This window comes from Magallana gigas, chromosome 2, assembly GCF_963853765.1.
Source record: "Magallana gigas chromosome 2, xbMagGiga1.1, whole genome shotgun sequence".
NCBI classification, from domain to species: domain Eukaryota; kingdom Metazoa; phylum Mollusca; class Bivalvia; order Ostreida; family Ostreidae; genus Magallana; species Magallana gigas.
This window is the reverse complement of record NC_088854.1, coordinates 1,193,747-1,337,925: the sequence shown is the minus strand read 5'-3', so window position 1 is coordinate 1,337,925 and position 144,179 is coordinate 1,193,747. Positions and strand designations below refer to the sequence as shown.

The 144,179-nt window shown below is 33.4% G+C and overlaps 5 protein-coding genes and 5 long non-coding RNA genes across 22 annotated transcripts; 3 read left to right on the top strand and 7 right to left on the bottom strand.

Moving 5' to 3' along the window:
- Positions 1 to 14,960: 14,960 nt before the first annotated feature.
- Positions 14,961 to 16,687, bottom strand: LOC105336630 (uncharacterized). The gene is made up of 3 exons (XR_010710590.1): positions 16,469 to 16,687; positions 15,706 to 15,868; positions 14,961 to 15,413 (listed from the first exon to the last, which is right to left on the bottom strand). It is a non-coding gene; the product is annotated as an uncharacterized lncRNA (long non-coding RNA).
- A 1,323-nt stretch (positions 16,688 to 18,010) lies between these two features.
- Positions 18,011 to 20,523, bottom strand: LOC105336626 (complement C1q-like protein 4). Its single transcript, XM_066074435.1, has 3 exons — positions 20,457 to 20,523; positions 20,209 to 20,371; positions 18,011 to 18,751 (listed from the first exon to the last, which is right to left on the bottom strand). The coding sequence occupies exons 1-3, from the start codon at positions 20,475 to 20,477 to the stop codon at positions 18,360 to 18,362; spliced, it is 576 nt and encodes a 191-aa protein (XP_065930507.1). The 5' UTR covers positions 20,478 to 20,523; the 3' UTR covers positions 18,011 to 18,359.
- Positions 20,524 to 22,082: 1,559 nt separating this feature from the next.
- LOC117686294 (uncharacterized) lies at positions 22,083 to 25,048 on the bottom strand. Its single transcript, XR_010710589.1, has 4 exons — positions 24,942 to 25,048; positions 23,834 to 24,047; positions 22,998 to 23,119; positions 22,083 to 22,419 (listed from the first exon to the last, which is right to left on the bottom strand). It is a non-coding gene; the product is annotated as an uncharacterized lncRNA (long non-coding RNA).
- A 1,002-nt stretch (positions 25,049 to 26,050) lies between these two features.
- LOC105336624 (neuronal membrane glycoprotein M6-a) lies at positions 26,051 to 50,748 on the bottom strand. 12 transcript variants are annotated; one of them, XM_066074433.1, is made up of 9 exons: positions 44,454 to 45,348; positions 42,569 to 42,592; positions 32,805 to 32,967; positions 32,215 to 32,374; positions 30,124 to 30,277; positions 29,759 to 29,811; positions 29,604 to 29,669; positions 29,214 to 29,274; positions 26,051 to 27,579 (listed from the first exon to the last, which is right to left on the bottom strand). In XM_066074433.1, the coding sequence occupies exons 1-8, from the start codon at positions 44,581 to 44,583 to the stop codon at positions 29,257 to 29,259; spliced, it is 768 nt and encodes a 255-aa protein (XP_065930505.1). In that variant the 5' UTR covers positions 44,584 to 45,348; the 3' UTR covers positions 26,051 to 27,579; positions 29,214 to 29,256. The 12 variants fall into 12 exon arrangements, with proteins under 12 accessions (XP_065930505.1, XP_034300385.1, XP_065930506.1 ...); XM_034444494.2 differs by lacking the exons at positions 29,214 to 29,274; positions 44,454 to 45,348 and adding an exon at positions 50,602 to 50,744; XM_066074434.1 differs by lacking the exons at positions 29,214 to 29,274; positions 44,454 to 45,348 and adding an exon at positions 47,915 to 48,144.
- On the top strand, positions 44,912 to 51,078 carry LOC105336625 (uncharacterized). The gene is made up of 4 exons (XR_901493.4): positions 44,912 to 45,051; positions 50,419 to 50,520; positions 50,611 to 50,819; positions 50,947 to 51,078. It is a non-coding gene; the product is annotated as an uncharacterized lncRNA (long non-coding RNA).
- Positions 51,079 to 53,386: 2,308 nt separating this feature from the next.
- On the top strand, positions 53,387 to 58,298 carry LOC105336623 (glutamate--cysteine ligase regulatory subunit). Its single transcript, XM_011441001.4, has 7 exons — positions 53,387 to 53,522; positions 53,826 to 53,891; positions 54,501 to 54,582; positions 54,742 to 54,801; positions 55,311 to 55,513; positions 55,838 to 55,952; positions 56,795 to 58,298. The coding sequence occupies exons 1-7, from the start codon at positions 53,409 to 53,411 to the stop codon at positions 56,971 to 56,973; spliced, it is 819 nt and encodes a 272-aa protein (XP_011439303.3). The 5' UTR covers positions 53,387 to 53,408; the 3' UTR covers positions 56,974 to 58,298.
- Positions 58,299 to 60,718: 2,420 nt separating this feature from the next.
- LOC117681161 (E3 ubiquitin-protein ligase TRIM45) lies at positions 60,719 to 66,508 on the bottom strand. Its single transcript, XM_066074431.1, has 3 exons — positions 66,406 to 66,508; positions 64,887 to 65,791; positions 60,719 to 64,586 (listed from the first exon to the last, which is right to left on the bottom strand). The coding sequence occupies exons 2-3, from the start codon at positions 65,761 to 65,763 to the stop codon at positions 64,222 to 64,224; spliced, it is 1,242 nt and encodes a 413-aa protein (XP_065930503.1). The 5' UTR covers positions 65,764 to 65,791; positions 66,406 to 66,508; the 3' UTR covers positions 60,719 to 64,221.
- Positions 66,509 to 70,754: 4,246 nt separating this feature from the next.
- LOC105336621 (uncharacterized) lies at positions 70,755 to 72,849 on the bottom strand. Its single transcript, XR_010710587.1, has 2 exons — positions 72,711 to 72,849; positions 70,755 to 71,153 (listed from the first exon to the last, which is right to left on the bottom strand). It is a non-coding gene; the product is annotated as an uncharacterized lncRNA (long non-coding RNA).
- Positions 72,850 to 84,632: 11,783 nt separating this feature from the next.
- Positions 84,633 to 126,641, top strand: LOC105336620 (cardioacceleratory peptide receptor). Of its 2 annotated transcripts, none has more exons than XM_066074430.1 (7): positions 84,633 to 84,810; positions 121,153 to 121,318; positions 121,480 to 121,674; positions 123,109 to 123,248; positions 125,070 to 125,241; positions 125,735 to 125,878; positions 126,060 to 126,641. In XM_066074430.1, the coding sequence occupies exons 1-7, from the start codon at positions 84,715 to 84,717 to the stop codon at positions 126,290 to 126,292; spliced, it is 1,146 nt and encodes a 381-aa protein (XP_065930502.1). In that variant the 5' UTR covers positions 84,633 to 84,714; the 3' UTR covers positions 126,293 to 126,641. The 2 variants fall into 2 exon arrangements, with proteins under 2 accessions (XP_065930502.1, XP_011439299.2); XM_011440997.4 differs by having other exon boundaries at positions 121,153 to 121,288; positions 126,060 to 126,636.
- A 10,344-nt stretch (positions 126,642 to 136,985) lies between these two features.
- LOC136272082 (uncharacterized) lies at positions 136,986 to 140,350 on the bottom strand. The gene is made up of 3 exons (XR_010709986.1): positions 140,290 to 140,350; positions 139,633 to 139,853; positions 136,986 to 137,497 (listed from the first exon to the last, which is right to left on the bottom strand). It is a non-coding gene; the product is annotated as an uncharacterized lncRNA (long non-coding RNA).
- Between the last annotated feature and the right edge of the window lie 3,829 nt (positions 140,351 to 144,179).

Sequence of the window (144,179 nt, the reverse complement as noted above, 5' to 3'; positions counted from 1 at the left end):
CTCGTAAATGAAAAGTTGGTCACATACTGTCGTGTTAGACGCGTTTTTATCGAGACTATAATCTATTCGGAAAATTTCGGAGTTTTTCATTGTATCGGGATCGGTATACGGGACATACTAAAGACCAGAAATACTCAAGACCTGAACGACCTAACATTTTATATAAATGATGTATTTGAATTTCTATGTGCTGCGTCAAATAAAATGACTGTGTGTAAATTTATTATATTGCCATGTGCTTTGTTGTAGAAAAATATCATAAAATGACATCCATATCAATTATTTACACAAAAATATAAAAGGACTGAAAATTTTTAATTCTTTTGAAATAACCTTGATTATCTGCATAAACTGTAGTGTAGATAAAATTTATAAAAAAAAAAAACATTATCCGGATTATTTTCTACCTTTAAAATTGTGCAGATTCTACCGGATGAGCATGATCTTACATGTACCTTTATATTAATCCATTTCTACTTTTTTATGTGGTCCCTTGAAATTATATAAACTAATGCATAAAGTTTTAATTCAATATAATGCAACAAAAAAATCAAGATGGTTTAAAATATATAATCTCCAAGAGAATAATGATGAATTGAACTTTGTATTAAAATAATGTACAAATCAATGTGTCCTCCATTACTTCATACTAAAGCAATGATAATTCAACTACCGTTAGAAAGGCTTACAGTAACGAACTCTTTTCTTACCAATAATAATAGTAAAATGTTAAAATTCGAAACATGGTGCTGAAAATATAGTAATTAAAATTAAAATCTACCATTAGAATTAGTACAACCAACTCGCTATTTTCTTCTTTGTGGAGTGTTTTTTATGTAAACAACCAATGACGATTCAAACAACAATTATTTTCTTGCGGCCCATTTGACGCTTGCATCAATATGATTTCTTGTTTATTTTTGTTGTAATTTTTTCCAAACTTTAACATGGCGGCAACGTTTACCACACATAAAAGAATGAATATGTGTGACTTTTGTTCAACGTGTTGTGCATGGTTAGATACACGTATCTGCCTGCAACAGGCAAAATACCACCGCAAGATTTTGTAAAATGTGTAACTTAAATGTGTAACTGTGACCATATCAAGACATATTTTGTATTTTTTCCTTAAAAAAAGTTTGAATGTTAGTTTTTGAGGACATGGTTTTCAAGAAAAATAATGGACTATTATAAGCAGAAAAAGTGAATTAATTTTTTTCTCATATGCCCAGTCCTTTTAGTTTAGCAAAACTAACATTACGCTGACTTTCATTAACGCCGGTGTTTTTTTTTCTAAACTACCATTCTTGGCGACTAACACAAATATTTGTTTTGGCAAACATTTATAATGATCAGAAATTCATTTAAAGATAAGCAATGAAACTACCGATTCCGTTACATTACAATGTGTTCTTTCAACAACGATATTAGATACAAAACTGAAGATACCTGGAAAAACCGATAAAGATTTTTGATGAAAAAGAAACTAAGTCTGTTAACTTAGACTGTTGACATTTTTGTATGGAAATGAAGATAAAATCAAACGTTTGATTTTGTTGTTTATAAAGGTATGGTGGATGTTATATATGTAAACATAGAACCATTATATTTTGAGGATGCTATTCACATAATCTTAATTCATAAAATTGTCTTGCATATCGAACACTACTCAAAACCTTGTTACTTGAAACTTATCAGTCTATTCTATTAGTATTTCTTAAAATAAGAAAAAAAAAGAACAAGCCAACCACTTTTAAACTGCTTGGCTAAAAATCAAAAGGACCCGAGCTATACAAGTAACCAGTTACCTCAAGAAAGCAACTCCCCAACAAGAAAGACCATTATTTCATACGTGTCATAAATGATATAGTACTCAATTAAACCTGTACTACACAACTAAACTTAACTGTGTAGTACGACATTTGAGTATTCAAGATGGTGTAAATTGTACATAAATAACAAGTTTACAGCTATTTTAATAAATTTTTCATTTTTTTATTTCAACCTTTGAAGGTCTGAAGGAATATGGTATTAATTTATCAGTACACCACCAAACGCTGTCCACGGGCCCATTAGATGTGTTGGCAATGAAACATGGACATTCCTTATGTAAACCTCATCTCCCTTTTTCAGTGGAAGCGCAATGCTGCTACCAGCTGTTATCCACTGGTTTGAACCACCACGGTTATTACAAGCTTGACGTGCTTTTATCCTTCCATTGACGAACAACCCGGCAGTTGACATTTTTTTAGGATCACTCAGAGTGTACCAATGGAACTGGTAGATACCATTGGTGGGCGCATTGAATTTCCCTGTACTAGGATTGTAAGCATTTCCAACATTGGTGATAACTTTGTCATAGATCCAGATATTATCTTTTAGAAATGTTTGGTATGAGGAGCCCACTTCGGCATGGAAAACGACCTGCCTCTTAGAAGCTGAAATGGAGTTTAATATCCATACACATAAAATAGAGAATAAGCCATAATTGAACATCACTTTTTATCTCTGTATCTGTTTCTCTTTCTTTTTAAATGGGTTGTATTACCTAATTAATTAATTGGATCGCTAGATATCTTTATAACTTACTCTAAACTTTAACAATTGTCAAACAAAAATAAAATAAAGACGTATAATAAAATATGGAAAATTAATTATATTTAATGAAAATAGTATTAACAAAACCTGTTTAAGTTAAATATTTGTCATTTGTAGGGATTTGGTCCGCAATATTTTGTCGCAATCTTTAGTTGCCATATTTTTAGTTCAGATTTAAACACGACTTAAAGTGGTAGTTCCCTACATTTGACAATCACCAGTATTACAACAAGAATCAAGTTTCAAGAAACAACCGGTTGTAATGACTTAATAGAATTAGCAAAGAATTATCAAATTGCGTGTTATCCATATTTTACTGTATTATTTCAAAAGGTCCATAAAACCGTGCATATTCTAAATGAACAGCAGGAAATCAAACAGAAAACAGGAAAAGTCGAGATTTACGAAATTTACAATTCGATACACTACCCAACATCTCTGTGACTTTCTCCAGCAGTCTGAGCTGGTTCCGGATCAGTGCAGTTGTAGATAAATTGTTACATTCACCACGTTCCACAGACAGGTTCAGGAGCAGCCACAAAATGGAGCAGTAAGTAAACAGCTTCTGAAAAGGACAACAACACTGCAGTTTGATATCTAAATTTGTATAAGGTTTTTATACCTATGCATTATATTCCTTAGAATGGTTCATTACACAATGTCTCGTTGATTTTATATTTACATCTACTGATTATTTTCTCTTTATTTTTTACTGGTTTTGATGATTTTGTTAATGAACAACATATGAATGAGTTCTGTCATCACTAATTAAAATATAATTCAATTTCAATGCAAATGAATAATGGGTAAACAATTATTGTCCTTGTAAAACACAAATTACCATTACTTTTAAAGTGTTTGTTAAAATAGTAAATGAAGTGTTTCACTTGTAAAAATGTTTATGAGATAAACAGAAGAGAGATTCAGAGAGAGGGATGAGAACCCCCCCCCCCCCCCCCGGACAAAAGCTTTATCAAAAGGTTAATATAGGCTTTTTAGGTAGAAATTTATGAAGACAAAATTTACATTAACTGCTAACGCAGGTATTTTTCACACTCTTATAAATTTTTAAAGAAAGCATTTCCATTTCACAAATAGAATTAATATTTGTACAATGAACACTTCATAAAAAATAAAAATAAATAAATATAATGGCCTGATCATTTTTAAATAAGATTTTTACATATGGTATATCTACAAAATTGTTCAAACGCAATCTGGGATAACAATTAGACAAAAAAATTAGCTTACCATTTTCAAATTCTGTATATAATCTGATTTATATGTACAAAATATCTTCGGAATTCTTTGAACGTTATCTGGTAGTCCTTCTAAACTGCGTTTTGCTGCTTGTTATGGTATACTTTCCTTGATTTTTCTACACAGTGATAACTGTTTGGCATTTCTTAATTAAACTGACCGGAATATATACTAAACATATAATAATTTATGTCAATAATCGTTTAAAATATGAGATGAAACATAATTATCAAGTAACAGGTTTTCCATTGACTTTATGACAGATATTAAAAAAACTCTTGTTTGAATTTGTTAAGAGCCATTCCTTACTAATACAAACCTTCTGTATATCAATGCTTTGTGTCAATAATGCTTGTGTTTTGCAGCTGGTGTGTGCTTATTATTGGCACATTATCTGAGTGGTATTCTAATTGTACTAATGTTAATATTTTGTGTTAAAATACAATGTTTGGGGGTATTTAGAATCACTTATTAACATCTTTAATGCAAACAGACAAATAACAAGTTTATAATTGGTTGTTTGGTATCAACAGAAAAAAAATTATTCTTTAAATGTCATTAAATTCTTCAATACCTGAACTAGGTTTTTATCACCATGACCATTAAATTCCAAGTTATTGTTCACTTATAAATAAAGCTATGGTATTATTACATATATATTTGCAGGATTTGTACAGAATATCATAACAGTCAGTACACTTTCAGCTTTGCTACTTCACAGGCTTTTCAAAGAAGAATTTTTGGTTGAGGTTATGCATTGAACAAATTGTTAATAAGGTAGATTAGTAAGGGTATTAAACATAAGGTTAGTCTATTGACTGCATTATGTTGGACTCAATTAAATCGGCACTATTTTTTTTTTTTTTTTTTTTTTTTTGTGAGTGAATATTTTATTGGCTCAACAATTATGGTACATATATTTTTAGAACATAATTCAAAACGTTTCACAATAGAATAAATGATAAATAGCATGGAAACAGATCAATATACGAGTACTTTGGACATGGAGCTAAAATATTAACATGGATCTAAAATATACATGCATCTTAGTTTTTAACATGGTAGAAAGCATTGATCAGCAATCTTCAAACAATCAAGACAATCCATATAATACTGAAAGACTACAGTTTATAAGTTAACTAATATTGGCTGCCATAATTCGTAAAAAATGAGCATTTGATTCTTCGAACAAAGATAATTTTCTTTCGCATGAAGTTCGTTTCTTAGAAAATTTTTAAAAGCAATGAACTCAATTTGTTTGCCAGGAGATTTTGAATGAATTAGATTTATAAAGCATTTTCCAAGTAAAATACAATAATTTAGTGGAACATGTTTTACTCTGTAAATACCAAATACGACATCTTGCATTGTTAAGTGATTGACATTTTCTATATGTTGTTGCCACCAATAAATTAGATCTTTCCAGAAAATTTGTATGCTTTTACATTGGAAATATCTATGATGTATAGTGTCAATTTCATTACAGTTGTCTGTGTTACAGTTCGGACTTGGAATCAATTTCATATTAAAAAGCGACTTGTTGTGTACTATGATTCTGTGTAATATTTTGAGCTGAAGAGATTGTGCGTTAGTTTGTGTGCAACACTGAAAAGGTAAATTAAATATCTTTTTATAATCAGAGACTGGAATTTCTAATTCAAATATTTCTGACCATTTTTGAATACAGAGAGTAATTTCCTTACAACTGTTAATTAAAATCCAATATGCATCTTTACATTTTAATTCACTTAATGGTATAAGTTTTCCTTGAACAGACAAGGAGTGCATTATATTCCCTTCGCTATGGGGAGGATGTGTTTTGTCTTTGACATGTTTTTTCCAGTTATTTGGGATAGAGGAAAGAAGACTGTTGTATTGAAGAAAAGAGGGTTTAAATTTAAATTTTTCGTAAAACTCATCTAAGGTTAAGAAAGAACCATCATTGTTAATAATATCTTTAAAAAACATTATACCATTTTTATACCATTCAGAAAAAAAGATTGATTTATTGTCGATGCATATAAAATTGTTAAACCACAAGCATTCTGTAAAAATGGGTGGGTTTATACTGATTTCATTCATACAATTTCTAAATATTTTCCATGAAGTAATTATATTATAATAAAAGGTAGGTAACTTTGCTGGAAAACTTGGCAGGCTACATCTTGTTAAGAGAAGATCAGTAATTTCTATTTTACTAAAAAAAGCATTTATTAATTTTTTTCATTTTGCATCACTCTCACTAAAAAATCTTTTGATCCAATTTATTTGAAATGATTTAACTTGAATTTCAAAATTTGGAGCTTTTAGTCCACCATCAGCTAACTTTTGACAGCTAATAGTATATTTTATTTTAGGGATCTCCGAATTCCATATAAATTTATTTATTTCTTTTTGTACTACATTAATTATGTTTTCTGGTATTGGAATGACAGAGGCTAGGAATACAAGTTTTGACAATGCTAATGTTTTCACAATTAAAATTTTCCCTAAAAGTGATAGATTACGCATTTTCCAGAGATTAAGGGTTACTTTTAAATCCTCTAATTTGGTTTTTAAATTTTTGTCGACAGCGTTATTTTCATTTTCACTATTGAACCAAACACCTAAGGAGAAAAATTCCCCTCTGGACCATTTTACTGGCAGTGTGCCTGGTTTATAATTTCTTTTTGATCCTATCCAGATTGCTTCTGTTTTATTCAAATTTATTTTTAGTCCAGATAATTTATAAAACCTTTGCATAATGTTGAGAACTTCATAACCTGACTCTTCATCACTAAGAAAACAAGTTGTATCATCAGCAAGTTGACTGATTTTAAATTCAGTTTCACCTATTTTGATACCTCTTATGTTTTTATTTTGTCTTATTGCTATTGCTAAAATTTCTACACATAATACGAATAAGTATGGTGATGGAGGGCAGCCTTGTCTCACTCCTCTACTTAAATTGAAAAAATTTGAGGTGTATCCATCATTAATTATACAGCTAGAAATATCAGTATATAAAATTTTGACCCATGACTTAAAACTATTTCCAAACCCAAATATACTAAGAACTTTTTCTAAGTAATACCACTCAACTGTATCAAAAGCTTTTTCAAAGTCTACTAGTAAAATCAAGCCTGGGATATTTTTCAAATTTGTATATGCAATAAGGTCTGAAATAGTTCTGATATTTTCACCAATAAACCTTTCTTTTATATAACCTGTTTGATCAGGATCAATTAATTTTGGTAAACTGTCAATGATTCTGTTAGCTAACACCTTTGCCACTAATTTATAGTCAAAATTTAGAAGGGATATAGGCCTCCAGTTTTTTAAATTAGTTCTGTCTTTATCCTTTTTGGGTACTAGAGTGATGACACCCTTTCTTTGATCATATGACTTACACTTTTTTTTTAATGGAGAAATTTATACTTTCAAGAACTAAGTCTTTGATATCACTCCAAAAATATTTATAAAACTCTACCTGAAAGCCATCGATTCCTGGGGTTTTATTAAGTTTGAAGTCGGATAGAATTTTAAGACATTCTGATTCCTTAATTTCACCTTCACATTTCTTTGTCTCTTGTTCAGATATTCTAGGAATATTTAAATTATTGAAAAAGGTTAATTCATTTTTAGTTACATTTATTTCAGATGATTTATATAAATTCTGATAATAAGTTTTTTCTTCTTCTAGTATAACTTTTATATCTGTCAGAATTGTATTGTTTACTACAAGTTTATCTATACGCTTATTTTTATAATTTCTTTTCTCAAGGGATAGAAAATATTTTGTTGATTTTTCTCCTTCTTCGCACCATTTTGCATGAGATCTTAACATGATACCTTTAGTTTTACTGTTATATATCTCTTCTAATTCGTTTTTCCATTCTTGGTACTGATTGAGATTTTTAGGTGAGGGTTGTAAAACAATCAACTGCGTTTGTGATTAAATCAGCACTATTCCTCTTATGTTGTTTTTAGCAATTGTTTTGCCCGTTGTTCTCTTTTCATTGAATTTTAATTACCTCGATCTTTGATAGTTCCATAGTGCTATTACTAAATGCATTACCTCTATTTTACAAGAGACCAATATAGGTAGAATAAGAGATAAGTAAGATTAAGAAACGTACTTAAAAAGATTGACCTGTATGAAATTTGACGTCAACCATTAATATCGTAAAGTACGTCGGTGTAGTTTTTATTGATATCGTTTATTAAAATATAATTGTCATTCGAATATATTTGAAAGACTTCACTGTTTTATCCTAACAGTACAAATGAAAAAAATGAAATTTCAATTTAAAGAAAAGCTTTTGTTTTCTTGTTAATTTAGTCTACGAATGACCATGACCATTCAGAACTCTTTATGTATACCAATGGAAAAGATAGACACCATTCGTGGGTACGTTCACTTTCCCGTTGCTGGGATTGAAAACATTTCCTATATTAGTTCATGTATAAATGGCTACTTTCTCATTAATCCAGAGATAACCCCTTTTACTAACTTAAATCAAATAATCTAAAATTAAACTTTAAAATAAAAAAAAACGGAGTACCAAATTATTTATTCATCTTTTCCCATCAGATTTCTAAACACTATCAATTTCTGTTATAATATGACGAAAACTGACCATTAGGAACTCTCAATAATTGATATATACTAAATATAACATTTATTGTCCGCATTTTGTTGATGTTTAAATCATATGAAGTCAATTATCAACATTTTGAGATATACTTTTAGTAATTGTTTTTTTGTGTTATATCATATTTTTTCAATAACTTGTTAGTCAATTATTTACCATAAGATTCAAATGTCAAAACTTATTTTTCCTGATTATATTTTTCTTGAAAGAATTTAAATAGTAAGTACACAACCTAGTTCTGTTTAATGACTTCAGAGTTTTGCCGTCCATTTAATAGGGAATTCTATTAGGTTCACTAAATTCCCGAAATTAATTGGGAGAACCAAGTTGCTACCCATTGTTACCCACTAGAAAGTAGACTACAGCTATTGTGATTTAAAAACTGACATTCTTGAAATCGCACTTGATGACCAACCCTGGGTGCGACAATACTTAGGATATCTCAGAGAATACAAATCGAACTGGTAGACACCAACTGTGCAATAAATTCTTCTGTACTAGTGTTGTTATCATCCCTTCATTGGTCACCACTTTTGACAGGATTTAATAATTTTTCTTTTCATCAATGCATCAAAGAAAAAATTGACCGGAAAACTTCATCAATGCGCGTAGTTCAATTTCAAGTTTTTTTTCATACTGGAAAACATTTTGTTGAATTTCCATAGATTAGTCTTTTTATGTTTCAAAGAAAGCCAATAAATTGTTTCAATAAGTAGAAAAAATTCCAAACAACTTTTTTTTATCTGATTTAGGGGACTTGGAGGTCAAGAGATAGCCAGTAAGATTTACCATGATTATTATTTAAAGGGTGATACTTTTGACCATAAACGTTTAATTAGTAAAGAAAAAATTCAAATATTTTTGCTTTGAAAATTTGAACACTTTTTCTATTTCTTTACACAAGGTCTTTGTAAAAAGGAGGTAATTATAGCCGAGAAAATGGTACGATCATCCTTCTCTCTTACACTATAAATTTTTGTTCAAATTCTATATGGTGATTATAGTTTGGTGGGTGTACTATTAATTTGCAAGGTGTGGAGTGGAGCATTGATAAATTGATCGTTTAAAGCGTCCTGTTTCCGCTTCTCGTTACGTGCAAACGTAAATCTATACTAACTATAAATGTTACCTGACTTTAGGAAACATTCTATTGTTCTGTTTCTTCATCTGTTTATATCAGCTTGACGCTAACTCAGGTATTACATTTATTTTGCAATGCTTGCTAACTAAACACAATATGTTGATACGTTTTATTGCATTGATCTTAATTTAACAGGACACCACCAAACGTTGTCAATTGAGAAAAAGGTTGTGATGTATATTGACTATCCATAATATACACCACGTCCCCTTTGTTCAGCGGAAGAGCCACGCTGCTACCAGCTGTGATCCACTGTGTACTGTTTCCGTTGTTAGTTGCAGCTTGGCGTGCTTTTAATTTCCCATTTCAGACATCTTGGCATGTAACATCGTGTTTGGGCACTTAATTAAAGTATACCAATTGAATTGGTAGATGCCCTTCGTAGGTAGGGTGGATTTCTTTATGCTAGGATTGTAAGCGTTTCCAACATTGGTGACAACTTTGTCATAGATTCAGATAGAACATTTCTGGTATATTCAACCTGAACTTATTTCAGCAGGAAATACAACCTGGTTTATAGAATCTGCAATAAAGATATAAAAAGTATAATTTATTATATGTATCATAATATAGCTCCAAATCATCTATCTATCTATCTATCTATCTATCTATCTATCTATCTATCTATCTATCTATCTATCTATCTATCTATCTATCTATCTGTCTGTCTGTCTGTCTGTCTGTCTGTCTGTCTGTAAGTAATATTGACTTTAACACTAATAATCAGCAAAATAAAATCAATGTAGCTTTATATAGTCAAAGCCAGTGTTACTTCAGCAATTAAGAATCAGAATGCTTATCATTGCATATCTGAATGTAAGAATATTTTTAAAGATTTTACCATACATACCAATACTGATTTGTTTAACCTCTCCTGTGACCGATCATAAGTTTGCAGGGATTCATGGTTAACACCAAACTGTGATTTCTGGACAATTCTCCAGATCTACAATGCTACAATGTATGATTATTAACCATGCAATCATCCTGATTTAATGTAGACTCTGGGTAGTGTAAATTATTTGGACAAAAGCTGTGACTTCAAGGAAATATTCAAAGATTAATACACAAATTTAGATTTTGAATTGTTTGAAAGATTGAGAACCGACACCGCAGTATATCTGCTTATATCTATATTTTTATGATATCTAGTATTAACATAGTTAATTATTAACATAGTAAACTAAATCATACTTATAACCAGTTTACCATAAGCCAAAGAATAGTCTCTTTTAAATGATTACAATTGATCATGGTATTATTTAAATTCTACTAGATGTACATTTTTTTCTCAAATAACCATAATCAACCTTCTATGGAAAAATCAGTGCACAATTTGCACCTGTATTTATTAAAGATACATTCTACAAAATTGCCATAAAATTGCCAAGTTGATTCTTTAGGATTGCTATGGCTTCAAACTAATATTCGCTTGATAACATTCATTTTCATGTGGTGTATCAATTTGTAAGTGAATCATATAATAAAACAAGTATTGCTGGGTTTTTTCGATCAAAACAACGACTCAGCTATATTCAGGTGCAATATCCAACTCGTCTTCAGCCCCGTGAATATTTTCCTTCTCGGATAACTTAATCATCGTACTGACCTCCTAAACAACAATAATGTATGATATTAGAAACTAGCAATTGAATTAATTTAACTTAATATATTTCAGACTTCATAAAATCTCTCTTCAGTATATATGTACAAGCACGTATACAAATTTAGATTACTACTAAACTGTGGTCGAGTTATATGTATAAGAATTTTTTTTCTTTAAGAATTAATAGAACATGAGACAGATGATTTTAAAATTAATAAAATTAATAACTTATACAAATAAATTTAGAAAAAATAATGGAATCAATAAACGGTATATACATGTATATCTTATTAAACATTGAATCATTAATTTGTTTTAAGACGTGGTCTCATAACTGCCACGGTGTGTGCATATTGTAACATTTAATGAATTATTTTTACGTCGTCGCGTCAATAACAACTGTCAGCTGAGCAGACATATTGAAAACAACGCATTAGCGCGTAAAGATAATTTGGGTGCTCAACTGACGGCAGCTATTGATAACAACTACGTCAAAAATAAATCATATGATGCTTATATAAAAAATGACAATAACAAACGGTCAACCATCTCAAAAATCCATAAAACGAAATACAAATTCAAAACAGAGCAGCATGGACCTCTAAAAAGATAAAGGTAGGATCAGGCGTCTAGGATCCTCTGCTAACCAGTCACACTCGCCGTGCGCCCAATGTCATATCGGTAAAAATGTTGTTATCGCGGAAATGTCGTAATTTGGTAAAAAAAATTATGATCGAAAAAAACCCGGAGAAAAACCCATGTACAATTCGGTAGTCAATCAATAGTCCAATTCAGAGCAACCAAGGACCTCTGGTAGAATCGGGTGCCTAGGAGGATTAAGCGTCCTCTGCTGACCGGTCACACCAACCGTGTGCTCTTTGTCGTAATCGGGGGAAAAAGGAAAAGTCCATAGACAATTGGGCGTTAAATTATGATCTAACAATTAATATGAAAAGCGTCAGTCAGCATGCGAACCAGTGGAAGATTGTATTTGCTGACAAGGTCGTTGTATCGACCATAGAACTTAAGAAAAGATGACTTCAAACGAGACTGTTGATAGTCCTGTTTTATCAACTTGTTTGTCAGTAGCTGGCCTCGCCTTAGAAACTGTTTATACGAAGAGCATGGCCTTGTGTATCGAATTAACTGAGAGACAAAAACACCATATGCAGGTATGAAAGTATAATGATACATAAGCAAGGAAAGATAAATATAGAAAAATTGTCATCGCGTTTCCATCAATGTCCATTTCGAGTAAAATATCCAAATATGAAACGGAAGACGCTGACTCTGGTATCTTTTATTTCAAGTTCACTGGGATATATCGAGTCGAGGTAAGTATGGAAATAGCAAATGTTAATTGATAATACGTTGTCGATATACCTGAATGTTGAGTTGAAGCCCAGAGCGAGTGATTTATTTTTTTTCACGTACAAGATTTTGAATTCTGCTTTATGAGAATACAAAAATAGGTCTGCTAACAATGGGGCAAAATTGGTACCCATGGGAACTCCAACAGACTGTTGGAAGACTTGATTTCCAAAAGCATTTACATTGATGTTGTCTATAAAAAACTCAGGCTTTTTTTTTAAATGTCACTTCAGAAAACTTGTGTGTGTAATCAGAATGTTTTTTAACAAAATAATTTTTAAGATTTCCAATGACAAGGTAAGTATTTTTACGACTTCCCTTTTTATTTAAGAAACAAATGTCGATGATATCAAAAAGCCTTGATTTTAATTTTATATTATATTATATTTTATGCTTCATTATATACTAAATTTATTTTTCCTTATTGATGAAATCAATATCTTATCAAGATAAATCAGTATAAACTGTCAATTACTAAAGGAGTAAGTAGCAGCAAGAACAGCGGATTTTTTCCAAAAACCAGTTTAAACTAGGTATTACATAGCCCGTAAAGATGAGCATGAAAATATAAATAGTTACAGCAACATGTACGAAATATACTTCTAAACCGATCACATTGAAATCAATGTTTAGGAACTGTTTATATAAACCATTTGCAAGTTCGTACGCAGTCATCAAGGTCCTGCATTTAGATACATTAGAAAATTACAGAATTCAATGGAAAACCCAGTAGAATATAAATATAAATTGAATAATAACGCGATGTATTGCTTAAGCCCCTTTCACAATTGGCGCACGAGCAGAAGCGACCAAATATTCGTGCAACCGAAATAAATAGATATGAATTGCCCAATCTTGCCGAAATAATCGCATTTGAAAAAAGTATTCGTACGAATTTCGCACGATCTAAGCGAGCGTTGAGCGATGTAAACGCATCGAATCTTGCGATATATCTTGCGTCTATATGCGACTGTTGTACAATGAAAACAACTGTTGAAAGATAATTCGATAGGAACGCGCGAGAGACTAGGGGATCGGACGATTGAACGTGTGCCAATGTGATTGGACGCGCGATTATGCCTTCCATGGTACCAATGATCGTGCGAGTCAGCGGGGGCATGTACACCGCCCATATTCAGTAGACATAGTTGGAAGCGAGAAAAGATGAGGCCCAAGAAGGTACAGATATGCAGCAGCATTTATTATTATACCTCAATATGATTATTCTATTATATCTGATTGGTCTAGAAAACGCAGATATGAGCAAACGATGTAGACAAATATGATTAAATCAAAAATATTTAATCATTATGATTCTCTTTATATCTCAGAACCAACTTAACTATCTATGATTTATGAAAGAAAGTAAGACAGTTGCATGGGAAATCAAACAATCACGACGTTAATGTTGCAACTGTTGAAAAGTCAAACATTATTAGAAATCAACGTATTTTGTGTAATCATATGTTGCTTGGTATAATAAAACGTTTATTGCATTGATGTTCAGAGAATATGAGGATTTATTCCCCAGAAAAAAAACAAATTACTCTCGGGCGAAGCCCTCGATACTTATACAGGGTATATATACTAATAGCAAAGCATGGCATATTGAGGCTGAATTAAGTCGTGCAATGATAGTAAAACGTTGCAAGATTACATGGGATACGTTGAGCAACAGTCTCACGGTCACAAAACAGACGCATAAACACCAGCAATTTATCTTACGATCTTTATAAATCGTGTATCACTCTTGCGAGTACACAAAACGTTGTAAAACGTTCGTACTAATGTTCATGCGTTGCACTGCGATAATTTGGATCGCGTTGGATCGCGTTTGAATAGTGTGTATGTCCACTATTCAGAGGAGACTTGCTGCGACCAGTAAAACGTATGCAACGAATGCGAGAGCTCGTGCAACGTAAGCGAGGGCTCGTGCAACGTATGCGAGAGCTCGTGCGAAGCTCAAAAATTTCGATCGCAAAGTGGCGTAAAGTAGTCGTGCGCCAATTATGAAAGGGGCTTTAGCAAGGGTTTTCCAAATGAAAATTCATTAATCTTTGAAAACTGTTTCTTTTCATAATCAGAATGTCATAATTTATTGCAATGTATTACTTTTTAAGATAAAATTTCCTAAATACGTTATGCATAACAAATCAAAATTTGTATTATCCAGCTAGGGTTACCAAAATTAGTCAGCTATAGATTTAGACATAAATGAGGACGATATTTTATCGTGAAGTTTGGTTTTGATGGAAGTTTGGTTTTGATGGAATAAAATCACAATATTGTTACTTAACTTAGTTAAAAGTATATTATTGAAATATCTTACCATAACAAACGAACAAACAAAAACTGAACACGATTTTATTAAATTTGACATTCACTGTGCTCAAAATGTTTTTCTCTCAGTTTATCAGTACACCTCCAAATGCTGTCCACTGACCAAATAGTTGAACCTTATAATTAATATCCTTTATATAGACTACATCTCCCTTGTTTAGCGGTAGAGCCATGCTGCTACCCGCTGTAATCCACTGCTTAGTGCTTCCGTTGTTATTTGCAGCTTGGCGTGCTTTTATATATCCATTTACATACAACCCTGCATGGGATAATGTTTCAGGAGCATTTAAGGTGTACCAATTGAACTGGTAGATACCCTTTGTGGGTGCGGTGAATTTCCCAGTGCTAGGATTGTAGGCATTTCCTACATTGGTGACCACTTGGTCATAGATCCAGGGAGAACCTTTATCGTAGGTTCTGCTTGAACTGATTACAGCATGAAATACGACAGGGCTTGTAGAACCTGGAATGAAAGCATCAAACTGTTATTTTTTTTTTAAATCATCTCTCTCTCTCTCTCTCTCTCTCTCTCTCTCTCTCTCTCTCTCTCAGTTTTTTTTTGGAAAGATTAAACAAGATGAACGAACGTCCAGTGATTACCTATTTTAGGTACATGACGTTTTTGAAAACAAATTACTCTGTCGATTAAGTTTGATGCTTCTTTATCCGATTGCTCTAGTTTAGCGTAAACACAAAGGATTTCACCTTGTTAAAAAATCTAGCAAAAATTATGAACAGAATAAAAAATGACTTACAACATCTATATTTGGAAACATTATCCAATACGTTGACGAGTTTCTCCAGTAAAATGAGTTGGTTCTGAATCAACGTCGACGTCAGTGTATTGCTACAATTACCATGGACTACAGCCAGGTTTAGGATCAGCAACAAAAAGGAGGAGCAGGTTGTGATCAACTGCTGCAAAGGATAAAAGACTGAATCTCAATATCATAGGAATATGGTTCCATTGAAGAAGAGTTTATTGAATAATAAAGATTATTATGCATATAAAAGTGTTTGTTGTGTGCATCAGTATAAACTGCTGCAAAAGAACAGATCGCAGGGTCTCAATATCATGGGGCTGTGGTTCAGTTGTAGTTCAATTCATATTTAAGATCATAATGTACATAGCTTGATTTTGCTGTGTGCAACATCAAGAAGTAACAAATATATTTAGCTAAAACAAGAAATTGTGCTTATATTGCAGACTACAAAAGAACTTCATATTACATTAAATAAAAAAAACCTTGAGTTATGCTATAATATGCTATCTAAAATGAATGCTCTGAATTGCTATCATTTGTTCCTATTGCTTGTCAACCAATTATCAATACGCATATATGAAATTTCATAAAAAATAAAAATTTGTAAAAGAAGTTTTAAAAACAAATGGAATCTTAAATTTTATAATAATCTTGCTCATGAAACGTAATCCTTTATTATATTTGCAACCCTATATAACTTTTTTTTTTAAAAACATTTTTACAGTACACAGGAACGTTGATTATAACAGCTTACCATTTTAAAATCTCGTGAGAAATCAGTCCAATTTATGGAGCTGATTCTTGAAATCCTTCTTACTGAGTTTTCCACCTTATATTTTACTATTTCTTTAAGTTACACAGAAAAAATGTTTTGTTTCACTGAGATAAAAAAGAATTTTTTTTTAATTAAAAAAAACCACTCAAAGCGTTTTAACTGTAATGATTTTCTTCGCTGCCATCGAAAAATTAAAAATGATTAGTATTTCAAAAAGATATTTTAACATGTACATGTATCGATGACAGCGAATGTAAATAATACCGTTTAAGTAAAGTCACGCGATATCGTAATTATGTAACACATGTACGTAACAGAATGCTTTCATAGGTGCACATTTATTAAATTGGCTCTAAAATTGCGTATATGATATAGGTACTTATCAAATAATATGAACTGAAAAGTATACATACTTGCAAAATTTTCTTCAGGAAAGCAGCAATGCCAATCAATAACAAAAATACAGCCCACGCCTAAGACCTAAACATTTTGGTGCATAGTTTGTCAAATACCTTTTCTTTAGAGCAGAAACAAACAACCAACAACCATCCTCCCTCTCTCTCTCTCTCTCTCTCTCTCTCTCTCTCTCTCTCGTTTTGACTGTGATTTAATTAACTATGCCATATACAAAAAAGAAACCACAAAACCAAAAAGCCATATTTTGACCTGCCAGGTTTGCAAAATTATACAACATATTAGGTATTCAAATATGGAAATTCTATAAAAAAGATTATTTCTTTTACATGTTTTAAAATAACTAAATTCACAGCAAGCATTGAACAAATCATAAGATATGTGTATCTTATCTGTATAATCAATTCTTTCAAAATAATGAAGCATATATTTGTAAAAGAAAACTTAATTCTTAGGTGAAGTAAAACATTGTTTACCATGCTTGCTACATAATCTTTGAGCAATATCGTTTATGTATTCTTCTGTTGGTAAAAAAGAACGACATTAGCTGACAATAAAACGCCTGTGTTTACTTTAAATTTTTTTAAGAACGTATTTAGAAATCGCCAAATAATACATATAGTCTTTAAATTGAAAATATGGATTTTTTTCGGCATGCATTATCTTACCGTCTTGTGTTTTCACTAAAAGGCAACAGGGAAGTTGTACTTTTGCATATCTAATTTCCGTTTTACATTTAATTTATCATTATGTTTAATAAAACTATTTTGATTCAATATTTATTTTGCCACACTCGTTCTGTTTCAAAAAAGAAAAAAATAAATTGCTCGTTTATAAGATAACGTTAAAATAATCTAAAGACACCTACTGCCTTATCTATCATTAACAAACCCATATCGTGTTGTTTTCTTGAGGACGAAAAAACACTGATATAGATATATACATGAGTATGACGTAGAGTAAGAATGACGATGCAAGAAAGTAGGTGATACCAAAAATGATATCACACATGTTTTTAAGTTGTTGTTTTTAAATTAGTGTTTAAATTGGAGCTTTTTAAAAATTTTAGTCGAAAATAAAGTAAAAATGAGACGAAAATTTGTAACGTGATCATATAATCTGGGTTTTATTTTCTCGACCTCCAATTCATTCATCCAATTTCACAACGTTCTAAACAAAATGTATAATTCGATCACAAATTAATGTTGTTGCTATATTGATACATCATATTTATGAGTGCAAAACACCAGCGAAATGCATATGTGACATTTAAACATCACTGTTTGATTGAAATATTGACTTGTATTCTCAGAAACATTCAGATAACAAATACTGAAAAAGAGGTATTGACTGATATTTATTTCTATTTAACATTTTCCTTTAACAAAAGTTAAATGCTGAAACATTATTTTTCAAGCACAATATATTGTGATTCAGGTTCGAAGTATTGAATTGGTCAGCCCAGCCGTACACCACTAAAAGTTGAGTACTCTCCCCTTAAATAAGCCGGCGTGTTACTAGAATCAGCTAGATGTACGATGTCTCCTTTCTTTAATGTCAAGATGACGGTACTGCTTGCTGTTATATACTTCTCTCCTCCTCCAGTGTTATTCTGGGCGATTCTTCCTGTACGTTTTCCGTTGACAAATAAGGCAACATCTGAGGTCTTCCCTGGATCACTGAGAGCTGACCAGGCAAACAGGTAGAGACCTGTAGCTGGTGTTGTAAATTTACCTGTCTGTTGATTGTAAGCACTGCCTTCGTTTGTTACTACCCGGTCGTACACAAATATCGCGTCCTTTGGGTGTATTTTGGTGCTGCTCATTTCAGCATGAAACGCCGTCGGTACTGTAATCATGCATACAATATCAATATATCATTTGCAAAGTTCAAAATTAAAAGAATATAGTCTTTTAAGGATAAAATTTTATATGAATCTCCAATATTAAAGGATCTACGTACACTATCTATACTATATCAGCTAATTGTTATATTATTGATGCTCAATTTAGAGCCAACTCAATAATTCCTTGTTTTCGGCAGGTTACTGCAATTACTTTTTGATCATTTTTCAAATACGTCTCCCATGGGTCACAAACTCATCAGAACAACAGTTTTGTAATGGCTTCTTGCAATCCTTTCTAAATTTCTTAAATATCATTTTAAAAAGAAGGAATGAGAAAAGAGGAAAGTTACTAAATCAAGAAAATCTACATTAAAAAGGATAAATGAAAGTTTGTATAAAATGAAAAATAAATTATTTTATGGCTATATCATATAATGTGAATGCAATTTTTAAACTAAATGTACAGATTTTGAAAGATATATTCTTATACATTATATTAATTTGGCGTTCCTTCTAGGATCTATATATTAGTCCTGGGATATTGTTTTCAACAGATAAACATGTATCTACATAGATATTTGTATGAATTGAGTTGTGTTTTTAGTTTGTAAAAAAAGGTATGTCTTTATTTTTTTATATGCATGTATTTATATAAACACCTAGCAGGTCTATAGTGCTGTTGTTTTAGCCGTCAGTAATCAATAGTTCATCCAATTCCAGTTAACCCCTTATCAGGATGCTTTGCGATTGCAAAAGAAAATCACAAATTGTAGTGGAGTAAATCAAGGGAGGAAAAGCGTCTAAACATTTTCCTTATTTAGAGTCTTACGGAACTTTTAATTTTGAAACCCTCCTACGTATAATTCATTGTATATTTCATTAACAGTTCATATGTTACGATTTAAACAATAAGAATGTACCATTGTACACTATATGAGTTATGTAAGTAAGAATAAAAGGGTGTTGTTTCGTCTTGAGATGATTTTCCTAAAGTCTTCTCCCAACAAATTTCTACGTTAAAATTTGAAGTTATTCTTTATTTCATTAACATTGTTTTTATTGTTTTTCTGTCTTTTAAGGATGCTTCGTCCCAAACGGGATTTTGTTGAATATGTCCTAGTGGATATAGAGAATTAGGAAATGGAATGTTAACAGACGGAAGGGCGACGGACAACAGATGATCAGAGAAACTCCTTCGATTTGATCATTCGATTCAGGTTGACTAAAAATGATGCTGAAATATGCGATAGGGAATTCATACATAAAGACAAGATTATGTATCTTAATCAGTATGCATCATTTGTACATTTATATGATACAACATACATTTAACTGTATTATAGTATCACAGAAACTTATTTATCATGACGTGTTCGGATTCAATGGACATTCAGAACAACTTCCAGTCTGAGTCCTTCTGAACATCATGTATCTAAAATACAATGACAAATAAACTTACAGTTATCAGAGTCACATCCTGAATCCACTACCATGGTAACCGACTTCTCCAGAAGCGAAATTTGGTTTTTGAGCAACCGAGATGTCGTATGTTTGTTGCAATCAGCATTGACAGATTCGTTAGTGAAACATACTAACATTGTTATGCCGATTACAACTTCAATCTGCAATTAAAGCACTAATAATTTAGTCATATATCATTAACAATTCTAAGTTTAACTATGAAATAGATACAATAAGTTAGTTTACCCATTGTTTCCCTCCAGACATGTCCAACAGAATAAACAGCCAATGTATGCATGACGTCTAATTCAAAACTTCGGTTTTATACACTATAGTATACACTATTTTGAAACTTAAACTGAACAACTTTCACACCTTGTCACGCAAAAAGGTAATTAAGTTATATATTTATATCTAGATGTATTTTTCATACGGTTTGTATTCGTGCAATATCATAATTATTTGAGTATCATTAATCAGTGATCAAGTAGCCATGCTGACTGTTTGAAAAGAGGATTGTTTTAATGGTTTTGCTTAATAAAAATAATCTCATAATTAAGATTGTTAAAAGCAATTTGCGACATGGAATGAAGTTGTTTGTCTTCTTACTATGTCCCATAAAAGACTATTTGTATAAATGGGCATAGTAATTCTGGAAAAAATCATTAATTTTGGAGCACGTTGATATTACAACCCCATAAAAAGGGTTCTTCTAAAAAAAACATTGCTCCTTTTCTAGCTTTATTCAATATTCTTTTTATAGTAAATCCTTTTTTAGATGATTTTTAGATGTGAAATATATTAATATGTGAAGTGGATGTCTGAGCAAATGAAACAAACTTTTATGACATTTAAAGTTGGTACTGTATTAGTGTTGTTATACATTTGTATTTTTATACTATATAACGCTAAACAGTTTTTGTGACAACAATATAGATTTGGAAATGTCTGTTAAACGTTCATCCTCCTTGGTTCTCTCTAGGAAACAGTCTGTCACAAATTAAACAATTTACACGTCCTCAAATTTATCACACGTTTCTATGACGTACTTATTTACCATTGTGAACACTCCTGTAATCTCCTCTGATGTGTGCTCAGGTTTTTTAGCCCCGTCATGAAATAGTTCTGTTTCTCTTGATTCTTTAGATTTGTTTGGAGAAATATCGACGGTTGATGAACCTATTTTCATCCATCATGAGAACTTGTGGTGTATGAAAGTACACTAGTTTTAGCCTCTTAACTCCCTACAAATCGTGGATTAATTCATATTAAGAAACAGCTACTTTTTAATATTTCTATTTATCATTCAAAGCCACATCGTGACCTTCCACGGGTTTATAGCTTTAGATTTGAATTTAAATGACAAAGGAGCAAGAATTTTGAACCTATTGAATTTCTCAGTGGAACAAACTGTGTTGTCTATAGTTCAATTTAAAATTCATGAGAAGTATTTTATGTACAAGTTATCTACTCTGAGTTTGATATAATCATCTTTGGTACAAGTTAACTATTTAGTTCTACCAGTGCGGTCACATTTTGTCATATAGGGAAAAGCCTACCAATTATTTTCCCATAGAACTCCATACAAATGTTATGACCTCTCAGTACTTTACTATAATAGTTTCAGTCAAATCTTTGGTATCATTTGAAACTTCAATTCAAGACCTTTCAGAAAATGACCAAAAAAATATAGGGTCCCGTGGCGTTTATAGGTCAAATTTGCAGTTGTTTACAACTTACAGCGATCGGCAGTAAATGTCACTCTACATAAAAAATCAACCCCCACCCCTACAATTTTTCCTAGTGTTGCTATATTCTTTAAAATATTCCCCCATTCCATCATTTATTTTAAAAACCAAAAATTTTACTACAAAATGAGAATTGTCACATACCTGAATTCAGCCAATCGCCTAACGCCTACCCATTCATTCCTTATTACAACGTTCTATAACTTTTCTCTGATGTAAACATCCGGGGGTTTGGTACTCTCATTCCTATACTTAGAATCTTACCTACCTCAGAATTAGTCCATTTGCTATTTTTTAAAGACTTTAGACCTACCTGAGTTTATGTATGAAATTTGAGTCCCATGAGTCCAATGTCATGGATGTTGTCACTAGCTCAATTGATGACATCATGCTGCAGATGCTGGCGTTACAGGGAGTGAATGACATTCAGTCCTCTGAATCTATTTGTATATAATTAGTGCCTGGAATCAATAAAATAGTTTGTTTACTACTTGTTTTGAGTATTGGTATTATCTATATGATAAAATGTCAAAATTTTATTAATTTCCTAATAAGGGTATATTCTACCCAGGTTTTAAGAAAACCTCCTAAAATTGATGAAATTCTAGTAAATTAATCAAAATATACATGCTTTATACTGACAAATTGGTAAAAAATGTTCATATCATGAACAATCATCCATTATTGATTATAATAAGCCAAATAATTCTAATCAGGCCTTTCCTGTTGATTGAGCATGTGCGAACAATATCACCACCCCCCAGTGTAATGCAGCTTACAGAACTAGCAGGTGCCCCCTTATCTTTCTTTAAAACACTATTCTAGCAAACGAAAAAGGACATAATTTTGATATAATATTAGAGCTAGGTACCTGGGGTAATGAACAGAACTGTTTAATTGTAAAATTATTGAAAATTAAATCTAGAAAAGGCCAAGTTCTTGCCAATGTCAAAAATCAAGAGGGGTAACTATTCTAGTGTCAAATCACAAAATGCGCCTCCAAGTACAGAGACAGAAGATAGTATGCTGAAAAGTTTACCTTCATTATATAGAAGAATGTCCATTGTGATGAATCAGATGGCTACCGACTGTCCGACAGCATCAATATGGGGCAAAATGACCCCACCGCCCTGCCACTATCATCTTCCAAAGCTGAGGCGGCTGAACAATGGAGATCATCATAAGTGCACGAATGAGGAAAAATCAGAGTTATAAGTTATTCATTGCACAAAACAATGTTAATACATCAAATTTTTTCATATATTCCTTACAAATAAAATATATACATTCTGATTACACACATAAATACAGAATTTAATGATCTGTCAAGGGTGGGGTACTTAAATAAACACTATTACATGTAAATACATGTAATAACATGTAATGCCAAATGTGATTTATGCAGTCATAACATAATTCAAGTAACTCATCAAAAATTACATACAGTCAGTCCAAATAAATAGAATTACATCATGTTGAAATTCTGAATCACTCAGTCAGTTAGTCTAAGGGAAGTAACTCTAAAAACTGCTATCTTGCAATGGACACTGTTGACAGTTTCAAGCAATTTTAACCATGAAAACTTTACAAAATGCCCCTACTAAACTCATAAAACATAATCATTCCAATAACATATACCCCATACTAGGCTGACATGAGTCCAATGTGTCATAACCCCAATTTCCCATTCATGTGCAATAAACATGTGTAACACTCCCCTCCCCACCCCTCTCTTAAGAGGAGTGGGTGGAGAAAAAAAGGGGGGGGGGGGTGAGAGACACTCATTCATGACCATATGTATGCCTAACATGTACTCCTGGCTAAACACTCACAATCACAAATCTAGGGATAAAAAAATGAAACATGGTAACTTACCAGGTGAAGGCACTAGATGTTGACAACTGCGGTAGTTTCAGGGCGTGTGGGTGAGACCGTCTTGTACATCAACCTTACTCAGGTCAAGACCATTTAGGCGAGGGAAAAGACTGCAGAACTCCTCTACGTGGATAGCTGGGAAGCATGGGAGGCAGTATTTGATCCAAATCACTCTGCTGGTCCAGATGCAGAATACCCGAACAATGAAGATCTGCTGAAAAATAAACATTAAGATGACATTAAATTGACATTAAATAGCATCAGGTCATCAATTTGAAAAGAATAGACATTTTTTAATGCATTGCAAATATGATGCTTACAAAAAATAAGAAAAACAAATAAAAAACCTTGTTTACAACATAATTGTTGTCCAAATTCTATTGACAGATGATCAGCAGACCTTAATTGAGCCCATCAATTATGAGTTAAATATGAATTTAAAAATTTAAAAAACAAGCAAAGAACTGCAAAAATGAATTGTTACACATGTAATCAACAATAATATTTTCTAATTTAGAATTCAAACCAATATTTCTTGCTTTTTCTTCTTTCCTGGTCCCTCTAATTTTACTCTTTACACATATACAATACTCCAGTCCCCCTCAATTTTAAATTACAGCCACTCCCATCTTAAAATTTAAATTTAATGAACTAATTTTACTGCAAGTGTATTGAAATGTCAAGTCTGTCCAAATAATCATGAAATATTGACATTTGTTTGACTTTAAAGAAAGAAAACATGAAAAAAATAGGGTCTCTATAGGGAAAAGCCTACCAATTATTTTCCCATAGAACTCCATACAAATGTTATGACCTCTCAGTACTTTACTATAATAGTTTCAGTCAAATCTTTGGTATCATTTGAAACTTCAATTCAAGACCTTTCAGAAAATGACCAAAAAAATATAGGGTCCCGTGGCGTTTATAGGTCAAATTTGCAGTTGTTTACAACTTACAGCGATCGGCAGTAAATGTCACTCTACATAAAAAATCAACCCCCACCCCTACAATTTTTCCTAGTGTTGCTATATTCTTTAAAATATTCCCCCATTCCATCATTTATTTTAAAAACCAAAAATTTTACTACAAAATGAGAATTGTCACATACCTGAATTCAGCCAATCGCCTAACGCCTACCCATTCATTCCTTATTACAACGTTCTATAACTTTTCTCTGATGTAAACATCCGGGGGTTTGGTACTCTCATTCCGTCAATCCTATTCCATCCTGTTAGATGCGTACCTCGAACCAATATTTTTTAAAAACCTTTTGCGCGACAGCAACGTGTACCTCACATTAAAACATGACCGAGTGTGACTTTTGTTTATGGTTAGCTATCTGCCTGCACCAGGCAGAATACAAACATTTTTCATGCCAAATTTAGTTGATTTCGTCATGTGGTCCTGGATGTAAATTGTTTACCGACTGCGATACAGGCAAATGGACAGACGGAACACAATATGATACGCAAAGCTCGCTTCAATATAGTTGTCAGTCAACTCTGTGTCTGTAAATGTATTCGAGCAAAACAGTTAAAGCTGCTTGGTCCGATTTTATTTCAAATTTTATGCACGCTTTTAAACGATGGCTATGCTTAGTATATGTATAATAATAGACATTGCAGTAGTTTTACCCGTCAATTATGCCAAATTTCACTGAAGAAAAATACGTACAAAATTTGCTAACAAAACAAACGACATTAAAAGGTACCTCGTTATTTCGCCTCATGTTAAATTTCACCCCTGACGACGAGACGGGTATAGTTGTATTACGAATTTGACATCGCTTTAAATAAAGGTCGAAATGACCAGACAAATTACAAATAAACATGTGTACGTTTTTTTCGCTAATATTTCTAAAGTCTGCTTTCTTTACAATCGATGCATAGCATGCGGATTGAATAACCCCAATCATTCGGGGGACGAAACCAAGCGGTTTCCTTTTCTAAACATTCACGTGATGCATTTTGGTTTGTTTTTTCGTTTGCCCAAAGAGAAATTATTTTTATTTATTTTGAATATTTCTAACTTTGAAAGGAGACTGATTCTGCTGGTGTAAATAGGAGAAAGTCCATAACTTTCTGAGATAAATGATTTGTATGAAAAAAATTTTGATACTGTAATTACAAAAAAATTGGACCAAGCAGCTTTAAATATCTTCACAAGCTCTTAGATTTGTTGAGTTTTAATTCATCCTTAAAATAACACAAAATCATTAAGTTTCTTAACATTTAATAAAATACCAACTACGTTTTACATATACAAATCTCAAACGTTTTAAATAAACATTCATAAATGGACAACCTCTTTTTTTAACATTGTAACATTTTTCAAGTCTGAATATTAATAAAATATATACGTTTCTTCGCAATAAATAAGAGCAATATTTTTACCTGTACATTGATGTATTCCTTTATTCAACAAACATTTTTTTTAAATAAAAAGGCTTTGTTTCCGAATACAAAGACACTATCAGGCACAATGACAACTGTAACAGACTTAATAAATGCCATTCTTGGACAACAAGTAACACTAGAATTGAAACAATCAATAACAAAGACATTCTGCTTTTTACCAGAGTTTTTTTCGGAACCTGACAATCAGTGGAAACAGTTAATTAGAATTAAAGATAATGAAACAAACATTTCCTTGGAATCTCTTTTGTGTCGAGTGATTTGTTTGTGAGACAAACGTCCTTCAATACTTTGTTGGAGGTCATTTGGTGTCATATAGAGGTGATTTGGTTAAGTTTTAATTTTGAGAAAAAATTGTGTAGTGTCATAAAACATATTTTCGGAAATTATTATATTCTAAATTTAATCTTAATACTAGGTGGGATATGCTATTGCATGCATTCATCGAGATTCGTTTCCATATACAGGGTATACCAATTATTCAGGTAATAAATTAAACGAAGACATTTTTCATAACAATAACTTTTAGACTCTTTGTTAATAATTCACAAAGCTATTACAAAGATAAATACACAATTGTCTCCCTTGATTTCAAGTAACAAAATATACACAAAATACATAATATGAAAATTAAACGCGGTTTTTCTGTGGGATTTATTATAAAATATTGGCCCCTTTTCTGGATAAAAGAAGCTGTTCCACATGCAAATGCATCACACGCTGCGTTTGTACTATAATTAGAAATTATGCAATATATTCACTAGCTTATTCATGAGATGGTGCTACCTACTAAGCAAGTACAACAATTTTAACGTACAGTACTTTACAGATATATATGTATATATACTTCTATAATTAAACTATGTATTGCACATTTCCATATAAAGCGAATGTTTAAAAATATACAAATACAAGAGGAAACTATGTTGCTGCCCGTATTTCCTCTGTTCTTAAGGCTGTGTCCTAAATACATAGCATCAAGGTGTATCGGTTTATCTAACAACCTTTTATGACCAGACATAGCTCCCCCTTCACAACTTCACAACGACAGCTAAAGTATAATCTCATAATCTGTGGAAAAGGAATTATATTCAATCATTTTTTTCATATCGCAGTTTTCAGCAGTACCGGAACCGTTTTTGGAAAACCTTCCACCCGATGATGTCACAGCTGCCATATTATATGGTCATGTAAACGCTTGTTCAGTGCTTACATGGTGGTATCGGCAACAAGCTTTGAATTTGCCATTTCATCATCATAAGCATTGAGGGTGGCTATGCGAGAGTTTCTTAGGTTGGCAAGATTAGCACTGATGACAATCATATAGTGGATCTGGAAAAAATCAAAACAATGTACATTTTCAATTGTGTCTATTTTGTCAATTAATAATAGAAAAAGAAAAAAAAAGACAAAACCACAATTTATTTGATAAAAGTGTAAAATCAAATTAAAACAAACTTCAATATAAACATTAAAAAATAATAGTTAAAATTATAAAAACCAACAAACAACACAAAGAAACATAGCAGGGTCACATGCAGTCTTTTTACACAGACATCTACATTTTACAAACTTTACATCTAAGGTGACGTCGATCGATTTAGATAAGGTAAAATGTAGATCAACATTTCAAAACCGAATTTCCGATGTTTATTAATCGATCTTGCATTAAATATCAATCGGAAAACAATGGACTTATTACACTACAGTGAGCATTGACCTCCTGTCGAACTAGTAAGGGAACGAATTCCCCTTGAACTGCATGATATCTGAAGGGGGAGGCCAGAAACTGTTCTGTACGCCAACAAGCGCATTTTTTACAAACACCGTTAGTTTTAATTTTACACCCATAAACCGAATACATATGTTGTCAAACTTAAACAATATAAAAAACAAGTTGACAATTTTCTATTTTCAGGATGCTTTGGTCTGGATTTTTTAAAGCTGCTTGGTCCAATTTTTTTGTAATTACAGTATCAAAATTTTTTTCATACAAATCATTTATCTCAGAAAGTTATGGACTTTCTCCTATTTACACCAGCAGAATCAGTCTCCTTTCAAAGTTAGAAATATTCAAAATAAATAAAAATAATTTCTCTTTGGGCAAACGAAAAAACAAACCAAAATGCATCACGTGAATGTTTAGAAAAGGAAACCGCTTGGTTTCGTCCCCCGAATGATTGGGGTTATTCAATCCGCATGCTATGCATCGATTGTAAAGAAAGCAGACTTTAGAAATATTAGCGAAAAAAACGTACACATGTTTATTTGTAATTTGTCTGGTCATTTCGACCTTTATTTAAAGCGATGTCAAATTCGTAATACAACTATACCCGTCTCGTCGTCAGGGGTGAAATTTAACATGAGGCGAAATAACGAGGTACCTTTTAATGTCGTTTGTTTTGTTAGCAAATTTTGTACGTATTTTTCTTCAGTGAAATTTGGCATAATTGACGGGTAAAACTACTGCAATGTCTATTATTATACATATACTAAGCATAGCCATCGTTTAAAAGCGTGCATAAAATTTGAAATAAAATCGGACCAAGCAGCTTTAACATATCTTCAGCATCAATAGAAATAAAGTTATTTTGTTGAAAAAAAAAAGAGATAAATATTCGAACAAAGACTCCTAAACATTACATTTTGCGTTCCAAATGGCTTTCATTATTATAAATAAATACCATTGGACTATTTGTTAAAATAAATTGATAATGCAATTACGGAAAAAGGTTTAACTTCCTGCTTAAACAAGCGATGAGGATATTTCTATTACGCGGGAATGTTCAGTGCTTGACAATAGACAGACATAGAGTGCTGTGACACAGTGCGGCCGCTGTAAGTACTATATCAATGAGGGGGCGGCCGCTGTAAGTACTATATCAAAGAGGGGGCGACCTCGTCAGTACTATATCAATGAGGGGCGACCTCTCACGCCACTGAACAACTTAAAGCTCTTGACAAACCTGGGCAAGGTCACGATAGATTTGCCCTACGTTAAGGGGCGTGTCACCTTCTCCAAATGAACTGTTAGTAATTAGGAGGAAGTTAGCAATCACAAAGCAGAACAAAACCATCACAAAGCAAAAGTGAATTTGCGAGATTAAAACAAAATGGAACATAAGATAAAAAAAAGATAACTTCATTTACGTCATAAAAAAATCACATGAAAACTAAAGAAATATCCCTTTTTAAATTCTAAAAGTAACATTTTTGTTCAATCATTTCAAGTTCGAATTAAAAGATGATCATCGTTACATTTCATGAAATTAATATCTTTCATAACATATATTGTGATTTTAACGTTGAAGTTATTCTGTTTGTTCACTGGGTGGTGTGTGATAAAGACGACTCACCAAGCTTATAGCTATCAGGATGGATGAGGCGAGAGCTGCTATGTAACTGATGATCAACTGCTTCCCCTAAACGTAACAATAAAAAATGTTAATGTACACAATCAAACTCTGTAACAGTTATCTCCCTTAAGTCACTTTGTTATAACATGGATTACCTCACGCTCAAAGTTCTGGAAATCGGCGCCACAAAAATCTTGCTTATCCAAACCTGTAGTTGAAAAAACAAAGAAAAATAAATCTCTTAAAACCCATATCATATATCGGAAGACAAGTTAAAATAATATCAGAACTTTTTTCATGTTGTTTTTTTTTTGAGAAGATAAAGGGCAGCATCAAGATTTTAAACTATTACGCTTATTGTAATCAAAACTAGTGACATTTAGACAACATGTACATGTATATAATTTTTTTTTCTCATTTCAAAGAAGTAAAGGAAAAGAATCTATATTTATCCCCGACTCGTAAACGAATGATTTCAGCAGAAAGGCAAACATAAACCGTCTTATTGTGTTATACCCACCATAATGGACTAGATAGATGCATTTTGTATCCACGCCATTTTTTGTGACTGTGAAATCAGCGAAATACAGGAGAGAGAGAAGGTAGACCGGGACGGCCAGTACCACCGAGGCTACGATCCAGGAGAAACCCAGGAGGTAGCAGAAGACCATCAGCTGTAGGGACATAATGGTATATGTTATATACACACGGCCTACTTTTATATACCTAACATCAGAATCTACATATGGTCTAACCAACCCTAACATTGAACATATACCGGGGTAAGTAAGATTGATCATAATAAACATCGCTACCAGACAGCGTTTTTATATATAGAAATATGTCTTTATTTTAAACACAAATTAACACTTTTTGTGGTAAAAAGATCTTAATGTTTGGCATTATTTCCAAAACTAGTATGTGTCTCTCTCTCTTCCTCTCTTGGAACAAAAATTAAATTCTCAGATTCAAAAAATTCTCAAATTCAAAAAAATTATATGTCTTTCCTGATATAGTTTTAATTTAACAAATGACATACAGCAAAAATAGTCATGTAGTATATTTTATTTGTTAAAACAAAACATATCAGGAGAGACACTTAAAACACACCATAGGGAAATAAAAGATAATTTATATAGAAAACTATGTGAAAATATTTAAGGAATACGGGTTCATTCTATGAATATTATGAGGTGATCAAATACGGTTGGGGTGATCACATCCAATAATGCCCGAAATTAAGGCTTTATGATAAATTTGATTACGCCTGACCGTATTTGACCATGCACCTCATAATAATCAAGGAATGACTCCTTGCATCTTATATTTATATATTTACATTTTTAACTGTTTTTGTCTGTGATAACATTACGAATCAATTTTGAACCCTAAAACTGAATAGCTTCATAAAACATAAGTGACACAAAATGGGCGGGCCCTAAAGCATAACCAAAAATAAGGTATTGGCTGCGCCGCGTACTAATATTATACATAGCATGTGCTACATTAAAAATAGTGTTTTTAAAATTACGTTGTTTTAAAGTGTACAAATTGAAAATAATATAAATATAAGTAATAAAGAATCATTCTTTGAATATTATTAGGTGATAATTTCGGTCGGAGCGTGGTCAAATCTATCATAAAGCCCTTCGGGCTTTATAGGATTTGATCACGCCCCGACCGAAATTATCACCTAACAATACTCAAAGAATGATTCCATATTCCTTAAATAATTTTCAGCAATTGTACGATTAAATATTCAAAACGTTTTGATGAAACGTATTGGATTATACAATGCAGTGTTACCACAGAAAAACACTAGAAAATGTAAATATTTGAATGTTAAACAAACGACGAAAAATCAAACATCGTTTGGAATAATAAAACATTAGTCATTTGCTTCTGAATAATAAACAAATTATTGAAAATAGCAGGAAATAACTAATTCCTGATGTTGTTCAAGTATTGTTTAATTATGTTTCGAGACTGTTTATATGTCCAGGTGTTTTTAGAAATAAAATTATAAAGATCCAAGTATGCTATAAATAATTATTTTGGAATCATAAAAAAACCCAATATATTGTTGTTAGATCAGGATTTCATTATTTCGTAGCTGGTTAAATACATTTAGCAAAAATAATAAATGCGCATTTATATATGCCGCTATTCGAGCATCTACAGGGGTTTTTTGTCCAGTATCTAAATATATATAACTCAGTATCTAAATATATATAACTCGTCTTTCCTGGCTTACATGGGCAGTAAATGAAATATATTTGAACTCTTTGTTAACTTTGATAATATATTCCTCGCTCTCCATCTGGTACATTACCTTTGTGTTAACCTAAAACGGGTATCAAACAACATATCATAACACAAACTAATATATAAACAAAATATTATACTGGTGTGGCCTAAACAGTTTGTTTTATTTTGTTTGTTTTGTTTATTTTGTAGAAAAAAAAGAAATTGGGAACATAATTCTTTAAAGAGCTGAATTATCAAAAAAGGTATATTATTCAAAAGTGAACAGGTACCACGCATGTTCCGATGTTACATCAAGACAGTAAGTTGAAATAAACTTCAAACAAAGCAGGTTTACACAACTTACGAAAACGTTGAGTCCCTGCGCGCACATGTTTTTCTTGGTAGTTTGGAACATGTGGCGACTAGTGGGCTCTGTGGACACGTGACCCACACAGAGGAGGAGGGTGCCGATCACAAACATACTGACCACCACCCCGATCAGAGTGTACTCCATGAACCACAGGCTGCAAGACAACAACAACAGCGCCATCAAGCCGCCTCAATGTGTTTCTATAGTAATTATTCAGCCTATCATTCCTCGTTATTTTTACACTGTCATCTTTTCTAGCCTCTGTCATTTGTTGTCAACCTTACTGGTCACAGTTGTGTACATGTATATCTTCTTTGTACATGAAAGAATCGCGTCATCTATGTCTACTAATATCTTTGAAGCTTTTCTTCAAGATTGTGATCACTGGTGTTTGAGAGTATCTACTTTATCAAGACTAATATTCGAATAAGTTTGTAAAAAATTGATATTACAACCTATAAATACTTTTAAATAAGTTTTTAACAAAATGACGACTACAACCTATAAATACTTCTGAAGATTGGAGTATTAAAAGACAAGAATAAAAGATAAAAGTTTTTAATAAATAACTTAGTTCAACTCACAACTGGTCATTATCGAGCATGTCACGTGTTTTCTGGGCGCCAATCAGAAGTCCGCCCGTTAATCCGCCGAGTCCCACCAGCAGGATAATCCAGGCTATGAGTGAACCACATGGCACCTGTGACAGACAGTGTAGGAACCGATCGCTGCACTTCTCACTCCGAGCTGAAAAAGGAAACAAAAAGAGCCTAAAGCAGCGGAAACAATTTTTTTTTTCATTCTTGTAGAACTTTGTTTAGTTTAATAAATAAGAACAATAAAACGTATTTTTTTATCCTTACACTTTGTATGAAAGCTCACCCTGCGAGCCTTTGCCATATTTATTCAAAGTGATAAATGTGTCCGAATAAACACGCCTTAATATACTACCAAAATGGTTTGTGTTTACTTGTTTATTACGTAAGCTGCGTTTCTATGGAAACGGAATAATGCGCAACTATATACGACTCCAATTATCACATGTAAAGCCAGCCAACTACATGTCGACAAACAATATCGATATTGGAATATCACAAATAACAATTATCACCATTTATTATGATAAACAATTTTTATAAAATGAAATAATTTATGTTTACTACAAATGACGCAATATGATCTATAAAAAAAGAAAAAAAAATATTTTAAGTTGGAATTCATTGGTTAGGAAATGATCGCAAGTAAAACAAAAAGGTCTTATTTGTTTATTACATCATTAAGTCCATACAACCAAGCATAGACTCGCCCTTTCACCTAGCCATCCAGTCACGAGTGCGATATCCTCGTGAATTGGAACCCCCGCACTCTCTCAGATTCACTCTTCTTTAATTCTTACCTTTTCAAAGGCAAAACTAGAACTGTCCTAATGGGACTAATACCCCCGCAAGGCTAATTTCAAATGGGACAAATAATTGAATTGAATAATAAAGGTTTGGAACACATACAAATAAAAAAAATTCTAGAATTGTAAAAAAAAAAAAAACGTTAACAAAGAAAATTAAAATTAAAATTGTCAGAATTTCACTGTAAATACATATGTATAACAGTATAACAAATTTATGTATTTGATGATATTTTTTTTATTTAATTGTTTTAAAGGAAAAAAAGTCAATAACCCCTTACTTTGCAGAAAATGAAAATACCGGTAGGCAAGCAATGCTCTTCTGTTGATAAAACTTTGAATATCTTTCTAATAAAAGTCTTGAAAGATGCAATTAGTTGTTTCAAACTTCCCCACTTTCTCCTGTGGTACAATGGAACTCCATATCAGAAAATTGATCCCGTAGGACTATGATTTTCTTTGATGAGCTTGTTAAATTTAATAAACTCCCAAAACATTACCATAATTACCAAACTATGTAAAAATATGTAAAAAAGAAAATTTAATATTACAAACAATTTTAAAATTGCCAAAACACTACAATCATATCTAATTTTGAATTTCATTTAAATTAATGCCCTATAGGGTCACTTCATCAATTTTCTTGACTAATAAATTTAAACAACTTATTATTAATAATGATATTATTTATTTCCTTATAATGATAGAAACTTTTGGTTTACTTGAAACAGTTTTAAAATAGCCCCAAAACCATCGCCCATTTTTCAGATTATCAATTTTCCCTAAACACATGCTCCATCTAAGCCATGGCCCAGATAATGGGCCCCTTGGGAAAAATGAATTCAGCCACACTTGTCTTTGATGTTCTTATTACACTGTAGCTCCTAAGAATTTATCATTGACAAACAACAATTTTGCATTGTCAGTTGATAGAATACTTATAAAAAATAAATTTAGTTAAGACATATAGACAAAAAACCTCCATCTGGATGTATTTATATAAATATATTTTAGAGTGGTTTAATACTATTATTTAATTCATAAAATCTGTAAGGATTATCTACCTTACTTTTCAACATCAGTGTACAATATATAGAATAAGGAAAATGAAAACTGTCATAAAATCATTAAATCTTGTCTGATCTTAAAAAAGATTGCAGGTGCACATCTTCAGATGGTGATCAACATATGTACAAATTTTCAGACTGTTCCATGCAGCAGTAAAAAATTCTATAGGGGGACAAAGTTGCGTCTACAGACAGACGGACGACAGACAGACGGACGGCCAGACGGACAGGGTGAAACCAATATACCCCCCTAAACTTCGTTTGCGGGGGTATAATTACTTTTAAAGTGCTATGTAATTGCACGTACGAGTATATTTGTTTAAAATTGCACGCATATTTTAATTTTAGTAAATGAAGATGGTCTTAAGGTGGCAGTGACGTTCATTTAAAGACATTCAATTTTCTGCCGTGTAACACTGGGTATCATGCGGTCAGCTACCGGTATATCATAATAATATTTCAAACAACTTTACTAGAGAAATTACTAATACATCAATTGTATAATAAAGACGGGATGTCCAAACCCTATCCTTCCTTCTCTTTGCAAAATGTCCATTACACCATAATTATTTACACTGTTTAAACATTTAATATCGACAAATTTTTCAATTCTTTCTACGAGCTACACGCAAGGATGACATGAAACAGCTCATCTAAGTACAAACAACCAACTCAGTCAAACTACCAACTCAGTCAAACTACCAACTCAGTACAACTACCAACTAAATCAAACTAGCAACTCAGAAGAACTACCAACTCAGAACAACTACCTACTCAGAAGAACTACCAACTCAGAACAATTACCAACTCAGTCAAACTACCAACTCAGTACAACTAGTACTACAAACTCAGTCCAACTACTAGCTCAGTACAACTTCTTACTCAGAACAACTACCAGCTCAGTCAACTTACTAGCTCAGTACAACAACCAACTTAAAGCAACCACTTACTCAATCCAACTACCAACTCAGTACAACTACTTACTCAGTCAAACTAACAACTCAGAACAACTACCAATTCAGTCAAACTACCAACTCAGTCAAACTACCAACTCAGTCAAACTACTACCACACAGTAAAACTACCAACTCAGTCAAACTACTACCAACTAAGTCAAACTTCCAACTTAGTCCAACTACCAACTCAGTACAACAACGAACTCGGAACAACTTCTAAGTCAGTACAACTACCAACTCATTACAACTAGTACTACAAACTCAGTCCAACTACTAGCTCAGTACAACTTCTTCCTCAGAACAACTACCAGCTCAGTCAACCTACTAGCTCAGTACAACAACCAACTCAAAACAATTACTTACTCAGTCCAACTACCAAATCTGTACAACTAACGAATACCAACTTATTCCAACTACCAACTCAGTGCAACTTCCAACTTAAGCCGTTACAACTAAAGCTGTTACACCACAACAAAGACGTAACTGGCAGATCTAACGTCAACGTCAAATCAGAAACCAAATCAGCCAAATACCCATCAACAAACAGAGCCACCGGACGAGGACGGACAACTTCAAGATGGTTGGACAACTTACTTGAGTTGGTCAGTCGACATTCTGTTTGACCTGAGCTTGACCTGGTTAGGAAGACGGAGGTACTACGAGGACCCATGTGTTTGTTGCGTCGATTATTATTTTCTGTGATGGTGGAAACAATTTCAGAAGACATGGCCGCTACACGTTTTTCTAGTGAATTTCATTGTGACAGGCAAACGTTACAATTATTCCGATGTGATAATGGTTACCCAGGGAACTCATTAGCATCTGCTTTGATAAGTATACGGGTATTTCTACAGTCATATACAACTTGTATTCAATGCTCGCCTCCACAATGTTTGGGGAAAAGGAAAATGGCAAAATCACACTAACGCCCCTATTTACAAACTCGTAACCCTGAAACGGAGGTTTGAGTCTTGCCAATGTGAGTACTGTGATAGCCAGATAGGGATACTTTTAAAATATGAATTCCTGAAAACTGGTAATATGAGGGTGTCAAAAATGCATGTTGTCCAAGTTGAGAACAAAACACGGACCGTTCTTCAGAAGCACGATAAAATGTGCACCAAAACTCGGGAAAGAACAGCTCCGCTTGTCATATTATGTTTGTAATTTTAACAGGTTTCCTCTTTACAGTTTGTGGTTTCAAATATAAAAGTTTATTGTTGTCGATACACATCGTGAGCTATGGTCCTAGCACCCCCAATGAGGGTTCATTCGGTACCACATTCTTAGAAGTACAAATTGCTTTCATTTAATACGATGAATCTACGCAGTAATGACAAAACCAATATCTCTGTTTGGCGTAACTGAACATGCTGTAGATGAAAGGAACTCAGTAAACCATATTGAGAATAAAACTAGGACAATCAACAGTAAACGGACTTCATTTAAGGCACAGAATGCATCATATTATGTTATGAAAAAATAAACAAAGATTAAAAATAACGGTTTCAATAAATATTGAAATCATTAAATCACGCCACAGTAGGTCTTAGTACAGGGCAGTATAGATTCGTATTGAATGGCATTGCGTGAAACATGGACAATTATAGATATTGATACAAAGCTTTCATCGCTTTGATATAGTTAATTCATTGGAGGAGTTTGAGTTATCCTATTTTTGTTACTTATCGTGACGTGTGTATTTGTGCTCACTGTATGTTTTGTTTTTCAAAATTAAAGTTATTTATATACTAGACATAGACAGTTTCCTAATACGTAACAAATACCATTTGTTATTGTTACTATGAACATTTGAACAAGCAATTTACGCAAATAAAAATATGTATACAGTACAGTGCATGTAACAGACTTATTTCTTGTAAAGGATCTCTTTCCTGAGAAAAATTGCGGAGTAAAAACAGTCCGTTGTTCTTACATAGTAAAGTCATGCATAAAACGTTAAAGGCAAAAACAAATGGTAAAGAATGTGACATAAATAAATGAAACGCCCCAGTATTTACAACCTAACTGCATTAGAAACTCACCCCGACTGCCCATATCTCCCTTCAAATGGTCAAAAATGGACGGACAACATAGTTATGAATGAGTGATTATGGCTTCAGGATGGGACCGACTATATCATCTTTGATATCAACAAATGTCTCCGGGCGACATTTTGTTAACCTTGCGCATGTAGATCCAGGCAATTGAACATGGGAAGAGTGAGAAAGATCAAATACAGGGGTCGTTTGTAAGTGTCCATAAAGATGTAGTTAGCCGGAAATAGCACGCACCTCTATAGGTATATACTCATCACGGACTAAACTAAGCAACATGTCCTCAGATGCTAGTCACTTGATACAAACTTACATTTCGTAGCATGCGCAAAGTTCGGTATAGTTAACCTATTAGTAGTTCTTTTGTTCAGTCTTGTTCCAATCTTACCTTTTGTTTTAGCATCATCATGTTCGTCAGTCTCCACAGAAACCCCGTTAACGTTGCAATCTTTAGTGTCTTCAGTAATATCCATTATAAAACGATAGACCTAAAGCTATCTCTCCATCAAAGTGTCCAAAACAATCAAAAAGAAAATCTCAATAGAGTTCCACTTCTAAGTATTGATAGACTCCTAAGGATTCACTAATATCAGATAGTGTTTACATGTAGTACGGTACTAATGGCGCTTTGATAGACAAGTTACACAAGGTGGAACCTTACTCCAGCCAGATTGTACCTTGTCTAACCCATTAACGCCGAGAAAACACTTCACTTTGGCGTAGATCGAGGGTCTTCACCAAACCTGGCACTATTACAAGACACCCCCAGACTGATACAGGAGGGGCGATCGCTTCCGTAGTACTGGGATGTGTTGATAACCGACCACCTACTACCGGGCTTGATTTCGGGAAGTTTTGGCAATTTTCTTATCAAAATCCGATTCTCACAACATAAGTAAAACCCTGGGTAAATGTGAGGGGTCTCAGTGAATGATTCACCGTTTTCGTCAGAGTTAACTGGCACTGTGTTTGACGAACATGCTCGACCCTTGTTAAATTAGCCAGGATTAATAAGAAACGATCGCTCGCCTGATCAGACGTACACCAAAAATAAGTCCCCATCCAGCCAAACAAAGGGAAGCGATTGATTCAAGTCTTACCACATAAGCACTTTATCGCAATCGCATTTATTCCATGCACATATTGTGAAGGATTTACAACAACAGCTTGTGGGGGGTTTTATTCTATGCTAACTTCTAGGTTCAACATAGTACATACAACAATAGATAACTTGATTAATTCATAAAAAGAAGGAAAATGTATGTTATAAACTTGTAAAATTAACATGATCCATAAAAAGACATCTATCATATGCTTATGAAGTATATCGATTATGACCAAGTAATTACCAAAATAAACAAATATTTAACAAAAACTGAAACCTCAAAAACTATGTTTCAAATTAAGTGTTAAATACAAATTTCAAACCTTGTTTCCGCATGTTGTAAAATCCAGCGAGAAGTTGTAAGAGTTAGCGTGGACGGAAACACGTCTCCTCAATGTCAAATACTGATATGCTAACGGGTCACCTTTAGAAGAAAGCTGAATACACATAAATCCGAATTTGAATTTAGAAAGTGATGTATGCTAATATTAAACCAAAGGTAAGTTCGGTGCAAGCTGTCTTTTCTAGACGCTAATTAAAGACTGTTCCACACTGGTGTGTCGCGTGTGTAAAAGTTTGGATGAACGTCGTATATTATTTCCTCAATCTCACAGTTTTACGCTAATCTTTTAAAAGATAATTCATGGAAAGTATTACATAATTTTATTTTTATTTATGGAAAATCTATTTTTGTGTATTGTTTATCATTCAAAATCACCCCCTACTTCCCCTGTTGATATTATAATACGTTCGCCGGAATGAACGCTGTAGTAGTTTATCTTTAATTAAATCAGCAAGACAATCTATATCAGCAACTACCATTTGCATCGATATAAACAACGTACAAAATATTAAAGCAGTCTGACCTCAAAAAAGTTTTGAGGTTGGCTGTGAAATGAACATTAATGCAAAGTAAAGCCATCATCTTGCTGATCATTCGCTTCATCCTTGTAAACACGCGATCACGTGATTTAGACGTTCGGGGAAACCAAAACATCAGTTTCTGGGACGGAATGATCGATTTTCTGCGATCGTGACACAATTTGTCTTAAAACACTTCAACAAAACAAACAAAAATCGATACCATGAAAAAAGGAGTAAACACTGGCTTGTTTGCCTCCCTGGGCGCTGTAACAATGACTGCTGATTGGTGCACTGTTTTGTCTGCTAACGTTATACCTAGCTCGCGAAGAGACATTTCCCCAATCTTTGTAATGGTGCAGTAATCTAGAAAATTGCTACACTGTCTGATCCCCGTTAATTGCACAGATAGAAGCAATTTTGAATTTGATACATCCTGTCTATAGAGAGAGAGTTTTAATGACCATGCGCGGTCGACCTTTAACACAAGAAAACAAACCGAAGTTCCACTGACTGCACAGTGCCTTAAAATCTATCTTTTCCGAGCAGTATGATAGTTGACACTCTCTCTCTAGTATCACTAGTGTCGGTATTGATTGAGCTATTAAGGATATGTCACAAGGAATTCGCATCAATATACTTTTTTTTTTAAATTAAAGCTGCTCCATGGAAACGTGTAAAGAAACTGAAATAGAAACTTATGTGCAACAAAGACAATATAGACATTGTCACAATGTACGTGTATGCACGGCACGGGAGAGGTGTGTATCGGGCAGTATTGACCTGTTATAGAAAAGGCATAGCTCTAGACCGGGCAGTATCAACAGTTATAATATGCAGTATGTAGAATAGCGCCTTGATTATAGCAATAAAGCAGTATAGTACAGAATTTGTCATAACGCACGGGCATTGTATTATTGGCCACATGCATGTAGTTTGTAGTTATATTGATACTAAGTAGTCTGTAATTCATGTATTTAGCGACCAGACAATATCACTTTACGTAATCTTAAAATAAATAATATTTTCTTAACATATGATCAATAAACATACGCATAAAGAGTAGGAGATTTGTACGTTTTACTTTTACATTCTTTAAAACCTGCAGGTTGAAACTATGTCATTGCCCACTCAGTACACTTAGACTTTATATTAGTTGACTAAGCCAGAATAATGAAGACTTGCTTCTAGGCGTAATTGGAAGGATTTAATAATGATATGCTACATTTATATCTAATCATGTTTGAATATAAGTGGGTAGTGATTTTTATTTTGAATATTAGATACAGCATTCTTCAAACAAATAGCAATATACATGTACATGGTACGAAAGATATTCTGCATTCGGGTTCCACTTTATTGTTGCTATGATGTGAACGAGCTGTAGTGATGTCGATAGATCATTAAAACTAGTTTCCCCTCAATCAGTTGCTATTATTGTACTGTGTATGTAACTAAATGAGCCGAGATGACGGACACCGGCCGAACGTGTCAAAAGACAGCTACAGTTCCATCTGTCTTTTCAGGGACTCGCTAAAGAAGATTATGTCAATTTGTCCGGGAACCCGCCTAATGTAATAACGATGTTTTCCCGTCCAGATAACGCCTTATTGCGACACAAACGGTAAAGAACTTAGCAGTAACACAATCCTGACAATCTGTGAAGGCACTTTCCTTCTATCCTTTGCCTCTGGGAAAATAATATCACCAGTTGTAATCATTGCGGAGTTAGTGAAGAGAGCTACAAAAAATCAATGTCTGAAATCCATTTTGTTCGATTCGCTTCAGTGCCGCAGTGTTCTTAGCCTGTAGCTCTGCTGAACAAAATCGCAGATCTCAAATACGTATAAAACAATACTCGCTCAGTGGCACTCAGAAAAATCAAAGACAGGAAGGAGAAAAGATTTAAATATTAATTGTTTCACCATAGTAACTATTTGCTTGGATACGGGGATCACCGCCTGCTAATTACAGTAAGCGAGAGTTCGAGTTGGCAATATACATGCAGTATCATGCAATAACTTGGTAAGATATGCGCACAACATTCATGCAATAAAAACATACATTTGTTACTTCCAAAAAAAAAATGGAAAAAATTGCGGTGAATCAATCTCTTTACCTAGATTCTTTTATTGCTAATTAATTGCGAAAACTTCAGGATGGCGTTAGTTATGAGAAATCGTTAATTGATAAGGCGACCTTATCTCGAGGCATAAAAAATCAAATAACAAGAAACCTGCTGAGTGGAGGGCAAAGATGGCTCAAAAAACCTCAAAGCAATCGAGAAGCCGGAGCAGCGCTACAAACAAGCACTACATCCCGAGGAGGCGGGGGGTACTTCGATATCTCGGTCTGTTTTGACACCTGACCTGCCAAAGTCGGATTTATATTCTATATTCTCTGCTGTGGGGGGGGGGGGGGGGGTCAAACCAATGTAGTGGGCTTAGCAAATGTTTTGAAGAAAAAAAAGAATATAATAACGCTTCGTCCTGTTTGTCACCATATAAAGCAACCAAGCTTCAAGAAGTGATAAATTAAAGGGATTTTAAAGAAAGGTCCACTGTTAAAGATTGACTGAGTTACATATATACCTACACAATAGCCCAAACCTTAAGTTCTACTAATAAAAGCATGTAAAAGCGGAACAAGATCAAATCACAGTTTGGATAAATATTTAATAACTATGTACTTTATGTACTTTGTTCCATTGGGGTCTCAAGTATTTGTCTAGTTCTAAACATCTTCATTTCTAAAGCATGTTTCAATGGCAGTGCAAGTGCAACGTGAGTGAGATGATCTTGCTAAAATAACAAAATGACAGTGGCGGGTTTTAAGCAATTGAAAGAGAAGAGTAAAATTATAAAGAAAAAAAACAAAAAACAAATTTGTGAAAATACGTACAGCCGTCGGACATGGAAATCCAGACTGAAAAACCGATTAGAAATTGGTTTAGATTGACTTTGTGAAATTGTAATAGAGCCCATGGATTACATCTATACAGAAACTGTCTAAAAATAGTAAGGCTACCCGTTATCTAAACAAGACACGAATGTGTTAAAATAGTATGAATGAACATGCATTCTCAATTCTCTATTCACTGGCAACAAAATTCAATTTAAAACTGTCTTAAACTTTGACCCAGAATCAATAAAGTTTGGCTGATATTTCACAGAAGTATGTCAGGTTATCAATGATGCGTGTCAGTGGGTCCTCAGTAACATTGCACAGTGCTGCACGATATATAGCGTTAATGAATTAATTAATGACTTCATCAGCTAACAACACAACAGCACTCCATCTAGCTGTAGCGTGCAGGTGTTCCGTAGAATGAATTATTGACAACAATCAAACATCATCCGATATCAGATCTTTAGAACAAGTCTACAGAAATTTGTATTTGGAAATCAATATAGATCATTAACAAGGGGTCAAATATCTTGGATAATGACTTCTTTTTTTTTAATGAAGTCGGAGTTTACCACTAATTGTTCACTGCTGTTTTTGTACACATATTGACAGCTACGCTAGTTATGGACTACGGCACTAAGACCTCGCGTTGTGTCCTAAATTCGGAATGCAACTAAATGTCAAAGTCGGAATTGATTTTCAAAAATCCGAGTTGATGACAAATGCATGTGATACTACGCACTGTTCCCAAGTACAGTACTTAATGCCAAGTCCTTCATAGCCTACAACCCTCGCAGCCGACAATTTGGAAATATAAATTTCATTTGTTTAGATCCGACGCACGAGCAGGGAACTTGATTCTTGCTGACGATGCTTACAAACAATTTATTACTTAGAATAACAAACAAATTTTACGGAGCAAAGAGCACTTCAATCCGCGTGCCTGAGCTGGAAGATGAACAGATTATTACAAACTAATGATCCTGGACGGTTTTCGTTGGGAGCAATAGCGTCTTTGAGCGGCATGTGGTTTTACTCGACATCGCGGAGTAGTTTTGATGAACTTCTTTCATTGAGAAGTTGTCAAAATTGGCGCTTCCATCTTGAAAAATTTAGTAAATGATGGAAAGCAGATAAAACTACGAAATGCCCCGAAACAAAACATTCCACACAATTAAATTAAAACATCTTAGGTGATAAACATACCTTTAGTGTGGGATTTAGGTCAAGTTCTTAATTAACGTCAATAAAATAAACTAATTCACTACATTAATATTTGAGCAGGGTTGTTACTTTTGGGCGTGTGCCGATGTTGTTTCTCCAGGGAAGAACCCATGTTGGGGCCTTTAATCTCGTGTAAACATTGCTCGCCAGTAGACCCTCAAATACACACACACTTCGTTGCAATTAATATAGACGCATATCAAAAATTCATAATTTACCACTAAGCTCGCATGTGCACATGTAAATCCTATGTAAAGGGCGACCCTATTGCACTACTTCACTTGTCAAAAATGGAATCCAAATCGTGGGGAGGGATGTTACATGCACGACACAATACATACAATTACCTTACAAACATAATTCATTCTTTGTAGAGTGTATCGCGCGATCAAAGCAATTTATAAACATCTACATAATATACATTGTTAGTTATCTGATCCGACCAAAGAGTACGGGTAACAACTAGCCCTAATTGTGGACCTTTAATCCTCCAGACCGACTTCGATTCTTTCACCCATTTAACAACAGTGATTGAATACAAACGTTCTGTCTAAAAATAAAACGTTTGAACTACCTCACTACATCTGCCTAAAAATATACATACACCTGTGATTATTTATTTACACAATGCACAGGTAAGGCGGTCAGGAAATACCTTCTTTCACGCTGCCTTGCGGTTCTTCCTCTCGGAACTCCTTGGACGCTTCCATTCGCTCATCCTCGGACAACAGCTCGCCGTTTTCCTGCTCGGCTCTCATCGTTTCCCACGGTCCTTCCTGTTCCATGTTTTCCAAGCAACACACTCCAAAAAATCTAGAGTTTATTTGTTTACACACCAAAGGTATTTACTACAGCGTGCGATTCGTTAATCAGAGAATGAAGAGAGATGCTAGGTCAGACAGCGTAACGTCAAATCCCCTTCTCCACATTACCCCTGCTTTCCTGCGATGCAACAGGCGCTTATATTCTTTAAAACACAGCCGATAATTCTTAGTATTCAACGTCGGACGAACACAGAGCGAGCATTAATAATATATCAGTTAAAACACAGTATAAAGCCAAGCCGCCTGTGAACAACTGTGGAAGCGGATCCCGTACCAATGCTTGTTCCAACTTAACTTGCAGCAACGGCCTAAAATCCAATACACAGTTTTATTCAAAACACCGTAATTCCCACTGGAGCAGAAACTTGCAATGATTGACACCAGCACGGTTTATCGACCCGATATGGTTGACTGGTTTTCCTAATATACGTAAGTACAAATATTTTGACCGTAAAACTTTCCCTTCCTGAATAATTCTGGACAGCGTCTCCTCCTTGCAAGAAGTGATTCCACTACACAGATCCCGGATGTGCACTTTGCAAGCAGACTATAAATCCATGATTAAGCACGATCCCGCGGGAAAACTGGCTAAATGGCTGTATGGATTTTCTGTAGCTTCCACCGATAGTCGCCATTAAATTAATCAATTAATAAAGCAAAGACCGATTCTTTAACTTCCGGACGTGCATGGTATATTATTGCTTTCTAGCTGTCCTTCCATGGCCCCTAGATATGGTTGTGAAACAAGAACATGGCATCTTGAAACAGGGACGTCAAGTTGTTAACAATATCTTGTCTAACCTCAATGGGACATTGTCATCTTCTACACTTGAACGCAATCTTATGTACCGAGCTTTAGTGAATGCAGAGTAAATATCAAATTTTAAAAAAAACCCTCAAAAGTTGAAATAAATGTGATATTACACCGGAAGGTTTTACATTTGATGATTTGTAAATGACAATAATGCAGAGAGAGAACTTTAGAATAGGACCCTGTGTGTGCTTGGGAGGAAGGTTTTTCTACCGGGCCCCTTCCACAAGATCTCACTGACGTTGACACAGTGAATTAAATAATGAGGACTGGTAATGACTCTTGTTATGTTGCTTCCACATGCAGAATTAAGGCTGCACTGGTATCGATTTTTGTTCCCTCATTAAAATCAAACAACGTCTGGTAAAACTTACAAATTCAACGGCTTTCTCATAAAAATTGGTTAGATTTCGATTCAATTTCAAATGTCTTCAACTCCATGCAATCAACAATGATTGCAAAAGCAGGTTGTCGACAATTTTACAAAGTCACTCATAAATCATTTAAATTAAGACCCCGGTGTCTGTCTAGCGTGCACTGGCGGGCTGATTCCTGCGTACAGAACCAACCAACTCATTTCCATATAGCTGTCTGAATGTCACCACGGGGACCAGGCAGATTTACATTAACTATATAATAATCTTAATTAGAGACGAGCTCTCCTGAACAAAAGTGGTACATGACCCGGGACCTTAGTCTATCACAGTATTGGACCTTTACAGTCTGCGAAATTAAAGAGAGACAACTGTGTTTAAAGAATACCCCCTTCCTTTATTTGCAATAAATAAACAAGCCATGCATTTTTGCACAAATATTTCCAAAAGAAAGGAAAAATAACGTTGTAAATTTTTGAAATGCAAGCATATAATTTTATAAAACTATAGCTACGCACCACGTCATCAACATCTATTAACAATGGATTTTTATTTCATTGTAATTAGAAAGACGACGAACTGACTTAGTTCGTTCGACACAGAACATTTAATTGCATGTATTCTTTTGTTTATGCAAGTTATTTAATGTCAAAGCAGATAGGACAATTAATTAAGTTTTCCCAGAGCGCGATGTTACGTCTGAACAGAATAAAAATCATTTCATGAACCTTTACTAAATTACTATCTTTCCCATCGTTCCCATGGAAACGGATCCATCGTTCGGCAAGGAGAGGCAAGGAGAGGGTTACTTTTCTACGGCAGATTCATCTGATAAAATTACTGTGTGTAGGTCAAGGTTCTATTCTGTGAATACTTCAAGGTCAAGAACTCCAGACCAAGTCACTGTCCGTTACCCCTCTATAGGGACAGTGTATATAGCTCAGTCTCGTACGACAGAACAAATGTTACAACCACAATATCATATCACATAATCAAAATATCATAACTCTATTCCAAGGTCAAAACTATTCCCCGCATTAATCTAATGACTTACTTAGGTTTACCTAGCAATGTTATAACAGTATCGAGAAAATGCAGAAATAAGTTTTTAGTATGTGTATATATATTACATATTCCTAGTCTGTGAGGTACTTAGGGCATGGTTCATCATACATGTAAGTACTTTCGATTTGTATCAGCTGAGTTTGCACATTTACGACATTCGATATAACATGCCAAAAAGATCGAGCATTGCATCATATGGGAATGGTAATCTGAGTAGTTTCTCTTGCTGGCTGCACTGTACTTTTTCGCTTTAACTTCGTGTAAAGGTGAAATTGCTCAGAGCAATAGGGGATCAATATAGTACAACAATACCACGTAATGTACGCACACTTCACACCGGACAACAGATGTAGGGGGACTAAACAAAGTGTACGTGGCTGAATAGAGTCGAGCAGAGTCCCGGGCCCCAAGGTCACCTTGGGACTGGGTCTGAATGTCGTCTGTATACGGACGGATCCTCTATTAGTGTGTAATAGGAAGATTTCATTTTCGACAGACAATAAAACTTTAGTATGAACATCCATCATTGAGGGATGATGGATTCCGCGTGTAGGAGTTTTTTGTCTTGTTCAAAATCCACATAAAGGTCAATAAAGCGCGACTGTAAGATATCAGTATGTGAATGTAAAAAATAAACATGGAGACATTGTAACCGATTCATACAAACTCTGTATTGCTGTGATAGCTTGAAATTTTAATGTACGTTTAAGTTACAATAACTTATACAAGTCGTACTTACTTAGTTAACAAATCAATCGAGTTAAAGCGATGCCTAATTAACGCCGTATACCACAAGGAATGCCGTTAATTATATCTTCTATACGCGCTAATGATGCTTAGTTAAATTGTAGATGACTGCAGCAGGTGCCCCTTTCACAAAACAGGTGTGTGGACACAGCTATATGTGAACAACTACTGTCTGCATTGCATCCACGTATTAGTCAGAAGTAAACGAACTAGTGCACAGTCAGGGACCTTTTGATCTCCCAACAAACAGATCCTGAGTACTTCAACCCCACACACACATGCTACATGTACTTACCGTACCACAGTCGGTTCGTCATTTTTGTGCTGTTAATTTAGAAACATATCCTAGGATTTCACAAACCACGGGGCTTCTTCATCCAAAACGCTAAGTCCGCGTGCTCAGACCAGGTGGGATATTTAAACTGGGTGTACGCCGAGACAATATATATGTATATATATAAATATTAAACACTGTTCAGCATCGTTGCCCACAACCGAACATAAATGATTTGAGCCCCTAGATGACTTTATTTGCCACAGTTATTTAAAAACCTTATCCGCCTTTTGATCTTATTTTAATAGCCAGAGGAAGCTTGCAAGCACAAAAAATGGATGCAGGCAATTATGGTTCCTTCTGGTTCAAGAGTTTATGCAGAGATTAGTACCTTATAAGTGTATAGTACTTATGTACGACTTGATGGTGGTACAGTCACGTGACATTGTATCTTCTGCAGTCTTCTGCTAATCACATCCGGTATTCATGGGAAATCAGGAGAGGATAAATAACATAAAAAAACTTCCGTTACCTTTTCATTGCTCGATATTTTGAAGAAATTTTTTTTAAAAAATACATACATCTCAATAACATAATTTTTACACAGGAATATAATATCCTTATATACATGAATACGGAAAAATTGTACATGTATAAGACATTCACTCAGTAACAAGTTTGTGCAATTTACTTTAATTATACTCTAGTATCTATATATTTTCTTATTTATATTGACTTTAATTAATTGTTTTCTTAAAATTCTTTGTCATGTTTTTAAATGTATGCTTGTTTGATTAGTTTAATCCAATACTTGGTTTCAAGTGCTTCATTTCTTGTGTAAGTGAGTTCACTTTAATTTGTTACTTGTGACTTTATTCTTTTGCAAGAAAACAATATAAAGTCTTGTGAGGTTTAACTGAAGATGAATTGATGTATATTAAATAAATGCTGAATAATACGTCATACTTATCAAGCTAAATCAATTTACCCTGCAGACGTGTGAACTTGGTTTATGCCCATCCTGTATAATCTTACTTGCGCTATAACAGCCATCCTAATGTAGTAGGTGATTAATTGCCCTTCATATTTTCAAAGACTTATATTCAATATATAGTCTATTGCCCGCCATAGTTCTCAATAGCGTTCAATTGCCTACCTTAGTCCTACAAACGTTCTCAGAGGCTTTGTCTATTAATTGTCCGATTCATCAATAAATTCTTACAAGAGGATATATTTCTGTTTACCCTATCGTCAGGACAAGCTTACTACAGCTTATACCACAACTGTCAGGCTCTCTATGAAACGTTATAGTAAAACAAGCTAAAATTAATTCTACAATTTATATCACAATCGTCGGGCTCTCTATAGCGCTATACTCTAAAAAGTGTACAACTGCTAACTATACAGTAGGCAGGCTCTCTATAGCGCGTTATAGTCAAGCAAGCGTGTACTACTACAACTTACAACAGTCGTCAGGCTCGCTATAGCGTTATACTCTAACAAGCTTACTGCAGCTTGCCACAATCGTCTAGCTCTCTATAGCGTCATACTCTAACAAGTTTACTACAGCTTACCACAATCGTCAGGCTCGCTATAGCGTTATATTCTAACAACCTTACTGCAGCTTACCACAATAGTCAGGCTCTCTATAGCGCTATAGTCAAACAAGCGTACTAACTGACTACAGTCTTCAAGCTCGCTATCGCGCGTCATAGTCAAACAAGTTTACTACAGCTTACCACAATCGCCAGGCTCTCTGTAGCGCGTTATAGTCAAACAAGCGCACGCTTTCTAAATACTCGTGTTTTATGATGTTCGCTGCTTGTCGTACATTCGTTGGTTTGGCAATGGTGTTCTGTTGGGTGCGTGTACCGTTCTAATCCCCGATAAAGTAACTCAGAGCAAAAGTTCGCAGAACCCTAAATTAATGCCCCGTTGTTCATCAGTTTACAAATAACTGTTAAATAACGTCAATATCTGCATTCATTATTGTCCTTTACAAAAATGTTTAACGAGATTTTAACGCAGTTAGCTATTGTTTTTCAATGTTTGTTAATTAGCGAGAATGCAGTGAAGGATTGGTTTTGTTTTGAAATTGTTTTAAATTCATATTAGAATTCATATTAGAATTCATAGAAAATAACAGTGAGTGGCGTGTACTCCTATGGTGTGGTTAACTTACTAAGTATCATAACTGCGCATTTATTTTTCTATTAAGACGATTTTTGTGTCCTTAAATTTTATCTTTAATTTCTTAGTATTCTTTATCTGATGTAACTCTTTGTGTTTGATGCAGTGGTCAATGAATGGCTCATTCGGAGTAGTCTTTGTTTCTATTTCTTTAAAAGAGAGAGAGAGAGAGAGAGAGAGAGAGAGAGAGAGAGAGAGAGAGAGAGAGAGAGAGAGAGAGAGCTATCTGTTCCATTATTGTAAAAATATTGTTTTGCCTTTTGATTTAGATACACAAGGACTTATATTTTAATTAACCAACCATGGTCGTATAAACTTTCTTCCCTTTTTTTTAGAGTAATGGAACAAGGAAATACACTACACATTAGTATTACCACATATGAATGCTCTTGACATATCTTGTTCCACAGTGTTATCACTGATGAACCCAAACACAGGTAAAAAATGCTGGTAAGTTCGCCAGATTAAAACTTGTCCTGCTTCAAACTTTGTGATTTTATTCTTAATTAAAGTCTTACCTTCATTAGGGTAATACATCTCCTTCGCCATTACGGTGTCAATATCACATCGGGAAGTCTCCTACATGTAAATCCTTACCCTCACCGTACTTGTAAGCAGCAGCAGTGGTTGTAGGTTCCCTACAGCTAGAGCGGGGGATCGTGGAGAAGTGCTCAGAGCCCCACATTCCGACGCTCCATCAACTGACAATTGTGATTACAAAGCCACTAGCTGCACTGTAGGATTTATGATGCATTCCTCTTTCTGAGTTGTCGCCATTTTAATTCGCCAAAAATATGCATTTGCATTTTGTGCAATTCATGATTCAAAGATTAAAAATTGTCATTTGCATTGTCTTCTTCCAGGAAATGTGTGGCGTTGACTCCATGTACAGTGAGGATGATGCTTAATGGACGTAATGGAGGATTTATCCACCGTGGTCGATCACTGTTCTCATTTTATTTTTTTAAATCATAAATAAAGCAATTGCTCCAATATATCTAGAGTTTTTTTCTTTCTCCCTCTTTTGTTGACAAATGCTGTGGATCTGTGAACGCTATTGTTTATCGAACAATGATAACACTTACAGCTTTAAAACTAATCTCTAAAGTTGACTAAAAGTGTTAAATATTTCATATATCGAACTATGGATGAACTGGACAAACGATGCAAACATTTCAAAGATATTGCGTTCGGAAAATGAATTATCAGGATAGGCTTTAGCTCTACTGTTTTCCTAAAACGTTCAGTTTCAAGTATAAAAAATATTTGAGCATTATGCTAAATAGTAAATACACATGTGCATAACTAAGAAGGATTTAAAAATAGAAATGTTAGATATCTTGCATGGAATTTGTATTTTTGGTTTTCAGTTTCTTACCTGTCCCGTTGTAAGCATTTCCACTTAGTTCGCCAAACGTTATTCGATGCTTACAGGCACGTAGCATCAGGGGGGGCCAGGGGGGGCCAGGGGGGGCCTGGCCCCCCCACTTTTTCTCGCAGTAACAAATTTTTTAAAATTTACATATAAAAAATGGAATTATCATTGAGTTGGCCCCCCCACTTTTTTGGGAGTGTGTAAAAATTTGATATGAAAATAAGGAAATGAGTAGTGAAATTGAAGTTATATAGAAAGCCAGCGCCCCCCCCCCCCCCCCCCCCCACGGATTAGGATTTTGAAGATTTTGGGAAACGTAACATTTTCCTTTTTTTTTTTTTTTTTGGCTTGTCAAGATTTTTTGGATGAGTCTGGCCCCCCCCCCCCCCACTTTCAAAAACGATGCTACGTGCCTGGCTTATGTTGAAGGGTCCATTTATTGGTCCGGAGGCTGGAGGCCCAACAAATTACCTACCAGAACTACTTTAACTTTTTTAATTATGATTTTAGCCAAAGTTTCTATTACCAGGTATTTACTGAAGATAAAATTCAAATATTTCAGGATAGAATACAGGGCTTAAAGAGCTTGATATACTAGTAGTGAAAAATAGCCACGGCCATCAATTCCTTTTAAAACACGGTTCAGTCATGTAAATTTTATACAGAATCTTGTGTAATTTGTGATGGAATGTAATTTGTTTCCAGCTAGTCAAGTTTAATAATTAAGCTTTATCCTATACATGGGAAAGCTCATAACCCAACGACACTGCGATTCGAACACTCGGGGTTGGTGTTCATCATTAATTGGGGCCACATGCTTGATAGCATGTTTTGCAATGTCTGAATTAAGAAAGTCAAATGCATGAACAGTCACGATGCAGTAAGACTACATCATGTCTGGCCAAGTGGGTGGTGTGGTGGCCTATAGAAACCAAATGAAGTGAAATAAAAGTTAAACTTTATATAAAAATCATCTTCCCAAGTCAAGGGTTTCTGATCCGCTCCGCTCTACACAAACCTTTGGGTTTGTGTAGAGCGGAGCGGATCGGAAACCCTTGACTTGGGAAGATGATAAAAAAATTAGCTTTGAACATTTTCTGAAGTCATCTTTAATTTGCTTTATTTATTTTAGATACTATATAAAGATTCATTTTTCAACATATAGTGAAATTTTCTTGCCACGTGCACCTGTTTTTTAAAATTGAATGTTTCAAACATAACATTATCGTCAATCCCGTCCCCATCTAAACAAATGATAATATTTGATAACTACTGATATTAGAAATTAAAGAACATTAGTTTGTTTTTCTGGTTTAAGACATTCTCTGCATTGATGTCAAAGAGACAAAGCTGTTCACTTTTATCTTCATTTTTGGATTTTCTTACAGCTCGGTTACACATGTATATTGGTTACCTAACATCATTTATTTGAGACCATACCAAAACTGAAAAGTATTAATTTTATTAATAGTATAAATTAACATATATCTTGTAATTAAAATACCCGTTGGCAGTGTATTAATACACTGTAATAGTGATTTTAAATCGCACAATTGCTAAAAATTATAACAATATTCAAAATATAAGAAATAAGGAATCATTCTTTGAGTATTACATGTATGTAAGAATTCTACTGCACTGTAGGTAAAAAAAAATCTGAAAAGCACAAGTATGGAAGCACAAGTACTTTTGTAAAAAAAAAAAAAAAAAAAAAAAAAAAGCATCGTTTAAAAAGTGAAGGAAAATAACCCCTGAAGTACCCACTTTTTAAACAATTTAACGATGCACCCCCCTTCTCCCCGTGTAAGTATGTCAGAGTATAGTTCTTGTTCTAGAACTTCGTCGTCCTACATAAACTAATGATGATCATGTGAACGTTTGATATAGAGAATTTTACGTATAGAATTTGCAAGCTTTTTACTGACCAGGTCTATCGTGGTAACTAACAAAATGAGCGAAGAGATTCCGGTTATACCAAAAGTAACGAGTTTGACTGTCCATAGCGGAAATATCGTCAACTGGAACAGACTGAAAAGACACCCAAACCACGGGGCAACTGCAGAGGTAATTTCTTGTTTGTTTACAAGTTCTAAAAATAGCACAGAAGTAATGTAACCGTTATCCTTAAACTGCGTTCGATAATGTTCATACGATATTTAGCAGGTGCTTCCTCATAGGATTATTTCCTTGTCAGATGACAGCAACAATTTTGGTGCGTCTGCTTTTTTCTACAGCGTATTTTCTATTTGTATTGTAGAAAATACGTTAAAGAAAATAATTTAACAAGCAGGCTTACTGACATTTTTATTGACGCGAAGAGTTATCTGCTCGTTGTTTATCTGACTTCTTGTTGTTTATTTATTCCAGATTGCTGAATGCATCGATTCTGCACTAAAAACTTACCTGGACAGTGCTGACAAAACAGCACTTCAGGTAATTCACACCTGTGTACACTTCCTATTTTTTTAACCAAAAAAGCAACACCAGCAGCTCCCTCAAAACCAAATGTCAATAAATAGAACACATTTCAGAGTAATTCTGAATAGAAAGTCAAACCTGCATGTGGTTTATTTCTCAAAAACCTTGGAGTAGGGGAGGGGGGGGGGGCACTAGATTTCTTTCTCAGGAAGTTAATAGTGAGGGATAATTGTGTTTTTTCAGGGGGTGGATTGAGGTAGGGAGGGAACCTTAATTGTCTCTAGATCTGTACATGCAGTGCATAGGACTTTATCTTCTTAGCCTTGTTTTCTATATTATGACATACTGTGGACATTTTTTTATTTATAGGGGTCAATGTTCGTGGGTAGCTAAAATTTTCCTGGTTTGTTGGATCATAATTTTGGTAGTGTATTAATTGGGATAATTTGAATGAAATTAAACAAATGTTTGTATATACATTCTTGAGGATGTAAATTTGTGGGAAAGGGTTACTTATATGTATTAAAGTCACAAACATTGGTCCCCCATGAAGAATGAGGATTTTACAGTACTCATTACTTTTCCCTACTATAAGGGTCATTAAATTTTTTATTTCTCTGGCAGTATGAAACCAGTTTGGAGTGCAAGTCCACCAAATTTATGGAGGCACTCCCTGCTGATGAGAGAGGTGACCTGAAAGTTACAGGTAAAAATCTTTGTGTGAACGTGTTATAGAAAGCTGATGAAAGCATTATGTGAGCTCAATAACTCTGTCAACATTCAGCCTCTTCATGAACTGAAGAATAGGTTTTTTTTTATAGATATCGGGTAAAGTTTCATCTTTTATTTCTTTATCTCTTTATAGTGAAAGTTTTCCTGTGTAAATTACTGCCCCCATCCACACTGAAGGAGGGAATAGAGAAAGGTGAGTGGTTCATGATACTGTAGAAGCAGAAATATTCGTTGAGGATTTAATTTCGTTATTTTCGTTGGCAGTATAAATCAACGAAATTAAATCCATGACGAATTTTTAACCAAAGTATAATAAATACAAAGAGATAAAAATTTAACGAAATTAAATGCCAACGGAATTTTATTTGGTTAAAAAAACACGAAATTTTGACCCAACGAAAAAATAGGTGTTTCTACAGTATGTAAATATGGATGCCCAACTTATTATTTTGTTTTGTTTTGTTATCTGATGAGCATTATAAGTGGGTTTTAATAATAGTAATACATGTATTATGATTAGATGATTTTGTTATGAAAAAAATGATAAATAGAATGATTAATAGGTGTAAAGATGATGATGACAATGATGATGATTTTGAACATGTTGAAGATGAATAAAATTTTTATATTCAGTTTTTAATTAATAGCTTAATAGCATATCATCACCTACAGGATTTGAAGATGATAGTTCTTGTGTTTCAGTTTTAACAGAGCTTAACATCACGTTCATTGAGACAGTGATTCTGGCACTACCGGAGCTAGAGGAGGATGAGGAAGTGTCGCTGTCTGTCATCCAGCCGTACTGGGAAGCTCTGGAGGAGATGGTGGAGGGAGAGAGAGTTCTGTCCCTTGGAATAGCTGATCTAAATAAAGAGCAGTTAGAGGAGCTATACAATTGGGCCAAGGTGACCTAGTTAAATCAATCTAATGGATGAATGTTTTTAGAAGTGTTTGTAAAAGGTATTTTGTATCCACAGTCTTATTTGAAGTATGATCCAAAACTTCTTTAATAATCTGCACCACATTGATAAAATTTTTCTGTAGTGAGTACCACATAATATGATATACCTAGTTTATACTTGTATTATTTGTATTACAAAGGTATGGTACTGTTCAATGAATATTGTTATGATACCAATATTTTGAGTTAATTTATTCATCAAAAGACCTAAACATATTACAAAGTTGGGGAATAATTAACCTTGAAAGTGATTATCTTAATCTCCCAGATTAAGCCAGGGATTAACCAAGTGAACCTGGAGTCGTGTTGTGTGATGCCCAAAGATCTGACGGAGTATGCCAAACAGAACGACATACAGCTCCTCAGTCACAACGATGCTAGAGGTAAGGGAGACAAGTCATCCCAGAACAATACTACTCGGACCGTAATATGTACAGAAATAACAGAATTAGAGTGGTCTCTCTTTATCTGTATTAGAATTATCCTATAGATAGTTGTAATCTTGTTTAGCTGGGGCATTGTATCAGGTATACATCAATACAATTTAATACACAGATGTTTTTCATGACATGAAGTTAAAATTCAAAAATGAAAAAACAAAAATTAATATTATTTGTAATATCATATATTATTGTTTTGCTAGGTAAGTTACTGTTTTGGCCACCAAGTTGTAATATATTCTAACAGTATATGGCTTCTGAGATCAAAACAACTTTGTCTAGTGTCATTTAATGTGTATGGTTATGATGTATATATTTCATTGATTGTACATTTAAATGGTGTAAATCTCAGTCAAATTTTTAATGTGATTGTGAAAATTGAGAATATGTTTAAAATTTGGTCTTTATTGATGAAATCAGACATAAAACTTCCATGGGTTGTTGAAATGATGTCTATAGAGGAGTAGGGGAGTTAAGCATCACACTGAGATATATACGCATACAGATAAATCCAGAATGCTGGACATTTGAAATTGATAATGTATAATTATTTTAGAGACTCTGTCACTTCTATTCTAAGCTTGCCTAAGGAGCCTTCAAATATTTTTACACTCAAATTAAAACCAACTCTCAGTGGAAGTATTACCTATGACCTGAAAGACTGTCCTGTAAACAAACACCTTCATTTTAATCATCTTGTCAAGAGAGCTTGACAGTTACAATTTTCTTTGTGTGTTTTGTTTATAAGATCTAACTTGTTTGAGATTTGTTTTTGTTTGTTTCAGACATACTTCCAAATGAGAAATTAAGTGAAATTATCAAGACAAACACAACAGAGAAAGACAGTGACTTCTGGGAGATGCTGTGGGTGATGCGCTACTCGGTGCTCATAAAATGTCGGGGGATCATTAAAACCAAAGCTTACATTACAAAGTGTGGCCGTGATACCCGTCGCAGAAAGTGAGCTCAAGATTTATCCATCTTGGCTGTACGTGGCTTAATTGTAGTGGAAATGACAATGGTTTCATCTTTATTGCTTTTTGTGTCTTTCTTCAATCAGTGATAAATCAAGGACTAGCAACCTCTCCTATCATGAAAAAACATTGTTGAAACAAATATTTCTATTGTTGATCAGATTTTGTGATTGATACATTGAATATTTTAATTTGACAGATATTGCAGTTAGTATAACCATTAGGGGGTGAGACTTGCAACACATTTTTTGCAAATAAGCATTTTTATACATCATCAAAGATTACTTTTAATGCAAGTAATCCTTGGAACAAGTGTTTAAATTAAGAAATTTGAAATGTATTTACCAGAAAATATTTGATTTGAAAGTGTTATATATGTATTTTAAAAATTCTACATGTAACTTAAACTTTTGTGAAAAATGATCTTTCATATTTCATCGGAAGAAAGATTTCTGTATTATGGAAATATACATGTATGAAGCAATCTCAATTTGGTACAAGATGGTAATTCAATATTTTGCTTTAATCAGAACCTCTGAATTAGTTTTCTACAAATTAAGATCTCTTTTCAAAAATGGCTAAAAAATTGACAATGTGATAAATAATGATTTTTGGGGAGGGAAGGGGTTGGTGGTTAATAAAATAAATCATAATTTTACGAAGAAAATGAATGACATTTAATATATAATCTGTTTATTGTTTTGAGATATATTCTTAACACATATGCAGGAATTCAATGACATGTATATAGATGGTACTTTTGGACCCTTCATTCTTTCATTGTTAATTTTGCCATTGAGCAATGTAATGTTGTTTATTAATACTTTGTATTAAATATATGATTTTATATGTAAAGTTCTAAATGATTGTTAACAATGCATTTAAGGATTTTCTGATAAAATTGTTTGATTTTAAATCAGAATTCAAGTTCTCATAACAGCTTCATAAACAATATGGGAATGAATCCCATTTTGAAGACTTGCATAGAAGATGTGTTCTATTTACACAAAATGAAGGGAAAATTCCATTTTTTTTCTCCATAACTATTAATGTCTTAAACATGTTGTGATGTTGCAAGTGTTAATTGACAGGTACATGTATGTAATTAAATTGCAATGAGTATATATATTGTCTTTTTATCTTATATACAGTATAATAGGTCAAATTTCTACAAAATGTACTTCCAAACTTTTTATGCTATAGCTAATTACTTATAGTTATCACATTATCTTTTATAGAATTGTTATTTGTTAATGAGATTCAGGTTGTTTGGTAATCTTGTGAAGATGATGAATATATTCATTTCTAAGACAAATTCAAAGTATTTAGGCCACAAAAAATTAATCATTAGTTTCTCGGGCCAAAATTTTGAAATTTTGATGAGGCAGGCAGGTTTTTTTTTTTTTTTTTTTTTTTTTTTTAGACAAAATTTACAATGACGTTAACCCATATTTTATGATTTATTTGTGTACTCATCAGCAGATATTCATCAAGCTGATACATTGGCAAAGTTTAAATATTTGTTTTTAATTTGTTCTTTTTAGCTGATTCTAGCTGTTTCCTTAAATTTTCGAAGGTTGAGTTTTTGCAATTGAACAAACATGACAAATGGTTTGTGCCCCTGCTTCATTTTGCAGCCCATCTTTCCCCTCCACAGTAACAACACAAGTCTGAACTGAAATAGAGGAATTTCTATGGCATTTCACAGTTGAATTTGCCATATAAAAATTTATCAAATAAAGCATTCATTTGGGGTGTTTTCTTATCAATCTCCAGTGCCTTGAGGACAGAAATTAAGAAAAAGTAAATTAGTCATCATAAAATTCCCAAACAATTCAATTGTCCTTTATTCCTGCTACTAGGCAATATCACTGAAGCTTCAATTTCTTAAGATAAAAGAGAAATTTCAGTGATAGTGTTAACAGGGACCAACCTAGAGCAAACTTAGTATAGGAAGACTTCATTTCTGAAATTCTCCCTCACAGAAAAATAGGGAGAAATTTGAGAAATCAGGTAGACTTCCATTCTTTGAAAATGGCATAATGCTAATGATAATACATGAATAGAATATACATATTCAACCTTAATTTGAATTGGAATAAAAGCAAGTCAATTAAAATAAAACAACTCCTAAAAAATTTAAAATCTTATCCATTTTTTTTAAATTTAATTTATTAGGTGTATTCATACATTTTGTAGATGAAATGTTTCGTAATTGTGTTGGCTAAATGACAAATGAAATCAGTCTATGTGTTTCAGTATATTTTGGAGGTATTAGTCCAACCCTTTGACCCAATTACAACCGTCATATTAGTTGGATCTGTTTTATTTTAAAGATAACTGTAGATAAACGGTTTTATGATTATTTTAGCACGAATTTGGCAGAGTTATTAACTAATTACAAGTTACCAACTAATTTTAATATCAGCAATTAAAGTTATAAACATCGGTTGTAATTTTCAGTGCACAGTGTGAGAATGCATCAACCGTATCTATAACCTCTAAAAATAAGACAGTCGCTTGTTATTAATCACAACAGGATTTAACTTAGGCTATGACAATGTCTTTTGAATTAGATGATTATCATTTTATTGCTTTTGGAGTTAACTTTCACGATCATAAACTCGGAATACAGGGCAACTTTAACCTCTCTTTCTGAGGAAATTCTGGCGAAGTTACCAACCACATAGCGAGTCCTTATATTGACATAAACTTGTATTTAGCCCAAGTAGCCCCCTAGGTTGGTCACTGGGTAGATGTGTCAGATAAAATAACGTTTTTTACTGACAGAGACAAGCCTTTATTCTGAGCGTTTGGTCACATTGATTTTATAATAGAGAAAACCGATATTGATAAGATATGAAAAATCCGGAAAAATAACGATAAAAAAGTTTGATGCGGCGATGATTTTACTGATGCGGCGGTGCCTGAGAAACAAATCATTAATTTTTTTGGCCTTATTGTTTTTCTTGGGAGATGATATAGACGGACATAAGAGGAAACACAGACAATAAACTGATAAACCCCAGACACAATTTAAACCCAGATATCAAAAAAGTGAAATACAATGGAATGTAAATGACTCAAGACAAAGACACAGACATGAAATGAACGAAAACACGATGAAAACCGATACAGAATGGAAATTATCACCCAATGGAAAGGCTTGCATCTAGTATGAATGTGTTTCCATTCTCTCACCAGTGATTCTCTGTCATGTTTCAGTTGTATACGTTTTCGTTTAGTGTCTGCATTTCTATGCTGGCTTTATTTTTTGCATTATGTGTCTATACTGGAACACACAAACCAGAATTGAAACCGACACAGGATAGACACACATACAACACAAATCAGTATAACACATTGTATTAAACACGCAATATAACAGGAACAAAGACAAAATATAAACACGGGAATGTGTTGCCTGTAGTTCAATTTTTATAACTCACGAACATTTTTGTACTTAATTTCAGTTTGGTATAAAGTTTATTAAAAAAAATTGTTAATTTGTACCAAATATGTTTATACTATAAACATTTTTGGTATAAGCTAACATTTTTTTTAGTTTAATATAGACATCTTTGGTACAAGTTAACTATTTAGTTCGGGTCAATCAATCACTTTCCGTGGGCCTAAAGCCCATACCGTTACTTACTGACCAATGTGGTCACTCATTTGTCAATCCTTCTCCATCCTGTTTGATGAGTACCTCAATTAAACCACTATGTAAGTCTGTTTTATATTAGTAATTGTTTTATTCAGCATTGAATTGAATTTTCAAGTAAAATTACAGATGAAAATTTATCATACATATAAAACATTCTTAAAAGTAAGGCGTGCCATTATGGTCTTTAATGTAATTAACAAGCATTTTTAAGCCAGACTAAGGTATAAAGTAAAAGTTCTACATTTTCTTATTTTGAAATTATCTCTATTTGTTTTTACGAATCTTTTACACAACGGCAACGTATACCACACAAAAATATGAAACCATGTGACTTTTGTTGTGCGTGGTTAGGTATATATGTGCCTGCGCCAGGCAGAATACGGGTACATAATGGAAACACGACAGAGAAACAAAAATTGAAAATGGGCATTGAAGGATTCACAGACATGCAATTAAAAACCAAGATCTAACAATGAAATGCCGACACAATGGCAACACATTTACACAAATGAAACACAGACATGAAATAGAAACTCAGACACAGAGTGGACATAAAAATTACTAAATGACGCATGGGTAGTATAGATTCATGAATATATTTGAAAACATCAATGAAATTCAAACACTTAGTAAAAACAAAGTCAAATAATCGGTAATAAAAACAGTCTCGAGATGAAAGGACTTAATCCGAGAAGCCCATGGGCCACATCGCTCACCTGAGCAACACTAGGCATGATAAAATCAGCTTAATAGAGTCATAGCACTAAATATCTGGACAATAATACATTTAGATCCTGTATAAATAAAAGTCCATTTTCCCCCTTGATATTCATGTATAATATCAACTTCCTTTTCTAACAGGATGATTTTATACTCATATCACATGTTGAGCGTTGCAGTTCAAAAAAATATCCTAAACAATTGTTTATATTTGGGATATAAACCAACATCAAACTCTAAACCCCTTGCAAGGCCCAAGAATCGCCCAGGGACCAAAGTCTAAACAATTTGAAAGAATCGGCAATATGTCAAAATGCTTGCATATAAATAAAACCGTATATGATAACATTTTAGTTTTTGTGAATAATTAAAATGTTTTCCTTTGTATAATTGGATCTCCAATGTGACCGAAACCTACTCCTCAAGATTTTGATCTTAACGAATTTGAATCTACACCATCTGATATTGCTGTCACTAAAGTTACAATTTTCTAAGCAAATGGTTATTAAAAGAATGTTTTTTTAAAAGACTTTTCTCTAAATATTTCTATGTTAAAATTCGTGCCCCCGTTGTGACCCCATCCTACCCCTGGGGATCATGGTTTAAACAAACTTGAATCTACCCTAACTGTGGATACTTCTACACAAATTTCTAAGAAGTTTTTAATGACTTTTCTCTATATATTCTTGTGTAAAATTTCGATCCCCATCAGATTTTCACAACTTTGAATTTACCCTACATGAAGATGCTTGCACATAAGTTTCAGCTTTTCTGGATGATTCGTTTCTGAGAAGAAGATTTTAAAAGATTTATTCTATATATTCCTATTTAAAAATTAGACCCCCATTTTAGCCTCACCCTACCCCGGGGTCATGATTTTCCCAATTTTGAATTTACACTTCGTGAGGATGCTTCCACATAAGCTTCAGCTTTCTTGGCTAAACGGTTCTTGAGAAGAACATTTTTGAAAATTTCACAAAAATGTTCAATAATTATCTCCCCTTGTAAAAGGGCTGATCCTTAATTTTCAAAACTTTGAATTCCATTTGCCCAAGGGTGCTTTGTGCAAAATTTGGTTGAAATTGGTCAAGTGATTCTGGAAAAGATGTTGAAAATGTGAAAAGTTGACAGACGGACGGACCGACAGACAGACAGACAACAATCTTATCAGAAATGTCACTTTAGCTTTCAGCTCAGGTAAGCTAAAAATGATCACACAGAATAAAATGAAGACATAGACATACAATGGAGACAAAGAAAATTTATGAAAATGCAGATATGGAATAGAAACACTGATTATTTAAAAGAAATGCAACATAGAAACATGGACACAATAAAATCAAGCATACAAAATGAATAAAAAAAGTAACATGGACAAAGACAGAATAGAAACATGGACACAATAAAATCAAGGATACACAATGAATATAAAAGTAACATGGACAAACCAGAATATAAATATTGTTCAGACAAAGACATAGGATAGAAATGGACACACAATTAGAAAAGAAACACATACACTCAACAAAACTTCCAAGTGTTCACCTTGATGAATAGAATAATTTGAAAAATTGCGAAATAAAATAATGGGGAATTTTGAACATTTTGTAACGGATATGCCTTTTTATCAACAGAACAGATAAAAAGGACAACGACGATTGAAATCAATTGCCCATTGCGAAATGTAAAAACATTAAATTGGCTTTTTCTGCGCGTGCTTAATATGATTGGCAATTTTTGTAAATGTCATTAGTCTTTCTTGATAGTTTAAAAAGACAAATACTTAATATGGCCAAAATGAATATTTAGGACACAGCTAGAATATTAGTGCAGTGTTTCTACAACAGGTTATACTCACTATAAATTTGCTGTTTATTTTTACCTTGACAGCAATCCGAAGAAAACTTTTATATATATATATTTTTTAAGTCTAACGTCATAAAAGCGAAATTTGAACCAAACCAGAAGTGTTTGTTATATTTAGCAAAGGTCAATGTTTTGGGTCGCAAATTTTTTAAAAAGTTAATGGAAATCAGTCCCCCATCAACAAGACAAATAAATGTGTTTATTTTGTATAGTAAATACATTATACTTGGTGAACACTTACAAATTTTGTTCAGTGAACACTGTTCGTGAAATCAATAAACTATATAATATGGAAACCAACTTTGGAAATAATTTAATGAAATTATGCATAAAAACGGAAGTATGGAGAAAAGTTATAATATAATTTGTGACAGGTAAACAGGTAATAAAGCTATTAAAGGGGCATGGACACGATTTTGGTAAAAAAAAATTATTACTCCAATTTTAATGTTCACAATGCTTCACCAAGGAATTTTTAATAGGCGACCAAAATTTGAGTGCCATTTGTTGAGTTATAAGCGAGTTACAGAGTTTACACTTCTTTGCAATGTAAACAAAGCTTTTGTTTAAACTTTGAACATGGAAGTAAAAACTCCAGTTATAGACCTAAAACAAATGTGGTAAACACTAGGAACAGTTTATTTATGCCTATAACGAATAAGAAGATAGACAAACCAGCTTCAAAAAGAATGTTTACTTGTATATTAAACTAATGTAAACAAAAACAGGACACGAGCCTTGTTTACATGACAAAGAATTGTAATCCCTGTATCTTGCTTATAACCTTACTACTGACACTCAAATTTCATTTGGTCATAGTAAATGCATTCCTAAACCATTCTAAATAAAACAAACAGAAAAATAGAATTTGACCGAAATCGTGACCATGCCCCTTTAAAGCTAAAGTTTGTTTTTAAATGAAGACGTTCTTGACGTACATCATCGACCTGTTGAGAGATGAGACCAAGGGGCCTCTGCTTGTGCTTCAATTTAGGCTCAAAGCTGGCAATTTCTTTAAAGCTTGATATCTTTTTTTCTCACAGCAGTATTGTATTTTCTTTACTTTTCCTGAGTTGTACTCCGCCACCAAGAGATTGTCCCTGGAGTCGACACATAAAGCGGACAGGGAGAATAAATCACAGTTGTCAATGCAGCGGAGGAACTGTCCGTCCTGGTCTATGATGTGGATATAGTATTTTTTTCTGATACGGGCTGCTATCAGGATCCTACCCTGGCTGTCTGTAGTGATGCCTCTAGGTGTAAATTGTCTCTTGGTAGTTGAAGGATCAGTGTAGGTGAACCTGAGTTTTCTGGCCTGATTGACCACCACTACTGCATGGGCTCTAGTGTCTGAAACACAGATATCTTGATTCCTGTTCTCACAGATGTATTTAGTATAACCAGATGAGTATAGGGGTTGCCCTTTATCATCAAACTGTATGCATTGTTTCTCTGTTGAGCCAGAGTAACGCACAACTTTTGTTGGTTTTTCATAACAACTGATCAACACAACCAAGATGTCACCAGAGGAGGTACAACAGATATTGTGAGGTAACCATTTGCGTAGTTTGACAACCGTCTGAATTTGTGTATCCTTTACTATGTTCACTGTCCTATCATAAATATCTGTATAAACTAAATCTTTAGTACCTGTTAGTGCTATATCCCATGGCATGGCCTCTGACTTGGTTTTGATGGACTCCACTGGTTCCCCCTGCAGGTTGTACAGTCTCATGGTTATGTCATTATATCCACACGTCCAGATTTGTTCATCACTCAGACAGCACACTCCGATTAGTTTACTTAAGACTCTATACTTTGTTTTTATATATGAGATAACACATGGTTCATCAACAAGTGGTCTGTCAAGGTAAGTAGATTGAACAGCTGATAAAGAACAAAACTTTTTCCTAAATTCAGCGTTCCTGGATTTGTAGGCACAGACAGGTATAACATCATTAGATGTCATTAGTTTCTTTATATTAGCAGCGCACTGTCTGATCTCAGATATGATTTTTCTGATTTCTTCTTGCTTATTTAGGGCATTCAAATGACTGTAGTCTTCTTTATGTTTATTTTCAGCTGTTGTTAATTTCTGAGAGTTTTCCTTTAAATCAGATATCTGAATTAAGATACAAGATGCACATTCTCGGTATTGGGGATAAATGGATTTTTCTATTTCTTGCATATCATTTTGTAACACATGGTTTTGGCCCCCGAGTTTTTCAACCACATTACTAATTTTGTGGTCTCTGTGTTCATTAGAAGAAGCACAATACCCACAAATAAGAATGGCACATTGTTCACAGAAACATTCACACATTTTAAGTGAATGTTTTTGACACTTAGAAATAGATCTCCGAAATCTAAATGGAACAAATCTGTGTACCTTAGATGAGTCTGAGAGATGTTCTTCCTCACAGGTTTTGCACAGATTTTTGTTACATGTGTAGCAGTGCTTTTGGGGGACCCGAGTTTCGCAGAGATCGCACCATATCACATCCTGGAGGCTGTACATAGGGTCCATCTTTTAAATACTTTGTAGAAAAATCAATCTGAAAAGTGTAATTTTTGCATTTATAAATTAATTGTTCTCATTATACGTAGCAAGCACCTCCAGTGTCATAAGACAAATTAAATAATCATTTTATGCTATAAAAGTATTAACGTGCATTGTGAAATTCATTAAAAATCTATTCTTTCATTTTCCATAAAGCAGCCCTAAATAGCCGAGCAACCACTATGGATAATACATTTTCGGTTTAAACCATACAAATAAAATATGCGTGCACTCGCATTTTTAGTTTCAAAGTTCGACAATCGCAAAAATACATTAATTGTATGTTGCAAAAACACACTTTTACATTAACTTATACAAAAAGTAACACGTTATCTTGAAACAGCAGTAGTTATGGTTCTCTGGAAAACTGAGTATCAAGATGTTTCAAAGTATCCAAAACTAGCATAAACCTTCCTAGTCACTTCCATTTCTGCATTTTTAAGCATAAACAAGAGTACCCAAAACAAAATATCTGTTGATTCAAAACAAGTACATTCTCGATTAGCACTTTCCATACAGTGTAAATAAAAAAAATGAGCAAAGATCATAATAAATCATTTTTTACTTATTCAAAATTATATGCCACACCCAGCTGATATCAAAGCTTACCCGAAACTTTGTGCTTCGCACTACGGTGTAGAAAGGAAGGTACTATGTCAAGGTGGCAAAAATTCTCTAACTTGAAAACACTTGTTTGTTTATGTTGTTTGGTTGGCGACTATGGAATATTTTGAAACACCTCTATTGTCTACAGACAAAAGATTTCAGTTTGCAAAATCATTGTATAATTTATTTTTGTGCTTTGTTTAAATTTTCTTTTGTTACAAGAATCGAAATGCATGTGAACGACCGAGAACAAAAGACGATCCGTAATTGGCGACTACACTCTTCATACGGTGTTATCTGTTATTTGACGAAAAATACCGGAAGAATATCGTATCTGTACCCTTTGTGGTAAGAACGCTGTACAGGATAAAATTTATTTTCTTCTCGAATGTCCCCATTAAAATGCACAACGACAAGACATATTGATCTGTATATTACTAATGTCTAAACTTTCAATCTATTTCTTCTAATAATAAATTATTTTGGACTCTCACAAATGAAGACCCTATTATTTTGAGATCACTTGCAAAATTCCTTCAAAACCTTTCATAATCAATATTTGTAACTTATTGTAATTTAGATGATTTACCATTTATGGATTTTTTTTTTTTTTTTTTTTTTTTTTTTTTTTTTGATGAAGTGTTTATTAGTAAGCCAACTGCTTCTACATACATCACGTACATACATCAGAAATTTTCAAGGACACAAAGTATGTTTAAGAAAGCAACGAAAACAATTACATCAATAATGCATATATAATGAACGTTTACTAAGAGAGATAAAAAAATACATATTGGGCACCTTTTTTATTGAGAGAGAGAGAGAGAGAGAGAGAGAGAGGGGGAGAAGAGAGAGAGAGAGAGAGAGAGAGAGAGAGAGAGCACTAAGAGTGAGTTAATCACAGCGGTCCAAATTTCCCAGTCTGTATTGAACTTATCCATTTCACTTCTTTCTTTTGCACAGAATTGGAATACTTTATATAACTGTTTTAAATCATTCATAAGGGCATTTACTGTTAATTGGTTTTTCTGGCATCTACTTCTGTATATGTATTTTTTTATCAATATGAGTACAATATTGAACGCTTTTGACTTCACATCATCTAAGACACCAAAAATAAAAGTTTTATTATCAAGGACTATTCTAATTCCTTTAGAGTTGCAAACTCTAACAAATTCTGCTAATAAATGTTGTACCCTTGGACATTCCCATAATAAGTGATATATTGTTTCCTCAGCATCTTCACAAAAGGTACATAGATTAGTATCCACTTTACCAATTTTATACATAAAACTGTTTGTAGTTAATATATAATGGTTTATTCTGTACTGCAACCATTGAAATTTAGAGTCTGAGGTAATAATAAAAGGCAAATGAAATATTGAAATCCATTGTTTTTCTGTAAAAACAAAATGTCTACTCCATTTTTCTTTTCCCACTGGTGTTACATTTGTCTGATTTAATATATCATACATTGGCTTTGAACCTTTTTTTGTTAATACAAAGGTTTTAATATTAAATGGTATAAAAGGTTTGAAAACTTCATTTCTAATGAAGTTGTATTTCCTTAGATCTGAAAGTACAGCTTGTCTTACTCCCATATATGTTAAATAATTCATTTGAATATTAAATTTTCTTTTCAACATTTCAAAATCTAAAAAGTTTTCATTTTCATCAAACAAGTCAATTACACATCTAACTCCTTTAGCATACCATGATTTATAAAAAAAAAGACTGATTTCCTATCTTAAATTTATTATTGTTCCACAATGGCTGGCAACAATAATCCTGCCATGATTTTACATTTAAGTTATCTTGGATTTCTTTAAAAGGATACAAATTTATGGATTACTTTGTAATATTATTAATATGCCTGTTTATGTATTTATACATGTACATACTTGTTGGTAAATTCTTTTTGTATACATGTGTTCTATTTTTGGGATCATCCTCTTTCTTGTGATTGTAAATCTTTGTTGCCCCTTTTGGGGCCCAAAATGGTTCAATAAATCTTGTAATCTTCTCTTTACTTTGTTAAGCGTAGTTTCACATCGCGCACTTGAACAAATCCAGAGACCAGTTCACGCCAGTAAACTAGCTGTGGAAAACATAAATATCTGGGTATAGTGGTAGCTTACATAAATGACATATATGGCATCTCCTACTCTTTTTTCCTGCATGCAAATGGCTTGATACGGATAACTATGAAAACAATAATCATTGAGTAGAATTTTTTTCCAATAAAAAGACAATGATAACTTTTAAATTTTTTTATAATAATAGTTAAGTTTTTCAGATAATTTCCAGCAAACAAACTGTTTAAGAATAAGAATATCCACATGCTTCAACTCTTGCAGTTTGTCATACATATTTCTTTATTTGCAAAATGCTTTGCAAACAGTGCGAAGTACTTTAGCAAAAGTGTACAAATATTGTGCGCTATTTTATTACTGGCGAAATGTTACAAATACAAGATTGAGAAGTTGTCAGCAACTGGCATAAAGCTGTAAGCTAGTTTTGAAGTTTATTAGGACATCATTAAACCACAGGATCATTTGCACCCATGCGCCAGTAGATTTATGTGATATTTTGAATTAAACGAGATTTCATGATGAGCAATTTACCAACCAAGATAGAAGTAAAATTAATAGCTTCATCAAGATAACTGTTCAGTCATCAGTTTGAGGTGTCAAAATATCATCCATTCCATGTAATACAGGTATTATAATCAAAACACAACGAAGGGCCAGTTTGTGCTTTAGTATTGCTAAAGCAAGTATAAGGATTAATGATAGTGAGGAACTCTTGTTGAATTGACATCTTTATTGTAATGATATCTTTTAATGGAATTAAAGATGTATAACGCCACCAAACTTTTCCCTTTTATATTATTTATGGTATGCATCAGAGGAATAATCATTGTATAAAACTAGTTTGATCAGGATAAGGAAAATATATTGAAAAGAAATGGTATATGATCATCGGCCAAAATTAATTATAATGCATCAGTTTATACATTTGATATTGGAACTAAAGTATCATTTATTAGTATAGTTTGTCCAAGAGTTGTTGGTTCCGTCACTTTTTGATGGTCTTTGACAAAAAAAAACCATATCTGTCAATTAAGTACAATTGTGATAGATAGAATGGAAAACATTCTTTATTTCTTCATGTACACGTCAACTGATTTACACAAAGAAACTCACAGGAAAGAAAACAAATTTCTTACGGAGATTTATTATATTTTTGTCTCCATTTTGAAGTACTTTGGACACCTCAAACAGTTTTTAATGTCATCACCGTTTCATGTCGTTTGCAATACAAAATTTCCTAAGATTTTTGATTTTCAGCCGTGTTTGGAAAACCTTAAGTGAAAAAAGGGCGTTTTAAAGCAGAAAATCTGGCCTTTCTTTCGTTTTGCTGAATAAATGTAGTTTGGATACAAAGATATTTATGATTATCGAAACAGCAAGCAAGAAGTGATGGAAGAAAAAACTGGAAACACATTATTATGACGCATAGATATCTTTGTTAAAGAAGCAAATATGACAAATCTGAATAAGGAATTAAAAAGTAAAAGGTAAGGCCAGGCTGTTCTGAAGTGAAATATAGCTGTAATAGACGACTATCTTTTTTATTGGATTGAAATACTGGTGTAATAGCTTACACGGATTTTGTAATTTAGATCTGGTTTTTGTTTTACCTTTCAGCAATAAAAATCTAACCAGTAGAAATGAAGCATGATCAGACCAATCAGATAGTATCTGGTCTGTTTGGTTACAGCAGCCAAGCCATTTTTGTCGGTCTTCAATCTGGTAACGACTTTCGAATGTTGACTTACGTTTGGGACTGAAGCTCTGCAGATCAGGCATCTTGTCTGTGTCTGAATGGAACTCAATTGTTCGCAACACAACTCAGTTCTACCCCTTTTCTATAATTGTAAATTATTAATTCATTTGGCTATGTCTAGATTCACCGGTCAAGGTTTTATGTCGTGGTGACGATTGCTTGTGTTGACCTTGTAGTTGGCTGTTGATGCTTCCTAATGTGCTATGAAAGAAATTTTATTGGATAAACATCAACTCGGCAGTGTTTATGGTTTGATTTTTTTTTGTCTTACAGTATTTCTTTCCTAAAATCATATTTCCCAGATTGGCCCAAGGAAAATATCACAACATAAATCATGTGGCCTTCATGTTATTGGTTTGTATATAAGCAGACATTATTGTTTTCTTCCCGAGCGTTGTCTGCCGTGAAACTCTGTGAATAATGATACTTTTTATACATGATTATTACGAGGGCGATCTTAAATAATTGTTCATGATTTTATCTCAGTTACATAAAGCAGCTAATTTGAATACAATCTCTTTTTAATTTGGGCTATCACAACCTGCCATGAATTATAGTTCTGTGCTTTACACATTAAATTAAATCAGATGATCGGATTTTCATTGGTGTCGAACAGCGTGAGTACATTTCCCGTACACATTCCGCGGGTACCAATGTGGGTCAAGCTCCGTTGTGGGTGTGCAGCGTAATCCCGGCCCACATGGACAGAGGGCGTGATAGTTCGGAATTTCCGGTGAGTGCTGAATATGCAACGAACACCAGGTGGCGTTTTCGTTTTTGTATGGGAGGCAGTAGTGAACATTAAAGTCGCTGTCCACTTGTCTCCTTCTCCCCAGAGCCGGAGTGATGGAACAGCACAGCCTGTCAATGTCCCCACAGTCTTCGTTCACCATACAGTATCCCTAGAATAATATATCACTCCCATACAGTACCCCTACAATAATATATAACTTACATACGGTACCCTATACAAAAGTATATAACTCCTTTGCAGTACCCCTACAAAATTATATAACTACCAAACAATACCATTACACCCATACGCGACCCTTCAATAATACAAACTACATACAGTATCCCAACAAAAATATGTTAATTTTGCCTGGATGGCCAAGTAGTGGCAACTCACTGCTCTAAATGTAGGAGAGTGGGTTCCATAGGTCGAGAGTTCAAGTCCCAGTCGGGGCGGAGGTGGAACTCCAATATAGTGTCCACTTAAATATATATATATATATATATATATATATATATATATATATATATATATATATATATATATATATATATATATATATATATATGCGCCAATAATGAAAGATTATATATATATATATATATATATATATATATATATATATATACATATATATATATATATATATATATATATATATATATATATATATATATATATATATATATATATATATATATATATGCCCATAATGAAAGATTTACATATACATAAAGCACAGGGAAATTCACTTTATTGGAGTTCCACCTCCGCCCCCGGCCAGGACTTATACTCATGACTATTGGAAACCACTCATCTTCCAGTGAATGGCTTACCACTTGGCCAATTAGGCGAGAAATATATATAAGAGTGTAATAATTTAAATTGTGCTTTACAAGTTTACAGGAAACAAACCACTGGACACCGGGGACAAGACCATACGTATTTGTTTCAAACGGACATGTGACTGCTTCACAGTTATCGGATATTCCACAAAATCTAACCCTCTTTTTTATATTATGACATGTGCGGTGGGGGGGGGGGGGGGGTCGAATTGCTATGATGAATACATGTAATAGAAGCAAGCCTGAACGTTGCCTTTAACATATAAATTTGTACGTTGTATTAAGTTTAGCGATGTTTGTTTATCAAGAATTTAAAGAATTTATACTTATATCATAATTACGAATTCTAAAGTGAAGGTTACATGAATAATTTTAGGCATCAAACTAATGTCACTATCTGCGCACGCATCACGCCACGCACTACTTTGTTAACTATGCAATGGCAGCTTTGATTTCAACTTATATACTTTCACATTAATATTATATCATATATACAGTCACATAAATATTTAATCACGTTTTGTTTTAATTGCGTAGCAATTCTCATTCAGATAAACGTGTGCTAGCCTGGTTCCCTAGCCGCCCATATTCATGAACAGGAACCAGGCTCGCTCATGCGCAAGCAGAATTTCCCCCATCACATCCGGTTTTAATCGCTTCGTATTTATGTTTTTGCGAATTTGCGTGGACCTCAGGGGGAAAAACATCTTCCCAGTTTGTGTTGCTGTGGGTGTATGGCCGATCGATCGACACCGACACATGTTTACAAAAGATTTTGTCCACTGATAAATGAAGATCTATAATTACTAAAATGAAAGCATTGTCTTATCTATGTACTAATGGTTCTCTCATGAAAAGGAGTCTTTGATTTGTATTCTTACCATAATAACAGGGATAAGGTAGGACAGAAGAAAAGCCAACCCTCTCATTGTTAAACTGCAGTGTGTGATTACAGGGAATAGACATACGCTCCTGTTATTACACACTATAAAGTACCTTCCACTGATAAGATAAACATCTTCGCAATATGGCGCTTAACACGTGCAAGATTGAAACGATATACTACTGAATCATGCGTATCCCATTTTTATGGAGATAACACGAATATACTGAGTTGAAGACATAGAGTCATATATGGTTCTATTGGTTATCAGTCTATATTATGTATTCTTTAGAAGGTATCTTACAAACCATGTTCTCCTATTGCATGTGGTTAGCGTTGTCGAATTCATTCAATGAAAACAAAGCATCACCTGCCGGTGTAATGAAGAATCATGACCCCCGTAGAATAATGACCGGGGGTTATTTTCCGATGTAGAATAATGATCCCCCCTAGCTGAAGAATAATTGGATTTTTCTGAAGAAAAAAGACCCAGGGGTTATTTTTCTTCATGTTAAACATGAAGAAAAATGACCCCCATAGAAAAATGACCCCCCCCCCCCCGTAAACATGAATAAAAATTGGTTACCCCGTATCCAAGATATGACTTTGAAATTACTTAATTTTTCACTCTGTTCAACTGATTTTGAAGATATAAACACCGAATTTGTAAATAAATCGCTGTATATATTTTTTCATATCCATAGCAAGCACACACAAAACACTCTTACATTGCCACAAATTGATTCTTAACAGTTACGTCACTTCTCTCGTCGACATACGGCGGGAAATGACGCAATTAAAGAAAGATTCATACACAATGAGGATATTGTCTGATAATTAACGAACAATAATCATGAAAGAATAATTGTTGTAATAATATAAGCAATATTCATTGGTGAATGAATTGTCGATCTTAGAATGATACATGTATATATCTTTATGGAAAAAGACTAAGGGGGCAGGTAACGTATGAATATGAATTCTTCTTATTTACATTTCTTGAGGAAAGTGATTTTTAGAAAATCAGTTTGCGTTAGTTTTGTTTTCTTCTACGTTATACATGAACATCAATATTCTAAACATTTGTTGTAATGTTGTATTTGTGATCATGAAAAGACTTTATTCTTTTAGAGCAAATGTGTGAAGAGTACCTGACTATAGTAACTCTTAATAGATAATAAACACTGATCGATTATTATAAGAAAAGATTGTTTCTAAAAGCGTTGATATGAGGTTAGGGCCCATGTTATATCCCCCTTGATTTTGATCACACGATCTTTATTGTATGCAAAGTTTCCAATGCTCATACAAACTATTGATGCATTAATCATCTTGATATTAACTAAACTTACTAAAGTATGCCGACAATAAAGTAATGATGCCCTTGCATACCCAGCAGTGTGTAATAGTGGAAATCCTCAATGCGAGTATAATTCATGAACAATATGAAGAAAATAGAAGATGCGATGGCGAAGCGCGAAGATGCAAAGACAAAAGTGCCAAGTTGCGAAGGCGAAGAAGTGATACTACTTCTTCGCCTTTGCAACTTCGCACTCTCGCCTTCGAACCTTCGCGCTTTCGCCTTTTTAGCTCACCGAGACGAAGTCAATGTGAGCTTATGCTATACCCCCTGCGTCGGCGTCCGGAGCTGGTTAAAGTTTTTGTTGCAGGTCCTGTATCTAAGCTTTACTTATCCTATCTTCACCAAACTTGCTAACTTCACCTAACCTGAATGGATGGTGTGTCTTATAATACTGATGCACCTGACAGGCTTGATTGCTGAATCTGAGCCATAGGTTTATGATGCTTGATGAGGTTTAATTTTTTGGAACAGGTCACATGTTTTATAGATGATAGCTTGCATAGTTGATTTAACTATATTATAAATGAAACGCAAAGGTTGATTCAGATGCAGAGCCTGATGCTAAGGATGCTAAAGAAATCTCCTACCTCACTCAAACCTGCTTGATAGATAGATGTAGTTGTTGTTAAATGATATATCATGATTCCTATGATATAGTATTGTATAATATAAAACACTATTGTTTAATAGGATACAATAAAATACCATATGTTATATTGTAAAAAATTATATGATACGATATAATATTGCATCATTTTTTTATATTTTATGATATGATATTGTATAATAATATTGTTATGTATAGTATTGTATATAATGATACAATTTTGTACAATATTATATTGTATTATAAATTAATTATTCAATCACATGATACTATCACATATGATATTGAAATAAATAATATTGCATCCTATGATATAATGTTTAATATTTTATGATATTGTATCATACAGTATTGTATAAAATGATATTGGTTTCTTTAATTTAGAATTATATCAAATGAATTTGTATATATGATATTGTAATATTATTAAATATCGTATCATACGATATTGTATTATATGACATTAGTTTATATGATACATAATAATATCACATGAACTTGTATTTTATGATGTAATATATATTATTGTATCATATGATACAATATGCATAATATAATTGTATTTTAAAATTTTATTTTATCCCATTATATTGTATCATTTGATATTATTATTGTACAATGTTGTATCAAATTATTATGTATCATATAATGCAATATCATATTATTTATCAAATATGATACAGTATCATACAATACAATATCATACTATATTATACAATATAATAACATTTGTTTCAATGTTTTGATGTATTATTGCAATATGATATTGTTTCATATAATACTATATTGTATTATGTTTTATGATATTGTATTATTATATCAAATAAAATAATGTAGAACACAATACAAGTCATATCAAACGTTACAATATCATATCTCACAATTTTTGTTCGGTATTTTATGGTATTATATTATATATATTGTAAGTATGATAGGATTCAATTTTTAATTTTATATTATTGTATTGATAAACATATGATCATATGATTGTCGTACAATCTTTTAACAGATGGTGTACGATATTGTGTCAAAACAGAGTCCATGAATATCTAAGATCATAAAAGATGGTTTTCATATAATATGATAATGGTGGTCTCATAAAGGTGATGCCGCATAAAGGTGATGCCTCGTCTCGGTGAGCTTTGTAATCTGTGATTACCTATGTTTTATAATTCCGGAGCTCTCTATCGTTTAAGGCTTCCGAGGAATATTTTGGAAATTTTATTTTTATAGAATTAATAAAATTAAATTATCCAAGGGGATAGGGTCCGGACCCCCTCTTCCCTTTTACTGCGTGAAATTATTAATATTGAATTTTCCGGGGGGGGGGGGCGGACCCCCTCTCCCCCTCTAGATCCATGCATGAGCAAAGAGTGTCGCATAATGAAATTAGAATGTTACTGTGTTTGGTCCACGGTAAACAGACGGCTGGTAAGTGACAGGAGTCTGGAAGTGCATATGTACACATTATGGTGGACATTAAATTTTGTGTGGAGTAGATAATGATTCTGCATAGCCAGCACTAGTAAACATTTATGTCACATGTACACATAAAAATATATATAAACATTCAAAGTAAGCGCGATGGCCTAGCGCATGCGTACCAATGATAGCCTGAATTAATCGAAAAACCTTGGCGAGTACGGTGCCTGAATTAAATTCTATGTAATCGACCGAGACTTGCTGAATGCAATCAAAAAAGACGAAGGCGAAAGTTGGAAGATGCGAAGGCCAGAGTGCGAAGTTGGGAAGGAGCGATAGTAGTATTGCTCCTTCGCCTTCGCACTTTAGGCATCATATCTTCGCGCTTCGTCGTCGCATCTTCGCACTTTTGCCCCTTCGCCTTCGCACTATCGCCTTTGCAACTTCGCATCTTCGCCCTAAGGTCGAAGTGGCCCTATCGGAGCACCATAGATATATGTGAATGTAATTGTTAGAGGGGCATGGTCACGATTTTGGTCAAATTCTATTTTTCTGTTTTCATTATTTACAATGCTTAAGGAAAGCATTTCTACTGATCAAATGAAATTTGAGGGTCAGTTGTAAAGTTATAAGCAAGATACAGGGCTCACAATTCTTTGTCATGTAAACAAGCGTCGTGCCCTGTTGTAGTTTACTTAGGTTCAATATACCAGTAAAAAATCTGTTTCAAGCTGATTTGTCTATCTTCTTATTCATTTTAAGCATAAATAAACAGTTCCTTACGTTTAACACATTCATAAGGTCTAAAATTGGAATTTTCACTTCAACATTCAAAATGTAAACAAAAGCTTTGTTTACGTAGCAAAAAATTGCAAGCTCTGTAACTTGCTTATAGCTCAACGAATGACACTCAAATTTTGCTTGCCTATTAAAAATGCCTTTTTGAAGCATTGTGAACATTAAAATCGGAAAATAATTTTTGACTAAAATCGTGACCATGCCCGTATAGGTGACAACCATACCCCGATGCAATACGTCAATGTTTTGTTATAACAGAAGGATTTTTATTTTCTACGATGTACCTCTTCTTTCACTTTAAGTTTACAGTAAAACACGGTTATAGCGAACACGCCTATAATGAATTGACGCTTACAGCGAAGTGATTTTCATTCCCCATGACTTTATTTCATGTTGTTAACTTGACAGATATAACGAATCACGCTTTTAACGAAGTAAAATTGCCCGTCCCTGGGACGTCGTTATAAGCGTGTTTTACTGTATCTGAATATGAATTATAATTTCTGTTACTTTCTGTAAACTGCAGAAGTAAAAATTAAAATAGTGTAAAGACTATTTCACAAATAATAAAAAAATATACTGAAAAACTTTATTCTACAAGGGGGTCATTATTCTACAGGGGTCACATTTCTTCATGTGGAGTGTGCTCATTTTTATGAAAATGACACTTATTCTTCAGGCAAAAGGGTCATTTTTCTACGTAGAATAATGACCGGGGGGTCATTCTTCTACGTCGAAAAATGACCCCAGGTCATTATTCTACGGGGGTCATTATTCTTCATTACACCGGGTGACTAAATATATGTGATATTTTTTTTCATCACAAAAATACAAACTAATTTTAGTTTAATAAATTTTATGTTTGCTTACCAAATATTTCTTGTGTATACATTATTACCATTACTGAATATGACTTGCTTTTATACTCTGTCCCAAGATATTCTGGATTTACATTTGGCTTAATTGCTTGATATTCATAAATACCTCAGGGTTCAAACGATGTTCATTCAAAAGTATGAAAAATGTCCAAGATTTCTTAGTCAAAACGCCCCTGTTAGCTTATCAGGTTTCAATACAATGCTAAAAAATGTGATGTCTACGGAGATTTTGTATTGCAGCAAGCCCGGATGATAACGTTGAAAAATTGCGCGATGCATTCCGAGTGTATTCCGAATGGAAAAAAGATGTAAACATTCCAAATATTCCTTTCAACTATTTCAATTGCACTTCTTTCACAGGTATGTGTATTTTTATTAAAAATCGTCCAAATGTGCTGCATAAATATCTTGGGACAGACTATAGAGAGGGTTTGTGCACTGAAGTTCACATGCCTTTTTAAGAACCATTTTAAAAGGCCTTTGACTTTCAGTAGGGTGTAACTATTTTTTGCGTCAAAACAAGTCAAAAATGACGCTGGTTTCAAGCGGAAATAAACACAGATTGCGTAGTCTTAGCTCAAAAGCTAGACAAATCGTGTTGATTTCAAAGTGCCGTGGCTGAATGGCCAGCAATGAAATAGACTGGCCCACGTCAAAATGCTGTTTGACACAACTACCCAAAGTCCAAGCTCTTGTAAAAATGGTTCTTCTTGACTTAAACAACCAGTCCTCATTCTTCAGCTATACACAGCAGACGCATTACCCTCACTGTCATGCTTACACTGATTGTTCAGATGTTTTTTATTTGTTGAGATGCCGATTCATTCACACCCTACGTATCGCTGTAAAAGAGGAATGTACTATTGCTTGTAAGTTTTACAGGGTTTGTAACAGATGTAACAAAGTCTTGATTTGGTCTATGTTAAGATTTTCACATTCCTATTTTTCTTCTCAGTTCTTGTTTTGACTGTGAGGCAATCTCATCGTCCACCGTCTTTGATTAGATTAGAGGAATCTCCTCCGTCATAGATGCGCCATTTTCTTCTTGTTGCGGACAATATTATTGTTCATAATCAGACTTTTTCTGCACCTGCCGGTGTTGGAGTTGCGGCGGTTTGGGGTTCTATCAGAGCAGAGTGCAGCATAAGACCTTAGGGAGACATCGCCACTCCATTATGATGTGTTAGGAGAGAAAATGATGAATTTATAACGTGGCTGTTGTTTCACGAAGGTGAAGAAAATCATCATGTGTACTTATTCTTCGAAAAATAGAAGACTGATAGAGTATAAAAACACCAGTAATGAATTAAGTCGTTAACCGTATAACGTGCTACCGATGACAAAAGGTCACAATTTAGGAATCATCAATAACTCGCTCTAAATAATTCCTATTTCAGATTCAGTGCATCAGTCTATTCGTTTTGTTGAGAAAGGTAAAAATAAAAGCCCTGTCAGGTGCAGATCGAGGAATTACATATCCATCCACCAAATGAAATTAAACTCTAGAAAGTTTTTTACAAAAAGATACAACTTAGAGATTTCTTGAATTATAATGTAGAATGATTCTCCTGTTATGACTGTGTACAAAGAGACAGTTTGTTACAATAGCTTATTAGTATTATTTATGTACCTGCAAAAAATGAAAGACAGAATTACGTATTAACGGCTTTCATCGCGTTGCTACGACTTTTGTAACGTTATAGCACCCTTTTCACTTCATTACGCATTTTGTTTCATTTTCTATTAGACTTTAGGAGTAAGCAATGGTAATACTAACTTAAGTATCTAACCTAGGATTTTGACTGTGTATAGAAGCATTTGTAAGGTAACTTAGATATTTGACCTATAAAAATTTTGTATTCAGACCCATTTCTTATTGGTAACAAACATATTTAACCTTTTATAATAACTCTATATACACATAAACAGGATGTAAAAGTTACTAAGATATAAGATAAATGATTATATCATTATCTCCAAAAGCAGTTTGTATTCGTAACTTAGATATTTAAACTTACATTATAAATCTGTACACAGAAATAGATTCCTACTTTCCCGATTTTTCTCAGTCTAAAAATTGTTGAAATTGATTTTGTCAACAGATTTGTCAATTGTATTAGAAATGTTGTATGTGCAAATGAAATTTATCATAATCAAAATAATAGACTGTAAAAGTAACCTTAGATATTTAACATATTATTTCAACTTTGTAAGCAGTAATATTGGTAGCTTCGATGTTTAACCATTTGTTATAACTCTATACACAAACAAATCTGTATTATTATACTTTCATGTTAAATACAAAAATCTGATTGGTTTAGACGCAGTTGATAATCCGTTCTATTACCATCAGCGTTAGCAACACACTTAGCAACGGGTAACATAACGAATTGTTACATGCGCGTAAATGATGCGCGTACTGTTCGCAGTAGAATTCAAGTCTTTCCGATAAAAAAGCATTTAAGTTGTCTTTAAAATTGACATTCAGTATAATAAAATAAATAGTGCCTGTTTGGGAGGATAACAGTTGAAATCGACACCCTCGAAAACCATTGTCAACCTCCGCTTCGCGTCGGTTGACAATAGTTTTCTCGGGGTGTCAATTTCAACTGTTACCTTCCCAAACAGGCACTATTTATATAATGGTAAACTGAAACAGTTTGTAATCATTATGGTTCCTTAGATATTTAACCTATTCATCAATATAACCGTGTACACGGTTTGTAATGGTAACACATATATTTCTTCCTTGACACAAAAGCAACTTGAATTGAGAGCTTAGAGATTTCCTATTTTTTTTTTTACTTTCAGATTTTTCTTAGTATTACAATATTACAGAAGTAGTACGTGTATAGAAATAAAATATTCCCGATATTTATGTTCTGAATTAGTATACATAGTACATAGAATACATAAGTTTCGTAAAATATCCGATATTATTATTGTGTAATCAATGTTAATAAGTAAAGAAACACGTATAAAGAATAATAAAGACTGTCTACAGAAGTAGTATGTGTTAAAAACATAGAGAACTCTCCCAGGATCGTGTTCAATTGTTTACAAAAGTAGTATATACATGTGAGAAACTTGATTCTCAATTACCTCAGTCTTCAGCAGAAGATCGGTCTTGGTTAAGATTTATTGGGTTTGAGACATCCTTACAATCGACCAATAAAACGATTCACAAAAAGATAATTAACTACTTTCGTCACTTCACAATTGCCGTTTTTGTTTAAAATACATCGAATTGTGTTTCCTTATATTTGTTATTGTTCGCATAATGTAGCACTCCCATTTCGATTTGTGTTACGTAACACTAATAATCTAACAACCAAAGACTCTCAGAGATTCCAATGATAACAAACGAATCTGATCTAAATTCCAAAATGAATTGCGAGCATTACAACAAAAATGACTTAATTATTTAAATGGGCATTATATTCGATTTTGATTTTTATATTCCCTCAAGACGTCGGTAACATAATCCTTTTGTTGTACAAAATACAATTTGTGACTAAACCTAAATTGTTGCGTATAATATTGTGTGATGGATCCTATCAATTTGCCTCGCTCTGTGTTTCTCCTTTTTTCTTGTTTTTATCTCCTGGTCCATTATTATATATAATTTCATTATTTATTACGTAACAATAGTATCTCTTTCAACTGACACCAAGTCGTTGGCTTTAACATGTGCACAATTTCTTCATCATATCTGACAGATTGTTATCAACAGTCCCCCGGGATGGAACTTTTACTTTCTTTTTTGTATGTAACAATATGTTTGTTAGAAATTCAGTATAAAGATCCCGATAACCTAGGTAAAAAGCATGGATATGTCCTGTGGTTAAGCGGTGAAAAACTGCGTACAACTGTCAATTGTTAACTGACAAATAGCCTCCACAACTGTGATAAGTAGTTAACAGAAAATCAGTCTGTGAATTCCTGCCAGGAGGTAAACTGACAAATAACGCTCAGTAGTTAACAGATTTAAAGCATGTATCCACTGTCAACTACATTCATTAACCGACAAATAGTCTCAACACCCCTGTAAACTAGTCAACTGACAAAAAATATACCCCATCAATTGATAATTGTTAATTGATACAATGACAGTATATCCCAACCAAGAATTAAGGAGATAGATAAACTGTACACTAAAGGACAAATAGTTTGTACATATCTGCCAACTAGTTAACTGACAAATAGCCAGTACATCTCAACCATGTGATAACTGACAATAAAGAGAACATCCCAACCAAGTAGTTAACTGACCAAAAGCCAGTACATTCCAATCATGTAGATAACTGACTATTATATAGTTAATTCCAACCAAGTAGTTAACTGACTAATAGCCAGTTCATTCCAACCAAGAAGTTAACTGACTAATAGCCGGTACATTCCAAATAAGTAGTTAACTGACCAATAGACAGTACATTCCAACCAAGTTGTAACCTGACTAATAGCCAGTACATTCCAAATAAGTAGTTAACTGACTAATAGCCAATTTATTCCAACCAAGTAGTAAACTGACCAATAGACAGTACATTGCAACCAAGTAGTTAAGTGACCAAAAGCCAGTTCATTCCAACCAAGTTGTTACCTGACTGATAGCCAGTACATTCCAAATAAGGAGTTAACAGACTAATAGCCAGTACATTCCAAATAAGTAGTTTACTGACCAATAAACAGTACATTGCATCCAAGTTGTTAACTAGCTAATAGCCAATACATTCCAAGTCGTAAGTAACTGACCAAAAGCCAGTACATTCCAACCAAGTAGTTAACTGATTAATAGCCAATACATTCCAAACAAGTAGTTAACTTACCAATAAACAGTACATTCCAACCAAGTTGTTAACTGACTAATAGCCAGTACATTCCAACCAAGTAGTTAACCGACAAAACAACCTGTCCATCCCTGCCGTGAAACCTGTCCTATAATTTACGGACAAATTTTTTTGTGCACAGCAACCAAGTATTTTCTCGTTTTTTGTTTCAGTAAAAATTGATTGTTTTTCCGATAGAATTGAAAAGACTGAATCTATACGATTCAGTTTAACGAGTTTAAAAACGACCTACCTGCGTTTGAATATACGCAATCCTTCCAAGTAAAAATACTTTTAAACTTTTTTAGAATTAAAATACATATCTAATAATGTACATTCTAGGTTGCTTTTGCATGGGTCATTTCGAGGTTAATCAAAACTATAACCGTTTACAGATTCAGAAAATAGTATAAATATAAACTGTAAAATGTCTTCTTGTTGTTTCATAGACTTATGAAGGTAGCGGGCTTTGCCGGAAAAACGTTACATTATAGTCTGTCCCAAGTTACTGCTCCCATCACTTATTGATGAATTTTAATAAAATACACATACCTGTGACAGAAGTACAGTTGAAAGCAATGAAATGGAAAATATCCAAGATATCTTCATTGACAAATTATCCTTTTTATTCACTCATAAATTTCACAGGAACGTAAACAAATTTCTTACGAAGATTTATAATGGGAAATGTTTACATTTTTTCTCCATTCGGAAGTACTCGGGACACCTTGTGCAATTTTTCAACGTTATCATCCAGGCATATTAATGGCTGATGCAATGCAAAATCCCCATAGACTTTCTATTTTTAGATGTGTATTAAAAAAACCTTAAGAGGTAGAGGGGGCGTTCCAAAACAGATAATCTGGACATTTTTCATATTAATGAATGAAAGTAGTTTGAGCACAAAGGTATTTATTATTATCGAAATATCAAGCGAAAAGTGGTGCACGCGGAAGCAAAAACTCGGGACAGAGTATAGAATATGTATGCGAGTCCAATATTTGCTAATTGTACATCCACATGAAACCCAAAAGAAAGCATGTTTGTTGAATAGCATGCACATACATGTGCTGTATGGAATTGTTTATACCGTGTTTATCTAAATCTTTTGATCTAATTCTGATGATTGTAAACGTTTAGGGTTGGTGTTGGAAACTAGAAATGAATGACCAGTTGTTTTGCCTCATTCTCTGTACACCATTTTAATGATCTTGAATGAAGACTGGTCATTTAAGAGAAAAAAAGTGGTGATCGTTTTATGATTTTTTTTTATTTAGCTCACCTTCTCCATTATACCAATACACAATTACTGTCGGCTATATATCTGACTACATTTTATTGTCGTCAATTGATTGTGATGTTAATGGGTCATTGAGAACGCAACAACTGACCCATGTTTTATTAACAGTCCTTAATAAACCTTTAGAGAAGCAGACATACCAATCATTTCAGGTAGACCTATTTGTACTAAATCGTTGTTAATCAATTACTATTAACATAGCGGGCAATCAATATTGGCCATTAATGTAAGTAAAGGAAACTTATGAATAACGATACATACTTTTCGGAACAATTTTATACACACATACATTTGAAAAAAAATTAACGATGATCTGCAAAATAAAACATATTTTATCAGCTTAATTATCGGGAATTAGAGAGTTGTTATTACTTTTATCTTATATCATTTTTAGAAAATGAATATTAAAATGAAATTTATTTTAAGATTTAAATGTTTTCAATAATTTAAATACAGATTTCTCACCTAAAAAAAAGATAGATATGGTCTGAAAGTCATCAAATTTTTATTGTTTCTACTTAATAAGATCAAGATTAATATCTGTTTCCACTGTTACTGCACTGATTTGAGCAAGATATTATTTTTCAACAAATTTAAATCATTAATCTTGCATTGTTTGTTATTTTAAAGAACAATCCCCATCTTATCAGCGTCGTTAACAAATCTGCGTAGACAGACACCAATCGATTCCTGGCGACAATACATATATTGCTAAACGTCGAATGAAACCTTCTCAATTCTGTCACAGAGCCGAGCAGTGTTTGGACAAAACGATAGTTTTCTCCCCTTTTTCTTTTCCTTGTCCATCATGGAAGGTGTGATTAGATATAACGAAACAAACAGCACTCTATCGAACGTGACGGGGAATTCCAGCACCAACTTTGACCATTATTATTTCTTCAAGGTAAGGGTAGCTTAAGAGATCTGGTTGAAAGGTCGTACCTTTAAGAGATAATCTTGAGATAAAGAGTTTTGTAAATTTATATAAGAAAATGCTCATAATTTAAGGCTAAAATATATGGAATTTTTCTTTACTAAACGATAGTGTATGGTCAAAAATATCATAGTAAAACAACAATGTGTGTCTGATAATGTTTGTCCACACAGCCTCTTTAAGGAGTAAGTAAATAATAGTAAGTCTTAGTAAATCTTTTTTAGTTTTTAGTTTTCTGCTGAACGTTATATCAAGAGAAATGGAATAATGAACATAAATTAAACAGGAAAAGTAGTTTTTCTGGGACATTCCTATAGTAGAGCTTAAAATCAATTTGTTGAATAATTACGAAAAGTGTCTACTTGTAAAATTATTTGCCATAAAATGCCACCACAACTCGATTACTGATGAATCTGACAAATTGCTTTTTAATACTTTTTGAGTAAGAATTGGAATTGGTTATAAATGCATTGATAAAATGCATCAAAGCATACAAAATCAAATTAAACAAAAACCATTTCATGATTTTATTAATGTTGGGGAATATTTATTTCTGCATGATCATCTTAATAGATATCAAGTGTCCTGTTTTAAATATTTATAATTATAAAAAAGTACTTTACAGTAAAAAGAACCGTTTTTTACGTTTTGAACCGTTTTTCAATCAATAACTATATTCATCAGTCAAATCTAACGATTAAATTCATCATGTATAACATGAGGGGTGAAGAAGTGTTAAACGTAACTAGTGTAGTTAACTGCATAATCAATAAGTAGAGGGTTTCCATAACGAAGTCCAAAAAACAAAACGTATTAATGTTTTTAAAGTCATTTTGGTTTATTATATTATTATAGGATGCAGTTAGAGATGTTGGTATATAAACGTTCTGGAAAATTGTAGTGTTTATTTTTCATGTCAAACACATTAATTCATGTTCGATTTTACAAGATAAATAAACAATAAGTCGTCAACTTAATCACTTCACACAAACCATTTAAAAAGTGATATTCTTAGTAAGATTAATAAATCTACAATAGAAGACCTATTATATTATGATCAGGATAAGTATATATATTAACGTAAGATGTATGGATCTTCCTCAGCATTTATCAGCGTGTGATAACAATCTGAATAAAATGAATTAAGATCTTGAAAAAACTAATATAAATGTTGGCAACAGATGCGTCCACTTACATTCTAATGCTAGTAATACAAAGTCTGTACACTCCATGAGAACTAGCCTCCCCCCCCCCCCCCCCCAACGTGTCACCGTGAAGAAAAATAATTATTTCATTGATCTACGGCAATTCGCCTGGTCCCACGTGAAATCATTGCACCTATAAAATGAGTTTCCTCATCATAAAATATATTGAACGGTTTATGCAGACTCTCTCCACCTCCATTAATTCCGGAGATATTAATTTGCTAACTCGCCTCTGACTCCGTCTAGATCTTCAGAAGGCGACCAGTTTACGACATGCTTACGCGAATAGGGTTCAGTCAGAAGAAACTAAAAAGGAAAAAAATCCTGATATATTTCACACAGTTCAAACCATCGGATAAACGTATTTGCATACTGATTCTTTGTACCTTTCAATTGTCGAATGTCGCCTTGGTCTCCACCAGGTTAGAATGACATAAATCGGCCAATTGCTGACCTGTCAGCCAGACCTTTGCTGGTCACACTGTGGAGCAGGGCTCTTGTCCAAAGCGTTTGCTTCCTCTAACTGTATCCGGTGCCTGATATGCATTTAAGATGTCCGGTGAATAGCAGAACAACAGAATGGGCAGTGTTTGTCTCAAAAGAGAAAAGTATTAGATAAACCCCAGCAGTTGTGGTTGCTGATAAATGTAAGCACGTAGCTCTGGATCTTATCTGGAATAACAATTCATGGAAATATCATATTTTAAAATGCACTTGATTACATACTTAAAGTTAAATTTCCACACTTCATATTATCAGATGAAATACTCTAATATTTGGAGATAATTTCTTAGAGGTAGAAAATAAGAATGCAATGTAATTGTTCCAGAAGAAATAATAATAAACAAAGTAATTATATGGAACATTTTAATCATAAAAATCTTTGTCATCGACAAAAGTTCAAAACGTATATATTGGTACATGCAGTGATCAATATCAGTTTCGGAATCATCCATGATCGTCAACGTGTTGCTACTTTTAGCCTCGTTTCTGCATAATAGTCGCGTGGTCTTTAAAGTAGACCCTGACCAAAGTTATAACTGCAAGAGCTTATATATGTGAAACACTAATATTTGTATATTTTTGTTTTATTGACGTCATCAAGGTAAGTAGAGAACTCAGGAGCCAGCGAGGGATTTCCACTTAATTTTTGTTTTTGGTCATATTTTAAAACATCTTGTTTTTCAAGGTGGCAGTGCTACTGTGACAGGAATTTACGTGAAATAAGTCTGTATATATATGTATATATATTCAGACTTATTCAGACTTATTTCACGTAAATTCACTTAATATAAGCAATTGTCAACTTGTTTGGCAAATAAACTCTTGGAGAATATACTTACCATTGGGGATTAGCCTTGACAAAATGCTAATTAAATTCACGTGAACATATTAAACACGGTAGTTGTGAATTTGTTGTATATTTCAGACGATGTTTTGTTTATCACCTGTCGTTTCTTTAGGGGTCCAATTATTAAACCAACACTGTATATTCCTATAAGATGTCTGGCCAGTTCTAAGGTTGTAAGATTTTCATAGAAATCACACCTGGAAGGATTGCTTATTAATTATCTTCTCTGCTTTTAAAAAAAATTTATTGACCAGTTCCTGAATATCATCTTTGTAATCGTTCTATGTATGCACTGTCTTGCCTGAAGGTCTGATATTAAATGAAATAAATCTTTATTAGAAAGAGTCAGCCTTATTTCTCCATTTCATCCTCGCACCTGCTTCATGCCTTAGGAAGACCAGAGTTCTTCCTGCTCCAGAGTCAAATTCTAAAGACTACGTTCTTCCTGTTGTCATCATTTGATCTTCTAAAGGTTTTAAGGTTATATAGATGTTGTTCAGAGCAATAAAAATCTCTTCCAGCAATAATGCTTGTGAAAAGATATACAAAATTCAAATTAAAACTAAATTATATTTTTGTGATACATTTATGAATCAATTTCAGATAAGATTCATATTTCGGGAACCAGGTTCAATTTTACAAACTTTGAGCATTCGACTTCATTTACGTACTCAGTGGATAGATAGTCTATATAGATCATGTTTACATAAGAAACGGTTCAAATTTCAATGAAATACTAGTATTATCCTCACAAAATATTTGAATTAATAAAAAAAAGTGGGATCTTTTATATACAATTAACTTTTATATACAATTAACTTTTATATACAATTAACTTATTGCGTGATTTTAAGAATCAATTTAACAAAATTACGCGGAAAAAAGAATTGCATCTCATTATATTAAGTATTTTATTTAACGTCTGGATAAGGCTTTGATAACGGACACCTGGCGTCTCAGTTCATTAAGAGAGACAAAACAACTAGACTGGATAATACCTTGTCTATCAGTACAGCTGTTTTGTGACACTTTTTAAATGAAGATTAGGTCTTACGAACCATCCATCTGTTAAATATGAGAGATGGAGACAATGGCCCAACCCTATCGACGATCGAATTACTCACACCCCAAGTCATGATCAAAAAGTAATCTTTAAAAAAAGCAACATGTCAGACTTAATGTTGACATTGATTTGATAAAAACATAACGTACTGAGTTTTGGATCTTGGTGTAGTAATTCAGGCTGGATACTACATACTGTAAACTATGAAGCTGGAACTTTTCAAAGATAAAAATAAATAACGGTACAATGTCTCTGTCTTTGGTTTGTTCTATTCATTTTATTATTCAAGTAGATGTATAACTTTCCTGCAAACAATATAGCTGGAGTCAATAGTGCTTCAAAAAAAGTTACCAAGAGAAAATTCTAACGACAAAATAAATGTGTTCGTTGTTCACCAGTTAGAGTACTAGTATTTCACGTAACTGCATCTTTAAAACGACTTGCATAATTTTTTTTATCAAATAAGTACAAAGTCAAACTTGGCAGCCTTATTTAGGCTGTTTACCTTATTTCTATCAGAATGGTTAAATTATGTTATATTCACATCTATCAAGTATGATTCCCTCTGTTTCTTACGGAAACTTATTTTTAATTCATAGCTTTATAAAAACCTCCATGACACGCCCCGTCCATCGAATGGTCGAAATCTACAGCGACCTAAGAAAAATCACTGACTGAACGAAATAATCATGATGATGTCAGACTCAAATTTCCAAAGGAGACGATTTTGGTTGTTTCTTTCATCTAACGTAATGATGTACATAACAGTAATTTAGTTAATTTAACTTGCTTTTTAAAATCAATTTATTAGTTGGTTAAATGAAAGATGTAAATATAAATAATTAAACGTTTTCTTTGATGATTCATGCGGGTTTTGAAGGTAGCGATCATTGACGAAAAAGATTATATAACCCGCTAACGCGATTCAAATAAGTATATGTTTAAGTTTCCAGTTTTAACTGGAAAAAGTGCTATAGCTCTCATTCAGTTCTATTTTTTTACGTTTCGTTTCATAAAATCAAAGGTTATAGGAAAAGTGAGGTTTTTTTAACATAATGACAGAGTTCTTCGCGAAAATCTAAATATATCACAAAATTGATAGGAAGGCGCCTAGGGATGAGGTATAGAAGGCACCAATTAGGTCCAGTTTTTGTGGTAAACTTTCATCGTCGTCTAGAAACTCGGCGGATTCACTTTTGTTTCCTGCCTGAAAATTGTACCTTTTGTAAAACCTAGATTTACCACAGAACAGTATTTACTGGAAATGAAATCTCTCATTAAGGGTGTTGTTTGCTCAGGTTTGAGTTCTCAAATTCAGATTGTTATAAAGTCCAATGTCATGAGTAAAATTTGTTCTAAACACAAAAAGTATTTATGAAATGAATTATTATTGACATAACATTCGATATTTCTACACTATTATGGAATTAGGCTCAAACAAAAATAGACTTTTAGCCGAACAGTACTCTAATATTAAAAGTCTATATAATTTTGCATATTTTCTATTGGTTTTAACTCATTTATTCAGTAAAATAATTGTATGGCACGAATTGCAAAAATATTGAAAAATGCCTAAAAACGATAAACGACACCATATCACAAAAGAACTATATATGATAAGGGCCTAAAATGGCCCCCTAAAATGAACATCATCATTTTACTATCATTCTTTGTTTTCTTAGTACAGATATGTATGTGATGTGTTTACATGATATTCATTTGGTTCAAGTGCCCACAATTTAGAAATATGACACTGTAAAGACAACCTTTTCCCGCCATTTTTGCATTTTTAGCGTAAAACAGATTGTTTTTCAGCAGTTTTTCCTTCCGAAAACATAGAGCGCATTCTTGAACAAATAAAATATTTTAATCAGAGATGTATCTAGCCAAGACTAATAAGTGACCAAAAAAATTTCCTTGTTCAAGCATGCGCTCTATATTTCCCATTCGTAAATAGATAAGAAAAATGTCAATTTTTGGCTGATTTTGATTAAATTATAGAAATAGCGTCACTTCTGACGTCATATACTGCCAGTGAGTGCAAGTAAATCAAATAAATAGATGAAAAATATATTTTATATCAAATCCTCTAAGAAATTAGATAACATTTTATTGTACCCGAATCATCAGTAGAATATTTTTTTTTCATTCGGAGTAAACGTCATCCTGAAATGAAATGAGTCATACGTTCTTCAAAGACAAAGCATATTGTAAATTGCGCCAAGCGCTCTCTTTCATTTGTACATCAATCTTGATGCATGCAAAAATATTTATGGGCTACGGCAATATAGAATTTAAAAGGTGCAAATCAATGCGTCGTAATTAAAATCATATATTTTTTATTTGAAAGTGCAATTTTGTATTTTTTAAATTGATTTCAACACTTACAGTTAATATCAAATAATTAGGTACCCTGAATTAATTGATTTTTTTTTTCATTTTTGCTATTAAAAAATTCGCAGAAATGAACAAAAAATGTGTTATAAATTGAAAACGCAGCAAAAACAGGTTCATCAATCCAGAACAGTGTTTTGCAATCTTTCTCCATATATAGCCAATGTCTCTCCATACACATATATATTCAATGTTTCTCCATATATAGCCAATGTCTCTCCATATACATATATATCCAATGTTTTTCCATATATAGCCAATGTTTCTCCATATACATGTATATCCAATGTTTCTCCATATATAGCCAATGTTTTTCCATATATAGTCAATGTTTCTCCATATATAGCCAATGTTTTTCCATATACAGTCAATGTTTCTCCATATATAGCCGATGTTTCTCCATATATAACCAATGTTTCTCCATATAAAGCCAATGTTTCTCCATATATATCAAATGTTTCTTTATATATAGCCAATGTTTAGGAAGCTAAAACTCTAAAACTATTGAGGTATAAAAGTGTTCATTTTCGCCTTTTAATATGCAATTTTCTTTTAACTATTCTACTCAATATGGTTTATTTGTATACATGTTATGAGTTTTAATAAATAACATTCTTCATTCTCCCATTTTTTTCAAAGAAATATTTTTTGTTGTTGATTCATTAATCTCATGAGTTCTCAGGTCACAACCACTTACGGTTTGAGTGATTGTGATTGCATAAAGGAGTTTTATCAAACATCAACTCCCAAAAACTGAAGTCTGCTTGGAAAAAATACAGTGTTTTAAATTGTTAGACGTGCTCTTTCTGTATACTCTCCGCCATAAGATGTCATTATTTCTTATGTCTGATCGGATGTAAATTTCCGTAACACCCGCTGAAGCCGGGTGTAAAATAAATGTGACGTCACAATGCAATATTTGTTTACAAGTTCACCTAATGGCTATAGATCTTTGCACAATATAAAGTAACGTTAAATGAAAAAAATGAATTAATATTTGCCAAAATCCCAGTTAATAATTGAATTAAAATACATTGTTTATATAATTAATTATTCAAATATGTTTATGATTTATTTATCTTCATTCTGAATGATCTTAGACCAGATTTTCAAGTAGAAATCCACTGGTAAAACAATAGAATTTTAATATTGGTATAACATATGAAATAAATTCGTTACCCAACACTGTACAATGTACGGGGGATTTACCCCAGGTTGTATTCCATACACCCTGAGGCCGCAGGAATACAACCCAGAGTAAATCCCCGTACACTCTTGATTGGACCTTGATAACTAATATTATTCACGTGAAGGGAAGCAAATGAGAAAAATACGCATTCCATTAAACATAATGTCATTGGACGCTATATAGATAGATAATAACGTTTCCCATGGCGTTAATTTGATGAAAGGCCATTAACCTCAAGTTGGTGTGATATTCAAAAGTTAAGAAGATAAGACAAACATTGAATTGGACTTGGTTGACAATTTGTTTTATCCCCCTCCATCAGCCCTTGTTGACTTATTGTAACGATTTTATTTTTTACCAATTTCAATAGAATGATAAAATCGTTTTTAGCTACAATACTTTTTATGGACATACATAGTATAACGTTTTATTAAGGAAATGACTTCCGTTATTTGTTCTATGAAGACTGAATTGGTTGGATAATTCCTTCATTGGAATCAGAATCAAAAGTATTGATCCACGAAAATGGGATTTAGTCGCATGATAAGTGTACTTGTAACATCAAAAGTGATGATAAGCTTTTACGAAGATCACGCCGTGACGTAGATCGCTATTGTACAAAATAGATAAACTTGCTCCAGTCAATTTAATTCTCAGTTATAAGACGAATAGGATGATATGCTGAAAACTATATCCTGATTATCTCTGTATACAAATGAAATAGTACATCATTAGACCCAATTTGTAATGAGTTGAACATATAAAACTGCACGATTTTTTAAGTTGGAATGAAGGAAACATTATGATTAGAAGCAGGTTGATATATTATACATTGTTTCAATTGTGAGCAGGTTGCAGGCAATGCCAAGAAAAAAATAATAAAAAGATCAATGAAGAAATTCACGATTGGGTCTCATAGATATGGGGGGGGGGGGGGGGGGGAAGTCATGTTAAAATATAAGGCTTATTAATTCACAAAAATATCATTATCAGGCAGAGGTTACTTATGGACTTTAACTCCTGACCGATGTATCAGCATTTTATCATCAGCCTTCACGTCTGGATTGGTAATATAATCTCTGAGCTAGTTGTCAAACGGCATCATGCTTCTGATTGACATATTTACATTAAACTTGATATTTTTTTATTTATGCAGACGACACCGTTTTATTGTCGGAATCAGCATCTATATAAACAACAATCACTTAATGAACTTTGTGTATAATCTTTCGGTAAATTTAACAACTGAAGTAGTGATATTTTACAAAGGACTTTTAGTGTATCTTAAAAAAGAAATTACGGCCAAACATAACATTGCTAATTTTTACCAAATAACGATTTTTTCACACAACATACTAGTAGACGACCCCAGTCATTCTAAAAGAGGTTTGAATAATATTTTCTATGATTTTTTTTTTACAAAACAAAGAAACAAAATAAGTGGTGAATGTCATTTTTCAAAGTTATAATGTATCGACATGTTCTAAGCACACGAGTCTCTGGAAAAGGTACCAAGGAATAAATACTTTCTACGGAACTTTGCAAAGCCATGAAAAAATTAAAGGCCATGTTCACTTTAAATATTTTTTAAGTTTATCGTATAGATACTGCTACCCTGTACATAAATGACTGCTCAGATACTTAGTGTTGTCGGCTATCATACATGAACATAGTTATATATTCATTAACCAACCACGCACTTTTTTCTTAATCTTTTTTAATGTATCAAACACTTGATTTACCTATGGATACATACATTGCCTGTTTTTCTTTAACAGCTTGGAGGCGTATTTACTTTCAGTGCTTCGTGTATTGATTGACTTCTTGGTGATATATTAGGGCTAATGCAATACTAGATAAAAGTATATCACGAATGGTCATCGGTTTACTTTATTGAATTAATTAAATTTTAATAATCTATCTAATACTCGCAATAGCCAGCAGAGAAATAGACAAAAGGGTATGCAAAAGTGAATGTGTTTGAAGCAGCACTAATTTATACATAATTGTATTATTAATGGTTGAAGTCCAACCACTATGACGACAAATTACATGTATCTTTAATTGTGAACGGTGTTCTTAATTGGCATTTTAAGTCTAATGTCATTAGGAAACTTGAATTTTGACCAATATTATTTTCTCAATGAGATCTTCTCATTGATGGTCGGTTAGGTAGTTTGTTCGTGATAAAATTTGGTCAGTAATGGTCTTTATATCTTCTAAATATCTTTATTGTCCAAACACGTCTTCTCTTTACACTTTTTAGCATATTACAGATAAACAGGTTTACAATCAATCATAATATTTAGCTACATTGGATACAGGGAATACACCGAATGATCATCTTTGTAGTTAAATCTTCATTTCTGTGTAACTTTTTTTGGATATCATGAAGAACAAAGACGATAAAAAATCTTAATTTTGAAAGTGAGTCACATGAGTGCTTTTTACAGAAAAAATTATAAATCTACATCAGAAACGCTAGAACTACTTGCTTTACTATTTTGATTTTAAAGTTGTGCACTGATTAAAAATTTCCTTCGATATATTCCAATACAGTTAAACACGCTTATAACGAAGTGCAAGGGACGAGCTATTTTGCTTCGTTATAGACATAATTCGGTCTATTCGTCTAGTTTACAACAAGAAATGAAATCAATGGGAATGAAAATCACTTCGCTGTAAAGGTCAATTCATTATAAGCCTGTTCGCTATAACTGTGTTTTACTGTATAGGGAAGAAATAAAACACCAGATCAACAAAATAGGCCAATGTAATGCTCTACATCCAAAGACCAAAAACAGATTATATAGATTATCATTTATGCTCCAGTTATATTTTTAATGGTTTTTTAGGCTCGCAGCTAAAATATGACATGTTGAAATCTTTTAAATATCATATATCATGAGACACTTCTAAGCCTGAGCATCATAAAGTTTAGTAAATACATATACAACTTTTGTATACATGTAGTCTTTTTTATATGTTTTATATATTTATATCTCATATTCTATAAGTATTTTTCCTGTATAGTATTGTTTATTTTGAATACTCGTTCAGGGCCTCAATGTAAACATGTTTTGTAAACTAATTGTATAAATATATCCAGATCTGGAAGAATTGGCTCTTCCTTCTATGTGACGTTGTGATCGGCGATAAATCACGTACTTTATAATTGAAAAAAAGGCTCAATGGGAGATGTAAATAAAACATTATAATGCTCTCCCTGATGGGTATATGGAGCAATCGTGGCAAACAAAAATAGAAGAGACTTTGATGGAGGTCAGACACAATAGAGAAAAACAATAATATAAGCACGCTGAACTTTCTAAATATTCGAAAACTTCAAAAACCGTCAAGTCTTTAGGATGTTTGTAATCCTACCCCACCCCCACCCCATCGTCCAGCGCACTGTGTCAGAATATCTCAAATGTTCGCCACTGCACTTAATTACTAACTGTATAACAAATATTACTCTGTTTTATATGAAATCTCTAATTTTCTATTGATGAATGTTTTTGTTATCGTTATAATGTATAAACCGTAGCTCATAAAAAAGAAAGAAAGATCTTTTGGACCCTTAAATATTTTGTTTTATACGCCAGAACTTGGTGAACTTTGTATGGCCGATCTGGAGATGATGCAATTTCATTACTCTGTTGGAATCCTCACTTCTTCTGATTGAAAACAAACAAGAAACAGCGCTATACCCCAATCGATTTGCATTAAGCTCGGCATCTTAATGATGAAGGAAATCTATCATGTGATTTAACTTGAATATTTAGAGGCTTAAGTAGAGAAAACAACAAACAGTGATCAAAACCCTGACATCTTCTCGCCCCCCGTCCCATCATACATGTATAAAACGGAACAAGAGTAATGCACGATTGACTGATTAGCCATCCCTCAGATGTATAATTCACGGATTAACCAGCGTGAGAATCTGTGGGGCTTTGTTTTAGAATCTCTTTGGGGTTATTTATTGGGTTTATCCGGAGAATGCATCGTAGAAAAGAGAAATCAGATGGAAAAAGCGTGTCAATCTGTTCTACATGCTTTGTTTCTTTGCATGAACATATATATAAAGTTAAAGTCAAAAGTAGAAATTAGGAAACCAAGTTTACTTCATTTTTTGTCATTAAAAGGGCTTCTCTTCTATGAATATGGCAGCTCTGAATGCTATATTGATTCCTCTGTTTGTTTTAAAATCTAAAATGAATGCTTAATTAAGGTACTTCACTACACCGAGACTTACACTTTTTAAGACACTACGTCACAAGATGGCGATTTAAATGTTTTGTTAAACTGTTTATATTTACATTCTACTGTGTTTTTCCATTTAATTCTATGGTCTTCAAATGCCTCTAAATGCAACAAGTAGTCAAAGGTCAAATTGACGAATTTTATTATGACGTCACAAACGTTGAACGCTGTAAACTGCAACGTCACAAGCGAAAATCAAAGTTCACGCTTGTGGCTGTTACTGTGGCTCCTCCATTAATAAAACTTACCCTTAGGATAAGATAGGAATTTTAAGGTATGAATCACATTTGCAGACAAGGCAAGAAGTTAAAAAATGTAAATATAAGCATTAAATCATGATTTTTTGAAGTATGTACACTCTCATAACTGCAGCGGTGTGTGCATACAAATTTTCATAACGCGCTAACGCGCGTTACTCAATTTGTATGCACACACCGCTGCAGTTATGAGAGTGTATACTTCAAAAAATCATGATCCAATGCTATAATATCAATCAATGCTGATCTATATCGTCATAGGTCAGTAGTTAAAGTATCAGGCTTGTGAACCACAGGTCATGAGTTCGAATCCACCTGGGACTTAATTTTGTTTATGTTTACTGAATGAAATTTTTGAAAATATCATTTTTTAGCTAAAATTGCACATTTTTTTGCCTATTTGACATATATACTTCTTATCCATCATGCTTTATATCATAATAAAGTAATTTTCTGCTGATTTGAGAAACTATTTCAAGGTGTAGTGGGTCACCTTAACTTCAATGCGCTCGTCCACGGCTAGTAATTAAGTTTAAATGTTAGCGTAAAAAAATTACTAAATCATGTAGAAAAATTTGTGGGTTTTGTTCTCTATTACATTTAAAACAGATATATTTGCCTACATTTTGCGATGTTAGACATTATCATTATGAATGAATCAATCAGGCAATGATTTTTTTTTTTATAATTCACCACTGTTTTAATCAGAAAAAAATAAAGTTGAGCGGTATTAGCCTAGCTCTACTTTTAAATTTTACAGCGTCCCCACCTTCCCCCGGAACTATGCATATAATATTACATATGCCTATCTGAAATAATGTAAGAAAAAATATGGATGCATATATTAAATCTATATTTCTTCATAAAAGGTAAAAACAAACAAAAATATTCTGAAATTCTAATATGCATTCTGTGTGCATATTGCAGTGCATGAGGCATTTTTTCATCATATTATTTATATTACTTGACCATACTTTTTAAAGAAAGTTGTTAGATCCTTTTATCGAGTCGATTTTTACCAAGGGGAACATTGGTCTGAGAGGTGATCTTTGTCCTGCTAGCGCTTATTTTAAAACCCTGTGCGAGATGGATGCTTTCCTATTTTTTTGTCTGTCTTTCTATTTGTTGGCCGTAATATTTTCATATTTGTTTATTTTTTATTTTAAGTAAAATGTGTTCAGTTAATAAAAACCTAAGGCAAATAGTTATCGAATAAAATCCTTTCAAATTTTAATAACCAGGTAGAAGTAGCGATAAGAAAATAACGAAATTGGGTGGAATAGTTTCATCCTTTTTCCCAAAAACCAGAAATATTTTTAAAACACTGAACGTTTCTCCTTTCTGAAATATTGTGTTTAGAGCATGTTCCCAGAAGATTAGAAAGGGTCACAAACAGGGGTCCACTAAAAGTGAATAATAAGTGATATAAGTAACCTTTCTGCAGCCCCCCCCCCCCCCCCCCCCCCCCCCCACGGATTAGGATTTTGAAGATTGTGGAAAATTCAAAATTCCCTTTTTTGAGTATGTAAATTGGTATGAAAATAAGGAAATTAGGAGTGAAAATAAAGTTAGAGATATACTACGCCACCTCCCCCCCCTCCCCCGCCCCCCACGGATTAGGATTTTGAAGATTGTGGAAAATTCAAATTTCCCTTTTTTTCCGGGGGGGGGGGAGGTTGTCATGATTTTTTGGATGAGTCTGCCCCCCCCCCCCCCCAATTTCAAGAACGATGCTACGTGCCTGTTCTGGTTAAAGAACAGAAAGGCTATAACCAGCTGTTTCATCATGGACACGAGGAACCATTTACTCCGTACAGGTTCAGTGTAGCATGACCTTTTTTTTTTTTACCACAATTACATGCCAAACATGAAATAGTTTTGAGGGGTTCATGCAAAATAAATGGCTCAATTCTTTTTTTTAAAGAAATTCTGTCAAAATTCTAATTGTGGTATCAAGCAACAACGACCCAAGAATTTTCCCGCGCAATCCCAGTTTACTTCCATGATTCTTATTTCTGATTTACAGTGATCTGAATGGATCCCATTAACCGTTTTAACACACCAAGGCATTTAGGTTGTAAGGAGGGGGGGGGGGCGGTAAGCAGTCTGGAATTAAATGGTGGCAAGTAAGGGTTCATCCGTCAATCTTAAAGTCCAGTCAGAGAACAATGCCTCAAAAGATCCCAATTTGCGATAGATTGTTTATCGCTCAAGAAACCAAAACAAGAAGAATGAAGTTTGAAATTGTTTATAGTAAATTGTAAATTCTCAGAGGAAACATCTACATGTTGAAGCGTAATATGGTCGTGGCTAGGGATCAATTCACTGTCAAGCAATGTTATATGGTACAAAAACAGAAAACAGATTTGTTGTTGATTTTACAAAGCTCTAAAGTACTGGATCTAGTCATAATGTTCTTCAGCCAGCTGTGTTAAACACTGAGATTAATTCTATAATTAGATCATTTGTAAACACTAAGCATAGAGTCCTCTGGATTTATCTCAGAAATTGATTGTTCGTTCCATTCTTTCATGTTCTTGGAAGTGTTCTGCTTTACACCGTTTGAATTATTTAGTGGAGGGTTATCAACTCATTGTCCTGAATCTAATTGAATACAAATTAGTCGAGTAGTGATTGGTACAACTTCATTGAATTATATATGATAGATGGGTGATTCAAAGGAAAGTATGTCGGGATAAATTGTCTGTATCAGACGCCCCACATTAGTCTGGCTTCATGGACCTGATAAACTTTAGGAAAGGAAATCATCTGAGAAATGGAAATTTAAGAAGAAAAACTTATCAAGAAATGTTATCTTGATTTCTGCCATTGGCGTCATATTGTCCACCAACCCTTTTTTGTTTATTGGACAAAGTTGTCATTTAATAGTTTTTAACTTTAGAGAGTTATTTAAGAGGAACTGTAAGCCCTCAATACCCTATCTAATTTTCAGCCAGACATTTTCCCAATTAAACCACACCCGGGTTATCAAAGATATCCTTGGTTACAGCTATTTGATGTCGTGTTCCGGATATTGTATATTTTATTCTCAAATATATTTTGTAGACAGCACCTAATTTTATTGGTCTGATTATAAGAGATACCCGACTCATGCTTCAATGATAAGGACTGGTCAAACGGTCTTATCTGTACCATTAAACGTAAATGCACGCCTCTTTACTCAGACAAATAATGTTCCTTTATACCAAAGCAGAAGTCTTGTTAAAACTTAATTACACTGAAGGATGATTTCCTCAATAGACAATTCGAGCCCTTGTTTGATTGATCCCACTTGGTAATCGAGGCCGCTTCAATTTCTGAGTCTCTCCAGAGCTTTGAACCAAATTGTGTAGGATGCGTGTTCATTATATCCTCTGATTTTGTTTATTTGACAAAGTAGTGAATAAGTCGGCCGTTGAAGAGCTGGGATCGAGTAACGATCCCCTCTCTTTCTCTGATTTACGTAATTGTTGAAATTTCATTAAATGAACATACAATGCCATTTATAATTGATGAAATCAATGCACGATTTACCGGTATAAAAAACATGATGAATGACTATAATATTATGTATTACTTGGTGTAGTAAATTGTTGAAAAATAGTTTCGTTCCGTGGTTCTGATATTCAAGGTTGGTCGATTACTTTACTGCTAGTTCTATTTGTGTAGCGAATAAAATGTTTGTCAATTGTTGGAAATTATAAGTCATTAATCCAAACATGGGCATAACAACTTGTCATTCAGACCTGCATCACGAGCAGTTTGTTTGTCACCTTTATTTTCCGGTGTAATCAAGCTGTATCCGCTTGCTGGTTCACTCGTTATTGTTAAGGGCCGTTTAAGATTTTTAGGGTCTTCCGTTTTCAACGGAAGACCCTCTTGTTATTCTTCGGTTTCTTTTTATTATTATTATTATTATTCTTTTTCTTTTCTTCTGACTCCTTTTTTGCTTCATAACTCAAAAGGTTTTTAACCGATTTTGATGAAATTTTCAGAGATTTTTGCAAGTTGGCGTCCCTCAAAAGTATTAAAATTTTAAAGACAACGTCACGTCCGTTTTGACGTGACGTCAATTTTAAAAATTTAAAAAAGTCATTTTGTCCCGGACTTTTCTCGAAAACGCTTTAAGATAGAGGCTTGAAATTTTCAATGGTTATGATTTGGTCGATTTACCTCTGTAATAAGGCTCGAAATGAAAATCTATCACTTCCGGTCCAAACCGGAAGTGAAACAAATTTTTCGAAAAAATGAATTTTCTGATCAAATCAAAAATGAATATGTGATTTGTAGAGCTTATTTAGCTGAATCTAACACTGAAAGCCGTTTTAAAATCGGACGATGCATTACAGAGATATCGGGGTTTGAAAATCGATTTTTCCGGAAATTTTGATTCCGCGTCCTTGGTTTAAAAAATAGCGTAATGTTCAAAGTAAAGTTAACTCGTACCAAAACTAATTGTTAAGTCGTACTTGAACACATTCGGAAATTTTTTTGTTAAGTCGTTCTTAAAATCGGAAAGGTGTTTGTTAAGTCGTACTAAAAATCATTCGGATTTTGTTAAGTCGTACCAGGAATAATTCGATTTTTTCATCTTTTTATTTAAGTTACTCTTGTTATTGGTTTAAGAGCTCTGCTTCCTACAGGAACTCCCAGCTTTACTTCCGACATTAACGGAAGACCCACTCGTTGCTTTGCAACGAGCTTTGCTCTAGTTTTTTTTATTTTTTTTTTGATGAAGTGTTTATTAGTAAGCCAACTGCTTCTACATACATCACGTACATACATCAGAAATTTTCAAGGACACAAAGTATGTTTAAGAAAGCAACGAAAACAATTACATCAATAATGCATATATAATGAACGTTTACTAAGAGAGAAAAAAAAATACATATTGAGCACCTTTTTTATTGAGAGAGAGAGAGAGAGAGAGAGAGAGAGAGAGAGAGCACTTAGAGTGAGTTAATCACAGGGGTCCAAATTTCCCAGTCTGTATTGAACTTATCCATTTCACTTCTTTCTTTTGCACAGAATTGGAATACTTTATATAACTGTTTTAAATCATTCATAAGGGCATTTACTGTTAATTGGTTTTTCTGGCATCTACTTCTGTATATGTATTTTTTTTATCAATATGAGTACAATATTGAACGCTTTTGACTTCACATCATCTAAGACTCCAAAAATAAAAGTTTTATTATCAAGGACTATTCCAATTCCTTTAGAGTTGCAAACTCTAACAAATTCTGCTAATAAATGTTGTACCCTTGGACATTCCCATAATAAGTGATATATTGTTTCCTCAGCATCTTCACAAAAGGTACATAGATTAGTATCCACTTTACCAATTTTATACATAAAACTGTTTGTAGTTAATATATAATGGTTTATTCTGTACTGCAACCATTGAAATTTAGAGTCTGAGGTAATAGTAAAAGGTAAATGAAATATTGAAATCCATTGTTTTTCTGTAAAAACAAAATGTCTACTCCATTTTTCTTTTCCCACTGGTGTTACATTTGTCTGATTTAATATATCATACATTGGCTTTGAACCTTTTTTTGTTAATACAAAGGTTTTAATATTAAATGGTATAAAAGGTTTGAAAACTTCATTTCTAATGAAGTTGTTTTTCCTTAGATCTGAAAGTACAGCTTGTCTTACTCCCATATATGTTAAATAATTCATTTGAATATTAAATTTTCTTTTCAACATTTCAAAATCTAAAAAGTTTTCATTTTCATCAAACAAGTCAATTACACATCTAACTCCTTTAGCATACCATGATTTATAAAAAAAAGACTGATTTCCTATCTTAAATTTATTATTGTTCCACAATGGCTGGCAACAATAATCCTGCCATGATTTTACATTTAAGTTATCTTGGATTTCTTTAAAAGCTATGGTAACTTCCTTCCAAAAATCATTTTTTAACGATTCTTGCATTTGCATAATATAATCTGAACCTGTATTTAATAGCTTTTCTAAATTAATAGAATTCCCCAGCAGTGTTTTCCATTTTGAATTATTATCCTTAATTAATCTCCTAATCCAAGTAGACTTTAATCCTTTAATATAGGAATTTATATCAACCATCCTTAACCCACCATGTTCACACTTCTGAGTACATACTTGTCTTTTAATTTTATCACATTTTGAATTCCAAATAAAATTGAATAGAATATTGTTTAATTCTTTTAATGTTTTACTCTGAGGGTTTGGTAAGGCTATAAATAAGTGGTTTAATTGTGAAATTAAAAGAGACTTAACCAGTGTTATCCTTCCAATTGGAGTCAAGTGTCGTTTGCTCCATTGTTCGATTACAGATTTTATCCTAACAAGTTTCTTGTCATAATTAAGTTTTACAATTTTATCTAAATCTACATCATAATATATGCCCAAAAGTTTGAATTGAGTTGTCCATTGAAAATTCATTTCTGAACAGATTTTTTCTTCAGAATATTTTTTACTTCCTATCCACACAATCTGAGTTTTTTCTTGGTTTATTTTAAGACCAGATAATTTATAATAATCATCTATTTCTTTCATGGTTGCCCTTAATGATTTCTCAGTTCCATCAAGGATTATTGATGTATCATCTGCATATTGTGATATTAAATATTGGGTGTTATTAATTTTGATTCCTGTAATATCTTCATTATTTTTAATTTTAATTGACAATATTTCCGCACATAATAAAAAAATGTAAGGCGATATTGGATCACCTTGTCTGCAGCCTCGTCCAAGTTTAAAAAAGTTTGATAAAATGCCTGCCTGGGACACACAGGACATAACATTACATTGAAAAGTTTTAATCCAGTTACAGATAAATGGGCCAAAATTAAAATAATTGAGTGTATTTTGTATAAATTCCCAAGCAACAGAATCAAATGCTTTCTCAAAATCAATCATAACTAATACCCCTGGAATATAATTATTTTCTGTATAGTTCATCAGATCATAAATCAATCTAATATTTTCCCCTATATATCTTCCAGAGATGAAGCCAGTTTGGTCATTACTGATAATTTTATTTAGAACAGTTTTTATCCTGCTTGCTATACAACCTGACCCAATTTTGTATATAACATTGAGCAATGAGATAGGTCTCCAGTTACCAAGGGAGAATTTACTCTTTCCCTCCTTGGGTATACAAGTTATAATTCCTTGTTTCTGAGTAGATGATAATTCTCCTACTTTATATCCATAATTTAAAGATCTAACAACAAAGGAGCCTAATTTATTCCAAAACATTTTTAAAAATTCAACTGTGAACCCATCACTGCCTGGACTTTTATTGTTTGACATACTATTTAAAACCGAAGAAGCTTCCTTATATGTTATATATCCTTCAATTGATTTTCTTTCATTGTCAGATAATTTAGGGACAGAATAATCTTTTAGAATGTCACTTAGTGAAATATCTGTACTTTCTGTTATCATCAAATTATTTGCATACAAGTTTTTATAAAAATTTTCCAGTTCATTTAAAATCTCCTCTTGTTTAACTATTTCTATCTGTTCATTATTTTCTGTTAGTATTATCTTTGGAATAATTTTACTAGTATAGTGACGATTTTCTAAATTTAGAAAATAATTAGTTGGAGTAGTGATTGGTACAACTTCATTGAATTATATATGATAGATGGGTGATTCAAAGGAAAGTATGTCGGGATAAATTGTCTGTATCAGACGCCCCACATTAGTCTGGCTTCATGGACCTGATAAACTTTAGGAAAGGAAATCATCTGAGAAATGGAAATTTAAGAAGAAAAACTTATCAAGAAATGTTATTATTTATATTGTGTCATCATATGACTGAATTACTGAATCAAAATAGTTGGCCAAAAAAGAAATATAAAAAATAAACAAATGGACTGTTTGTGTCCTATTTTTGGTTACTAGAATTTAATTTCACGCGTTGATTTTAATTAGTCTTTAATGATTTATGTAAATCTGTGAAAATATGAAAATATTTTGAGTACAAAAAATATATAAACACAAACAAACAAAAATCACCAACAAACATAAGTTATTATTCCTCATATTCTCAACCTGTATCTAATTATTCTCAGTTATTATAGAAATAAACGTTAAAAGATAATGTTGTTCCCTAAAAGTCAGCACTTTATTATCCCCTCGCGCAACTTGTTGCGAGGGGGATATAGCAACGCTGCTGTGCGTGTGTGTATGTGTGTGTGTGTGTGTCCATTGTCAGCTCTTTAGCAAAATTTCAAGAAAACCCTCCAATGAATATTCATCAAACTTTGTACACTTCTTTGGCATGGTAAAAGGACAAACACTATTGATTTCCAAGTCAATTGATTCAATATTTTTTGAATTACCGTAAAAAAGTGAAGTTAAAACATGAATTTTATACACGATTTCACAATGGACATTTCCGGTAATTTTATGTACGACTTTAAGTAAATCGCTACCGTGTGCAGTTCAAATCTTTGGGATTTTAATCTAGTAAAGGTAAAAAAAAATTGAAGATTGCCCATAAGGTAAAGTTGAAGCGGGTAAGAAATTAAAGTCATCCGATTGACATCGAAACATGCAGTCGACTTTCGGACAAATTTTCCCGTATTACTTACAATAGAACTAGTCCAAAATTTGGGGATACTTTGACGGAAGCGTCTATTACTTAACCCAGCCGGGCAGTTCGGAAAAACGAGTCATGTCACGAGGGGATGCTCCGCTTTGCGCTGCCCTTGGTTTTTTTTTATATTAAAAAATTTATTTGATTTAGTTTTCCAGTGGCACACCAAACATTCCAATATTTTCTCCGTGTCACTTTAAAAGTTGCTTTGATTCATGTAACTCGCTACAGGGAAATCAACATAAATCATCGTGGCGACATAATGTCATGTTAAAGCGCATAATTAATTGGTTATAACGGACAAGATAATGTATAACAAAGCATTGGCTTTTGATAACATTAAAATGATTATGACTGCATACTTGCATTATCATTAAGTAATAATTTTGTACCTCTTTTTTTAATTGATAAAGACAGTAGAAAAGGATACAAGTACACACATCTCACGATGTAACAGATTGTCTCTTAAAATATAAGAATATAATGTAGGCCTAAGTCGCATATACTGTATATTACACATATAACTCGTTTACAAATGTACCTGTACACTACTTGAAAAACGAAGTTAAAGTCAGTAAAAATGAGATGAAAGAAAGAAACTCGTGAGAGAAATTAAATAACTTGTGATTAATAAATTTGTTACTACGAGATTATTATATTTTTATAACAATATACTTATTTCGTTATTAATCATTACCCTGTTATAACAAGTTCGCATTATGTGATACTGATTTACTATCTAAACACAATGAATTCATTTTTTTCTGATATTGTCAATGAATATGAACTAGATAAGCCGTCGTTTATAAATGTAGCAGCATTTATGAAGTCGCCCGTCTGCCTCAAACTTCAGTTGCCCCTCAAACTCATATTGCATTGTATACTTTTGGTGCACCCGACCCATTTTTACTTTTTTTGCAATAGAACCATAAAGGAGCGAAATTAGCTTTTGCTTGTTACCACAACTGCCCTTTTTAACTCAAGTCAAACAATGTTGAAGTGGAATTCCATTATGATGACACATTACGAAAGATAAAACCAGTCAGATGATGGAAAAATACAATGCAGTGTTATAGCTTCTTCAAAATTTCTAATGAAAGCAGACTTAATATGGAGGGATTCTAAAGAGTATACTTCAGGTAGAGGGTCATAGTAGAAAGCTCATGCCTCCTCCCTCGGTGGTTGATATGCATATTCTACATGAGACTGGCACCATCTGCCCCCTACAGGTCAACAGAGATCTCCTGTTTCGTCACAAATTAGATTTGTAAGAAATCCTCATGAACATAATTGATAACAAAAAATTATTATAGCCATCAGGTATAGGTGGATTTCAGATAATTACAAAGGAAGGATATCAGAGAAAAAATTAACGAAATTGGAGACAAAATTAACGAAATCGGAGACAAAATTAACGACCCTTGAGAAATTGTTCTACGACATTCCCAGAAAGGTTCTAGCAATCCATCAATGCGCTAAAAAGATAAAGCGAAGCTATCATCTCCGGGGAGCATGGAATTTTGTCATTTCTGAATGATAATCTTATATTAGTAACCTAAATTACGATGACATTTCATAAGGCGCCAAAATCATAGACGATTTCATTCAGTACATTTACAATGGTGACAGGTTTGGAGATTCTTCGTCATATAACAGACGAGATGCTTCGCCTTTTGTGAAAATGATACACTCCATCACAGACCGACTCCAAGCGAGACCTAGTGAAGTGACAGACTTAAAAGACGAGGATGGATTCGTGATGGAGAAACAAAGGACTATAATGATGCTTGTACCTGGTACAGTGTGATCTTAGTACTCAGTCTTTCATTGCGGCAGAGAACTACGTGACGGATCATTTTGACGTGCAGATACGTCAAAGGCTCAGCTTCCAGAAAATCTATATATGCCATGTAGAGTAGCCTTTCTAATATATAATATTATTAGCTGATTTATGGGATAATTACCTTTCAAATCCATAACCATTAGAAACATAATGTTTTATTTGGAAGAACTTTTTTTTCCAAAAGGTCATTTGAAATCCAATAGGAATATCAAAAAACAATAAAGGAATTTTATTTTCAGAACGATAATAGTATTGCTACAGGAGTTTAGTTGTGACAGATAGTTTACTCTGAGGAAACTTATTTCCCGGAAGGATTTAAAAGTCCAATATAATTTTTACTCTTGAAAATAATATCGATTTTTTCAATTTCTTTAAGAAGTAATTTAATTGCAGTGGGAATGTAGGAAAATTGTTCTCCCAAAAAGTTATTGTTTTTCTTTGGTGTTTTAATATTTTAAAGGTTTATTTCTCATCTGTCGGTTGAGGAAAACTAAAATAACAATCAGTATTATTATACTTTCATGTTAAATACTGAAATCTGATTGGTTTAGACGCAGTTGGTAATCCGTTCTATTACCCTCAGCGTTAGCAACACACTTGGCAACGGGTAACACAACGAATTGTTACATGCGCGTAAATTATGCGCGTACGGTTCGCCGTTGAATTCACTTCATTTCTATATAAAAGCAGTAAAATTTTCTTAAAAATTAAGACATTCAGTATCATAAAATAAATAGTGCCTGTATTGGAGGGTAACTGTTGAAATTGACACCCCTCTAAAATCATTTCAACTCATTTCAACTTAAATCAATTTCAACAGTTACCCTCCCAAACAGGCACTATTTATATAATAGCGAGCGCAGCGAGGCGGCGCGAAGCGCCGCTCGCGTAGCGAGCTCCATAGACAACGTGTACGAGCGGAGGAAATTCGAGTTGAAATCTGCACATTGTTCAAAGAAATTTTTATGAGGCCACGTGAAAACGTTCTACTATCCCAGTGATCCTTTGCGGTGCATAGCAACATGGTGGAACAGTAAAATTTTCTACGGAAAATTCTTACCTATAAATCGCATACATCATTTTCATTTAACAATAGAAAATCCTTTTAAAAACATTAAAGTTAACAACACATATGCTGACGTAAAATTTTTGCTGACATATGACGTCATTTCCTTCCCCGAATTTGTCCGACAATTTACGAAAACTGTCGAGCGCAAAAGTTAAGTATGACGTCACAGTGATCTCGGGCTATATATTCCAGCAATAAATTTAGAGGTGGATCAAGCATCTGTACTGGATGTAGACGCATGCAAGTTCCATGCTAAATTTACTGTCTTATTGATCCAAACATATAATTATGCATACATTAGGTAGGTGACAAAAAATTATTAAAAAAGAGAAAAAAAAAGTCCAATCATTATTAGATCTACGTGAGGCCACGTCATTTTGTAATGAATAAATAAAAGAAATAAATTAAACTGTTTAAATATCTACATGTATTTGTTATAGTTGCATATGTGGTCAAACCTTTCAATAATATTGGATATCACACACTAAAAAGAGGGGGAGGGCACATATGTCTACAACGCTTATATAGCGTACAAAAATTTAAAAGATTAAAGACAAAATTGATGTCACAGAGGAAAATAATTAAAACACTGATAACAACAAGGAACAAAATGAGAAATAACACAGACACACAATTTATTGTTTACTGATTTTAATGATCATTATTAAAAGGTAAAGGGATGATAAACCATAATTGTATTTACATTAACAAAAAACCAAACGGCTTTGTGTTTATCTAAATATTTTAATAAGTCTGTTTAACATTTTATTAATGCTCATTTGTAGTTTGTTTAAGTGTATAAGCCTAGGAAGGGACCATTGGAATAAAAGTTTAATAACTTTAACTCTTAAAAGTTTTCAAACAAAGCCCAAGTTTTTTTTTGTTAGGGCAAGTCCACGGGTTGCATTTAACAATGATGACAGATGTGTGGTTGCTTCTGCGCTCGCCCCAACGGTCACACCGTAAAACATATTATACTATGTATGTAATTGTCTATCATCGTACTTATAGATGAAGGCATTTTGCAAATAAACTACAAAATGCCTGCACCAGAGTACTTGCTTACACCTTTGGTATTTCAACACATGTGAGATGATATCCGTATAAGGTATAATTGAATTTTAACTGATAGCGAGCGCAGCGAGGCGGCGCGAAGCGCCGCTCGCGTAGCGAGCTCCATAGACAACGTGTACGAACGGAGGAAATTCGAGTTGAAATCTGCACATTGTTCAAAGAAAATTTTGTGGACCCGCGTGAAAACGTTCCACTATCCCAGTGATCCTTTGCGGTGCATAGCAACATGGCGGAACAGGAAGCGTTTCTAAGGAAAATTCTTACCTGTAAATCGCATACATCATTTTCATTTAACAATAAAAATCCTTTTAAAAACATTAAAGTAAACAACACATATGCTTACGTAAAAAACTGTACCTATGACGTCATTTCCTTCCCCGAATTTGTCCGACAATTTACGAAAACTGTCGAGCGCAAAGAGTTAAGTATGACGTCACAGTGATCTCGCGTTTTATATTCCCGCGATACATTTAGAGGTGGATCAAGCATCTGACTGTACTGAATGTAACGTGTAGGAAGTACTCAGTAGGGAGTCACCGTTAATACTGATACTGCGCTCGCTATTAACAGTGACTCTTTGGCTGATTAGTTTTGTTTTGATGATTTTTTTTTTTTGCTCAGTAAATACACATGCAAGTTCCATACTAAATTTATTGTCATATTGATCCAATCATTGTATACGTTAGGTAGGTGACAAAAAATTATTAAAAAAGAAAAGTCTAATCGTTATTAGATCTACGTGTAGCCGCGTCATTTTGTAATGAATAAATAAAAAAAAAAATTAAACTGTTAATAGATATCTACATGTATTTGTTATAGTTGCATATGTGGTCAAACCTTTCAATAATATTGGATATCACACACTAAAAAGAGGGGGAGGGCACATATGTCTACAACGCTTATATATCGTACAAAAATTAGAAAGATTAAAAACAAAATTGATGTCAGAGAGAAAAATAATTAAAACACCGGTAACAACAAGGAACAAAATGAGAAATAACACAGACACACAATTTATTGATTTTAATGATCATTATTAAAAGGTAAAGAAGAGATAAAAAATAAAAAAAAAACCGGCTTTGTGTTTATCAAAATATTTTAATAAGTCTGTTTAACATTTTATAAATGATCAGTGGTAGTTTTTTGTTTAAGTGTATGAGCCTAGGAAGGGACCATTGGAATAAAAGTTTGATATCTTCCGGTTCCTTGCGGTGGTAAAAGTATTCGAGACAAAGCCAAAGTTTTTTGGTTTGGTTAAGTCCACGGGTTGCATTTAACAATGATGACAGATGTATGGCTCCTTCTGCGCTCGCCCCAACGGCCACACCGTAAAACATATTACCGAGCGCAGCGAGAGGCGGGCGAAGCCCGCCTCGCGAAGCGAGGATTAATGGTAACACGTATATATAAGAAAATCAGTGAAAAATGAAAGTTGAATCAGGGGTACTAAGGCCAAAAAAAATTTCTTCCAGCCCTGGGCGCCGCCATCTTGGCAGCCATTTTGTTTTTAAAAAGTTAGTTCGATCATTGATTGATCACTACTTATCGATGTTTGTTGCCCCTAAACTCGATTAAATAAGTTCCAGTGTTTCAATAGAAGGTAATTCGAATTAAAAGAAATTAAAAAGGAAACCAGATAATTTTCAATAATGCTTTAATCAAGAAACACGACATGTTCTATGTATGTCTTATCAAATTATCAGATGGAAAATAAAAACATTAAGGTCAAGGAACTGATCTTTTAGATACCGAATAAAGTATTTAATTTTATTACAGCGGCATTCATATGAATTAAATTGATAAACAATGAAAGAAGAAATAAAAAATAGGTCGGAATAACGTTACTCTCTTCGGCTATTTCCGAAGACAAAACTTGAACGTTTACGTCTGAAATATGACGTCACAATGTAGACTGAGCACGCGACGTTTAGTAAAACTTGGGCTAATGATTTGAGTAGGCAACCAGGCGGATCCTACTGTGTGCGTTTCAAATAAATTTTATTCTACAAAAATCAAACTGCACTGTGTTAAATCTGCGCTCGGTCCAACGGTCACACCGTTTACATATTAAGTTATTATTGTGAAAATAATCAAAAGCCTACATTCATTTTCGATAAACCAGCCCGAAATACCAAAATGAGAGAAAGGTCGTGGACACGCTTTGGCGGATCCAAGTCGGGGATAGTCTCGAACAAAATATATACTTGCAATGAAATAATAGCGAGCGCAGCTCGCCGGCGCGCAGCGCCGGAGCGAAGCGAGCTCTACCGGCAAGGCGTGTGTGAATAGAAAATTCGGACTGGTTGCACATTCATTCAACGGATTTTTTTGGCGTCAGTAAATCGGACCAGTAATGCATTGTTTTAATCGTCCCAGTAGTTCCCTGTAATCATGGCAATTTTATCACTTCACACTCTCACGAGAATCAGCAAGACAATATAAAAACAATAACGATGTGTACCACATACAGCCAGTGCTACCTCTAAAGTTCGCCTCAGTACACTCTCAATCAACGATAATCGAGTGACGTCACAAAGGTTTACACATTGATCCGATAGATTTTTTCGGCGTCAGTAAATTTTGACCCACAATTCATTGTACCAATGGTTTCCAACCTCACGTTCTCGCGAGAATTAAAGTAAAACTTTTGAGATGCATATGTGTAATTTTAAGAACATCATGCTTTTTAAGTAAATAAAACGGTATATTTTGCGTTCTTTTATTTCTCAGGTTAGTTTTTAAAAAAAAGAGTCAGGCGACACTTAACCAACGTCAGCTTTGACGTCACAATAAGCGCTGATAAGGGGAAATTACTCTAACTGAAGTTATTGTAAATCTGCTAAAATAAAATCCTCTCAAAATCTTGCAAAGGCTAAGCTAAAGAACAACTGATGAATAAGGACATTTCTTCAGACACAGGAAACAGATGTAAATTAATTGCACTCATCTGGATGAATGCTCACATTAATTTTATTCACTATAATAACGGTAATTTCCTGAAACGTAGCATCGCCTTTTTAAAAAAAAAAAAGGGGGGGGGGGGGCTCATCCAAAAAATGTTTGCGAGCAGAAAGAAAAAAAATCATGAAAATTCTAATTATTCACCTCTTTAGCAGTTTAGCAGTTCACTGCTTTCTTTATTTTTACTTCAATTTATTACATGCGGGAGGAGGGGGGGGGGGGCACCATGTTCTTTCAATATGATAAGCAAATATTTTTAAGCGTAAATTAAAAAAAAACATTTTTTTTTTAAAAGGAGGGGGCAAATTCATGATAAGTCGATTTTCTATGTGTAAATTGAAAAAAAATGAAATATTATTGTTTTAACATGGGGGGAGCCCTAGATGAGGCAAGTTTAATATGAAGGAAGAAAAAATGTCTACTGCAAAAAAAAGGGGATGAACTGACGTTACAATCACTTTAAAAGAGGAGATACAGTGCAATGAATATGTGTATAATAAAATCTTTATCATTCAACAACATTGTATCTGAGATTAAACTACCGTTCTACTTATACATAAATAAATTATAACAAATCTTATAAACTATGAATAATGAAAATTTACTGAAAATAGGTTTTATTTTTTGCATTCAAATTTTACGTTGTTATTTTTATTTTTATTGATTTATTATAATTCATTGTTTGATCACATGCTGTGCTCGCCCCAACGGTCGCACCGTAAAACATATTATTGAATGATTACGTAAAGAGTGAATGTTTTTACTGAGAGACTATTTAAAGAATATATAAAAGTTAAGATTTGACAAATGTTGAATAAATAAAATAAGTCATGCTTTTACTTAAGCCCGGTAGAATAAGGAAATTATTTCTAGAGTTCCAGCTTAATATCATCCACGTTTATTTTAAGATTTTAAGATAGATGGAGAGGGACCCTAATTTCCTCCCTTCTCCGTTGCTACATGCCTGCCTGGGAGCTGACGAATTAAACGAATTTATTTTTTCTTCACAAATACCGCCTCTGATGAAATGTAAAATGAGTAAATCTACATAAGTTTATATAAGCCATTCATTATCATTCTTAATTTTTTATCATTTACGTTGAATACACCGTATTAATGTTTTTTGAGATAGATTTCAACTGATTTTTTTTTTATTTTACCTGTAAATGTATTCAATACATTGCAGATTAAAGTGAAATCGGTTGTGTTTGTAACGTTAAATTCTATGAAAAAGCGCGTGCTTATGCATTACTTGAAAGACAAGATTACCTAATGTTTACACTCAAAGAATGCAGATTTGTGGTTTAAATAACTATTGGCTTGTAAGCCAAAAGCGGTCCCGGTACATATTTTCTTTTGTTTTTTAAATGGCTGCTTGTTTATTCCTGTGGTATTTTGTTTTAACTAAATTGTTATTGGTTATCTATTAAATGTATATTTTTGTAACTGTATACAAATTAAAATTACCGGTATTAAGCCTAGTTCTTTATTCCAAGAGACAAATATCTCATAGGTTATACATGTGAACATATACATAAACAGTAAGACATACAAAGTGTACATAATCAATTTCGATGTATATGTACATGTATATGTAAATGTATATTTTTGTAATTGTAAACGTCAAATTAAAATTACTTGTATTAGGCCTATCGTGTTATAGTTCATATATAATTGTCTATGTTAAATGAATTATCTCTGCACAAGTCTTCTAATTCATTGGTATGAATTAGAATGAAAAATAAATATGATTTTTGTAGATCAAGATATCTTAACTTAATATTTTGTAAGTTACCGTCGAGCTAAAATGTTCCTAAGTTACCGTCGAGTTACACCTTAAGATGTTCCTAAGTTACCGTCAAGTTACACCTTAAGATGTTCCTAAGTATCGTCGAGTTACACCTTAAGATGCTCCTTAGTTATCGTCGAGTTACACCTTAAGATGCTCTTAAGTTATCGTCGAGTTACACCTTAAGATGTTCCTAAGTTATCGTCGAGTTATACCTAAAGATGTTTCTTAAGTACCGTCGAGTTACACCTTAAGATGTTTCTAAGGTACCGTCGAGTTACACCTTAAGATGTTCCTAAGGTACCGTCGAGTTACACCTAAAGATGTTCCTAAGCTATCGTCGAGTTACACCTTAAGATGTTCCTAAGTTATCGTCGAGTTACACCTTAAGATGTTCCTAAGGTATCGTCGAGTTACACCTTAAGATGTTCCTAAGTTATCGTCGAGTTATCGTCGAGTTACACCTTAAGATGTTCCTAAGTTATCGTCGAGTTATCATCGAGTTATACCTTAAGATGCTCCTAAGTTATCGTCGAGTTATCGTCGAGTTATACCTTAAGATGCTCCTAAGTTATCGTCGAGTTACACCTAAAGATGTTCCTAAGTTATCGTCTAGTTACATCTTAAGATGTTCCTAAGTTATCGTCGAGTTACACCTTAAGATGTTCCTAAGGTACCGTCGAGTTACACCTTAAGATGTTCCTAAGGTACCGTTGAGTTACACCTTTTAAAGATTTTCCTAAGTTACGGTCGAGTTACACCTTAAGATGTTTCTAAGGTACCGTCGAGTTACATCTTAAGATGTTCCTAAGTTATCGTCGAGCTTCTTTAGATGTGTCGTACGTTGATCTTATGAGGTTCCTAACTTGTTTCCTCAGTCATAAGAACTCACTAAGGTCATATCTTAGGAAAGTTTCTTGGACATGCCTGCTGGTCAATAAAACATAGAATGACCGATGTCAAAAAGAAAGTGTCTCATTTAGATGAAAACAGTTTAAAGTGGGTAAATTAAAAAAAACCTATGTTTACTGTTGGGAAATATATGCGATATTTGGGCGAAGGTAAAAAACGTGACAAAAATCAGCTTTCTTTTCATTGAATTCGATTTCTTTACTTTTGTTTTTCGAATGGTAAGATGTAAAACGGAACAGATGATAAACAAAACAAAAAAGTATAGCAACAATCGATCCATCATTTTTTAACACAAAAAGTAAGAAAAATTCCATTATTAAGATAACCTTATAAGGCAAGAGAATCCAGGAGGGAAAAGTAACATATGCATGTTATTTCCAACGGTGCCAAATATATTGATTTAAAACGACTAAAGCAGCAAAATACTACACACCGAGATGAATTTAAAGGCTGCAAGGGAGTTAAACAATCGTGCAACAGACGTCCATTTCCCACTGCTTTAAAACACAGCTGTCTCCAGTTTTAATCATCCATCTCAAAAGCTCCGAATGCACTCAATTCATAACGGAAATAATTCAGTCCGATTATCCCACAGTCGTTAATAACTTTCCCTGTGCCCTGTCTCCTTACACAACAATTGGCCCATGGGCAACTTCACCAACATTTATTTATTATATTGCTGAATAACTTATGAAATACAAGATATGAAGTTGCTCAAATAAGCGACAATGCCTGGCCCTGATCCAAATTGAACATGCAAAGCCATCAAATTTTTTGAAGAAGTTTCGTGTTAACGTTTGGGTGGGAGTCGGGTCAAAATTGTATGTTGGGGATCCAGTCAATTTCTAAATGTTTTTTTTTATTTTTGGTACAAGGGTTTTAGAATTGATTTCGAATCAAGTATAAACATGTTAAACCATGACTTGCATGGGTATGGAAAGAGTCATACAATGTAACATCTACAAAGACTTTTTACTAGCCTGCTTTAACATTAGTTTTACAAGTTATGGCTGGGTTTTTTTCTTTAGAAGAGTATTTTTTCTTTTCCCATAAAATCTCTGCTAGTGTAAATTTGACTCTGCCCCAGAGATTATAGAAGAATTGTGAAGCTAGCTTGCTTCTATTCGACTTTCACAGATACCAGTCTTCTGAGTATTTGACATGTTTTTCAAAATCCTCTTAATGCATTTGACATTAAGCTATCATATCGTAATGCATACCATATACCTACGTACCAAAGATAAGGGACTCACAATTACGAACCTTTGATGCCATGTAGATATAATCAAGTTGAAAGCATGAAGTACAAAACATTTTGAAACAGCTGTTATGTCAAATTAATTCTTAATGAACGAGACCTATTCTCAAAAATCTGATAAAACCATCCATATAGAATATGCAATTAATAATTCCTCTCTTCATATATATCTCACATTCCCTCTGATTTTTTTTTCTTGTTCATAGGCTACATAAATGGTTTACCATTATGTCTGAAAAATATTGCTGTACACTTGCTTGTGACACGATGATACCTCCATGGACTTGCTTTTTCGGCAGTTCCTAGTAGGCTAGTACCAATTGCTATGTGTCCCTTATCCAAAGGTCTCCCAATTTTCACTTTTATTTTGATATAAGTTAAAAGTGGTTCAATGCAAAATAGTTGGAAATTACTTAATTATTGTAAATAGCGTGGTGCATAATATAGCATTAAATGATTTATATTTGACGTCATCTTGTCAATAACTGCCGTCAGTTGAGCAGACAAATTGAATAACGCGCGTTACTATACTCTCATTTACACCCGATGATTTTAATGCCGTTTGTCCAGGGACACATTTGAAAGTAAATGCTATGGTTAATACCAACAACAATCTATAGGGCCCTACCCCTAATGTTGAAAAGGCTTTGTTGGTTTGTTGTTGTTTTTTTGAAACTACGTTTGAGAGCTTTCGATATATGGCTGATCGGTTTTAGAAAAGGAAGTTTTTTTTACAGATTATATTCTCCTCCTTGAAAAATTAAGGCCAAATAGATAGCCTACATCAGTAGCAAAAAAATTGAGAAAACTTTCAATTTCAAAATGTTTAGGGTGCTTTAAATAGATGGAAGTCATATTCCAACCAATGTCCCTAAACACCTGCAACATGTCTACATATACGGAAAGATATTTTATTCATCTGTACTTCTGGCATGTTACAGTGCTTAAAACGAATTGTTTAGCTACAACAAGGTTTAAGGTGAAAAAAAAACTGTGAAGTAAACATGTTGCCTTTAAGGATTGCGTTTATTCAGGGTTTGAGATTTAAAAAAATATTTTTACAAAGTTCAATATCTGAAGTCCAAAGTTGTTTTAAACACACAAAACAACAACGTTATTAACAAATATCGATATTGATATCCATGATTTGTTTATTTGAGGAATATATGCTCCGACAAAGGTAGATTAAAATTGAAACAGAGGAAATTCGGACTAAATTTTTCATTTTCTTATTTTCTCTTAAAAACTTTCTGTTGCAGTGTAATTGCAAAAGTTAAGATTTTATGTGTTTTTTCATATCATTTTACATATTTTGTAGTTGCATTTACTCGTCTATAAATTTATATCACTGGCTGGCACGCAATTGGAAAACTCTTTGAAATACATAAAATCGATTCAAAATAAAATATCTCGAAATTTTGATCACTGACCTTATATAATGTTAATGACAAAATAATACAGACAATAAAAACAGTTTTAGGCAATCGATGGTTTGGAGCTCCTATTGGTCAGTTTTTTGTAAAACTCGATCAAAAATAGGTACAATTTTGAAAATTGATAGAGGAAATTCGGACTAAATTAAACTTAAAATATGAGCTTAAAACGATTCATTCAAATATAAAATTAGTAAAGCTATTCGTATTTTATCATTTCCCAACCTACAAACTGTTTTATTATTTTTTATTTTTGAAAAAAAAAGAAAACCTTGAAAATGGTGGACAATTTTGACAAATTTTGACAATTTTTAAAAAAAACATTTAGAGGTCACTAGCAGAAAAAGTAGGTCATTGATCTAGTTATTTGAAAGTGAAAAATAGCACCACAATAGTGGGGCTACAATGAACTATAAGTAGTTTTTCGTTCCTATTAATGGATTTTTTTTCGCCCTGAGTAAACGTCCTTAATGCATACACAATATCCGCCACTTTTGTGACGTCATAAAAAGGTTACCATCGCTAACAGAGCTCTAGATCGTCTGCAGAAATGTCTACCTATGGTAAATTTTATCGGCAAACATTGGTACCGTTGGCATACCAATGGTAAAAAAACCCACCAGTGGTAACTTTTGTCTGCCAAAGGCAGTACTCTGAACGCACCCAGTAGAATGTAAATATGAAGTATTTATGAAGTATTTAACTCATATAGGAGAAACATTATGCAATGTCGGATATAAAATGATGATTTTCAACAAATAATTCAGTAAACATAAACAAAAGCTCCAATCTGAATTGAACTCATGATCAATGGTAAAAGGTAAAAGCCTAATACTTTAACCACTGAGCTTTGATGATATTCAACCAAGTAAATTGATACGAACAATTTTACAAAACATTTAATTAAATAGTCATGACGTAGTGTCTTAATAAACCTGATGTACTGAGGTGCCTAAAGGAACATGGTCACGATTTTGGTCAAAAATTATTTTTTCGATTTTAATGTTCACATTGCTTTAGTAAGGCATTTTTAATAGGCAACAAAAATTTGAGTGTCATTTGTTCAGTTAAAAGCGAGTTACGGAGCTTACAATTCTTCGCTATGTAAACACAGCTTTTGTTTACATGTTGAATGTTGAAGGGAAAATTTCAGTTTTAGACATAAAATGAATGTGGTAAACGTTAGGAATGTTATTTTTGCTTAAAATGATAAATCAGCTTGTAAAAGATTTTTTACTAATATATTGAACCTATGTAAACAAAAACAGGGCACGAGCCTTGTTTACATGACGAAGAATTGTAAACCCTATAACTTGCTTAAAACTCATCGACTGGCACCCAAATTATGTTTGATCATTAGAAATGCATTCCAAAAGCATTGTAATAAAATTTGACCAATATCGTGACCATGCCCCTTTAAAAAACGTTTTTAAAGCGACAATTCAACCGTTTCATCACAAGAACAGACCAAAGCACACCCTCCCACCCTATCATAAACAGACCAAAGCACATCCCTCCCACCCTATCATATACAGACCAAAGCACACCCCCACCCTATCATAAACAGACCAAAGCACACCCACACCCTATCATATACAGACCAAAGCACACCCCCACCCTATCATAAACAGACCAAAGCACACCCACACCCTATCATATACAGACCAAAGCACACCCCCACCCTATCATAAACAGACCAAAGCACACCCACACCCTATCATAAACAGACCAAAGCACATCCCTCCCACCCTATCATAAACAGACCAAAGCACACCCACACCCTATCATATACAGACCAAAGCACACCCCCACCCTATCATAAACAGACCAAAGCACACCCACACCCTATCATAAACAGACCAAAGCACACCCCTCCCATCCTATCATAAACAGACCAAAGCACACCCCTCCCATCCTATCATAAACAGACCAAAGCACACCCTCCCACCCTATCATAAACAGACCAAAGCACACCCCTCCCATCCTATCATAAACAGACCAAAGCACACCCCTCCCACCCTATCATATACAGACCAAAGCACACCCCTCCCACCCTATCATAAACAGACCAAAGCACACCCCCACCCTATCATATACAGACCAAAGCACACCCCTCCCACCCTATCAAAAACAGACCAAAACACACCTCCCACCCTATCAAAAACAGACCAAGCACACCCTCCCAGCCTATCATAAACAGACCAAAGCACACCCCTCCCACCCTATCATAAACAGACCAAAACACACCTCCCACCCTATCAAAAACAGACCAAGCACACCCTCCCAGCCTATCATAAGAATTACAGAAAAACGACTGGTAAAAAACAAACAAGCAAAAAGTTGCAACTCACTGCCATGTTAGGTTTTTCATTAAGCCGGAAATGTCTTAAATTTAAAATACACTTATTTTAAATCATAGCCTCTGTTCAAATAGAGACTAAACATTCTTAGTAAGTTATGAAGTGTTTATATATGACTAAACATTCTTAGTTATGAAGTGTTTATATATGTTTATCACTTTCACATCTTTACTGCTTCCGGCTGAATTGGTTTGAGGTATTGATTTCACACTGGAAGGTGGACGAAAGAAATTCAGGAACCTTGAAAATAACAAAATGAAAACATGAACTGAATGCGCTTAAGTTGGTATTGGATACCTCCATAGTATAATGTAATTCCTATCGAAATAAACAATAAATCAAGGAATGTTTTGTTTACAAACAGGGTAGCGCAAATCGGGTAGTTCATTAACGACGAATTTGCATGTCATAAGTTCCAATCTTACTGGGGCTATTATAATTTTTACCATTTGAACAATTACTATAACATTTTTTTGGTCAAATATTGTAAAATTTGAAAAGTCTAAAACGGTGAAAATATTTTGATTATAATGTACATTTCCACATAATCATATATCGACAGGCGCCACATACCGCCTTATAGAATGTACGAGTTTTTGTATTTTACTTTCAGATGTAAGTGATAAATGGATTGGAATATTCAGGCCTCACTGAACTTTGCATAGACTGTTTAACTTCATTGCTTTGTTTATTGTTTAATAAAGCGCCGGAGAGGAAAATCGTTAATTTGGTCTTTTCCGCTGATCCGTATTGATGTCCAAATTGATCACATCTCATTTCGCCGCATTTAAGGACTTCTCCATCAAACGATTATCATCAGCTGTCGAGTAAAATCTCGCCACAAAATGGGAAGAATGAAAGCCTCGTCATTGTAGACCAAATAAGCTATTTACATGTATAAGGATTCATGTAATGTTTGATAGAGTGGGTCCTTGAAGAAAATCCTTAATTATAAATGTATTACATTAGGCCTCTTTTGATTGAGTTTGTTTTCTTTCACTGGTTTTAATAAAGTATAAGCTAACTGTCGTATGATAAATATACCAGCCTACATATAAGGTAGCCACGAGGACATGCTTTTTTTTTTTATCCTAAACTACTCGCTTTTATCGTGTCTGGAAAATAAACGACAGTATAATTTGAATTAAAGAATGGCATGTTCAACAATAATAAAAATACAATCTATGACACGTCTCACAGAAAGGACAGGAAATTATTAAATCAAAATCTGACTAATAACTAAATAGTGTTTATTCTGATATCTAGAACTGAGGGGTTTGTTTTGATTACAGACAGAACAGAGGGTGTTCCTGTGCGTCCTCTTCCTGTGTATAATATCCGGTAACACCGCGGTCCTCGTCATCATCTTCCTGACCAGAAAGCTCAGATCAAGAATGAATATTTTCATGGCAAACCTCGCTATAGCTGGTAACCACTGCAGACTGCCTTATCATCCACGTATTTAGAAACTTGTATTAAATAGTTTTTTCGTGAATTTGTTTTGTACATGTTGAAAGGCGTCCTTTTTTAATTATTTTGTCACATGTGTTTGTTATTTGTCATAGAACTATCATTAAAGATAGGACATTTGATACCGAGGTATTTTCTTGGATTTGTAGACCTGTTGGTGGGCCTGAATGTAGGCATTGACTTGCTTGAGAAGTTCCTTGTGGACTGGTATGGCGGAGACGTGCTGTGTAAGGCGGTCAAGTTCTACAGTGGCGTGGCCGTGTACGGCTCGACCTACGCACTGGTAGCGATGTCCATAGACCGGTTTGATAGTGTGGCAAGACCTCTACAGACGATGGCAAAAGGTAAGAAAACTGGACACTTATATACAATATCAAAAGGTAAGAAAACTATAACCCTACCGACGATGGCAAAAGGTAAGAAAACTATAACCCTACAGACGATGGCAAAAGGTAAGAAAACTAGTCACTTATATACAATATCAAAAGGTAAGAAAACTATAACCCTACAGACGATGACAAAAGGTAAGAAAACATTACCCCTACAGACAATGGCAAAAGGTAAGAAAACTAGACCCTACACACAAAGGCAAAAGATAAGAAAACTCGACTCCTACACACAAAGGCAAAATGTTAGAAAACTAGACTCCTACAAACAAAGGCAAAAGGTTAAAAAAAACTCGACTCCTACAGACAATAGAAAAGGTTAGAAAACTCGACCCCTTTAGACATAACAAAAGGTTAGAACACTAGACCCATACAGATAATGACAAAAGTTTTTAAAAATGGCCCTTACAGACGATGGCAAAAGGTTAGAAAACTAGACCCCTACACACAATGGTAAAAGTTTAAAGAAATAGACCTCTACATACAATGGCAAAAGGTAAGAAAACTAGACTACTGCAGTCGATGGTAAGAAAGGTAAGAAAACTATACCCTAACACACAATGGTAAAGGGTAAGAAAATTAGATCCCTGCAGACGATGGCAATAGGTTAGAAAACTATACCCCAACACACAATGGCAAAAAGTAAGACAATAGACCCCTACATACGATGGGCAAAAGGTAAGAAAACTAGACTCCTACTGACAATGGCTAAAGATTCGAAAACTAGGTCCCTACAGACTAAGACAAAAGTTCAAGAGAAAAAAAACTAGATCCTTACAGCCAATGGCAAAAGTTTAAAAAACTTGACCCCTGCAGACAATGGCAAAAGTTTAGAAAACTAGAACCCTACAGACAATGGGCAAAATTTTAGAGAAAACTAGAACCCTACAGGCTTTGAAAAAAGGATTGAAAACTAGACCCTTACAGAAATAGTTATTGGTTAGAAAACTAAACCACTACAGACAATGGCAAAAGGTTAGAAAACTCAACCCCTACAAAAAAATGACAAAAGTTTTTTTTTAAATTAGACCTCTACAGGCAATAGCTAAAAGTATGAAAACTAGACACATTGACCTTACAAAGTTTAAACTTAGGAGGATTTTCCTTTTGTTTCCTAGAAGGATAAATAAAAGTTTGAGTATCTACCGATCATAGGAACTGATTTTAATGTTCTTGTTGAACAGTCTTTTGCTCATGAGGTTAGGTCACCGAATCAGCTGTCAGATCTACCTTAAATCTTATTTGCCATAAAGTTTTTATCAGAAAGAAGAATCCCCAGTTTTATCTTTAGCTCCGAAAATTTTTAACTGTATGTTCCCTTTTAGCAAGATCTCAAAACATTTTAAATAAACTCTTGATAACCATTTAATAATCTTTCTTTAATTTGAGCAGGATTTCGGGTCCGCCTTCTGATTGGGATTCAGTGGGGTTTGGCATACCTGTTTTCAATGCCGATGTTTATGTATAAAGAAGAGGAAAAACACTCCAAAGTACAGTGTCACCTGTCTCTGCCTGAACCGTGGATGTGGCGCGTAGGTAGCTTACAAAGTTAGCCATTGATCTCAAAAGTTGTTTACAATTCCCACTCCTTAAAATTCGATATTTAAACATAAAAAAGCTGAAGGTTTTTTTTTCACTTCTTTAATTTTTGCATTGCAAATGTACGTGAATTGCCATATGAGAGTGCATTGTTTCCCGACAAATTCCCGCAGTTGCATTCATTCAGAGAGAGAGAGAGAGAGAGAGAGAGAGAGAGAGAGAGAGAGAGAGAGAGAGAGAGAGAGAGAGAGAGAGAGAGAGAGAGAGAGAGAGAGAGAACAAAATGTAAGCGTTTTAAAGTAGTACAAAACACATAAGCTGATTTTTTCCCATAATTTAAGGATCCTCGACACCACTTGACGTCAGAACATGGTGATTTTAGCGCATTGTGAAACAGTCTATGCTTCCATTATTTGTTATCTATCTCTGAGGCGCAGTGGGTGTTTCTTCAGTCTACCAACTCGCAGGTCCCGAGTTCGAATATTGCAGGGGGTTTTTATTTTCATGAACAGCGGTAAAATTTTATAAGTTGATTTTTTCTCCAAAAATTGAGATATTTGGGATCATTTTCAAGTCGAACACATGCTAAAAATCCATATCTTTACGCAATTTAGAAGAATGGGCTTGTAGGTAGAACTTTTTTCGGGTGTGTGGAGGACCCTTTATTATAGATGTAAAATTTGGGGGGGGAAAAATCCGATCTCACAATTTTTGCCCACATCGCCTCAATCATACCATTTGAATCTCCTTTCAGTGGAGAGTAAAATGAAATAGTCTATGTTATACTTTCCTATGCCATTAACTTATTTTTCAAGATATTACAAGTGTTTGTGTTTCTATTTATACATGCCTTCTTTTTATTTAAAGACACTTAAATAAATTCTAACTGGTAACTTAAGGTAATTTCTAATGCAATATACTGTAAAACTAGCGCTTGTGAATTCTGTAGACGAAAATTGCAGCACTTCACGGTCTCTAAAAAAAAATGTTTGATTCAAATTTGAATAAACTTTAATAACATGATTTTCATAACCTGTTATTTAAATTTCTCAAAATAAAGGAAATTCAAAAGTTGTTTTTAGATAAATTAAAGTTTTAGCATATTTGACGGAGGTGACGATTGATAAAAATCCTAGATGACGTCACCATATTTGATCCTTGACCTGTTGATATGACCTTGAAATTTATTGGACATAGAGCCTAAACACTGATAATGGTTGTTTCTAAATTTCAGGTCTTTAAATTAAAATTTAAGGAACACAAGTTACGAATTTCTAAATGTTATAAGGCTAAATTGCACAAAATTCATATGAACACCAATCAAATGTACGTTTTAAAAATTATCAGTGTACCCTCGTAACAGCACGATAATTTGTGACACAGGTGTTTATTATACATATATTACTGGTTTCGAGGGCGACAATCAATGAACCAGAATGTTTCCCAAGGGTGGCAGGAAAGCCCTGGAGTGTTTGTTACTCAATGCCGAAGGCAGAGGGCGAAAGATCACCCCGGGGCTTTACAAAAATAACAGGTGTAATTGATCAACTCATCTTTATATCTTATTAGTCAATGTAAGATGTTTTGAAAACTGTCGATCGGTGCTTTCAATAAAAATGATTCTTTTTTTTCAAATTAAACAATTAAATTAAGCTCATCTTTATAGCTGACGCTGTCCTGACGTTTTGATATTCGAGAACGTGTTAACGTTTGCTTAACGAAATTTCGAATCCGATAATTAATATGCAGATTTATTGCATTGTGATAAAACGAATTTTTTTTTTTAAATGTTAATAGCAGATTAATTGTTACAGGTGTACATTATACTAACATCGCTGGCAGTGATGTTTGTCCCGACCTTGATTATCGCCATCTGTTACATCACCATAGTGACAGTGGTCTGGCGGAAGTCCTCATTCACAGTGTCCTCTCGGAGAAGTAAGGCCGAGGACTCTTGCATGGAACTTTCCACGGTCGTCACCAAAGGTCAGATCAAGGGTTTTTTTTCTTTTAACTGTATTATTTACTTTCAACTGTTTAGCGCTAAAAATGAACTGAGAAACATTCACGGAAAGAGCATGGTTGGAACAGTTCATCATTTGACTCACTTTTACCTGAAAACATGATTAATTGTAACTCAGAACTACCGATTTTTTTTGTTCTCTTGACAAAATCATACTCAGTAACTAGCAGTATAATTATATGATTATTTCATAACTATTAGCATAACAGTGATACTCTTACCTCTCTGTTTTGGGGAAACCAGTTCTTCCTCTACCTCATGTCAATGGTTTGACTGTTTCCCTATTGTGTATGAACTAAATTCCTAACATCGATATTGCTTTGGAGAAGATTAGTTAAACATACTAAACAAACGATTTGTATCCGTAATATGCTTATTGCTATCGTGTTAAACATCTGGGCTTTATTTCCTCTTACACAGAAATAGAGGGTACATTTCAAATTATGAATCTTGCAGATGGTTTCTCTGAAGAAAGAACGCCACTTAAGCCGCCTCAACAAAAGCGAGTTCATTGGCAGAAGACTAGTGGCTCCAGTTCCCGGGGAATCATACCGAAAGCTAAAATCAAAACCGTCAAAATGACGTTTGTCATTGTTCTAGGTATTGTATTTATGTAGTTCTTTTCAAATCCAGGAGCCATTTTTTAAAACTGTCATATTAGGGGCAATGGGTAATTTCAAAGGAAGTAGTAAGTTCCTAAGACGTTCCATATGGAACGATGCCCGTGCGAGAAAAATGCCAAGATTTAGTTTTATGTACGTATGTATTACTTTTTTTACAGTCTTTGTGTTCTGTTGGACTCCATACTGGACTTTCAACCTTTTAGCCGTTTACGATCGTGTTCCGCAATCTCAGAGTAACATCGCCATCTCTGTTTTTATTCAAAGTTTATATCCACTGAACAGTGCCGCCAATCCGCTCATATTTTTCCTCTTTAATTCGGCCCTCTACAAAAGACTCTGTGCTAAGCGTTCTCCCACAGCCCCTCCAACGACCTCCGTTTCGCATTTGTGACGTCACTACTTAATACCACGCCTTTCCTCAGTTGTAGAAGTTCAGAATACACTGACAGGATGCATCAGGGTCACGTGGTTAATTGGCTGATGGTGCTTCACTTATATACCGGTGATAAGTTTTATCTTATGCTGTATTTTGACTGAAAAATACATATTGTTTTTGTAACAAATGATTAATCATTTAGTGATACTTATTGAGACGATATATTATGAAACATCAGGTTTCAATTCCATTAAACCATATCAAAGTGGTTTGGAGCAACATGAGTTGTATTTTTTTTTTCTTTTTATTTTTCTACTGTATTATATGATATTATACATAAACATTTGATTAAAAATCAATTTTTGTATAGAATGACAAAAAATTATCTTCTTTACTTTCATAGTTTCTGCATAGTTTTTTTTAGAAAAAAAAAATAGACATTGATGAACCATTATTTTACGGCGGCGGCTTGGAAGGGCCAAATGAAAAAATAAAGAAATCTTATTTGTTTGGACAAATTATTATTTGTTCGGACAAATTAACTATTTGTTCGGACGAAATAGCTATTTCTTCGCCCGAATAAGTTACATGTATTTGGACGAATTACGATCTTTTCGGACGAATAAGATATTTGTGCAGACAAAAAAGTTATTTTTTCGAACGAATTTGTTGTTCGGAGGAATTAGGAATTTTAGGAATCCTAAATTCTTCTCATCTCATTGGTTCCACTTAATCAGAACTTGTAGCCATCTGATTAATTGGGCCCCTACTAAAAGTTAAATTTGATAAACAGTTTGTATTCCAGGACTCAATTTTAAATAATAAAGTCCTCAATGAAATAGCTTCGTGCATGTGATTTACATCTGTAAATATTAATTTTAACAATTTTTCATTTTTTTCCTCTCACACTCACTTTATTTATGGAGTGATTCCTACTTTCATCTCTTTAAGATTATGTCTTTCCTTCTAATAGATAGACTTTGTATCTATACTACTATATTAAAATAATAGACTCGAATTTTTTAGCTTTAATACCGATAAATCGGAAGAGTGCTGTCTTTTGTTTTATATATTTTAAACATCATTGGTACTTGAAGATTACCAATTTGTTTGTTTTTTCTCAATCAGGCTTCTTTAATAAATAATCAACTAAAATTCCTCAAAAAATTCCGGAAATCGTCTGAATTTTTTGGATTTTATAATCTTGCGCATGCGCATAACATTCACGCTAAATCACTAGAGGCTCTCTATTTTATGTTTCCACAATATCATATTTGCATGGATAAACTTGGAAACGATAAAACAAATGTGTGTTAATTTTCATTGAAATTTTTTTTTATGTTCATCAAAGAAAATACGGGAGATAACTCTAAGACAGTGCATTTACTAGCAAAAATCGCGAGAGTTTTGAATGTCAACAAGATGTATAAAAAACGTTGTTGAAATATGTTGGATTCTGCAATTATATATTTAAACTTTTCGAGGAAAGGTATTTACAGCTTCAAAATGGTTTTTGTGAACAATTTGACTGTTAAATTCAATGCAACTTAATTTTCTCCAAAATCGTTTTGAAGCGATTCGGCAATTTTAAATTTCTGCTACATTACGGTTATATGGGAGGCATTTCATCGTCGGAACCCACGGGTTTTCTACCCGTTACACTTCAGTGTAACGGATAGAAAACCCGTGGGTTCCCATGATGGAGGCATTTTAACTGTGATGAAGGCATTTCCCGAGACACAGTTAGATTAAATTATTCAAACTCAGCAGAGTGTAGTGAAATTAATAGCATTATTGTAGGCTTGAAGTTTCGTTATGCAAATGTCAACAATATACGGTGTTTCGATGTATATATTTTGTTAATGCCCGGTATCATATGCAAAGTCAACCCGTGCACGCACGGGTAAAAGTCTAGTTTAATTAATAAAACTAACCTCTTTTTCATTATTCCAATTTTCCAACAAATTCTGTAGTTAAGCTTTCGTAAGAATTTTAAGATTTTGACTGCATGTGGCCTGAAGGTACAATGTGCAAATGTAATCCCTATTTCAACAATAGTTACTGCACAGTTATCATAAAGAATCAATTTACATATGATGTTTCGTTATTGCTAATCAGTTTTTCTTGGATGACTTTTTAATGGGTTCTGATCAAGGCATTCCAATGTTACAAGGTTAAAGCTACGCCAAGGAGATATTCTTCTATATCAATTAAAGTAACATCATTAACGTGAACTTTGTAACATCACATGTTTACGAAAGTAATATCATGAACATGAACTATGAAACATGACGTGTAGACAAAGTTATATCATAAGCATGAACTCTTAAACATGACATGTATACACATGAACTATGAAACATGGCATGTACACAAAAGTAATGTCATAAACATGAACTCTGAAATATGACACAGAAGCAAAAGTTACATCATAAATATGAACTATGAAACATAACATGTACACAGAAGTAAAATCATAAACATGAACTTTAAGGTGGTACGGGACACTTCCATGCTGTGACGTATTGTTTATCGAAATAAAAAACAAACAAGTGTAATTATATAAGTAGTTTCTTACCTAATTGTGTCACCTACCGTAACACGGTGTTTTAGAGATTTTACTACGAATCTGCTAGTCATGAGTTCGAATCCCACTGGGGTGTTCGATTTTTACCTCTCCAATTATTTTTAAAAATTAATGTAAAATATTGTTACATTTGAAAATTCTAAACCAATGAAAGAATTTTAATTTTATAATGTACTTTAATCCACATTAATATTGACAGATGTCCCATACGACCTTAAAACATGACATGTACATAAAAGTAATATCATAAAAATGAACTCTGAAACATGACATGAAGGCAAAAGTAATATCATAAGTATGAACTCTTAAACATGACATGTACACAAAAGTAATATCATAAACATGAACTCCGAAACTTGTCATGTACATGAAGTATGCAACTGTTACATGAGATGTATACAAAAGTAATATCATAAACATGAACTCTAAAACATGACATGTACATGAACGATAATATCAAAAACACAAACTCTGAAACGTGACATGTACATGAACGATAATATCAAAAACACGAACTTTGAAACATGACATGCACACAAAAGTAAATAATCCGTTTAAATAGCGCTGTTTATTTTCTTTAATTGTATTAAAGTCAATTTACATTTTTCTCCTATTTTTATTATTCATCAGTTTCTATTTGACACGGCCCATTCATTCGATATAGTATAATTAGGGCCCCGCAAGGATTTGCGGGTGCCCTATAGTAATCACTCTGTCCGTCCTTCTGTCTGTCCGTCTGTCACTCTTCCGTCCACAAATTTCGTGTTTTTTTCTAATAACTTTTTTTATGGTTGCCCAATCAAGTTCAAATTTGGTATGGTAGTTCAGTAGGCAGAAATACATATTTTGATGCTAAGTTTGGTTCTCTATGTCTTCTGGTTTGGAGCTGGGGTGGTGGGGTAGATTCCTAACTATGCATAAGAATGAATGGGCAAAGAGAGATGACTGTTGAGAATGAATGGGCAAAGAGAGATAACTGCTGAGAATGTTGCCATTGTATACATGGAAGGCTGTGCAATATTTGTCCTTTGGGATTAATTAACCTTCCACACTATTTTATTTTTTAATTATTTATTTTATTTTTTTCTGCCTTAATGATGTTAATTTTAACAGGTAATCAGATAATAACCCTATTCTGTCATTTCTGAAAAAAAAAATCTTATTGTAAATTTAGAAGAAAAGGATGAGAGAGCAGAACAATTAATCCTATGGGATTAATTATCTTGCCTGCTGCAGAAAATTTAGAGGCTTATCTCTATCTGTCATATCGAGATTAATGAACACCTTTGTCTGCACTGATGTTTGTTTTGAAGCAAAATAAACTCTCATTCCATGAGCTGCACCCTAATATTTTTACCCCTCAGTTTAAAGGATGGTATTTGAAAAAGAATATTTTTCATTCTAGTCCAAATACTTATATTCTGTAAAATAAAAAAAAAATATATGAATTACAATAAATTTAATTTTTTTTTTTTTTATTAGATATCAGTTTTTTTATTCTATTTTCTTTTTCTTTTTTAATGGATGTTTTTGGTGTTGTTGTTGTTGTTTTTGGTTGCTATGTTTATATTAAAGTAAACTTAAGAATAGTACCTGAAAATGTTCCTTCTGTAAGCCCTGATTAAATTCAATAAATGGATGAGAGCAGGATAATTAATCCCCTGAGATTATTGCCTGTTTCAGAAAATCTAAGGTCTGTCTTTATCTGTTATATGTATTACCGTACACATGTGTCTGCAAGTGATGTTTGTTTGAAGTTGAGACAAAGCCTAGGTATCATTGCATTGGTATCAATTCTTTGTTTTTTTAACAAATTTTATTTCATCCCATGTTAACACCCTTTATCCCGTGGATATGACTCATTGGATATTTTTTTGATATCCCACAGTTGTGACTTTACAATGGGATTTGCGTAGGCATAATGAAGTAAAATAATGTGGAGTTTTATATTAAACAGTGTAAACATTGATTGTGGTGTATAAAACATGGGATAAATAGAATCTCATATGATTTGTAGTATAATATGATTTTTATCCAACTTGTGTGTTTTATCCCCTCACTAAGGCTCAAGAAAAAAAGCACTTTAATTGTTTGATGAAATTCATATCCAACTACAAATCACGAGATCCTATATATTCCAGTTCTTTACATCTTCTGCCGGGCATTTATTTGTCATCATTGTTAATATAAAGAGGATGGAATTCAAAGTTTTTTTCACTTCTCTATATTAATTGTCATAGCGGGGACCTTCATGACTGGTCAGTTTTCTAGTTTAAAATGAAAAGTTAGTGGTATGATAACATGCTGCATATTAAATACAGGTATTTTAAGAATTAAATTATCACATTCTAAAACTTAAGCAAATATTTTTTTTTGCAACATTTACAATAGAACTGTTACAGTTTAGAAAAGTGGATGCTAGAGATAATAAACATCTCAGGCTTGTTGAAGCTTTCATACAGTTCTTCTGATGATAAATTTTTACAAATATCGTAGTAAATGGCAGCAAATGAAAAGTTAAGTTTTCGAAAAGGTATCCGTCTTTGTTTATCTTGTAATCCGTGTTAAAATATTTATTCACAGTAAAAAAAAAAAAAAAAAAAATTAAGATATTTGAACATGTTCCACTGAAGCTAGTATTTGCTTTCAAAGTAACAAAGCCTAACAAATGACATTGGAGCCTCTTGGCGTTATGAGTAGCAAAAAACATTCTTTTCCACTGGAAAACTATTGTATGAAGAGAGGTTGAAGGTGCTTGATCACTAGAAATGCCCCATTTGTTTAGATATATCTGATTGAACTAATATAAAAGATACATAAATGATGAAAATCTTTAATTGTGTGTATACATTAATTTCTTCTTAATGGTTCAAACATATTAAAGGGGAAGGAAAGTCAAAAACATAATTTATTTATTTTAATAAAGTGGTGTAAATTATCACATGTGGTCATGCTGTTTTGAAAATAAAATACGTAATGAACGTTTGAAGTTGGAGAAATCGTATTTACTGGAGGCTGACATGATGTAGAACTCGATTAAATTTTTTATTCCAAGTCAAGTTCTTCGCTAACTGAATAAATGTTATAATTGTAATCGGGATGTTTAAAATTCAGTCTTTAAAGTCGGAATTACCATGTCGAAATAACGACGGCAGACATTTTCTATGATACCTGGCATCTGTTGACAATTTCCACATTTCCGACACTAACCTCCGCTTTTAGATTTCAACGAACATGCTCCATTTGATGTAAGTTTGTAGTTTGCAAAGGTAAAAGAACGGTCTCAAATCAATATTGTTTCAAATTTTCCAGAACTTGTCATTTAGAGCGAATATCATGATTTACTAATACTGATGTTATGTTGATAAGAGAAACCGGAGTAGATGGTGTGACGTCATAGATTAAAATTCAATGGCAGCCCCCATGGCGGCGGGAAATTTAAATTAAGCGATCGATTTTCTTGATTTATTCATTGTTCCGGGGTTTTTAATGAAAATAAATAAGATTTACAATTATATTAGATGATAATTAATTGATTTATTGTACAACATATTTTTAGTTTCCTTCCCCTTTAAAAGTAGTCAACCCTTTGCAACAAAACTGTCTAATAATCACAGGGTTGATAAGTCTTTGTTATATACATTATCTAGAAAAGATTTCACATGAGTTTTTGAATTTGCCATTCATTTTCTTTTGATAGTCCTTTACATATAAGAGGGACATAATTTAAAACAAAACTCAATTAAAAACAAAACCTACATAATACGCATTATTTCCCTTGACTACCGCCATATTTGTTGTCGATCTCTTTTGTTCTGCTCATCGCTACACACCCCTTATATAAGGCCGAGAGCATTATTTATGCATCACCGCATTCAGATATTTCAAACACCCGAACACGTTACATAGGACGAAAAGACTCGTAGAAACGCGTTTTGAACAAAAATAATATGACAACCACTGCACTGGCAAGGAATATCCAATGAACGACGAAACACGACAGACTGAAATCCATGCAAAGATACTTCAAATATTCCACAATAATTGTAGACCGTTTTCCTGTGTATGTTATAACATCGCACTTGCCCAAACCACACATTGTGGCAGATCGAGCAATGTCAATGATCCGATGTTACGTTGTTACTTTCTTGGATTTACCATCATTTAGCTACTCACAGTGTTGGATGTAGTGCCACCGGGGTTTTCAAAACAGAGCAGACGTTATGCACACTGTATGAACGACACACGTGTTCGATGTGCATGCGAAGTAAGGCAGCAACGTCTGTGCAAAATAATACGGATACCTTGGAAATTCTTTCAAAGAATAAATATATTTTGTATATACTTTCATTGATTGTTGTTTCCTTTATTCTTTATTGCAAACATTTAAACACAATGTGTAGTTCATACATTTAGAAGTCCCTGAAACTTGAATGCCTCGATATGAAAGCAACCGACCGGAACTTTATCAACCGGTATATATAGCCTAGTGGCAGTAGAGGAGCAATCGAAACAAATATGGCGACCGAATGCTTTTATGAATTCATGTCAGCTTTAAACAGGTTGGGGAAACTATTTTCTGTGACGTCGGAAAAAAATTACATACTAAATGAGGCACAGTCGTAATCAACTAACTGACCAATCAGCTGAATGACATTCCTGAGTTGAAATGCGTCATGAGTTACAACAAAAAATACTACGTTTAAAAAGTGCTACTTTTTCTAATTGCTTTTAGAAAAGCATATTTTATTTTTTCAAGCATTTTGTATACTTAAAACAGTATTTACATCATCATCTACCAGGCTCACATTTACAAACACTCATTTTACAATGGTAAAAATTTGGGTTCATCAACTGCATTGTATAAGTCTATTTGTTGACAAAAGCCTTACTGCCAGCGCTGATTTTTAGTGAAGACATATTTCACGTGGTTTCATGGTCCAAAGCATTCGACTCGTAGGTGTTTGTACATTGTCTGGCATTTAAAAGACCTCATGTGGCCATTTTAAGCCTAAATGTAAATGGTTATGAGATGCGTGTTTGGTGAGTACTCTTGATATTAATCCATGTATTCTTTTAGACAGTACTTACAGTTAGTGTATGCATCTACTCGGACTTATGGCATTCCATTAGAGCGAGAAAATGAGGAAATACAAAGATGACACATACTACTTATAACTTATACAATGTTCAATGTACATGCGGATTGTTATTACTATTGTCATTACATACAACAATAAAGATGTATCAAAATGAATTAAGTTTTAAATTCTAGTCAACAAATACACTGTAGCACTACAACAGCGAAAAACACAAAATTTACGAAAATTAAATACTGGAATATAACGACTTGTGAAGACTTTATGAGAGGTATTTCAACGTATTATGGAAAATCTGCAATGTTTGTTAATGTGAGCATAAAAATCTCAATAAGTACATATCTTTGCAATTTTTACAAAAAAATTGAAAATTTTTATAAATTGACGTGCCCGCAGTCATTCGAAATCAAGTCGTAAATTAGTCTAAACCACGTGTTTATTGTAAAAACGTAAACATGTAGTAAATCACATATGTTGCTTTCTATTCACTGATTGGACAGTTGTTCGCGTTACGCATCGCTCTGCGCAATGACAACAATATTCATATAAGGTAGTTTCCCCGACCTGTTAAAGACATGTGGAAACAGACCGCCTACGTGAGGCTGGGATTGTCGATACATTAGGAGTAGGAAATGACGTCTTAGAATTGTAAAGTAATTATTTAGTCTTTTTATTTGTTAATTAGATGTATCTTTTAAATAAGACATTCTATTTTGTATGACATTTTGTAGCTGTAGGTGTTAATTAGAATGTTACATATTATCGTTAATGGACGTAAGTTAACTTGGATAAATTATATATATATAAGCATTGTACGTGACAAAAGACCCGATCACTCATAAACAGGTTTTTATATCATTTGGAGTCTTACAACACTTGTTTTAAGGTCAAGTACTAGTAAATAAAAGGTGCATACAGGATTATGATTTTCAAGATATAAACTCTTTCAATGATGCTTCATATTAATACCCTTATTATTATTTATTAAGGTGAATCGGGGCTTAAAGGTTTGGTAAAATCAATGAAAAATCATGTTTTAAGAAATGATTTTTAATGAAATTTGAAGGAAATAGGTAACAAAGCTCGGAGTTTTGTTCATTTTTGACAAATGGAATATATATAGAGTGCTTACAGTCTCTCGAAAAATGGCATTAAACAAGTTCTTGACCTCTTCTTTAAAGCTGCTTTGTCCAATTTTCTATCAAATTTTGTGAACGCTTTTAAACGACGGTTATGCTATATAGGTATGTGTATAATAAAAGTTATTGCAAAAGTTTTCCTTGTCAACTAAGTCAATCTTATTTTCATAAAAATATGATGAACAGAATTTGTCAACAAAACAACGACATAAAGAGGTATCGCAATTTTTCGCCTCATATCAAAATTCGCAGCCGATGTCGAGGCGGCTGTGATTGTATTATGACTTACACATCGCTATATAGAAAGGTTTTAAAGGGGCATGGTCACGATTTTGGTTAAATTCTGTTTTTATTATTCACAATGCTGTAGAAATGCATTTCTAATGATGAAATGAAATTTGAGAATCAGTTGTTAAGTTATAAGCAAGATAGGGAGCTCAGAATTCTTCGTCATGTAAACAAGGCTCGTGCCCTGTTTTTGTTATTACATAGGTTCAATATACCAGTAAAAATTCTTTTCAAGCTGATTTGTATATCTTTTTATTCATTTTTAGCATAAATGAACAATTTCTAATGTTTAACATATTCATATTTAGGTCAAAAATTGGAATTTTTACTTCAGCATTCAAAATGTAAACAAAAGCTTTGTTTACATAGCAAAGAATTGCAAGCTCTGTAACTCGCGTATAACTCAACAAATGACACTCAAATTTTGGTTACCTATTAAAAATGCATTTATTACAGAAGCATTGTGACCATTAAAATAGAAAAATAATTTTTGCCCAAAATCGTGACCATGCCCCTTTAATACTTTGAAAAAATCAAAACTAGACCTGTGTACATTCTGTTCACTAATATTTCTAAAGTTTGTTTTGTTAACAGTCGATACATAACGTGATGTCAGATTGTTTCATTTTCTAAATAATTCCTTTGAAACAGGAAAGTAAGGGAAAATTCATTAAATCAATCATGATGGTTCTAGCACCAAAATAGAAGATTTCCGCTACGTAATTTCAAAATAATAGTTCATGTTTTATGGCATTTTTCAATTTGGATATAAAGTTTCAATTAAAAATATATACTATTACCAGATTAATGAGCATTCAATTGCATTTTGAATGCATTTAAAAGATAAATTCAAGATATTCTAATTCCAAAAAAAATAAAGCCAGGCAATGCACACTGGGATTTTGGGCATTAACAGATATATATGCAAATACAGAAGAATAATCTATCGAGGAAAATAATATTAAAACGCCGCGTGTGTCCTTAAAATGCTTCTCTCGCGCCAAGTTCTGCCAGGTTATACAGTTGATTCAAACGAAATTGTTCTAATGTTTGTTGCAATTGTGTAACTATCTACTTAATGTCACAGAAAAGAATCGACAAGGAATTACTAAATTTCAAACAACATTTTTTAAAACATTTTGTTCGTTAATTAACATATTCATGACGCTTTGCAAAACGACCCACGGAATCGCGAATGTCAACCTAAGCACAGAGAATTTACGGCTATTTTAAAATTTCAATCATTATAACATAATGATTTTACTTATCAAATCTAGATCCATGTATGACTTAATGTGAATCAGATTTTAAATTATATATCTCTACAGTAATCTATATAAGTCACACACACACACACACACACACACACACACACACACACACACACATATATATATATATATATATATATATATATATATATATATATATATATATATATATATATATATATATTAAATTTATTTATTTATTTTATTTATAAAAGTTTTCAGTAGACGATAACAAAATTCTGGTTAGTATTTAATTCCAATATGTTCAAACATATACCATGATACACAAATATAGTATTGTTTTATATATAGCATCCAGATTGTTGCTATTCAGCAAGAAGACCGGATATTCCTCTGTATTCGTTAATTTGTGGTCATTATCACAATTTACAGATTTCAATCCCTAAGAACTTAATTAGAATGCAGTTTCTGTAAAAACTTTGTGTTGGGGTCCAGATACCTTCTAGTGTCAAAACTGAAATATTCAGTTAGGGGGGTGTGCGGCCATCTTGGGAATTTGAGAATAGAAATGTAAACATTTCTTGAACGGGCTTTTTTCTGCTAAAAACTGGCAACAATTATTGTCAAAATGTTTGTACATGTTTATCTTCAATGCACAATATGGCCGCAATATCTCCTGAATGTAAACACTGGTTCAAAATCTCGCGAAATTTCAATTGTTCAGAGAACAAAATCATCGTCGGTCATGGCGAAGATTTTTACAGATTGTCTGTTCACCTTAATGCCTCCGTACCGCTTTTTAACAAAATCCATAATGGCAGCCAAAATCCTGTGTTCCTGCTTAAAAGTGTGGGTGGAGGTATTGTATTCAAGTCCTAAAACAAATATTTAGATTGATTATTTTGAGAGAGAGAGAGAGAGAGAGAGAGAGAGAGAGAGAGAGAGAGAGAGAGAGAGAGAGAGTTTTATTTACAATCACAGCAGGAAAACAAACAAGATTGCCATGTCCGAATCTCTAAGTCTGAAGATCAAAGATTAAAATCAAGTCTGAAACTTATTTCATCACAGAAGACATCTTTCCAAATATCAATCAAAAATTATTGCAATAAATCTATTTGCTTTGTTATAATGATATAGGTTCTATATTTTTGTATAGTATCTTGCGTAATTTCTCTTTCTTTCCCAAAAATATAAGTAGATCAAAGTTGAACGCTTTCAATTACCTTATATGTTGTTGCCATACGTCTACTTCGATATTTATCTAATATAACATATTACCTGAGAAACTCAATCTTAACCTCTAAGAAACTCAATGATGTGTGATGAATTATCTGAGAAGCTCGTTCTTTTGTGACAAATCCTTCAAGAAACTCAATGGTTTGTGCCGTTTTGGATGAGAAATTTATCGTTCTAAGACTTTTTGACTTGAAACTAATTTCTTTGTCACGTATCTACTTTTCATCATTCTATGGCGTTCTAATCTTAAAATAAATGTTACTAGTATGTGACATTTTGACGAAGAAACGCAACCTTATTTTACAATTTAAACAAGAAAACTCAACCATCTGTTATAGTCTGTCCCAAGATTTTTTTGCCGCATATTTTCTTAAATTATTCAATATTTATAAATACCTCTTGGTTCAGACGATGTTCATTCAATAGTATGAAAAAATCCCAAGAGTTCCCCTTTGAAACGCCCCCTCTAGCTTGTCGGGTATCAGTACACGGCTAAAAATAAAAAGTCTACGAGGTTTTTCCATTGCCAAGGAGATGAAGACGCCCGGATGATAACGTTGAAAAATTGCGCGAGGTGTCCCGAGTATTTCCGAATGGAGAAAAGATGTCAACATTCCCCATTATAAATCTCCGTAGGAAATCTGTTTTCGTTCCTGTGAATTTTTACGAGGGAAAAATGATAATGTGTGAATGAAGTTATCTTGGGAATTTTCCCTTTCGTCGATTTTGATTGCACTTCAGTCATAGGTATGTGTATTTTTATTAAAAATCGTTCAAATATGCAGCATAAATATCTTGGGACAGACTATAGTTCGGGACACCGTGTTTTGACGTTTCAATTAGAATCTCAACCTTCTCTGACTTATTGACTGTAACTATATCTCTTTGTAAACTTCATAGCTACTGATTAAGACACCTACCTGTTGTAACTTGTTGACACTGACTAAGACACCTACCTGTTGTAACTTGTTGACACTGACTTAGACACCTACCTGTTGTAACTTGTTGACACTGACTAAGACACCTACCTGTTGTAACTTGTTGGCACTGACTAAGACACCTACCTGTTGTGACTTGTTGACACTGACTAAGACACCTACCTGTTGTGACTTGTTGGCACTGACTAAGACACCTTCCTGTTGTGACTTGTTGGCTCTGACTAAGACACCTACCTGTTGTAACTTGTTGGCACTGACTAAGACACCTACCTGTTGTAACTTGTTGGCTCTGACTAAGACACCTACCTGTTGGCTCTGACTAAGACACCTACCTGTTGTAACTTGTTGGCACTGACTAAGACACCTACCTGTTGTAACTTGTTGACACTGACTAAGACACCTACCTGTTGTAACTTGTTGACACTGACTAAGACACCTACCTGTTGTAACTTGTTGACACTGACTTAGACACCTACCTGTTGTAACTTGTTGACACTGACTAAGACACCTACCTGTTGTAACTTGTTGACTTGGACTTAGACACCTACCTGTTGTAAATTGTTGGCACTGACTAAGACACCTACCTTTTGTAACTTGTTGACACTGAATAAGACACCTACCTGTTGTAACTTGTTGACATTGACTAAGACACCTACCTGTTGTTACTTGTTGGCTCTGACTAAGACACCTACCTGTTGTAACTTGTTGGCTCTGACTAAGACACCTACCTGTTGTAACTTGTTGGCTCTGACTAAGACACCTACCTGTTGTAACTTGTTGGCTCTGACTAAGACACCTACCTGTTGTAACTTGTTGGCACTGACTAAGACACCTACCTGTTGTAACTTGTTGACTTGGACTTTCCACTGCGGGAAAGTGACGACTGGAATTTTCTTTTTCTATGTTACTTTCTTCAACTTGCTCTCCAGAGCATCCATCTTTTGGTAAAGTCTGACAAATGTTTCCCTGACGTAAGCACAATCTATGATACGGTCTTCCATCTGGTAGCCTTACAAACTCCTCGGAGATAATTTGAAAGTGACATATAGTGCAGAGACTGAAAAACAACATTGCACATTATTCCTAGAACCTGAATTTATTCCTTTAGAATTAGTAGTTTCTTTCATTTTCATGCATCGTATTGCCATCAAGCATACAAATAAATAACATAATCTGTATCAATTTATCACACGTCAAAAAAATATTGGGAAACAACCAGACAGTATAAGCAACTAACGCACACGTGATAATTTACAAAACAAACTGTAATTTATACCAGTTAGCTAAACCATCGCTACATCACAGTCTGACAGTATACAGCTACAAGACTTACATTTTAAAATCTAAAGTAAACATAAAGACAGTGCTGTAACAAACCATGAACCATCCGATGTTTACAACTTTTACAGTGGGCCACCGCTGAAGATGAATTAAGTAAGCATGCGGTTAGTTATACTGTGCTGACCATATCCTATACAGTCTCTTATTCTTACCTTGTACTTAGCGGAGTGATGACAGAAGATTCACCAGTGAAAGATGTCATTCTAATTCTTGTTATCTCGCCGAAATGATGTTTTTATAAATATTGTAGAATATATACATTTTGCAAGGAAAGTGTTAATTGATAAGAAGCATGCAGCTGTTGAAACATGTGTTTTTATCGTGACTTTCATCGACATAATTGTTTCCAATTACATCTATAAAGGTGAATGGTTTCTAATGTGCCAATAAGGCTAATAGGATGTAGATAACAAATACACCAGAACAATTTCTCGACTACAACACTTAAGAAAAAGGTCAAACATCAAGCTAACCTGAGCTGTATGTGTTCGGCGTCCGTCTGTGTGTGAGTTTGTCTGGACGGACGGACGGAACAGGGTAACAACAATATACCCGAACTTTCTTTAGAAAGTGCTGGTATAAATACGAAACGTTTACAGTTAGACGGACGCCGCACAAAGAGTGATCAGAAAAGCTTGCTTGAGTTTCAGCTCAGGTGAGCTAAAACCGCAAAAATGGCCATCACAAAATGTTTCTTTCTATTTCAATTTCAGCTGTAATTCTGCTTTCGGATCATTAATATTTATATCAAAGGTATTCAACGAAGGTTAGTTAAAGTTTGTTAATGACAAGATTGTGACATTGTAACTATAAACCGAAGTTCCGACGAAGTGGTTAACCGGTGAGCATATGCATTTACTATCTATAATTTTAATACAAAATCAAGTTCACGCTCTCGTGTCTTATTCTATTATACACCAAATATAAATCAATCAACCAACTTATCATCTGCTCACATTTTTTCTAAAAATAACCAAATAAATTGTCTTTATTTACGGTATTACATGTATATATTAGCATGCTATACACCAACATAAATTTACAATCAAACAGATTTTGCAACATCTATCTTTTAAAAGAAAACATGTTTTTGTTTTTGTATTTCCCTAACTTTAAATGGGGCAGATGCTATTTCTCTTCTAAATTCTCAAAACGTGTGTAAAGATACTATAAAACACCAAATTTCATTATAATTACTCGTGTAAATTTTACGTGACAGTCTCTTGAACATATAAACCCGCATACTATTGGTGATATTAAGTTATTCATAGCAAACATTAAAAAACTTAAATATTTTAAGTTATGTCTAGAAAATAATATGTATCAGTGAAGCAGAATTATGGCTGGGGGGATTTTTTTATAGTTAGATAATTTACTTTTCTGGTAAACTGTTTGCAAATTTTCTAGGAATTTTGATATGTTAATTTAATGATAATGTTGTTTAAATTTTCAGTCATGTTTTACAACGTTCTGTGCTTTTTCATTGTTGTTTATGACAACAGCATTTTTGCAATGTTGCCTTACGTTGGTCAAAAGGCTTAAAAATAAACGTTGTAAAATGTTAAACCTCACGTAACTCTAAATATTGATCTACATATCTTTTTATAAACACGAGCCGTTAATTAATCTTGTAAATCGTTCTAGATATATTACCATGCCTTTTTAAAATCAAGTTTTTATTCTGGCATTCTGAAGTGAGAACTTTGTAGTTCGTGGTCTTTGTTGTGTAAACAGTTCTCAAATGACGTGTGCCACAATTTGTCTCATGCTCGGAGCTTACATACCAGATTTTTATATCAGTGCAGTTGTTTTTTCTTCTCTTCAAGTTTCATATTTCATGATATTGTGGAAGGCGGGGATAAACAGTTATATTATTAATGTAGTTTAAACTGTCAGTTGATATTTTTATGTTTATGACTTTAGGAAATCTAAATTATGTAAAGAATATAAAGAATATCCGAATGGACTTAAATTACTTCTAGGGTTAGAACAAGAATCCAAGTAGATTGAAAAATCGAGTAATTATTAAAAAAAAACATATTTCTGCAAAAGTTTCCTGTTTTGGATACTTTTATCCTAAGGAACAAAAATTAAAATGTTGAAACAAAATTTTCTACATATCATATCATGATTTTTGTTTTTTTCTTTACTAAGTCTTTCTTTGATCCGTGCATATTCTTCTCTTAGTATGGTCTTTCATATACTGTAAAGAAAATTTATCTTTTTGTATGGTTTTCAGAACAGTATATATCATCTATTTGTTTCGTCTTCAACTGAAATATATATATTTTAGCCAGCTTCTCTTTGAATGGACTTCTGTTGATCATTCTTCCTTACTACTCTTTGAATCACATCTTTCATTGACAAGTTCACGTCCTTCTCTTTAAATATCATCTTTCATTGACAAGTTCACATCCTTCTCTTTGAATATCATCTTTCATTGACAAGTTCACATCCTTCTCTTTGAATATCATCTTTCATTGACAAGTTCACATCCTTCTCTTTGAATATCATCTTTTATTGACAAGTTCACGTCCTTCTCTTTAAATATCATCTTTCATTGACAAGTTCACATCCTTCTCTTTAAATATCATCTTTCATTGACAAGTTCACGTCCTTCTCTTTGAATATCATCTTTCATTGACAAGTTCACGTCCTTCTCTTCAAATATCATCTTTCATTGACAAGTTCACATCCTTCTCTTTGAATAGCATCTTTTATTGACAAGTTCACGTCCTTCTCTTTAAATATGATCTTTCATTGACAAGTTCATATCCTTCTCTTTGAATATCATCTTTCATTGACAAGTTCACATCCTTCTCTTTGAATATCATCTTTCATTGACAAGTTCACATCCTTCTCTTTGAATATCATCTTTCATTGACAAGTTCACATCCTTCTCTTTGAATATCATCTTTTATTGACAAGTTCACGTCCTTCTCTTTAAATATCATCTTTCATTGACAAGTTCACATCCTTCTTTTTAAATATCATCTTTCATTGACAAGTTCACGTCCTTCTCTTTGAATATCATCTTTCATTGACAAGTTCACGTCCTTCTCTTTAAATATCATCTTTCATTGACAAGTTCACATCCTTCTCTTTGAATAGCATCTTTCATTGACAAGTTCACGTCCTTCTCTTTAAATATGATCTTTCATTGACAAGTTCATATCTTCCTCTTTGAATGATCTTTCACTGACAAGATCATATCCTTCTCTTTGAATGATCTTTCATTGACAATCTCGTATCTACCTGTTTAAATGACTTTCATTGACAAGTTTATCCCTCTCTTCCAATAATCTTTGATTGACTTTATATCCTTCTCTTTGAATGATCTCTCATTGACATTTAATATCTTCCTCTTTGAATAATCTTTCATCGACAAGTTCATAATTATCCTTTTCTTTGAATAATCTTTCATTGACGAGTTCATATCCTTCTCTTTGAATGATCTTTCATTGTCAAGTTCATATCTATCCTTCCGGTCGTCACAGGTGGAAATGAAAAACCTTAATTTTTCAATTTTTTGGACTTGAATGTTTTTATTCCATAGAGACGCTCTCAAAACTTCCGAATTTGAAATTTGTTTTAAAATCGATCTACGCATTCTCGAGTTCTGGACTCTAACGTCCTGAAGCGAGAGTCTGCGTTGCTCAGTCGATAGAGTGGTGGACTTGGGCCTAATTTAATGACAATTATATGTCTATTAAACTTTTTAAAGATGGTAAAATGGAGTTTGAATAAGTTTTTCGATATGATAGAAAAGAACAACTATCCTTATAGTCTACTTTATTGCACTCAAACGGAAGACATTTCGTTGCTCGCAACGAGCATCTAGTTATCCTTCTTTTTGAATGATCTTTCACTGACAAGTTCATATCCTTCTCTTTGAATGATCTTTGATTGACAAGTTTATATCCGTCTCTTTGAACGATCTTTCATTGACAGGCTCATTTCTTCCTCTTTGAATGACTTGACTTTAATTGACAAGTTCATATCCTTCTCTTTGAATGATCTTTAATTGACCAGTCTGAGTTCA

Coding starts and splice junctions, on each gene's coding strand:
- LOC105336626 (XM_066074435.1), bottom strand. CDS start 20,477: ATGTCTGGAGGGAAACAATGG. Junction 20,372..20,456: donor TGTCTGGAGGGAAACAATGG/GTAAACTAACTT, acceptor CTTTAATTGCAG/ATTGAAGTTGTAATCGGCAT. Junction 18,752..20,208: donor AGGATGTGACTCTGATAACT/GTAAGTTTATTT, acceptor GCATGATTACAG/TACCGACGGCGTTTCATGCT.
- LOC105336624 (XM_011441003.4), bottom strand. CDS start 44,583: ATGGAACAGGAAGGACCGTGGGAAACGATGAGAGCCGAGCAGGAAAAC. Junction 30,278..32,214: donor CGCAGGGACTCAACGTTTTC/GTAAGTTGTGTA, acceptor ATGTCCCTACAG/CTGATGGTCTTCTGCTACCT. Junction 29,812..30,123: donor CATCTATCTAGTCCATTATG/GTGGGTATAACA, acceptor TTTCAACTACAG/GTTTGGATAAGCAAGATTTT.
- LOC105336623 (XM_011441001.4), top strand. CDS start 53,409: ATGAGCGAAGAGATTCCGGTTATACCAAAAGTAACGAGTTTGACTGTC. Junction 55,514..55,837: donor AGCTATACAATTGGGCCAAG/GTGACCTAGTTA, acceptor TTAATCTCCCAG/ATTAAGCCAGGGATTAACCA. Junction 55,953..56,794: donor CAGTCACAACGATGCTAGAG/GTAAGGGAGACA, acceptor TGTTTGTTTCAG/ACATACTTCCAAATGAGAAA.
- LOC117681161 (XM_066074431.1), bottom strand. CDS start 65,763: ATGGACCCTATGTACAGCCTCCAGGATGTGATATGGTGCGATCTCTGC. Junction 64,587..64,886: donor ATGGGATATAGCACTAACAG/GTACTAAAGATT, acceptor TCTGTGTTTCAG/ACACTAGAGCCCATGCAGTA.
- LOC105336620 (XM_066074430.1), top strand. CDS start 84,715: ATGGAAGGTGTGATTAGATATAACGAAACAAACAGCACTCTATCGAAC. Junction 84,811..121,152: donor ACCATTATTATTTCTTCAAG/GTAAGGGTAGCT, acceptor TTTTGATTACAG/ACAGAACAGAGGGTGTTCCT. Junction 125,242..125,734: donor TTCCACGGTCGTCACCAAAG/GTCAGATCAAGG, acceptor TGAATCTTGCAG/ATGGTTTCTCTGAAGAAAGA.